The sequence below is a fragment of the Sesamum indicum genome, linkage group LG1 (genome assembly GCF_026168435.1).
Source record: "Sesamum indicum cultivar Baizhima isolate 11 linkage group LG1, ASM2616843v1, whole genome shotgun sequence".
Taxonomy (NCBI): Eukaryota; Viridiplantae; Streptophyta; class Magnoliopsida; order Lamiales; family Pedaliaceae; genus Sesamum; species Sesamum indicum.
The window spans coordinates 13,617,371-13,728,178 of NC_142657.1; the positions used below are offsets into that span (position 1 = coordinate 13,617,371).

At 33.6% G+C, this 110,808-nt stretch overlaps 17 protein-coding genes and 1 long non-coding RNA gene across 30 annotated transcripts in view; 10 read left to right on the forward strand and 8 right to left on the reverse strand.

Annotated features, from left to right (window-relative positions):
- Positions 1-3,101: 3,101 nt before the first annotated feature.
- On the reverse strand, positions 3,102-7,430 carry LOC105160154 (multicopper oxidase LPR1). Its single transcript, XM_011077420.3, has 4 exons — positions 6,959-7,430; positions 3,662-5,119; positions 3,396-3,458; positions 3,102-3,303 (listed from the first exon to the last, which is right to left on the reverse strand). The coding sequence occupies exons 1-3, from the start codon at positions 7,169-7,171 to the stop codon at positions 3,405-3,407; spliced, it is 1,725 nt and encodes a 574-aa protein (XP_011075722.2). The 5' UTR covers positions 7,172-7,430; the 3' UTR covers positions 3,102-3,303; positions 3,396-3,404.
- Positions 7,431-15,549: 8,119 nt separating this feature from the next.
- On the reverse strand, positions 15,550-16,411 carry LOC105160163 (heavy metal-associated isoprenylated plant protein 21). The gene is made up of 3 exons (XM_011077432.3): positions 16,238-16,411; positions 16,011-16,086; positions 15,550-15,939 (listed from the first exon to the last, which is right to left on the reverse strand). Exons 1-3 carry the CDS (start codon positions 16,310-16,312, stop codon positions 15,629-15,631), a joined length of 462 nt encoding a protein of 153 aa, XP_011075734.1. The 5' UTR covers positions 16,313-16,411; the 3' UTR covers positions 15,550-15,628.
- A 549-nt stretch (positions 16,412-16,960) lies between these two features.
- LOC105160171 (C5orf35) lies at positions 16,961-19,352 on the reverse strand. The gene is made up of 4 exons (XM_011077443.3): positions 19,195-19,352; positions 18,858-18,952; positions 18,174-18,445; positions 16,961-18,048 (listed from the first exon to the last, which is right to left on the reverse strand). Exons 1-4 carry the CDS (start codon positions 19,222-19,224, stop codon positions 17,231-17,233), a joined length of 1,215 nt encoding a protein of 404 aa, XP_011075745.1. The 5' UTR covers positions 19,225-19,352; the 3' UTR covers positions 16,961-17,230.
- Positions 19,353-24,521: 5,169 nt separating this feature from the next.
- LOC105160180 (mediator of RNA polymerase II transcription subunit) lies at positions 24,522-25,300 on the forward strand. Its single transcript, XM_011077449.3, has one exon. The coding sequence runs from the start codon at positions 24,655-24,657 to the stop codon at positions 25,099-25,101; it is 447 nt and encodes a 148-aa protein (XP_011075751.1). The 5' UTR covers positions 24,522-24,654; the 3' UTR covers positions 25,102-25,300.
- Positions 25,301-27,135: 1,835 nt separating this feature from the next.
- LOC148789476 (uncharacterized) lies at positions 27,136-28,085 on the reverse strand. The gene is made up of 2 exons (XR_016067475.1): positions 27,522-28,085; positions 27,136-27,408 (listed from the first exon to the last, which is right to left on the reverse strand). It is a non-coding gene; the product is annotated as an uncharacterized LOC148789476 (long non-coding RNA).
- An 8,640-nt stretch (positions 28,086-36,725) lies between these two features.
- On the forward strand, positions 36,726-38,149 carry LOC105160184 (putative ribose-5-phosphate isomerase 1). The gene has a single exon (XM_011077453.3). The coding sequence runs from the start codon at positions 37,066-37,068 to the stop codon at positions 37,936-37,938; it is 873 nt and encodes a 290-aa protein (XP_011075755.1). The 5' UTR covers positions 36,726-37,065; the 3' UTR covers positions 37,939-38,149.
- A 7,775-nt stretch (positions 38,150-45,924) lies between these two features.
- On the forward strand, positions 45,925-50,117 carry LOC105160192 (uncharacterized). Of its 2 annotated transcripts, XM_011077463.3 has the most exons (9): positions 45,927-46,415; positions 46,996-47,177; positions 47,823-48,001; positions 48,097-48,381; positions 48,465-48,523; positions 48,611-48,647; positions 48,727-48,798; positions 49,034-49,358; positions 49,446-50,117. In XM_011077463.3, exons 1-9 carry the CDS (start codon positions 46,304-46,306, stop codon positions 49,863-49,865), a joined length of 1,671 nt encoding a protein of 556 aa, XP_011075765.1. In that variant the 5' UTR covers positions 45,927-46,303; the 3' UTR covers positions 49,866-50,117. The 2 variants fall into 2 exon arrangements, with proteins under 2 accessions (XP_011075773.1, XP_011075765.1); XM_011077471.3 differs by lacking the exon at positions 47,823-48,001 and having other exon boundaries at positions 45,925-46,415; positions 48,047-48,381.
- Positions 50,118-51,010: 893 nt separating this feature from the next.
- On the reverse strand, positions 51,011-54,208 carry LOC105161990 (uncharacterized). Its single transcript, XM_011079891.3, has 3 exons — positions 53,520-54,208; positions 53,327-53,451; positions 51,011-51,445 (listed from the first exon to the last, which is right to left on the reverse strand). The coding sequence occupies exons 1-3, from the start codon at positions 53,541-53,543 to the stop codon at positions 51,262-51,264; spliced, it is 333 nt and encodes a 110-aa protein (XP_011078193.2). The 5' UTR covers positions 53,544-54,208; the 3' UTR covers positions 51,011-51,261.
- Positions 54,209-54,844: 636 nt separating this feature from the next.
- On the forward strand, positions 54,845-60,214 carry LOC105160207 (sulfhydryl oxidase 2). 3 transcript variants are annotated; one of them, XM_011077483.3, is made up of 11 exons: positions 54,846-55,280; positions 56,158-56,182; positions 56,263-56,355; positions 56,886-57,067; positions 57,352-57,421; positions 57,521-57,589; positions 57,683-57,756; positions 57,841-57,979; positions 58,317-58,357; positions 59,094-59,240; positions 59,312-60,214. In XM_011077483.3, the coding sequence occupies exons 1-11, from the start codon at positions 55,036-55,038 to the stop codon at positions 59,793-59,795; spliced, it is 1,569 nt and encodes a 522-aa protein (XP_011075785.1). In that variant the 5' UTR covers positions 54,846-55,035; the 3' UTR covers positions 59,796-60,214. The 3 variants fall into 3 exon arrangements, with proteins under 3 accessions (XP_088736461.1, XP_011075785.1, XP_088736469.1); XM_088880335.1 differs by having other exon boundaries at positions 54,845-55,280; positions 57,352-57,589; XM_088880343.1 differs by lacking the exons at positions 57,352-57,421; positions 57,521-57,589; positions 57,683-57,756.
- A 247-nt stretch (positions 60,215-60,461) lies between these two features.
- On the reverse strand, positions 60,462-64,213 carry LOC105160216 (uncharacterized). 6 transcript variants are annotated; one of them, XM_011077495.3, is made up of 9 exons: positions 63,902-64,208; positions 63,146-63,193; positions 62,711-63,032; positions 62,404-62,475; positions 62,194-62,261; positions 61,936-62,086; positions 61,399-61,479; positions 61,226-61,315; positions 60,462-60,937 (listed from the first exon to the last, which is right to left on the reverse strand). In XM_011077495.3, the coding sequence occupies exons 3-9, from the start codon at positions 62,960-62,962 to the stop codon at positions 60,860-60,862; spliced, it is 792 nt and encodes a 263-aa protein (XP_011075797.1). In that variant the 5' UTR covers positions 62,963-63,032; positions 63,146-63,193; positions 63,902-64,208; the 3' UTR covers positions 60,462-60,859. The 6 variants fall into 6 exon arrangements, with proteins under 6 accessions (XP_011075797.1, XP_088736484.1, XP_088736486.1 ...); XM_088880358.1 differs by having other exon boundaries at positions 63,146-63,226; XM_088880360.1 differs by lacking the exon at positions 63,902-64,208 and adding an exon at positions 63,768-63,832.
- Positions 64,214-65,740: 1,527 nt separating this feature from the next.
- Positions 65,741-67,518, reverse strand: LOC105160245 (uncharacterized). Of its 2 annotated transcripts, none has more exons than XM_011077539.3 (2): positions 67,363-67,518; positions 65,741-66,570 (listed from the first exon to the last, which is right to left on the reverse strand). In XM_011077539.3, the coding sequence occupies exon 2, from the start codon at positions 66,445-66,447 to the stop codon at positions 65,956-65,958; it is 492 nt and encodes a 163-aa protein (XP_011075841.1). In that variant the 5' UTR covers positions 66,448-66,570; positions 67,363-67,518; the 3' UTR covers positions 65,741-65,955. The 2 variants fall into 2 exon arrangements, with proteins under 2 accessions (XP_011075841.1, XP_088734421.1); XM_088878295.1 differs by lacking the exon at positions 67,363-67,518 and adding an exon at positions 67,339-67,358.
- A 553-nt stretch (positions 67,519-68,071) lies between these two features.
- Positions 68,072-71,756, forward strand: LOC105160258 (transcription regulator). Its single transcript, XM_011077571.3, has 11 exons — positions 68,072-68,288; positions 69,212-69,285; positions 69,431-69,501; positions 69,591-69,640; positions 70,008-70,081; positions 70,162-70,224; positions 70,570-70,657; positions 70,804-70,866; positions 70,997-71,076; positions 71,178-71,249; positions 71,339-71,756. The coding sequence occupies exons 2-11, from the start codon at positions 69,254-69,256 to the stop codon at positions 71,418-71,420; spliced, it is 675 nt and encodes a 224-aa protein (XP_011075873.1). The 5' UTR covers positions 68,072-68,288; positions 69,212-69,253; the 3' UTR covers positions 71,421-71,756.
- Positions 71,757-76,942: 5,186 nt separating this feature from the next.
- On the reverse strand, positions 76,943-77,652 carry LOC105161997 (uncharacterized). The gene has a single exon (XM_011079900.2). It carries the CDS (start codon positions 77,588-77,590, stop codon positions 77,069-77,071), a length of 522 nt encoding a protein of 173 aa, XP_011078202.1. The 5' UTR covers positions 77,591-77,652; the 3' UTR covers positions 76,943-77,068.
- Positions 77,653-81,605: 3,953 nt separating this feature from the next.
- LOC105162009 (wall-associated receptor kinase-like 10) lies at positions 81,606-84,155 on the forward strand. Its single transcript, XM_088879223.1, is given in 2 exon segments — positions 81,606-83,971; positions 83,973-84,155. Coding segments are annotated over 2 exon segments (1,785 nt in total). The 5' UTR covers positions 81,606-82,235; the 3' UTR covers positions 84,022-84,155.
- A 2,899-nt stretch (positions 84,156-87,054) lies between these two features.
- On the forward strand, positions 87,055-89,605 carry LOC105162019 (wall-associated receptor kinase-like 8). The gene is given in 3 exon segments (XM_011079921.3): positions 87,055-87,406; positions 87,645-89,416; positions 89,418-89,605. Coding segments are annotated over 2 exon segments (1,779 nt in total). The 5' UTR covers positions 87,055-87,406; positions 87,645-87,686; the 3' UTR covers positions 89,467-89,605.
- A 3,253-nt stretch (positions 89,606-92,858) lies between these two features.
- Positions 92,859-102,549, forward strand: LOC105160273 (uncharacterized). Of its 3 annotated transcripts, XR_016065712.1 has the most exons (15): positions 92,859-93,169; positions 93,248-93,357; positions 94,191-94,301; positions 94,392-94,449; positions 94,559-94,648; positions 94,834-94,928; positions 95,027-95,080; positions 95,282-95,419; positions 95,970-96,027; positions 96,123-96,237; positions 96,360-96,429; positions 96,605-96,676; positions 96,890-97,016; positions 97,434-97,487; positions 99,429-102,549. XR_016065712.1 is itself a non-coding variant. In XM_020696517.2 (14 exons), the coding sequence occupies exons 1-13, from the start codon at positions 92,995-92,997 to the stop codon at positions 97,004-97,006; spliced, it is 1,263 nt and encodes a 420-aa protein (XP_020552176.1). In that variant the 5' UTR covers positions 92,859-92,994; the 3' UTR covers positions 97,007-97,016; positions 97,434-102,549. The 3 variants fall into 3 exon arrangements, 2 of the variants coding, with proteins under 2 accessions (XP_020552176.1, XP_011075892.1); XM_020696517.2 differs by having other exon boundaries at positions 97,434-102,549; XM_011077590.3 differs by lacking the exons at positions 97,434-97,487; positions 99,429-102,549 and having other exon boundaries at positions 92,860-93,169; positions 96,890-97,324.
- Positions 97,455-106,179, forward strand: LOC105160283 (loganic acid O-methyltransferase). Of its 2 annotated transcripts, none has more exons than XM_011077602.3 (4): positions 97,455-97,487; positions 103,761-103,900; positions 104,295-104,963; positions 105,678-106,179. In XM_011077602.3, the coding sequence occupies exons 2-4, from the start codon at positions 103,772-103,774 to the stop codon at positions 106,017-106,019; spliced, it is 1,140 nt and encodes a 379-aa protein (XP_011075904.2). In that variant the 5' UTR covers positions 97,455-97,487; positions 103,761-103,771; the 3' UTR covers positions 106,020-106,179. The 2 variants fall into 2 exon arrangements, with proteins under 2 accessions (XP_011075904.2, XP_088737178.1); XM_088881052.1 differs by lacking the exon at positions 97,455-97,487 and adding an exon at positions 99,818-99,955.
- A 3,889-nt stretch (positions 106,180-110,068) lies between these two features.
- The window catches only part of LOC105160293 (loganic acid O-methyltransferase), a 2,046-nt gene continuing 1,306 nt past the window's right edge, over positions 110,069-110,808 (forward strand). The window contains exons 1-2 of the mRNA XM_011077613.3: positions 110,069-110,215; positions 110,487-110,808. The exon at positions 110,487-110,808 is cut by the window's right edge and continues 347 nt beyond it. Coding sequence (XP_011075915.1) covers positions 110,081-110,215; positions 110,487-110,808 — 457 coding nt within the window. The 5' untranslated portion in view covers positions 110,069-110,080. The remainder of the gene's footprint in view (positions 110,216-110,486) is intronic.

Below are 110,808 nucleotides of genomic sequence, written 5' to 3' on the forward strand. Positions count from 1 at the left end.
GAACCATAACCTCAACATCAATATCATACTACTCTGCTAACTACTAACATGCAAAGATTCGTAGGTTCTTGAAATTGAATAAAATTAGGTCAAATTATCATATGCATATATTCTATGGTAGAAGAATTTTATTGTCATTACATCATTACGGGTGGGTGTGAATTATTGCTTAAATTAGGTGATGTGATTTAAAAATTATGACAACTATTACAAAAACAAATAAATAAATGAACGAGTCACATTTAGAAAAATAGAAATCAATCATGAGGATGCTTGTAATAACTTCTACTTTTTCTTATAGAAATTAATTATACATAAATTTATAAGTTAAGCAACCGTAAAAATTGAAAGAGTTTGAAAATAAAATTTAAAATTGAAAAAAAAAAGTTGGGATTGAAATGGTTGACAAAATAGATTAATATTTACACTTTCACCAATAAGCTGCAAAATTTGATAAAACAGTTACTTATAGCTTTTGATTTAAATTAAGCACTTGAAAATCAGAAGCTGCAAAATAAAAAGTCAAAAACATTATTTTCAGCGATAAGTTGATAAGTGATTATTTTCAACATTCACAAGCACCCATTAAACATATATAAGAATCATTATGTTAAAATTTGTGCTGCATCGTAAGATGGTAATTTGTTAATTGTAATATCATAATGGACAAATTGTATTAAATTCGTTTTAATATATCACGAATAATTGTATTATGAATCAATAAATAAAAAGAAAAAAAGAGGTGGCAAATATGTACCTCTCAATTTGTAATATAAGAACTTGCAAATGATTATTATGGTTAATTAAAAAGTAGTCATAGTGAAAGTATATCTATAATTTGGTTGGTTGAAAGCCAATTAGCCATCAAAGTAATGAAAAGGGTGTCCGAGAGAGAGAGAGAAGATTAGGAAAAAGTGGTAAATGTTGAGTAGAAAACAAACAAAAGAATAGAGTTGGGATGGATGCAGAACGGCCGTGCATTGGTTGACAACATTAACATTGGCCTCTCCCAACTCCCAAACTTACACCTCACTTTTATTATTTTTATATTATTTATCAATTCCCAATTATTCGTTCATGCAATTCTGATTTGTTCTGCCTTGTTTGGATGATGATATGATATGCTCACCAAAGTCAATTCTTTGTGCAAAACACCACTATTATTATTTTATGAATTTGTATTTCATTTTATATTATATTTTTTAATTTATATATTGTTTAGATAAATAAAATAACATAATTTTATATACATAGTGAAATTAATCAAAAAGGGGCACAATGTTTTTTTAATCCCATAAAATCAGGACTGAATTTTTTTTTTTTTATACCACAATTATGACAGATGACGTTTTTAATTCTATAAAACTCAAAATCACGTCTTTTTAATCTTTACCATAATTATGATATCAAATTAAATTCTGCCACTAAAAATATATTTTGCCCTAATAAAATATTCAATTTAAAAGGTACATGTAATTTCTTAAGTTGTGAGAGTAGTTAGGTAGGCCCTAACTCCTAGGCAAAAAGTATGAATTTGTGAGACGCGTAGGGGATGATATGATATGATATGATACAAGTTGTAATAGATGTAAATGTGGAGGGTGGTGCTTCGCGTTTGAATTCACAGCTCTTTCCTACGTATTTCATCATAATTTCCATGAATATTGTGGGGGTTTCATTTCTCCAGATTTTTAGTCATGTCGGAGATATGTAACCACCTAATTTATTTGTTTATAATATCTTTTACATGCATCATAATGTATATGTCAGTCTGCCACTTATTATTCTTATAATTATTTCCCCCATGCAATTTTCACGTATTTATATTGAAAATAGCAACTTTCTCATTTTTTCTAAATCGTCTTTATTTTAAAAAAAAGTATTTTAATAATTTGAAATTAACGAGCAAGTTCAAAACAAACAAGAAAAGAAAAAAAAAAAAAAACAGCATACTACTATTAAAAATAGACTAAGTGCCTACATTTATAAGACTCGAACTCATGACTTCTTGGTTGGAAACATCAACCTCACCACCTAAAACATATTATAAGATATTTGAGAATTTATAAGATGATATAAAGTGTTTAATAACTTTTTTATAAGCTTTAAAAATAAGATGTTATTAGCTAATAAGCTTTTGTTAAAAAAAAAGTAAGGATCCTAACTTACGTCTACAATCTTAACAAATTCTTCAAATAATTACAAATATGTTATACTAGTAGTAGGGACTTAAAGACCGGTACAACAGTTAAGAGGTTCCCAATCTTCTCTTTTTACAAATCTCTTTAAGATTCATGACCTTATTTTATCCAAATATTTCATAAACTTATTTTTGAGATAAAATATAACATATTATAAAATATACAAGCTAATAAAATCTTTTAAATAAGTTTAATCAGACAGTCTATCTCAGTCTCAGTTGGGATAAACAAAAGAAAAGTCAATAATATATATACATTATGTTTGTTTTTATTTTTGGATTTGGGTCAATTTATTAAGTAGTTTTTAGATTTGTTTTCAATTGTTTTAATAAATTTTGTGTTTTCTAAAGCCCAATAAAAATAGCTCATAAGGTTTGTATTTGATTTTTAAATTTAAATATATTTCATTTTAACCACTTAATATTTTATATGTAATATTTTTTTACATCATTGAAATAATTAAAAAATTTTAAAATCACAAAATAACATATCAATTCTACGTGGTTAATTCATATATTACTTTATTTGAATAATGTATTCAAATTTATCACCTCGAATAGAACGTCTAACAAAAATATTGTTAATCCATTACTAGAGTGCATTTAATTATTTATAAAAGCGTATTTATATAAATTATATTTTTTCATTTTCGTACATATATAATTAGAAAATACTATTTATTTTAATCCACTCACAGCTAAATAAATTATATATATATATATATAAGAGACATGATTTGACAATGAATAGTATTTTTATCTCCCACAAACCAACATCAAACATACCATACTTATTTTATATTATCTCCAAAAATAAATCAAAACATACACACTATCTCTAACTTATACTTATTTATCTTTATTTTTCTCTCTATCTCTCCACAAAATACCTCAAAATAAGTTAAAAACAAAACCAAACATAGCGATGGTTTTTCAATATTTCTCTTCCTTTACATTATTCGATTATTTTCCAAGATATATGTAATCATGAATATCATGCAAATACAAAGTGTAGAATAACATTTTTGTGGCATAATATTGTCTCCATATGTCATCAATGTGCTGCTGCAGCTCTACTTCAAGAACGCTGCATGTAATTGCTTCTGCACCAAACATCAAATAAAATATTAATCTCTGAAGATGATTTAAGGAGCAATAATGAATAGAGAAGAAATTATTTACAAATATCATTCACCTCCATGCATCAATTAGTGAATTTCAAGGGTCTCATCATAACGTTATCCTCATGATCCAAGATCTGCAATTTCATTAGTAAAATCATCATATCTACATGCAATACACAACGTACATATGTAGTTCAGACTTCAACACTGAGAAGCAGAAAACTTCGACACTGTCAACAGTATTAATTTTATATATCGCATGTAGTAGCTATCTAAGCAAGAAATGGATTTCCGGCTCAAACGTTAACCATGCTGTATTGAGGTAGGAACCACTTACATGGCAATGGTAAACGTAGCCCGGCTCTGCAGTGGCATCAAAAGGATATGAAGCATTCGAGTGAATATACGAATACCTCACTAGTATCTTCGTCATGTATCCTGGCATCATCTTGTACACATTTTTCCATCCCTTCTCATGGGCAGGCACCTCTATTTTCTTGCCACGTGCGTACTTGTCGACTTGGCATTTGATGGCGTCGTTGATTTTCTTCATGCATTCTCTGAATTTATCCACATCCAGCAACTCCGTCTGATCTAAAGCCACAAAAAGTCCCAAATGGATGTGCAATGGATGATTATCCTCTGTCAAGTTGATTATGTTCCAAATCTCAGTGGAACCAACCTTAGCTATCTCAGTCACCGGAGCTTCATATGGCTTCCCATTGATATATAAATGCATAGGCTCGTCGGTGTTGCTAGCGTACTCATACAGAGCAATGTACCTTGTGATGGATGCATCGGACAAATTTGGTGACGGATATTTGATCAACTTGGTTGGGATTTTCGACTTGTCCAGCACGTGGCCGGCCTTTATGATGAACTTCATGACTTTGCTATTTGCTTCATTGACAGGATCTCCGGAAGGGTAGGGATATGGTGCATCATTACACAAGATAGCTGAATCCGAGTTGGAGTTTGAGAAGTCAACAATCAGATCAGCAATCTCAGATGGTGCTAGCAGAAATTCCTTGATCATCAGTGGCTTCTCATTGTATGCTGAGTCTGATCCCACATGGATAAAACCCAAGCCATTGGAGAAGTAGAACTTGAAAAACCTCGCATTGCTTGCATTAATGATTCTAAACCGGTATTTTCTCCTTCGAACAATCATGTAGGGCCACGCCTTCCCGTTGACTACAATCGCATCCCCAAAGTACTCCGGTTGCCATTGAGGATGTATTGAGGGGTTGTTTCCTGTAGAATTCATGAATATTGAACCGTCCGTACGAAAGCTACGATCGCATACAACCAACGGACGATCAAATTCATCGTCGTATGGGAGTCCAAGTGGCAACTCGACATGTGGTTGTCGGATTATGTATGCTCCGACTAGGCCAGCCAAAAGGTTGACTCTAGTCAATCCCATTGCATGATCATGGTACCACAACGTCCCAGGATGCTGAAGATTGTGGTAGCGATAAGTTTTCTTTGTCCAAGAGGGGCCCCGCTCTTTGAACCCGGACGTGAACCATGCAGTCGAGTGGCCATCACTCTCCGGTTCATCGATGCCGCCATGGAGGTGCACCACCGTGGGAATGCCCTTTCCTTTGTGAGGTATGGCTGTCGGAATAGTGGGGTCCCATGGCAATATGTGCTTAGAGGGGAGATGATTTGTCCACTTCACAAGAGTTTCAACTCCATGGAGGGCTTCAATTGTAGGACCGGGAACTGTTGCTGCTTCCTTTGACGTACCATACGCGAAAACTCGGGTTGGAGGAAGATCTCTATGAAATTTCTGCAACCAAAAATAGCCAACTAAATCATATATCATTCCATCAAGTTCAAACACACCAACAATGTGGGTGAAACACAAAATGGGAAATATTCATCTAATTGATATTAATATTAAATGATTGTCTCCCTATCAATTTAAAATTTAAAATAAAGTGATCGCTTAGTAGTAACCATAGTCAAATGCTAGCAAAATTCTGTGATTAATTCAAATCTTCTATTCCATTCCTATTTAGTGTATCATCTCACCACACTTGTGAAATTTTTTCTACCAGTTCTTTTTTTTTTGAAATTTTCTATCTAACTCGTCTGCTTTTTTTACTATTTTTTTAGAAAAAGAAACAAATACAACGAGAGCAAAATTGACAATTTCAGACCTCCATTTAAGAATAAGTTTATAACATAAGTTCATCAAACAATAAGAATACTAATAATTTTTCAAATAATAAGAAGTTATTCGTGATTATGTCAAATCTCAATAAAACTCGTTGTAATTAACTCTAAAATGAAACGTAGGATGCAATCATTGGCCTACTCCATCAATTTTGTCAATTAGAGTTAAAAATGATCTTGTATCATATTGTTCTGTCACACCAACACATTAACAAGCGTTCTGATTAGAACCTTAGGTAGTTAATGGACATTAATAATACATGATTATGCTAGGGCAGATTTAGTAAATATATGTCCATTAACGGGGCATAAAAGTGATACGTGGGACAATGTTTCCATCCGTTAATAAAGTAATTAAATTATTAATTAATACAAAGTGCATGGGGTTTCCAGAAGAATATTATTAAGTACATGTAAGAAAATTTAAGTCCTCCTACCATTACCATTACCATTACCAACTCATAAGTGATGCTGACATGTATTCCAAAACAGAAGACTAATAAAATCAAATTTAAGGTGGTGATAGTGGACAGCATCTGGAGTGCTGAATTTAACTGGAAGAAGAACAAGACAACCTTTTTTCTCAGTTGTATTAGGACAGTTCAAGCTGCACTCAGACCAAAAGCTGTGTTTCTGTCTAATTACCAAAATGTCCTCCTACACCTAATTATGATTCTTTGGAATAGAATAACATAAAGACAAGGAAAAGGCATAGGAAAAGATGAAAGGACATGTTACATCAAAGAAAAAAATGAAATGCAAGCAAGGTCAAAATTGAGAAAGAAAGGGAAATTTTGGTATAGAAGTAATTCCAGCTGGAATCTTTTGCCAACTTTGGTTTCGGTACTTGGACAAATTAAACTAGGTAGTCAAGAAAACACAAGCAAATGTTGACGATTGGGTTGAGAATAAAAGAAAAAGGCAAATGAGATGAGATGGGAAAGATGATAGCTGACTTTATGTGAAGAGAAAAGCAGTGAGCCTATTCACATTGATTTTTAACTTCATTTGAACGTGGGCTCTACTATGAGTAATCAAACAATGAGAAAGAAAAGGTCTAACACAAACTAGGCATCAGCCCGTGGGGGTTCGGTGATTAATCATATGACAAATGTACGAGATAATTTGCAATTTGAGATAGGTGGTCAGAAAATGTGTTGGTGTAAGTTTGGAGTTATTTGAAATAGAGATAGAGATAGAAAGATGGGAAGAGGAAGACCACTGATTAGGTATGCAATGTAATACACGGGTGGGGTGCAGTCTCCAAAAGATTCTCTGGAGTAGTACTGCTGTAAATTATTTAAACTCATTCATTTTCGTCTTATTACTAATGCCTCTTACTTTAATCATCCACACCTCGCTATATATATCTATGGATTTTAATTTCTTTCAAGTTGAAAAGTTTGAGATGAAAAGAGAAAGAAAGAGTTGGTAAATGGAGAAAACTTACCCATTTCTTGGAAAACATCCCGATACGCAGTGATTTGGGAAGAGGAGAGGCATTGAGGAGATGGAAACCTTTGATTCTGGGCATGTCTGGCACTTCATCCACAAACATCTCCAACTGGGATGGGCTTATCAACCCATCTCCTCCCCATGCATAATTCACATTTCCCATCACTAAAACAACACAAATCAACTCTAAAACTAACAATTTCTCCATTCTTCTCGATGTTATATATATATATATATGTACGTGTGTAGAAGAAGAAGGAGGAGTCAGATTGGTGCAGACAGTATAGAGCAAGAAGTGAGAAGGTTTGGTGACGCTTCCTTCACATGTTAAAGACAGAAAAAGTAGAGTAGTGTGGGTGTGCGCTTTTATGGGTTGAATGAGGAAAAAGAAAATGTTTTTTTCTTTAATTTTTGGAGTAGAAATGAGAATGGCAGAGAAGAATGATAGATATGAGGGTGAATGTGAGTTTGACAATGAAAGGATGCCCATGGTTGCATCTAGTGGCGGTGGGCTTCGATGTCTCCGCTGAAAAGTAAAGCAACCAAACCGGGACTTTCAGGCTATGCCTCGGATTACATTTTCATTAATTACTAAATTAATTCTTTCATCTTTAATTTAATGCTATTTTAAGACTACTAATTCAAATTTCAACCAATTATACCATACATTTATGATATCATTGTTTTACAGTGCAAGAAAAGTAACAAATTACATACTAAGTGAATTATATTTAGAGATATTAATTACAATCCCTCCCCTGAAGTTTAGTATAATTTACGCAGACCTCATGTGATTTGAAAAATTACATCTATATTTATCTTCAATTTACTGATTTATTACAGGCCAAACAAATATATTTATAACCAAATTACCATCATACTCTTCACGCATTAATACATATGAGGATGTATATCTTCACCATATATAGAGTTTAGTTGGAAAAAAATATTTGAGCTATAATAAGTCAATCAAGTGTAAATATTAATTTTTATTCAGTTATTTTTTTGGTAATATTAATAAATTTGGTGAATTTTAACTAATGGGGACTTATTGATTAAATAGAAGCAAACTTCAAAAGTGTTATATATATGTAATTTTTAAATCCATATGAGATTTACGTACAATTATATTAAACCTCTCCAATGATCCCCTATATTTACTAGGTAATCGATTTGATTGGATCGTAGAGCTGATAAGAATTTTCCTCTTATTACATTGTCCGGCATAATTGTATATTTATTTCTTCAACCGTTTCGAATGAAGTGGATTCCCTAAACAAAAATTCACTATCCCTCGTAATTGCTAGTTGGATGCTGACACCCAAGTCAATTAAATTACCAGAATTCGAATTTAGATTTGTTTGAAAAGTCAGCAGATCAATGGGATTGTTGAATATCAGAATTCTAGTGAATAAAAAAGAGAGGGTGAAAATGATGCGCACTTCTGATTGAAACTCCTGCAGAATGATTATCGTAGAATTTATGCTTGATAACCACAGAAAATATCGCCAGCGGATTATGGTGAGAACCAAAAATCAAATAGACAATACGAAGATATTAATATTAAATAATATTTTTTATTTTATAATTTAATTTTTTTAAATAAGATGATTGTTTAATATGATATCAGGTGAAATAAAAATTCTCAAAATCTCTTTATGGTCGAACATGTTAAGATATTAATATTATTTGTTTTCTCCTTTTTAATATTCAACCTTTTATGTAAGCAAAGTTGATAATTAAATAATCGAGCGTTCTTGGCCATATTTACTTGTTAGTTGTGTGTTAATTAATGGATTCTGTCCGCAGTTTAATTATTACCGCCCCCAATCGAAATTATTGTATTAATCGTCACCAATCTAATTTAAAGTGGTAATATTTTAATCTAACAAAGGTTAAAATTCGAAAGTCAATAATAATTTTCAGGCATGATCTGATCATGTGGATATTGCTGGCAATACGATAAAAAGGCTACCGCTTCATGATGACTCAGTGAGGGTCCAGTGATCAATCATCAATTCAATAAACGAAGAGCCAGTTTGAGAAAATATCAAAACAGTAAATTTAGTCATTATTGTGGTATTTATACAGACAGTGAGTATGTTTGTAAAAACTATTATTATATCCTTAAAAATGTTCCTATTAATTAAATGATGATTTTAAATTTGTCGGAAAAATTATATTTTAAATGACAATAATTTTAATATTATCATAATATAAGAAATTAGTAACAAAAAATGTGTAGTAAATTATTATTATAAATAATTAACGACACATCTATAACTAGGACACAAATATAATCATAATAAATGTGTGGCTGTTCAATTTTTGTTGCTAATATATATTTTTTTCTAGAGAGATGGTCCATTATTTTTCTAGATTGAGAAATGCGATGGAATGGTTATGGAAGACATGTCAATTGTATTTGGCATCAATTTGAGATATTTGATGGGTTTTTTGCAGTTAGAATGACGTGGAGGGTTTATAGGCCATTGGAAGACCGAGTAAATACAACCACTACTTTCCTACATTCTTAAATTGATGAGATACGGTTTTGGCTAATTTTTTCATATCATCCTCCCGACATATATAGCTTCACCTTGACTTGGGTTGATACAGTCATGCAGTTTAATTTGATTAAGTTAAGAAACAAGATTTGAATCTGTCGCGTACTAGGATGAGTAGTTAGATTGAGGGATAATTATGTTGACTGATTCGGATTTATGATTTATTTACATAAATTATTTATATTTTTTATATAATTATAAAAACTACTTTTAGCAACAAAAAAATAAAGTTAGTTTGTATTAGTATTAACATTTTCTAGAGATGTATGTATAGTTTGTCAAAAAAATAGGGATGATCAGTGTAAATAATGTTGATGTTTTTTATGGACATATGTGTAATTTTTTAAAAGAGATGGATGATTTGTGAAAATAAATTATAGATAAGGAGGTGTAGATATAATTATCTTTTAAGACCAGCTTTACTTTGAGTTATTAGTTGGGATATCCCACTTAATCATTTTTAATTTTTTATTTTGAATTGAGCCGATATTAGGAGCTACAATCCGCTACTGTAGCTGATTATGGCTGAATTGCAATATTAAAGTTATTTATACCACTTAAGTCTCGTCATACTAAATAGAGGACGCAAATTTATGAATGACCAAGTATTTGGATAGTAGTATACTCTTTCATATACTATAAGAAAAAGTAGACAAGTGTTGTAGGATATATACTTGGGAAATTACTTTTATTTTCTTGAAACAAATTATTTCAAGGGAAACTCTCAATTAAATTGTTTACTTGGTCTGTGATGGAGTTGTAATTGCCCACACGAAACTTCATCAAAAAATAAATGATTTCAATTCTTTTTCGCATGTTTGGTGACATTAACTTGAAAAATAATATAAAATAAATAAAAAATTATCCCCTTCAATTTTTAGTTCAATTTATTATTTTTTGTTTAGTATGAAAATTCCATTTCATTTCCATGATACATTGGTACTATCATATACACCAAGATAATGACTGCTCATAATAAGATTAATCTTGACTAAACAAAATAATTTCATTGGTCAACTATTTCAATCCGATTCAATTTTAAAAATAGAACATTACCATTTATTAGCCTTAGCGATGACATGTTATTCATATATGCATATAATAAATTAATATTTTATATTTTAAAATATATTATGAATAAAATAAAATATATATAAATTGATGCATCATATTTTTTTAATAGAAAGAAAGAAAGCAACAAAAAAAAAAAGAAAATCAACTTAAACATATTATTAGTATAATAATAAAATTGGTGTTGCGGTGTCATAACTGTTATTGGTGTTTGGTTAGACCGGGTAATCGTATAATCAAATAACCAAAATTAAAAATATATTTATATTATATATTATAGTTTTATAAAATATTATAATATATAGATTATGTTTATAATTTATAAATATGTATTATATTATAATAATGTAATTTAATATCTACTTATTTTAAATTTAAAATATAAAAATAAAAAAGATTTTTTTTCTTATGAATTCGGTAAGTTGGTTATTAATCGAACTGAACCGACAAATATTTGATTATAACCAAATTGAACTAATCAGTTTGGTTCGATTTTCAATACGCCGAAACTTTTGGTTAATCATTGGTTCAATTTGGCTAATCAAATTGAACACTCTTATAAATGACGGGTACAAATAAAAAATAATAAAAAATTTAATTAGTATGATTTGCAAAAAAACGGACAGGTTTGATTGAATCTAGAAGCGCATGGGTCTTGAGTGGGGTAAAATAAATTGGGTAGGGTTTGAATCTATATTAATTCGTTTGAATTTTCTTTTTATCAGGGCCTGAATAGAATAAGATTTTACCAATTGGTAGATCTTAAGTGAATGTATGAGTCACAACATTATATCGAAGATCAATGTAATTTGTGCGGAATTGGACAGTAATTGTAGTAGTAGTAGCCAGTGCTTCGAGGAATCACTGCGAAGAATGATTCAGCATGTTCATCTGGGGTTTGTTGCCTATTCAGCATGTTTATCATCATCATGGATGAAGGATTAGTCTGCCCTGTTGCACATCACGGAAATCCTCCAAGACTCCTCTGGAAAACACTGTTTGCTTGGGCGTCCTGGAATTCCACCTCCTCCAACCCCATTGGAATTCGCCCGAAAACAGCAGCAATAATATTAATTAATGATTTTAAAATTATAGCAATAGTAAAACTTGATAGAATTTTTAAAGAACTACGAATTAATTTCTCAGTCAATTGTGGTAACCAAATGTGAGGAGTTTGAATTAAAAATTATTACTCACTAATAGAAACTAAACAAAAAGTAGAAATAAATTACAAGGAAGAAATCAGTAGAGAAGAACTCTGACCCAAGGGAGTGTATCACCCAATTGTTATGTATCACACAAGATTAATTTTATAACCAAGCATTCAACCTTGAAATCTATTAGGATAGCCATAATAAATTCCTATTTTTCTATTGTAATTGACTTGACTCAAATATTTAAATTAAAACTTATTATCTCACGACTAGGTACGATAGTGTTCCATATCAATTCAATAATAACATTTGTATCAGCGAAAACAGTTGAACCTAGATCAAACAAATGAGATGGCTGCAATTATCTAACCTAGTTTTTTTGTCCCTACAAATAAATCATGGGAAGCACACAATCATTTTGCTTGCTACTCGTATCACTTATTCATGACAATTACAGATCACTGAACTCATTAATAATAGTAGAATAATTAATATCTAATCGAATTGTCAGATCTATCAATAATAATCATTCCATATGATGTAAATTAAACAAGAAATACTTGACGAAATTAGATAAAAATCAAGATTTCAAAGCATCACAATTGGGTTTAACCTTTTTCTTGAAAAAGAAAAGGATTTAGCTAAATATCATCTGTGTAGAAAATCCTACTGAAAAACATAAAAAAAAGAAAAAGAAAAAGAGGAGAGATGACCTAAACTAATAGAGTAATAAAAATATGAAATTGTATGCTTGATCTTCAGCCTTCACACTCCTTTTATAGCACCAAAAACGTCCTCTCTTGCCTTTCAACTTGCGGTTTGAAAAGGGAAACAAATCACGGTAACAAATCTTTTCAAATTATCCATTTTCGTCCAAATAGACTCGAGCAATCAATAGGGAGTGATCACGTCTTATTGAGTATTCAAGTTTGTTTTTGTCCTTCTTTTCTTGATTACTTTTTTAGTCTAATTGTACCATTTTGTCTCTATTTTCATCAAATCTTGTCATAACAACTCTTACATTCGAAAGATGGATAATTCAAAGATGCATGCAATAAAATCCTCCCAAAATAGACATGCATAGACGTGTTAAATTATGTCTTATCACCATTTCCATGAAAACCGGTAGGATTCATCATAATGCCGATGTCATTTGCCCTTTTCGCCTCACCAAGGTGGTCCATGTTTCCACCGGCAGCTAACTGTTTGTTGTTCTTTTTCAGGGCATCCAGTGTGTTTTGATCAAGCCCACCGCCAAGATTAGCCTTAGTTACCATATTCTGACTCGGGCTTCCTTTCGTTCCAGCATTATGATTCCCATTTGCAGCAGCATTCTAGTTTTGAAGGAAATCATGTTCTGCCAGCTCTTCATGCTCATGCTCTGCAAGCTCTGACTGCATTCAGCTGGTTTGTCACTGCCTCAGGAAGAAGCACGTTCTTTCTGTATCGCTTTTGTTCTTTTAAGTGAAATAACGTTTTCTTCACTTGTATGCTCACACACAGTCGCTGTTTCACTTTTACTACTTTTGTAAGTAGAATAGCACTTTTCATTGGTTAGAGATCACTTAGAATTAACTAAACATTGTTAATAGTAGTTAATCCGTGTTTACTTCTCCCGCTGTAATTTAAAAGGAGCCTGGAATCACAGCATCTTGGTGATACAGAGGAATACAGAAAATGGCTTTTATCCCTTTGTTTCTTGTTTTTGAGTTGATTTTTCGACAAGTTCATCTTTGCAGCCATGGCCCTGTTAACTTTCTTGGCATTAGCTTCAGCTTGTTGCTTGAGAAAAGCAAGTTGAATTATCTTATCCCTGATATGTTTCATTTCCTCCTCGTCCTCATCATCATCAAGGCACTTGCCTTCTTCCTCAGAAATGAAAGCAAATTGACATGGCTTTTGCCCTTCGATGTTGTTCTTATCATCAACCGCATTTTTGCATGCTTACCAGCCCTCACTAGTCTCTTTTCTAGAGTTGCAGAATCCAAAGTTCCTGAAACAGTGACGGCCATCTGTTGTTCCGAGTAGGAGTGGCAAATGGGTGAGTTGGGTCCAAATGGGTCGAGGTTAAAATGGGTCTAATTGAAGGGTTGGGTCAAGTTAATATAAATCATTTTATCAATTTGAATTTAAATACTTCAAATTGGACACAATGAAAATAAAAAAGAACAATATTTGAATTATTAAAAAATATAACTACTACTTATAATGTAATACAACTAAACTTGTATTACACGTCATTTCTATTTAATGACTATATTTTTTAAGATTCATTTGCTAAATTAAAACGTAAAAAAATCTACTAAATATCTAACATAATACTATATTTTATCAAAATAAGTCATAACATATTGAATGTTTACCTTGAATGAACACCGCATCAAGTTGTGCTACCAAATTCTCTATATTAGTTGAGAGACAATTTTCGTACATGTGTGCGATAGAAAGAGGGTTGTGTGTGAGAGAAAGAGAGATGTGAGAGTGTGTGCGTGTGTGTATGAAGGAAAAAGAGTTGTGAGCTTTTTTTTTTTTTTTTTTGTGTGTGTGTTAGAGAGAGTGTGTATACGGAGAAAGAAGAAATTTGTGGGTTCTTTTAGTTATTTTTTATTTTAGTTTATGAGTTGAACCCATTAAAACCCATATTAAACCTTTCAGCAACTCTTATTCAATCCATACAAAATATAATTTTATTTAATTTCAATCCGTATCAACTCATTTTAAAATATAACCAACTCAACTCAACACAAATCAAAATTAATTAAGCTGGATTAGATTAAACCCATGGATCTTAACCCATTTTGCCACTCCTAGTTCCAAGTCTACGTTTACATGGAAAACTCCTGCGAGCAAGAGATTAAAGAAGAGAAAAGGCTACAATGAGAAGCAACAAGAAAGATCAAAGATTGAGAGCAATCAGATTCTCTAATTACAGCCCTCTTTCCCACAAGGAACACTTTAACGTTCATTCAGTAGCATGTAAAAGTAGCTATATACGGCACCGCCCCAATTGAGACCATTTTGGGCGGACCTCAAATTTTGTAAACATTGCACTGCACTTCACCTAGTGCAACATACTAAACACGCCCTTATACTTGAAATACTATTTTTCTTAATAATACTATACAATTGAAAAAAAAAAATACCACTATCTTCACTATTATAAACTACTTTTAAAATTATATATATATATATAATATTTTTTCAATAAATATATTTTAATTTGGCTTAAAAAAAGAAGAAGCATGATAGCCTCTAATTATGTTAAATAGTAAATTTGCTTCTTAAGATATTGATTCGTTAGAATCAATCGAACAAGGTTGAACTGAGATTTTAACAAATAAAAAAACTGGTGCAATATTGAGAAAAGCAATTATCAATGACTAACAATACATAATTATATATGATATCATAATGATGCACATAACCCTCTAAAAATTAGTCGATGAGATTTGATGGGAGTTCAAAATTCTATAAAAAAAAAAAAGAAAAAAGAAATTTTATTGCATTGAACTTAATGATACCCAAACCAACTCGTTTTCGGTCCGACCCATACATTTGAACTTCTTTAAATCCGATCTATATATTTGAACAAATTTAAATCCGATCCGTAATAAACCCAATACAACCCACTCATTTGCCACCTATAGATTAAGTATACTTGGGCCTTCTGTTTACTTACTTGGGAACATTGGGCCTCAGCACTCCGATATAATTTCTTTTTCATAACACCAATATACATTTACATGATGATATACGTACATACGGCATATCAACATGGATGAACAAAAAACATATAGGAATGATTTAATTCTCTGGATTTTATTTATTTTTAATATAAAGAGACAAGAAATGTATTGAATAAAAATTGGGGTGTCACATAATAGAGCATGCATCAACATTTTCATCACTGAAAAGTGTGGTATAGTTGTGGAGAGTGTGAGGGGCATTTGAGGTTGGCAATGGGTCTGGGAACGCCTCGGCAACATTCCTCACATATCCGGATGGTGCCTTCTTGTCATAGGCCTCAAGAGCATAAGGGTAATATGTTAAGTTGTACTGGACGTAGGGCCAAAATTCAGCTTTCTTTCCCGTGCTCTTCACTCTATTTAACACCTTGTTTGGTTCCACGTATCCACTTACTCTAACTCGGCTTTGCTTTCTGTTTATCTCCACACATCTTACACCTACATTAGTTCCAACATTTTTTATTACCTACAACAATTAACAAAATAATAACAAAAGGAAGAGGAAATACCATTAATTGAGGAAACGGCGTTTCTAACTCTCCTCTCGCATCCTTCGCAATCCATTTTCACCTTGATTTCAACCGTCTGCATGCAAATTTGAGTTAAAAGAGTATGTATATATCCTAATAAAATATACGAAATTAAGTATTTTAACAAAAAAAACATAATGAAATAGAATGGTAATTGTGTGTAATGGACATGATGATGGATATATAGGTAGTAGTTGGGTACGTACCTGCATTGGCTTCCGTATGCTGTTTCTGGTGCTTGTAACTGCACATACATCGGACATATGGTCTACAAAACCCATATTGCTTTTTCAACTTCGTTCTTTCTTTCCCTTTGGAGCTTGGGATGTATAAATTTGATATTTGAGGTACGTACTGTGTTATATATTTATGATGAGAAATTGATGTGAGCACGCAAGCGACTTGTGTTACCTAATCATGATGCAATCTAATATGAGGCTGGACAAGTGGGGTCTGGCCATTTTAATTGTTTGCCCCCCCATCCAGTTTATGACTTTTGAAAATTATTATTTCGCGTGTTGTACTTGGAACGCGGATTTTTGTGATGTGAAAAGGAATTTGGCAATGAATTAATGTTGGGTGGAGTGCAAACTGTAGTTTCGCTGGCAATTATGAAATTGATATAAGGCATCATCAACAAATTTAATTACTAGCTTTAGCTTAGTGGGTCTCATCAAGACTTAATGGGGACTTTCACTATGTGGAGCACGCAATTTATAAATATAATTGGGTTGTTTATATAATTTTGAAAATATTAAGGGGCGATAAAGAATTATTTCAATTTAACAATTCAAATGCAAGGGGGCTTTACAGCTTGCGCATACTGGCTTTAGAATCACAAGCTGTTCACGCGGTGACACTATGCCACTTCCCATCAAATAAATAATTTACGAAAAATTGGTTTCTTGAATAATGAATCGTAACACAAATTTGTACTGTTTGGTGAATTAATTTCACCATTAACGATCACCTTTTTGGGTTTTATGAATGGATTTCTATGATAATCTGGCAAGTGAACTCTTCTTTCTGCCAAATCAATACAGACCAAACTAAAACCGGTGAGGAGCGAAACTCAGCTCAAATCTAAAACTAGGGGAAACGAAAAACTACTGCTCGTGTCAATCCTCCTAGTACAATGTTGGAATTAAGTCTCAACCAAAACTGCTGTGCTTAAAGTAGACCCTTCCTACCAATTTGGCTTAGCTCCACCTCCTTCGGTCCTCTTCCTCATCAACAGGAGTATACCATGAAGGTCGTCGTTTCAAGTTACTCAACCTGTAGTTCAAGAGAATCTCTTCGTTAGAGATTTCCCTGGTAGCCACGAGAACTAGAGTCTTGAGAATAGGAACATCTGTCACCAAGCTGCTCGACTTCCAGGATTTAAACCAAAAGCTGCCCAACTTCTTCATTTTTACCTCTTCTCCTTTTCCAAATGAGATATTTGGTATGTAAGTTCTCATTTGCTTCTCAGTTAGAGGAAAGTCATAGGGGCAGACCATTACATTGGGGGCCATATCTTTGGCTGGATGGTTGGCAAAATGAGCAAAAGCCAGAGGATTTCTCCTCTCCAGTACTTCTCCTTTACTCCCTACTTTTGCACCATCCAGAGGTTTATTAAGCAGTTTCCAGACTCGGTCTGAACCAGTTTCACCACCATCAGCATTTAGTCTAGGTTCTGGAATGCTTGCTCCATCCCACATTTCACGAGTTTCACCCCCAGAACCCCAAGGCTGAGCATTGATCACGGTTCCATCATACCTTGTGATCAAATAAGGGTTTTGTAGATCGACTCTTGGGTATCCAGGAATGTAACGGTAGTATGCAGGTGAGTATATCACACCAGGGTATATAGCTATCACGGAACCCACATCAGCTTCGCCATCCAAGTATAAACCTTGGCCAGCATCTTCGTGTTGAATTTGAGATGGCTTGACTTCAAGAGTGTATCCAGTAAAATCCTTTAGTTTCTGTGAGAGCTCAAAACGCTTTAATGGCTTTGTTTCCACCACAGATGTGCCTAGTACATATGCGCTCATCAATTTCCGGAGGCAAACATCAACATCGAATACTTATTTGAAGTCTTCGACAAAAGTTATTTGTTCATTTAAGAAGCAGCATAAGTCGAATGTTGATGTTACTCACCAGGATTATCAGAAGTAGCAGTACCACCAACAGCAAGACCAAGACCACTGCGTCGGGGAGCAGCATTTCTTTCTGAAGACTTGTCAGGACTGCCACTGCCCGTCTTTGAATCAGGGAGAAGAATTTCATCCATGTGCATGCAAAAGTTACTTAACTGTTCATGAATATTTTCTTGAACTTGCTTCTGCTGCTCAGCTAGAGAGGCCTTACTCGCCATGTCAATGATCTCATCTGCATCCGCTTCATCAGCATTCTTTCCCAAGCGGTTGTAGCTGAATATATAATTCGTTTATGAGGAAACGGACCACATTGCAAATGCAAACAAACAAAGGCAATATTATGTGTGATATCCAGTAATAGGATCAGGTAACATCACATGTTATAGCTTCCCAGATAACTGCTAGGGCCGACATACAGATTACTAAAAGGCACCATTACTATAACTAAAACAAAACCAAGGTATACAAAAAGCCGTTTAAGTTTAGCTCCCTGTTCAAACAAGTTTAAGGGATATTGCTGCATAGTTAATCACTTGACTGCATACTGTACAGTGCCATTTTATAAAAGTGATTCAGACACAAGTATGGAATAAAATTTGAATGGAAAATTCACTACCCGCTCAGTACTAAACTGCAGAACGAATCACGCTGAAAAATGTTAGCTCAAAATGTCAATGGCACTCACCTGGTATAAAGAAAAAGCCGGTTCATATCGGCTTCGAACTGAAGGTGCCTTCCATCCTTAGCAAACGTGGGACTTTTCGCAAGCACTTTGACTGCCTAAATTAAACACTTAATAACACAGTCATTCCACGTAATATTTCAATCCATAACAACAGCTAGACAAAGATTGAGTGGAAATACTCCAAAAGAAACGATTTTTACAAGCCGTCGTGAACATGGGCACTAAATTAGACGAGATTAGGATGCTAATCTTAAGCAATTCCTTGAATTTGTAATGCCAATTAGAATGAGAATTGCCAACATTTTTTCCAATTAAAACAAGAATACCAAGAAGTTACCTCTTGAAATCTTTTAAACAGAAACGCCATGGCTGGCTAATGGTTGCAGAAATTTGCGCCCACTCTACTGCTGAGTGCTGAGTGAAGTTGGGTGTTCGATCTTGAGAGTCTATAAAGTCAAACAAGGGTAAAAGTCGGGGAAGCTTTGTGTAAATACTGCAAATGTGGGGGTTCAGGCATATATTTTCATTAAGTCTTTTTTTGTTCAGAATTTTGCTAATAAAATCAATTAGTTTACGTCTATCAATATTTTAATGGAACTTCAGTTTTGTAATAAATATCAAATTAAAATATATGAAATTCATTTAAATTGTAATCTACAATCTACATATCTTATAGTTCCATTTTTTTTATTGTATCTTTTTTTATCAATTGGAACTCTATCGATCTTTTGATAACATAACATTCAATTTTTGACAATATACCACCACACCAAATATGATAGAAAAAGATATGAGGACCACATGAGATTGAAATCAAAATATATGAGAATGAAGAGTAATAATTTTATAAAATTAAAATTTGCAAATTGACATTCATTCCAGTATTTAAATTTATATTAAAACTATAATAAAAATTTAAATGTGATATTTTGTTCTACCAAATCTTTTAATTTTTCTATCTTTTTTTTATTATATTTTTAAAAAATTTCACCTAATTGAATAATCCTAGTTAAATAAAGCATGGACTTATATGAACTATCAACTTCTGTAAAATGATTAAATCTCCACCAGAAAAAAAGTTCAGTTCTGAACACATTTTCTGTAAATATGTATGTCTATTTTAAATTTTGATGCTTATTCAAATACGAATACTCTTAGGTACAATCACTTCAATAGTATATCCGTTGCTTATGTCTCATTTGGTGCGCATCATTATTGAATGGTACCCAAAGGCACAAGCAGCCCAAAACAGGAAGGAGCCCAGTGGGATTGGTCCATTAGCCCGATGAGAGCCGGAGGAAGTCAGCCGCCTTGACCCAGAAGTTTTGTCAGATCGTTTTCCGTCACAGCTGACCTGCACAAATGCCAGGAAATGGGAGCCTCATCGACATGTGGCGAGAGCGCCGGCAAGCCCACTCAGAGGAGAAGTCCACACGTGACACGCCCCAAATAGGATTCTTGGGGATCTAGGAAGCATTGAGGGAAAAATCCTCTCAATTAATTCCATGGGAAGAAAGGACTCTTGGAGTAGGGGTGGTACACGAGTCGAATCGACTCGAGCTCGAGCTTAATTATTTTTATCCGACTCATGAGTTTTTTTTATTTTTTATATATATTTTTATTCATAAAATGTATATATATTTAATTTCATATTCAATTTTTATCAATTTTATACTCAAAATTGATCATATATTATAATTATTAATGAATACATATATTTATTTTGAATAATAATAAATTATGGTACTTTTATTTATATATTTTATCTTTATACAAAAATAAATCTTATCAACAACTTAGTAAATTACAATATTTTTTATAATTAAAATTATTATTTAATATGACACGTATAAACTTTATGTTATATTTTAATATATATATTTGTATTGTATTATAATTTTTTTAAATTGATAAGTAATTCACTTATGATTTTATTCTTTATCTATTTATTAGTTTTATATTTATATCAAGATATATACTATGCATTATGCAATATATTTTATTACTTATAAATTTATATTGAAATTTAGTAGTTCTTATTAATTAATTTAAAGATAATGATAATAATAATAATAGTGATGGTTGAACAATTTTAATTATTTTAATTATTATTTTATTATATATACTGAGATCAAAAGGTTTAATCAATAATTAGGATATCTTAAAATCTGTGCACCCAATTTATATCAAATTTAAATATATACAAGACTTTATCCATTAGATCATATCAGACGATATGATTTGAAATCACATGGCATGATTCAACCATACATTGTCTTGAATGATTATTTTTATGTTCCGAGTACGATATCTCGACATCCGTATCCAATAAGTCCAAACTTTATTAAATATATTTTTCTATAAGTTTGATCATATCTAATGGTTTGATCTGAATTTTGATGGTCCAATTAACCCATGTTGTTCAACAATGTAAGATGTTAGTTACATCAATGTAACACTAATATTTATAAATATATAAATTTACATCAAGATGATAGTTACATCAACTATAAAATATTTTTTTATATTTTAATTGTATTATTTAAGATAATTAATACTTTTGTACAATTTTAAATTGTTCAGTATGAATTTTTTTTTTGGTATATTTTTACGGATTATATTACTACTTAACTAATTAGTAGTTTATATTTATAACAATAAATTAAAATTTCATACTATATTTTGGTATATTTATAGCATAGTATACATTATGCAATCTATTTTATTACTTATAAATTTATATAAAAATTTGGTGATTCCCATGATTTAATCTAATAAAAAAAAAAAAATCAACTCTAGTTCAAGCTCATCATATAGGAATCAAGCTCGAGCTCAAGCTTATACTCATCAAAAAAGGTCGACTCGTCTGCATCCCTATTCCAAAATATTCTCACTTCAAATTCCAATGGTTGAAGGAGTCGGCTAGAAATACATTCATCATTGCACTTTGAAGAGTAACCACATCTCAATATTTATTTATACACCGAAAACTTCATTTTCCTCTCATTCCAACACTTATAATTGTTTTAATTATTATGAGAAACCTAATTATATAATTGAAGTTTTAAAGTATAGTCTATAATTAGGAAATTAATGTTGAGGATGGAAAATAAAGACATAGAACACATCAAATTTGTACTACTCAATTCAGGTTTCCCGCAAAATTAAAACACACTTTAATAGCTTTAATTAGTGAATGGGCCGCCGTCAATGCACTACATTCATTACTTTATGAATAAGACGAGGCCACCCCAGCTCAGCTGTTCAATTTCTAGACAATTAAATCAAAGTTGATTCTGTTTGGAAGGTTATTACCATTACGTTTCCCCTTTGCACCACTGTACGTCCCCGCGTATTCATTCCCTCTCACCTCAAAAACACGCCACTTCTTATGATTTCTCCATCACCATCAATTCCCCCACACGTTTTATCCTATCTTCCCCCCTACATTCCTTAATTATAAGTACACCATGCACCAAAACTCAATCATCACATCTTATTCTGATCATCACCTTCTGAAAACACAATCCAACAAACATGCAAACAACTTCCCTTCAGACCCTCCTCCTCCCACCTCCCTTTTCCGGCAATTTTACGACGTCCCCAAAACGGCAACCGAGTCCAAGAAAGACGACCAGCTTGGCTACTTCACCTCGTGCAATAAAAAGGGACGCCAACAGGGAAAAAGGCCGGCACGATCACAAACTTGTCGATGAAAACATGATTGTTCTCAAAATGAGAATTCATGAAATCAAGAGAAAGGAGGAAGAATTAAATCAAGCGATCTGCACATCCAAGTGTAGTTGGATGGAGTGGGAAAAGCAATGGTGCAAGAATAACTATGAGTCCGATGTGTACGAAGCAGTAGGGTTCTTGCAGATTTTGCTGATGAATACCAGACCTAGCTTGGTTCTTGCTCTGCTGGCTCTTCTCATGTTTACCACATCCACATCTTTAGTACTAGTATTACGTTCTTTTCTAGGAATTGCTAATCATGTCTTTGTTTGATCTGCACTTAGGTTGTTTCCTTTGAATTTTATATGTTAACCCCATTCATTAATTATAGATACAGCCCTACATTTCCATTTGCATGTACATTTTGCTATGGAAGAACAGGTAGCCAGCTTCATAATTAAGTAACTTTCGATGTGATTTAATATCTGTCTAAATCAATTATATGACAAGTATAATATATTTGACGTGTAATTAGTATATAGATAAGGAGAGTGATCAATCATATAACCAGTGTATATGAGTTTAACACGTGATAATATATGTTAAAATTTCGAATTTGAAGATCGAACTTTTTCCGATAAACTGGAGTAATTAATATATATGTAAGAAAAACATATAGAATTCCTCTCATCAAAGCAGCTGTATTTGTTAAACTTAGGAAGAAAGCTATATGGAATCCAACTAGCTCTGTTAAGACCAAAGAAATTAATTATTTAATTAAAAGGAGCTACTACTATTAATTAATTATTCTAATTCATATATATATATATTATTCCCCAAATTAATTCTATAGCTACGGAATTACCACCGTCGCTCCACTTAATTACGTGCGCTTTAAATTAAGATTATAAATAATTTTAATTTATTTTTTGTCCTTTAATTTAGATAAATATGTATATGCATGTGGGGTGGAAGGATCTGTCATTACAACTATAATAAACTATAGAAAAACTAATTACAATCATTTTTGTTTGAAAAAGAGATAATTGATATCAGCTTCCTTGTAATAATTATAAAATGAAAAAAATTAAAAGAAGTAGTTGATCAGTTGCAACTCCAATTAAGAATGCCTTGAAAGTAGTATCTACATTCAGTGGCAGAGATACCCTAAAATTAAACAATTCGCCGACCAAAACAAAGTCAAATGCTAAAATCCAATATCCAAACCGCCACCCACCTTCCTTCAACTGAAAATTCATTTTAGTTCCTGGTACATCACATCTTCAGTCTCTAATTTCACCTTTACTTCAGTCACCACCAACCAAAAGTACGTACACCAATACATTATAAATATTAAAATTGGGATAGTTATATAAGTTATTATCTAATAGCTAAAGGTTACTTTTTACTTCAAAAAAAAAAAAATTGGTGCAGTAATATCATTAATCGTCATTGTGAATATAGATAATATTTTTTTTAATAGTATAGATATATATATACACGCAAATCAAAATCAAATAATAAATCCCATCTAAAATGTCTTGAGTTTTTTATGCTATGATCATTGGATCATTATTAATTTTGATGATGAAGAGAAAAAAAGAATTAATTTTGTCTTAATTAATGTTCTGTTTGGAACCAAACTGTTTCCACACAAAGCAATTAAATTATTTTACATATATATATGAAAAAAGAAAAATTAGTAGAGAACATCCAGAAATTGAATCAAAGTCTGGAGTAGATGTATATCCCTCCCTCTTCTAGAGCGTGAATTAACAATGGAGTAACAATTAATTAATGTCCCCATCACCATCAGATTTTGAAGTCCCGCTTTCTCCGCATCTGCTTGGGTGAATTACTATTAAAACGCGCTTTTAGCCTAGTGCAGCGGCGAAGGGCAGGGGGCGGCTCCCTGTCAGAAAAAAACACGGTTTTCCTACATATCTTATTCCCTAAGGCATCCCGGACACTCACATGGCCACCACACGACTCTTTACTCCTTCCCCCCCTAATCATTTCAAACCTCCCTATAAATACACAACCCCCGCTCCTACTCCTAACCCATTTCAGTCCATCATCCATCATACATACAATAGCTTACAATATTTCCTCAAATTTCCATATGGCATTCATATCTTCCCTTTCTTTCGACCCATTTTCAAGAACTCGATTATTAATCAAACCAAACTCAAACGCGAGAAAAATCTGCACCACGAAAACATATGCAGCTAGAAAAGAAGCCCACAATCAGAACTTCAGCGGGAGGGTGGTGGACGAGAACCTGATCGTTCTCCGTAAGAGAATCCACGAAATGAAGATGATGGAGAGGAATTACGAGCCCCCTATGGAGTGGATGGATTGGGAGAAGCGATTCTACACCAGCTATGATTCCATCATATGTGACGCCATGGGGCATTTGCAGTCTTATTTGATGGAGACAAGGCCGAGCTTGGCCTTGGCCATCATTGCACTAATTGCATTCAGCGTGCCCACCTCAACTGCGCTGCTCATGTACAATTTTTTGGAATTCAGCAAAGGAGTTTTATCTGGGATTCATCTCATGACCTAAGTCAGAACAACATAATATATGTTTCAATTTTCATTTCTTGACTCTTTCCTTTTTCTTCGGCGACATAATTAGGCAGGCAGGTTCACCTTTCTGTATATATAAATGCAACGTGGGGTAGCTACTTTATTAATTCTTTGATTCATTTCTGTGTATCATGACTTGTTCATCCTTATTATTTTTGAACAGGTGACTTTTTCAATGTTTGTTCGGAACATACATATATATATGTGTGTGTATATATTAATTTCTGTTGTTTTTAATATTCATAATTAATCTGATCAGCTGATTTACAGTATTTGACATTATTAAATCGGACAATATTCGCTCTGGAGGTTTTAAAGTCAGATATAACCTCTATATATTCTGAAGAAGTACATTAGATAATATTAGTGAGTCAGTGAGCGTTGAAGTAGGTAATGAAAAATAATCAGAAAATAATTTACTGTAAAATTGTCCCTTAAACTATTCTTAATGTAACATTTACTCTTTAAATTAATAAATATAATATTTACCCCCTATAATTAAATTTTTGGATAATATTACTCTTATATTATATATATATATAGTTCAAAGATTTTTTTTCTAACAATTTTGCATTTTAAGTTTAATTAAAAGAATATCTTTTTATTATAATAAAATAATATATAATTAGTGAATTAAATAGTTTGAATTTTATTATATTTTTATAGACTCAAAGTTAATTAATGAATGAGTAAAAAAGTACACAAAAAACTTTCATGAAATTTTTTTATCAATTTGATAATAAAATTAAGTTATTAACTATTTATTCTTTTAGATAAAAATGAGTAATTATATGATTTTTCTAATATATTTTCTTTAAAAATTATGATAAAATATTTAATAAAAAAACATTATATTTATTCATTTTTTCTAAAAATATTTAACTTTTAATTAAGCATATATATTTATCCATTTCTTTTAAAAAGCATATACGGATTGTTGGACGTTATATTATATCTATTATATATCTACTATGTATATTAATTTATACTTCATTTTTAATTTAAATTCTTTCCTTATTAAAAAGATTAATTAAAAAATAATTTGATGATAATTTAATGTATAAAATACTAAAATATATTAAGAATAATATAATTATTCAAAATATGAGGAGTATTTTTATCCAACTAAGGAGGTAATATTATATTTATTAATTTAAAAAGGTAAATATTACATTAGGAATAATTCAGGGGGACAAAGTGGTATTTTACCCAATAATTTATTTCCTGCCTCAGTATATATTTTAATGGCCAAGCACTTTATACTTGTCAACCTACTAATTAATTTTATATAAAATGCAAAATCGACTAAATTTGTATTCATGAAATGCAACTCAACACGGACCACGCTAAAGTTTAACACAAGTTGTTCACTTCAAATAAAAAAGATATATCAAGGGATACGCTACAATTTATGAATTAGATAGTATTTTTCTCAACAGACCAGGGAATACGGTACAATCTAGATAGCTAGTTGTAGATGATTTTGGATTTATTCAAACTTCGGCCTCGCATGGAGAAAGCGAGTTTGATCGACAGAGTGATTCAGTCAATACAGCGGAGCGTTTAAAGTGGCTTCTCCCTATTCATACTATATATATATATATATATGTGAGAGGTGATCTTAGAGGCTTTTTGATGAAAATTGAACATTATTAGCACAATTACTAAGAAATTAAGTTGGTGGAGCAGTAGTACTTGAGAAAAGAGCTTATGTGCCAACATACACATAATGATTAGTGCATATTGGTGATTAACTTAATAAATGTAGAGAAATTAAAGTAGACACATGTTGCCTAAGTAGCACTTTTGACATCATCATTTCATCACATTCCATGTATTCCCAGAAGCATAGCAGTTATGTAAACGAGCTGTCAATATTTACCATTCTGGAATTTGAATAATTATCTATGAAGCAACAAATGAACTTTTGAGGATACCATGTCGTGCGTGACGTATTGTTAATTTTGATTGTTTTCAAGGAGCGTTTTGTTATAAAGAAGAGATACTGAAATTTGTAAATCATTCAAACTCTTCATATGTAACTAACATGTATATTTATCTACATCAATGACATCGTCAACAAGGAAAACCACTTGAATATTTTGAACTCAAATTAACGAGAAACCTGACTCGAATTTTGAAGGGATCGAGCCGTAGGATAGAAAGGGAGGTAGGAATTTGTTTTGAATTCTTCTGATTCAATCCACATTCTATATACCGATCGATGCGGTATTGCTCTTGAAAGAATCAATTTCCTTCCACGTGAATTCTTCTATGCATTTACCTGCAGCCACATTTAGAAAACATGTGTGTCAAAGAATCTGCAGTGCCCATCATGCATACATCCAAGTATGGATCAAAATCAATATATAATTAAGTTGGAAGACATGTCTTCACATTTATGTACATTGCAAGGGCTAAATGAGTTGGAACAGTTACGCAAAATGACTTGAATTGATGCATAAGCAGAGATGAGAATATGAGTGTGTTTCTTTTTGGTATATAGACACGTATATTGGCAGTTGATCAGATTACATTTTCTGCTATATTTAGTTGCCCCCAAACAACCACAGATTGAAATATAAAATTGAGGAACAATAGGGAGCTCCCTTCAGTCCAAGACGCGACAGGAAAAACTGAACACAGCTCCCGCATCGTTGGATCAAAAACCCATCTTCCATTAAATACTTCAATGATGGGTTCGTGAACCAACGAGTCAGCAGCTGAGGTTCCAGCTCTCAAACTGCCTCGGACTGGACTGAAGGAAGCTCCCTTAATTTCTCTATGTACTAATTAAAAAGAAAAGGGTTATATAGTGAAATTTTCAGTATCAGCCTTGTCTGGGGTCAGGAAGTACTTTGGGTAGGGATGAAGAATGGTGGGTGGGTATGTATATATATATATGGGAGAAAATCAGGAGACATGAAAATCTGAGGTGGGCTGAGAAATGGATTTCGTGCAGATATCAAAAATATATTCTTTTAATTTAATTGATGAGAAAAAGAAGAAGAGATTTTGCTCAATAATAAACATATATATATAGTACACAATGGTAGTACGTACTGATGAAGTATGATGATATCAGCTCTGAAAATTTGGACAATACACTCTTGAAGAAGACAACTTCGTACACTCCTTATACATCTAATCAAACAGCTGTATATGGTTCACCATAAAGGGCTAAAGTCGCTACTGTTCAAACGTTTGCAATTAGGCACGAAATCATAGTATTCCATAATTGGTGCAAAGCTTAGATAACAATAAAAGGCTTCATCAAACCTACCTAAGCCCCTCTTCCTCATGTGCTGTACCCGGTCTATATATCAGCCCCTACCCCTACCCCTTACCTAGCCCCTAATTCACATCATTCTTTAATTTTATTTATTTAGTTTGTTCCTTTGTTAATTAATTGATTTTTACTATGGTATATTTTGGATAATTAACTAGTAACTTAGCTAGGTTTTGGCCAGCTCTATTGCTGCACGTGAAGGTTTTGGCTTTGTTTGGATTATTTTTAAGTTGTGTTTCTTTATCTTCGGTAAATAAAGGTGATTAGTGTAGTTGATTTTGTGCTTTGTATAATATAAAATGCATAAAAGTAAGTTAAGATACATTGGACTTTGTGTTCTGTAATGACTGAACATATATTCTAATTTTTTATGCTTCAATTCATCTCAACTCTATTGAATCTTTTTTGTCTTGACTTTGGATCTTAAGATCCTTTCATTGTGTTCCTTTAATTTAATCAGTTATGAGTCTTATGACTGCCTTCAATTCATCTTCACATCCCAAATCGTAGCACATATGCATTTGTTTATGTAAGTAATTGCACCTAGACTTATATTCGAGGAGTACATCAAGTTCGCTCAAACGATCGTTCAAATAAAAAATTTGAGAGAATTTGAGATAAGATTGTTGGGTATTTTTACATAGCAAACTTTGTATGATATTTAAGTAAGTTCGAGGTCCGATGAAAGAATAAAATACTGGTTTGAAAATAATAAGTTTGAAAATAATAAAATAGAAAAAGTGGTTGAATGTATTTATATAATCAAATCTAATCACTTGTCTGAGTTACATAGGGTAATCTTGAGCTTGATTTTGTTAAATAATCAACTAATCAAATATTGGGTCGCCAAATCGAATTGTCGAGTCAGGTAGATTCGATGTGGGAACAAATAACACAGCTCTTGGCCTATGAATGGCATTATGCTTTTAGGCAGGGGGTGGGGGTGATTTTTGTCCTTTTATCAGTAATTGTGATGTATTCAAATCACATTAATATCAAGACAAATAAGTTAATTTCGTGAATTTGTGTGAAATATAGAATGAAAAAATATTCAATACTTAAGAAATTATATGCGTAAAGAAAATAGATAATATATTTTGATTTAATTAGAGAGTAGTAGTGATTGATGGATGAGTTATGAGGCATGGGGATGTATGAAGAAGAAGGAAGTTGGTCATAGTCCAAAAATGGTGGAATTGCAAAGAGAGGAGAGGGGGAACACGAAATGAAAGGGTACCTTACACTACGTTTGGATTCATATTTTCGTATTTTTTGAGATAATATAAAACACAACTAATATTTATTTTTATATTTTTACATCTTATTTATATATTTTTTTATTTTTGAACTTTCTATATAATATATATATATATATACACTTATATATATAATATAAAAGAGGCATGATTTGACAATAAACAGTGATTTTTGTTTCTTAAAAATACAATATTTATATATAAAAATATATATATAAAAGAGATATGATTTGACAATAAATAGTAATTTTTATCTCTCATATCCCAATATTAAACTTACATTATTTATTTTAAAATATTTTAAATTACCTCAAAACACGAATCCAAACATACTATCTATTTTCAACACATACTTACTTATTTTTATTTTTTTTATTATTTTTAAAATATAAAATAAAATATTCAAAACACAAATACAAACATAAGGATAGAGTTTGCAAGAAAGTGGTAATGTAGATAGGTGAGAAGAAGGAGAGATGAGAGATGAGAAATTGGTCCTTTTGCACAGATAATATTCCCTGTTTTGATGAAGCCTTTGGGGTTCTTTCCTACAGGTGTTGATGGTTGGGATGACTGAATCACGACTTGTCATTTCATTTGTCAACTCATTTAACCACTTCCTCTTTGCATTTACTCTCCTTTCATATTCACTCTCCCTTCCCCCCTCAACTTTTAAATATATACATTTCCACCCCTCCATTTACTAATTATAAAACATTTTTAAATAATTCACTTATTTGGTCCCCTATATTTTACTACTATTTCTTTCAAAATATTTGAAATAATCGACTTCAAATATTGAAACATATATACAATTTTGAAACCATACCAACTATCAAGAAAGTGGCATAATTAGGTTTTATGTAATTAATTTAATTATAAAAATATTTTACTTAACAAATGATATTTATTCTTAATAATTAATGTTGTACTCACGTCTGTATGATTGAAATTATGTTTTGGAAAATAAAGAAGATTTGTGTAAAATGAACAAAGTTTGAGAATGAGAATATATATTAGAAACTGCTTTTATCTTCCGACATAATTAGGTAACCATCACTTTTTTTTCTTTTTCCCCGATAAATGCAAAAATCTGCCTATATTTTTGTAAAATTACAAAAAAATTCCCTATGTTGAAGAAATATGCTAAAACCATCACATGATATATATATATATATATATAAACCATTTCGTCAATTTTAAACGGAGAGTGGGATTTACTTAGGCATCTACGAGTGTTAAAGCTTTTTTTTTTTTTTTTTTAATTTTTCAACATTTTTGGCGGTCAAAAATATCCAATTTGACCTTGCTGAGTTGTTTTTAATATAAATAACACAAATGGCATTTAACTTGAATATTTGACTTTTTAAAGAAATAAAAATAAAATTATAATATTTAAACTTTTATTATAGTTTTTTAAGAATAAAATAAGTTTTATTACTATGTATTTAAAATAATTATATATCATTAATGAATATTGTTATTTAGTTTCATAAATATTGTAATACACTATCATTTTAGTAAATAAATTTATTTATAAAAAAGAAGTTACCAAAAATTATATATTTATATATAACGTGTGCAAAAGCTGCACGTATGGTGTGTTATGTGGACTCAAGCTCTTTTGGGCCAAATTCTTTATGAAGTTAGCATTTCAATATTAAATCAGTAGATGGTTTTAGAGTGATAAAGTTCAAGAAAAAAAGCATCTTAAAGAGATAACGAGTTGTGCTATGAATAAGATTAAAATAAGAATTGATAAATGAGTGAATGCTTATGAAGAATAGAATAATCATCGTTCCGTACATCCCTTAATTTGCTGCCAGCTAGGACATTATATTTCTGGGGGTCGGGGTGGCCTTGGGCCTTCTACCTTCTTGGGGTCGCCCTGGTCCTGTCCTAGTTGGGTTAAAGCTGAATGGGAATTCTAGGAGCCCACCTCAGGCCTCATACTTTGTTGAGCTTTCTTGATTTGTATTGGGTTTTTGTGTATGGGCCGTGAATTGAGTTAGTCATTTTTAGTTATATCAATATTAAAAAATATTTTTAAATTATAAATATTTGAATTTTCAAAAAAACTTTTATACATTTTTCTAATTGATTTTAATATAATATAAATAGGTGATGGCAATCCAAATGTGATGACCGCGGTTCTTGTCGCATATATATATAGTACGTGCAAAAAATGCACGTGTCCAATATATTTGGACAATTGTTCAAGACTTGGGTTGAAGCGAATGTAAATTTTAAATGGGGACCCAAAAAAGGCTTTAGCACTCTGACGCCAAGTTAGTATTGGATTTTAGATAAAATAAAGCAAAAAAGTGAATAAATGTGATTGAAAATCATGATGTGGTAGGTAAATAGCGTAAAAACACGTGATAACGTGCTTGTAGAGTGCTCAAAAATTGTTTAGAGAGTGAGAGAAGCGTTAGAGGGGTGTCCCCCGTGTAAATAAGTAAATCTGTATTTATAGAAGGAGTGCCATGTTTGTTGGGGGTGTATCCCACTTTTGAGATTCTTGCAGAAGTTGGTTGGGATAAGAGGTAGGTCGTCCTTATTCGTCGATGAATGTGCATTAATAAGAGTCTCCTTCACTCTAAGGATATTCTTCACCTGTGAGGAGTCCCAGTCCGCTAGGGGGGTACTCTTGGGTTGATGAGGTGCTACGTAAGAGAGCAGATTGCCAAATGCGTGGGCTTTTTAGGCCGAATATTTTAGCGAGCTTTGATCATATGACTCGTGTCAGGGGGATGTCCCGATTTTCGAGTCGGGTGATGTCCTGAGCCTCTCGAGGGGTATCCTGAGCCTTCCGTTTCTTTCTTTTTCTTGTAGACCCATTGGATCTCTTTGAGTCAACTTATTTTTATGCACATTAATAATTATCATATTTATATATTTAAAATTATTTATTTTATGTGAAATGGTTTAAATATATATTTATTTATTTTTATAAATTTATATACTATAAAAACATAAATTCATTTTTTTTAAATGTGGACCATTAATCTTAAAGAATTTATTATATGGCAATTGTCATTATTCATAATTTATTTATTCTATATTATTTAAATTAAAAAGCTTACAATCTTGACCCTTGATTTTTAAATTTAAAATCTAATTGCTATGAATCGCATTCAGACGGTCAAAATTCATCTAATACGGATCAAATAGTTGTATAAAGTGAGGGCGTAACCCTCCATTCACTCAAAAGTTAATGATGTTAGTATAATTTAATGTATATGGACGAATATAAATTATTTTAGAAAACACGATAGAATGTTTAGCTTATTTTCCTTATGATAGTTTTTCTCGAAAATATGGGGGGATTTTTGTATTTTACTTTTTTTAAATTATTGTTTTTATTTATTTTGGATATGGTAAGCATCAGTTTGCATGCATGGTTTTATTAATTTGAGAAGACAGACATATGTGTTTCTTATAAATGCACGCCCAACACTTATAAGTAGTCATTGCAATTCCCTTTATGATGCTTTCGACCACTTTTCACAAGTAATTGTTTAATAAATTCGGCCGTCAGAGAAGTTCTTCTAAAAAAACAAAAAAAAAACTCTTTTTGATGTATTTTCAACTCTTAAATTAAACTATTGCAAACACCCCTTAGATGGGCCTCCGAATACATTCATGGGTGGGTCTACTCTGTCACATGTACAATGGGCCATAGATAGGGTGATCCAATCCAACAAAGCAGGACCCAGCAACCAATGGTAGAACTGATTAGCAGTGTTTGGTTTGGGTGACTGAATTCCATCAAGATTGGATGGATCTATTTCTTAGTACCGAATGCTTCAATTTTCCAGTGGAAGTGGTTTAGTTGTTATCCAAATTGATGTGATGGGTTCTTTTCTGTGTATATATATCAGACTATCACCAATACAGTAAAAGGAGATAACGTGGAAAGCCCAAATGTTTAGTTAGGCAGCCACCTACTTCTAGCAAATTCTTTTAAAAACTTGTTATAATTATAAATACTTCTCATTATTTAAAAAATTACAAATATTTATTTGAGATTAGTGATCGTCTAACAAATACCCCATTGTGACAATAAATTGTAGAGGTATTTATTAAACAACCGTTAATTCTAATAAAGTATTTACAATTTTTCAAATAATAAAAGAGGATTTGTAATTAAGGTCAACTACATGCCCCTCTCCTGAGATTAGCCGTATTTACATGTAAATCTCATATGGTTTAAACATCTAGCATTCCTGAGATTTGCTTCTGTCTACCAAATAATTCCCTTGTTAGTAAAAAAATTTACTAAATTTATTAATATTCACAAAAGAAAAAAAGAATAAGAATTGATATTTACACTCGGTTGATTTAATACTGACTTATTGTATGTCAAACAAATCTTTTCTAACAAAACTACCTTTATAATAATGAAGATATAATACCTCACATGCGTTAATATGTGAAGATGTATAAGGGTAATTTGGTTATAAAAAAATTTATTTGACACGCAATAAAATCAATAATAAGTCAATTGTGAGTAAATCTAAATTTTTATCTAGTTTCTTTATTAATATCATCAAATTCGGTAAATTTTGGCTAATATTTCAACTTATTTGTTAAACGAAAACAAACTTTAAAAATATTAAATGTAATTTTTTAAATCACAGGATATTTACGTATAAATATTCCCTGTAACTATGATAAATTTTAGAGTAACACATTCTAATTCACCCTTATTATTATAATTATGATTTTGGATGGTTCCCATGAAAAGGAACACTAGTGGGTACTGAATTTCGGCTCTTTTAACGCAAACCCCAGAAATTGCTCTCAGAGGATCAAACCCTATCTTTTGCTATGATTGATTATGCTCCTACAAAACCCACCAAATCCAAACAGAGCTATCATTTTTCCAAAATAATATATATCGGCTAAATTACAACGAACTTTCATAAAATTTGACATAATTACAAATACTTTCTTATTATTTAAAAAATTATCAATAGACCCTTGATTTTAATGATCGTCTAACAATTAGCCAAATCGGTTAGATTTTTATCCATTTTTATAGTAAACTGACCAAATGCCCTTATGAATTAAATATTATATTTTTATTTATTTTTTAAAAAAATTATTTTTTTATGAATTAAGTAGATAATTTTTTTTATAATTTTTAAAATTTTTTCATCCATCCCATTTGATTTTTTTATTAGTTTTAAATTTAAAAAAAATACAATAAGGGCAAAATTGATAATTCCATACCTCCATCCAAGAATTACATTATTTCATCAAATATCAAAGGTATTTAATATTTTTCATATAATGAGAAGTATTCATAATTATGCCAAATTTTGAAAGACGTCAATGTAATTTACCCATATATATAATGATGAAATTGATGCCGATAACAAGAAAAAAAATATGCAAGTTTGGAGAGAATATATGGTGTTTACATTTGATCACCAATAAAACAATTGAAGATATATTACTTTATTTCGAGCTTAAACATATTTATATATATATATATGATGAAGGGAAATCAGAAAAAGACAGATGTACCCTTTAGAGGAGGGGCAAAAATAATCTAAGGCAAAAGAGGGGTTTGACCGAGTATTAACTTTGTCTAAATTATTATATATTTAATGGCACAGTTAATGCCTCAAATAACGGACTGTGAGCGCATTATGGATAATCGTGTGAGCAGGCATGAAGATCATGGGGAGACACGTTAGCCTGCTGGTGTGATCCATATAAGAGGAAGAAAATTGCAGAAAATGAGGTAATTTTTTGGAATTTAAAAGAGTACTTGTCATTAAGAGAGTGTTTTTTACGGCTTGAGAGGAGGAGATATCTTTTTCGTTATTATCGATACTGACTTAAGCGTCGGAGTATCTTCGCCGGGACTTTTCCCGGCTAGATAACGTTTTTTTTCTCATTGTCAGAGTATCAGTGATCGGGAGCGGAAGGTGGATAACGAACTCGGAGTGCAATCTGCGATTTCGTGCCCGATCAATATATAAATAAATTCATGTAATTTTAATCTCAACCATCATTCTATCCAATAACATTCAGAAAGTCGTCTTTTCACTTTAATAAAAAATTAAATAATCGAACAAGATAATTTTAAATTTATAAAAAAAATATTTATAAATAGAGTGGTGATGCGGATAAATAAAATAAAAGCGTAGAATCTTGTTCCAGTAAGACTTAGCAATGAATTCAAGAAAAGGATTCTTTTCATATGGAGATTGTGGTGGAAGGCATGCTGCGCGTGTTGCTGTTGCTATCATACGTCTTGGACTGGACTAGATATTATCATCCACTCCTCCATTTCAAGAATCAAATTCTTGCTTTTCTTCTCTATTTCATCTTCATTCTTGCACCCTCATTAATCCTACGCTATGCCCCTCCATTTACTACTCAATATATTAAATATGAATACCCCTTCATCTTAATTACTCAGGCTACAGCATTTTTATTTTTATTTTTATTTTTTACACACACATATATATATAGTATGTGTAAAGGCGGTAAATATGAGACTATGTTAATTTAAGAGATCTATTTATATTTATTAATAGGCCAAATTGCATATTATCCCTGTGTTTTTGAAAATAATTAAAAGCTCCTCTGTGTTTTAAAATTAATTAAAAAAAACCCGTGCTATATTTAAGAAAATAGAGGATTTCTTTTATTATTTTTAAAATACAAAAGAATTTTTAATTGGATTTTGAAAATCCAGGGTTAATATGCAATTTGGTCAAACTAATAATTGATTATTCGATTTTGAGATTAAATATGTTGATTGTGAGGCCTAATTTAATATAAATTATCCCTACAAATTAATGCAAACTATAATGTAACAAATTTGCAACAAAGTAATTATCCTTAATTAGTAATTGCAACCCTAACTAATTGGCCAAATTACTCTTGAAGTCCAATTGGGCTCCCCCACCTCACACCCCACCCCACCCCACCGCACTCCAGATATCAGGCTTCCAATTTTCAGCGCCTTTCCTCCGCGTTTCACCACACGCCGCCACCCTCACTCCTCCCACGCCCTTCTCTATAAATATCATCCAAACCCTAATTGCATTTACATTCAGACAATTTAACAAACACAAAATCCTCTCTCCCCTCATTTCTCACCTCACCATCTAAGGTCTCCCGCGGATACCGTTTCTCTTTTGGAAGTTTTCTCCTCATATAAACGTCAAGATCTTTTTTTCCCACTTAAAAATCTTTACTTTTCATGTTTTTCTTCATGCATATCCAGATCCTGCTACTTGGTTTTTTCAGCAATATGTTCTAGCCATTCAATTTCGTACCTCCCCCAATTCAATTAACCTAAAGGGCGTCTTTGTTTCCAATCTTTCTTCAGTATGTTGTATAAATATATTCCGGAGCTTAGCTCGTGAGCATGGCCGTCGCCTACCCACGTTTTTTGGTACCCGAAACCCACGCAACGGTCGAGCCACCAACGCTGATGGTCTCCTCCACCGCCCCTCCTCCGCGCCCATCTGCCACCCTTACACAGGATGATTTAAAAAAGATTGCTGCTTATAAAGCCGTGGAGCATGTGAAATCCGGCATGGTATTAGGCCTCGGCACTGGTTCCACAGCCAAACACGCCGTGGATCGTATTGCGCAGCTGTTACAGCAGGGAAAACTCAAGGACATTGTGGGCATACCCACTTCGACGATAACACATGAGCAGGCCGTTCGGTTGGGTATTCCTTTGTCGGATCTCGATTCACATCCTGTTGTTGATTTAGCCATTGATGGGGCGGATGAGGTCGATCCCGGTTTGAATTTGGTTAAAGGGCGTGGGGGGTCTTTGTTGAGAGAGAAAATGGTGGAATCCGCCTGCAAGAAATTCATTGTGATTGTTGATGAATCGAAATTGGTGAAACATGTTGGGGGCAGTAGATTGGCTATGCCAGTGGAGGTTATTCCATTTTGTTGGAACCATTCGCTGAAGAGACTTGTGGCCTTGTTTGCTTATGCTGGTTGCGTTGGGGAGCTCAGGAAGTCTGGTGATGGTGGGAAGGCGTACGTGACTGATAACGGGAACTATATCATTGACTTGTATTTTGAGAGAGATATTGGGGATCTGAACAAAGCCAGCGATGCAATTTTGAGGCTTCCCGGTATAGTTGAGCACGGGATGTTTATCGGATTGGCCACCTCTGTGATTGTGGCTGGTGTTGATGGGATCACCGTGAAGACTAAAGTCGGGAATGAGTTGAAGGTGGACTCATTTTGTTACAATGATTTGAGGAACGGATTTTAGTTTGACTTGCATCTTAGAACTTTATGTAGCTCTATTGGGGAAGGAAGCTATATATTGAGTTGGGGGAGTCTTGATTGATTTATTGATGTATCAGGGGAGAATTTTAGGTGCTCCTTATGGATCAATTCATATCGATTATTGGAAGTTCTGAATCTTGTGATTGGTACAATACCTGATTTTATGAAATATTATTTACAAAGTTTTGGAATTCCATATGCCTCTTTTTTCGTATAACTTGCTAATTAGTAACTTCAGAAGTACTAGAGTTTGGTGTTTTTATTCAGAACAGGTTAAGGCACTATATATCCTATAGTGGCTGAGGACCCGGCAGCTGGACGAAAGCCAAGGCATCAGGAGCAATGTTTGAACGCCTTGTTCTTCTAGGTTGCCAGTGGTGCTCTGTTTATATGATTATGTCTGTTTTTATGTTAACTGTTAGAATACTGAACAATGTGTTGATGGCATTTTTTGTCAACAGCGTTGTCAGTTTGATGAGTTCTATGTTTCTATGTTTATACTCGGCACCTTATGTCATAGTCTTGGCAATGAAATGATTTCTTAGTTTATACAATCATGAATGTGTGTGTATGCCATGATATTACAAAGTCTGAGGGTTGAGGCACTTCACCTTCTCATCGAGTTTCCAAACATGCACCTTACACGGCTAAGTGCTAAGTGCTAAATGCTAAATCTTAAGGACATGCTGACATGCTCCGTAATATAACGAAAAGTTGAGGCCATCCACAATCGGTAGATGCTGTAAGTCTGTACCTTTGTCGAAGAAAGGGGATTTACACTGTGAAGGAGTATAATTGGTTAGATTGGTAATTGGTTTGTTTATCTCTGCATATTAGTAGTTGGTGAACAATCTTATATGTACAGACGAGAGAAGCCCTTCAAAAGGAGCAACGGAACTTGCACTGAATCAGTACTAGTTCAAATGAAGGGGCATTTGTGAAAGTAGTTTTATTTGAAAATCAATGTTATATCTTCGAAAAAGATCAAGGAAATAGATAACAAATCTATGTGATTTGTTCCTCTTCCCAAATTGTAAAAACAAAAAATGTATTATGATGGTCTGCCTAGACTCATTTTGAACTAGAATTTTCCTATAAATGTAGTATCAAATGATGGAAAGAAAATAACATATCCTAAGATAAGAGAAAGGATTAAATTGGACATAATTTGACAACTAGTATCTATAAGTTTTGGACGAAATATAACTAGTTTTTGTTCGGTTGAGAATAGAAAATTTAACATCGCTAAAGTCGGGGGATATGAGCAATTACTACATACAATGAATCAACCACTGGTTTGTACTAGGAGACAGATGTACATTATAAGAGATGAAGGCTATATATGAATGTCGCTGTGAAGATGCTTAAAGTATCACCGGATCAAGATTTTAAGGATTTCCAATCCAATCCGAGATATAAAAATTGGTGCATGTTTACTTTACATTTTTATCTAAAATAAAGCCATGTTAGGAGCTTAACAATCACAACGAATGCTTGCAATCATGCACATGAAAACCTCTAGTCGCCAGATCTCTTTAGAATTAGTTGCTGATCAGATACACTAATTCTTCTGTTTGATGCAAGATGAAATATACATACATAAATGATATATGCGGGTGAAAACTTTAACAATGTCAATCATCCATCACAACAATTAATTAACTTCTTTTCTCAGATACTGCAACGAGGGAATATTTATCATCTTTGAATTTGTCGATAATAATGGAAATCTGGAAAAATGTTTTTCAGTTACAGCTCTGTTACGGCCACCAAGTGAGGAAGAAGACGACCACATTGGCTCACCTGTTGCTGAGCTGGTTGTCGACCTGCGCTGATAGGGATGCTGAGTCATTTATTTCTTATGCTTGCATTTCTCAGCTGGTTGTAAAATACGTTTTTATTAGTTAGCAATCGTTTTCTTCCTTTACAATTAGTTTGTTGGAATTAGTTAGGGACAATTTTTCTTTTCCTTTTACTCTGTATATAGCTCTTCGAATGTGCTCTGCTGAACTGATTTTGATCTTCTTCTGAAATGAGATTCCTCCCAAGACTTGAAGATTTTTGGAACACACCCTGAACTTTGACATCTTTTTATCCTATCTAACTAAATTGGTAATGTTAGTGAATTGCACACCCCAGTTGGACCTGCTTCATATCTTGATCAAAATTAGTAACTGAAGGTATGCGTGAAATGGGAAAATGAGCATGGTTTGCAAATCTATATTTAGTTAGCAGCCTTGTTGTGTTGTGCTAGCTAAGCACAAGGTGCACAGTGGGCTAGGTCGGTTCAGGATCAACACAAACCAATTCGAAATAGCCCGATTTAGAACCAACCCACTATTGTTTATGACTGGTTTTGGACCTTTGAATGAGCCCCAATTGGGTCCATTTATGAATTCAGGCCCAATCTATGAACCGATCGGATCAGGCCTGAATGTGCCTATTATATTTTTATTTTTTATGAAATAAAGTTTTTTTTTTTGAATAATTACTTAAACTTATGGTTGTATTATGAAATAAAATAAATAATAAATTAAATCACATAAAAAATTACAACTAAAAATATAATAGTTAAGATTATATAATGAACTTAAGTAATAAATAGACAAACAAGTTTACAATAATAAAATTTAGAAGATTATAATAAATTAAAAAAGGATTTAAAATAAATTTTTAAAAAAATAAACAAATAGTATTAATGAATTAAAGTACTAAAAATTTAGAAGTAGAACCATAAAGAATAATTCTTAGAGTTTCAAAATATAAAAAAGTTACTAAAATAGCTAATTTAAGAGAATAAAATGAAACTCATATGCCATGCATTATTTTTATAAAATAAAAATGGCCCAACTCACCTGGTTCAAGATCAAGTGGTCCTAATCCACTGGACCAGACTGGTCCCATGTTTTAATACCTGGGGCGGTTCAGCCCAATCCCAAATGAGTCTGGGTTAACCTAGTCTATTTTTTTATCGATTTAATTCAATTTTAAATTAAACTAATCCAACTTGATTCATTGCTCATTTTGAAACTAAGCTATACAGTTCCTCTTGTGTTCATGGAGTGTCGTGATAAAAGTGATTTGAAAAATGAAGTTCAATTGGAAGAATTGATTTTACTGCTACTTCAGAGGTACTTGAACAATTAAATGGCCGGGTACGTAGATGTAGATGGTCCTCCTGGACAAGTATTAATTATTATATTCCAAAACAAGATTTTGGGACATATTAAGATGATGAAAGATCCATAATGATTTTGGGCCAGGCATTGGAAAACTTCACATGTTCTCAAGCAATTGGTTAAAATTATCACATGTTACAACATTAATTGTGGGCTATTATGCCATGATGTGTAGTAATTGGTCCAAAATACTCTCCACGTAACCAAATTTCAATTCCCTAAACTAATTAATCTAATCTCTTAAATGATAAAGATAATAATTTTTAGAATCCATGTACATCAAAATTTAACAGTTTAACGCGGTCAAGATTAGCTTATTAAACAAAGTTTTAGGACAGATTGAATTTATTTTACTCCGCTTCTATTTAACCAAAAAATATATCATTTTTAGTTTATATATCCAAATAAAATTGCAAAATCATAGGAATTAACACATAAGTTGGCTTAATTTCACAACCAACATATATATCAAGATTGAAAAATATTTTTTTTTTTTTGGTTAACTGAATAATTAAGGGTAACTCCAAGATTTTAACATATGTCAAAATCTTAAGGATCACTTGAGGCTTTCTTCAAGTGAAGTTTTGAGTTGGTCATATATAGGTCTCTTAGGCCCTATATGTACATATCCCTTCCTTAACTCGTCTTCTATTTTTATGTAAGTTTAATAATAATTAATAGTAAAGAACAAAAACAAAGATAAGAGTTGGAACCCATGTCAGCTACTTTTGTCCGAAAGTCAAAAGTTGAAAGGATGAATATTTGTATAGAATGAGGGCGTGGTGCATCATATCAATCAATTGTTTCCTACTCTATGATTTCACACATACAAAATTCCTACAAAAATCAGAGTACAATCATGAATTACCAACTACACATATGTATGGCGCATGCCTTCTTACACAACCATTTCAAACATATGCCTTACCTAACTATAACAATTAAATTAAATTAAACACATCATTTAATTAAATTCATTGTACAAAAGAATAAATTACAATTTATGTGTGTGATGTATGAAATGTTCAGAAAATTCCTACTAAAAAAAAGAGCAGCACAAAACCTCCCTATATTTTTTGAAATAGAGCAAAAAACTACCCCTCAAACTCGAGAGTGCATAACATGTGTCGTTTTTGTATTATTTTAATTATAAAATTATATCTCTATCCCTTTTTAAGAACCGTTAGATTTAATAATTATCGAAATAAATGGTTCAGATTTTATCAACAAGATCTACCGTTAATATTATTTGATATAAAAATATTTTTAACATTTCATACATCAAAGGGAAATAAATTATACTTTAGTCTCGCAAAAAATGCGAAAACCTATATTTTAAACGTAGAAAAATAAAATAAACCGCGGCCCGATTATTTAGTCCTTATCGATCCAACGTATACGGTAGATATACATATGTTGCTTAATTAATATTTGATTATTTAATTATATATAGCTTAGGTAATGTGCAAGAAATGCAGAATGAGACAGTAACATGCACGAAAGAGGCCTACATGGGGTTGCTTTAAGTCATCCTTTGCGTGCTCGTGTGCCCCCACTTTATGTATATCACAAATTAAATATAAGTTGCATGAAGTACGTACGTAGGAAAATACCTTTCTTGGTAATGGATAAACACACACACACACACCCCCACCCGAAATCAAAGGCGAAAAGAAAGTAAAAGGTGTCATGCATGATAAAGCAATTAGCAATGCACAATGTCCCGCCCTTGCTTTCGGCCATGAAAACGACACGCATTGAAAAAGACTTCAACGTTTTCATACATGCAATATTTATTCATTTAAATCTATTTATCTTATATATATATATAGGAGATAATGTTAATATCTTTTGTATAATCCTAATTAATGAAAATTATAATATTATTCGATATTTTAATAATTATGAAGCTTCGAACAATTAAAATGTTTATCTTTTTTTTTTTTTCCCTTCGTTTCGTTAAGTATTATTCGATGTTTTACTTTTTCTGAATTTTGCTCAACTATGCCAAAAATGGGTTTAGACCAATATATAGGTTTTGAGTTATAAACAAAGCAGTGAATTAAGATAGCAAATTTAGTTTGATGTGGACTCCAACAAATCCGCTTTATAAACGGGTGGTTTAAGTTGATTTTCTGAAAATTCAGTCACGTATGCATATATATATATATATATATATATATATTTTTTTTTCTTTTTTTATCAACTAGAGATATAAAGGAAAAAACACAAAATTGATGCTATATATAGATTGATGGAATATGTGTTTGTGACGAGGGTTAGATGGAAAATTTCATCTCCAAATTAGATCTTGTCGAACCAAATCAATTACAAAGCATATATAATGCATTTACCATGTGAATTGGTTACTTGTCCTAAATTATACTTCAATCTCATCGTAAGTGTATAACACTTGTCATATAATGCTTCGAATCCAGCCAAACTTGATTAGAATTAAGATTTCTCATAGTCAGATACCCACTCATCCTCACTAAAATGGAAACTTTATGATGTAAAGACGTGGGACAAGTATATATATGTATCAGCCTTGAGAATAATTTAGGAAAGCATAGAGAGGGACTTTATGGGTTTAATTTATGTTGCATGCTTCGTAAAGTTAGGGCCACCGTATAATATTTGGGCACTATATCTTGTGCTAAACTCCAATTACTTAACCCAACATATAATTTAATGTCATAATAAGATATATGGATATTATGATCGTCGCCATAATACTATTATTAATTCACCAATATCACATTCATCATATTGTATATTTTTTTTGAAGTATTTGAAATTCCTGATTTTTCTATTCTTTCCTTTAATTCCTCAGTTAATTAGCCATTATTTTGTGGGCTCGAGTCTCATAATACGTGTGAGTATTTATCTCATTATAAGTGAATTTCATCTGATTTATTTTATTATTCTTAGTTATAGTGATGGATTGATCGAATTGATGTATGACTAATTAATCTATTGAGATATTAATGCGTAATCATATAATTACCATTTTAAAAATAAGTCGATGAAATTGATCTTATTTAGAGGTCGATAAATACAATTTCAAGATTTTAAATTTTGTATATTGATAAAAAATATCAATTTTTTCGGGATCAATTCAATTACGATGGAAATAATATTTCACACTAACTTAACATAAACTTACTTATTCCAAAAAAAGAATTAGCAAAAACTTATAAAACCAATTTTATTTATTCAGGTGAGATTTGTTTGGCAAAAATAGTAATTTTATCTACTAATTCTTTTTGTTGTGGATTCTTTACTTGCTTTTGGTGCTTCAGGAAATGTAGGCAGATCTTACGAATGGAAATCCCCTACTACGCGGCGCACAGCTTTTCACGCAGCTATCCCGCCATCAATCAACGCGGGAAGGAAACTCTGTCTATCGCGTGGAGCCCACCTTGTTTGTCATTAAACTTTAGTTGTATGTGCATCATCTTTTATTAATCGGACAAATCTACCAACATAAAATTGAAAATTCAAATCAATAGTTTAAAAACGAAAATTCGACGCACACATAAAAACTAATTCTCTTTAAGAATTTCAAAAATTAGAAAACATCAGCAAACTAACCCAATTAATTTTGATTCAAAATCCGATAAATAATTAAATCATCATATAAAATACGGAACATACATTTATTATTAAATAATTCTTAATTTAAAAATAAATAAAATTTCGATTATATGATAAATATAATTAATCACACCAGCAAATTTGACACACAGTATCTGAATTGATTCAATGCATCATATTGCACCTTTCAAAGACTGTTACATGGAATTAGGCCATCAATAACAACAAGAATTAGCACTGGTTAATCACAATCAGATCCCATCAAATCAGTTAAAATGATCAGGTAGTAAGGGACCTCAACCAAACCAGCTTTGACTGTTATGGTGCACCTACCTCACACTGAATTCTTTACTCGCACATGGCGTTTCTTTACCTAAACTAGATCATTATAAAATTAATCAAGTGATTAATTTTAATTAATAATATTTAGTGGGACTAATCAATTAAATTAGACCCATACACAAGATGCCTCTCTTTTGCCCCTAAATTAAGATACTCCCTATTTTAGTTCTCCCAACACTCTAAAGTACACTAACCTTCACTAAATAAACATTATTTTTTGTTTGTGGGGCACCAAGAAAAAGTGGTAAAATCCTAAAAGTCATCAATTAAATTTTATTCATTTCTGCACCATCAAAACTGACCAATTTTTATTATTTTTTTTTTTTGAATAATATATCAATTCAATCAATACTTAATATTATTAAAATTATAAATAAATTACATCGACTCAATTAATATATAAATATAATTAAAAATAAATAAATTATAATAATTCATATAAAATAAGACAGATACACACGTATCGAGTAAAACTTGAATTTATGACTTCAAATTTATTTATGGGGCATTAACTTTTGTTTTAACCAAAAAACTAATACATCAATGGTGAGTGACCAATTTTTATTGCTTAGCAAAAAAGGGTAAATAATATCCTTAATTAAATTGTATTGAAATGGTAGATTTTAGTTTCCTAAATTGCATGTTTCATGCCTTGGATTATTATTATTATTTTTTAATAATTTATGGGGTCCATAAAAGGAAAAAACTGAAAATGAAATTAAATAGAAGAAGGATCTTGAATGAAACGATTAAGCCAATTAAAGTAAAATAATATTAGGAGACATGAATATGACAAGAATCTAAAAGCAACAGGACTCTGATAGTCTTATCAAGCTTTATTTTTATTTTCTTCACTGCCTCGTCCTTCACTGGTGGTACCTGCCTTTTCTTCCCACCATTACCACCCCATGTGACGGCCCCCTCCCTCCCGGCTATATATATATACACACATGAAATATGTTTGTCTATATTTCACTAATCAGATGAGATCTTTGTTAATCAGTGTCTCACTAAGATTTTGAGACTCCTGTAAATCCAACCCTCTAGAACAAGGAAAAAGAGAAAAATAACGTGTCAGAAAGAAATTGCAAAACTGGCCCTTTAATTCATTTCTTGCAAGGAAGAAATAGAAGTAGATGCGTGATATGGTTTTTGATCAGGAGGGGAGTTTCCTAGTTCTGCACTGGCTTTATATGAAATTACGGCAGTGAGATTTGCTGCTCGGAGAAGATGGAAAAGAGGGCTCTTTTATGTTTTGCTGTTACTTTTCTTTCTCTCTCCATTTTCTTGAACTCGAGTTTTGTTCTTTGCGGCCCCAGAGATCCTTTCAAGTCCATCTTAGGTTGGTTTTGATTGATCCCTTTGCGTATTCTTGTGAATTCAGTATCGTGGTGCTGTTTTTGGGGATTTTTGCAGCTGCCAATTGATGCTTTATTTTAATTCTTATTCTTGGACTTGTTGATTTTTCATTTAAAGTAGGAGTTTGTTGAAACTATGGTCTCTATTCCCACTTTTCGGTTACTGTTTTTCCGTCAATTGATGTTCTTTTTTTTCTTTTAAAGTTACTAATCTCTCACATTGTATGCTCCATTTAGTTTGTTATTGTTAACAAAACTGAGGTTCTTGAAATGGGATACAGTATTTGTGTTCTGATGATTAGTGTTCTGCACAAGGTGTCGCTCCATCATGGAACGGAATGCTTAGAATACTGTAGACAGGGGAGTGGAGATTTTGTTTAGTAATTTGACTTATGATTCATATATCACAAATGATCTTGCTTCTGGAATTTGGAATTTTGATTTCGCAGACTGTTTTCTTCATTGTTTGGAGCATCTTGGACCTTTGTTGTCTTTCGTGAATGCAGCTTTTGTACGTGTTAATTCCTTTTCATTTGTTAAGATCCAACTGTTGAATGTATGTAGGAGAGGAAAATATGGGGTCATGGAAGGATGAAATACTGAGTTCTAGTGGAGAAGCTCCAGGGCCTGCCATTGATGTGAGCACACTTGTATTGGCAGCTAACAGGACAAAGAGGCCTGACATTCTTTCTGGGTTCCACGAGTACAGAGGTGGATGGGATATTGCCAATAAGCATTACTGGGCTGTAAGCTCTTATGCTCTATTCTTTTTGCTTCACCTTGGCATTGCTTTGTCTTTTTTAGAGTAATTGTTGAGAGTTATCTCGGAAATGCATTGATCTTTGACTGGTTGATGATGGTATGCTTATGCTGAGAATTCCATGACATATGTGTTAAATTGTTCTTGGTTTCATGTATACAATATTGTGAATTTATATGTCATTTGTTTCCATGCTTCTCTAGGATGTGTTTCATCTCTGAATTTGTCAAAGTTGTAAAATGTTGTGATGTTCTTCCCTATACGTCTCGCAGACTCTTGCTTGTCACATGTTTCTCAGTAGATTATGTAAAGAAGGCTTCACAGACTACCATAGAGATGGAATGCTTGTTAAGATTGGACTGTTGGTTCTGTGTAATTTGGCAAAAATTCTTGAGATACTCTTACTGGAAATTTGTCAAGCTTAGAAAAGAAATAATGATAACTGTGCTAGATGATGGCAAGAGTTTGCAAGAACTTACTGTGAAATAGTTTGTATATTTCAGCTGTGGGTAAAGGAAATTTGTTCTGAACCATGCTTCAAGTACTTTCTGGACGCTCTGTTAATTTCTCTTTTGTGAGCAATGATGAAGTTATAAATTTACTATTTTGTCATTGACCACTGTATCTACAGTCTGTTGGATTCACAGGTGCTGCCGCTTTTATTCTTGCTATTTTATGGTTTATTTCTTTTGGTTTGGCTCTTGCGGTGCATTATTGCTGTGGATGTAAAATAAACATCAATAGCAACGGATCAAGCTGGTCCCTGAGGATATGTCTTTTACTTCTTATTGTCTTCACCAGCGCTGCAGCGTAATAATCTAAACTCATACCTTTGGTTATTGAATGTCTGTGTAGTTTCATGCATCTATCCCACCTGATTGCTCGCTGGATCTATCTGTCGCCAGGATTGGATGCATTTTGCTTTCTGTAGGACAAGTTGAATTTCATGGAGAAACATTGGATACTCTTAATTACGTTGTAAATCAGTCAGAGTACACTGTGCAGACGCTGAGAAATGTCACGGAATATTTGTCACTGGCAAAAACTGTCAGTGTGGCCCAGATTTTCCTTCCATCAGATGTCGAGGATGATATTGACCGATTAAACATCGACTTAAACACTGCAGCAGATACATTGGAGGAGACGACTGATGACAACTCAAGCAAAATACGTAAAGTCTTCAATGCAGTGTAAGGTTTTATGCCATAATTCTGCTTTCTCTATTATCTTTTTAATTCATCTGTTAGTACTGATAGCTATTTACTTATTGCAGGAGATCAGCACTGATCACTATTGCAGCAGTGATGCTTCTCATATCTATTTTGGGTCTCGGTATGTATTGGTAAAACATCTTTTTTTGCAATAACTGGCTTCTTGCTTTTCATTTTTAGCTGACTTGCATGAACTTCTTCATCGCAGTGCTGTCTATCTCTGGCCATCAACATGCGATACACATGTTAGTATGTTTGTTCATTTCACTACTCAGTTGCTACAGGGTCTGTATTTCAATTTTCTCACTGAACATATTCGTGCAGATTCATCATTAGTGGATGGCTTCTCGTTGCAGTTACTTTCATCCTCTGTGGAGTTTTTGTAATTCTGGACAAGTAAGATGCCTAGTTTTGCCTTAAACAGGTTTTAACCTTTGTGTTTTAGCCTAATTGGTTCGAAGAACTTATAGTTGGATGGTTTTTTTTATGCAAGTCATTGTTATGACAAACAGGAAAATTATGGATAATTCTGGATTTTGTCCATAAGAATCCTCTACCTCCATTTCCCAAATTTTCATTAGCTCTAATTTGAATATGAATATGGGCTTAAGATCACTCTTTTATGTTTCAGTGCAATTTCCGACACCTGCATGGCCATGGGCGAGTGGGTGGAAAATCCTCATGCGGAAACTGCCTTGAGCAATATCCTGCCGTGTGTTGACCAGAGAACAACGAATCAAACGCTGTTCAAGAGTAAACAAGTGATCAACGATATTGCAAATATGGTGAATGGATTTGTGGGCTCTGTCGCAAATTCAAACCCGCCTCCCCAGGCTTCTTCAAGTTATTATAACCAATCAGGTCCGCTGATACCTGCACTCTGCTATCCATATGATTCCCAGCTGCAAGATCGTACATGTTCAGCCCAAGAACTTTCCATGGAAAATGCTTCGCTGGTAATCGCCTTTGTTGATAGTATTTCCACGGAACTAAATTTATTATCAATAATTGCATTCACAAATGAACTTATCTTTGCGTTACAGGTTTGGCAGAACTATACTTGCACGGTATCAGCAAATGGGCTTTGCAGCAGCGTTGGGAGGTTGACTCCCAACATGTACACAGAATTGGTAGCTGCAGTAAATGTCAGCTACGCACTCGAACACTATGCCCCACCGCTTCTAAATCTCCAAAACTGTAATTTCGTGCGTGATACGTTCCGGAACATCACCTCAAGCTATTGTCCCCCACTAGAGCACTATCTTCGGCTAGTAAACGCAGGATTAGCCCTCATCTCAGTTGGAGTCATGCTCAGTCTTGCTCTCTGGATACTGTACGCAAACCGCCCCCAAAGGGAGGAGGTGTTTGCTAAGCTTTCTTCACGACTAAGAGGCAGCTGCAGCGGCAAGAGAAGTGACAACAACATCACATCAGCAAGTACAACTCCTGGGCATGGAGCTTAGACCTAGATATATACTAAATTCATGAAATATATTTCTTTTCTTGCTGGCCGAACTTGAAATGGGGCGAAGCGCCATTTCAGGTTGTTGCGTGCCGCCGGGCATTCCGATGCCTCGTTTTTTCAGCTGTATGTGCATAGTAGATAGCTGCTGCTGTTGCAAATTTTGTGGAAGAAAGTAGTTAGTAATTACCATATGCAGAAGTAATACTTGAATCAAGTTTGCCTAATTCTTTAAGTGGATTTCTGCATTTTATATGAAGTGCACTAAATTGCATATGCTAAATTATTGTAACAATCATCTACCCCTAGAAACTAAAAAATACATAGGATCAATCGCTAGTCTTGGCCAATCCATTTTGGCCATATTTACTTTTTTGCACTAGTTATTCCCCCTTGGGATTAATTTTGGATTTGTCAGAGGATAGTGTTGGATGGGATGGAGTGCTCATATGTTTACTTCACCGGATAAGAGTGGCAATATATTCTTACATTTCTGTTTACGTGTATGGATTAAATTGACCATTTTCTAGTCTATTACCATTTTGCCCCTTCATTTTGAGCAATTACAGAACGTAGCTCCCCTCCCCCCCTTCGTCATTTTCATCTACTTTTTGCTTTTTCTGCAAACATTGTACATAATTTTTTAAAAAAGACAACCAAATAAAACATATTCTTCTTATTGTTGGATGAATATTTTTATTAATAAGATTTTATATTTTAATAACTTGAAATTATTTTAATACAATATTAAATTATTTATTATTCTAATACAAAAATGATGCGAAATGACTAATTAGTAAAATTTTAGAAATTAACATTTTCTTTTCAATATATTTTCCTCGTGCCAAACAAACAAGTATATGGATTTTACTCTCCTTTTAATCATACTAAATAATTTGAAAAAAAATATTATTATTTTCCCTCCTCCCTTCACTTCCCTTTTCCACTAGTCCAACGAACCCTTAATAAAATACTAGGAAACGATTAAATTTAGTGATTAATGATCTTGAGCATGAAGTATGAGATTTTCAAATAAACATCAACATAAAATTTTAGATGGTAGCATATGTACCTCCCTCGGCTACTTTAGAAAGAGATCCATCAACCTGCTTCCTAAATATAAACGCTAATGAACATCATAAGCTATTGGTTCCCAACAAGGAAAATTCATCATTATATTCCAACACGAATAAAAAGAGCGCCCTACAGTGTTCAAACAAAATAATATAAGGCAAGGCACAAAAGGATAAACTAAAATAATTTCACTGAAGAAGTACAATCTGATTGCTGCTCATAAAAACAAGCACCCAAATACTACCAACAATTCTGTTCAGTAGATCATGGTGTTGGAAGTTTCAAAACACGAGAATCATTTCTTTAACCATAAGATGGCATCATCAGATATCCATTGGAGCGACGCCTTGGTTGGTAGGGGGTCCCTGATCTGCAGAAGCTGGACCTGGTTCAGCAGCAGTGGCTTGGTCTAGAGCAGCGGATTCATTAGCTGGGGGCTCTTCACCAACTACCACCAACCAGCAGGCCAACATAATATGGTCATTTCCATGACCGCTGTGTGCATACCTGCAATGCGATAATGAAAAACCAGATACTAAGTAATAAATTCAAGCAACACTCAAGTAAAGTTTTTGCAATCGACGCATGGAAGAAAGCTCAGGAGAAAATAAAAGAAATCCCAGTCAATTGATCATGGAGAAAAGAAGAAAGACAAAGAAATTGAAGGTAATTGGACCAGAAAGATGGTTTCTCAAACTCTGCTTCATCATTTGAGCGGAGGCGTCTCTTTATCAGCAATTGATGTGAATCTTTGACTGCTGAATATAAATTAGAAGTTCTATGTACATGGTGCTCCAACGACATGATATCGACAATGCAGTCGTCTAATATTCAATAATATTTTAGCATACCAAACGGCATATCTGCATATTATCAATATATTACTAGCTTACACACGAACTTAATGAATTCCCCCATGAAACTTTTGAACTCCACAGGGATTTGGAGAGAGGCCCATCGTCTTTTGCATCACTGGTTTATCCCTGTTTGTAGAAAATGGAACTAATTCTACAAACATCACACATAAGATGGGAAATTTGGTCTACCTTTGGACCATCTACTGAAAGAATCTCAAGAATTAAGCTCAACAGTGGCTAAATCACATTTCCATGAAAGCAGGATTTTTTTTAGTTGTACACTCCCATTCCAAACCCAACCCCTCAATTCAAACAAATTTAGTTGTACAATTCCCCTCGCTGGTATATGGAGTACAAAATTAATTGAATTCAACATAATGAACATTAACAAAAGTTTGCCCAAGGTTTTTTTCAGATCCATCGATGAAATTCTCATACTACTACTACTCAATCAAAACCCAAACTCTCAATTACATGATTCTCCGCATCTTTACACAAGAAACCCCCAAAAGAATACCATCAATGAAAAATGAAGCAGTTCTCGTCAAAGCATTAATTAAGTTACTGATATACATTAATCCGTTTCTTTTCTTGTGATCCTTTCACAAATTTCTACACTACTGATCCCCTAATCTTAAAGCCCAACTCTCAATTAGACAATGTTCCACAAAATAAACCACCAAAAAAGTATGAGAAACGAGATATGAAACACTTAAGAATGCCACTCGCCAAGCAATATGCACACAAGTGATACATTGCACATTTCAAACAACCACTTAAGAATTCTAACATGCATGGAGATCAACAAATTCCAGAATATGGTCTATTTCAGTTTAATCATATTTCTTTTATGATCAGAAGTATATCCAGGCTTAGAACCATAATGGGAGCATTGCATTAGAAAAGTTAAACAGCTAATTAATCTTATTATAATCAATGCACTAAATGTACTCTTCATGTCCTACTGAGAAGATGAGCCACTTAACAGAGGATGTTTGGCCGAGCTGATAATGTGATTTATTTATTTTAACAACTGCATGTACAATACTTCGGCATTCGACTAAGATGGACCAGAAATTTGCCATTAATGAAACTTAATTAGTGCAGCAAATAATCACATGTGTCACAAAGTAACCACATAAAGATATGTGCATAACATTGACAAAATGGCCAACATATGAGTAACACCATCAACCTGGGAAAGGAAAAGAACTCATTGAAAATAAAGTTTACTAAACTCTTACCTCTTCAAATTTAGAGAAAATTAGAGATAATGTTTCAAGAATCTTAGACAAGAACAGAAATAACCTTTAGACCTCTAAAAGTTGTACCATTTCTTCCTTTGTGTAATCAAGATAAATACCTCTTTAAATATAAGAAGTCAAGAATTAAATAACCATACAAAAGGTTCTCGAATTGTTGTGTACAAGAAACCCATATATGCATCTTTAACACAGAATCATGAAATTAGCACTATTTAGACAAGAATTTGGTTAACCCTTACACCACTAAAAGTTTTGAGGGTTTTTACCGGCGGAATTTTTGTTTCTTGTATTTCTCTATGTTGTGTCCTCTGCCGCTGCTTCTCACAGAAAGCAACAGTCGGGCATCCTGCGCGCAGTCCACTGTCCCTCCTTCATCGAAGCCGCAGAAACCCTTCAGATTCAACCATACGGAGTCACAAACCCAAACCCTTTCTGATAATAAAACAACTTAACAATCACCTTCTTCTCATCACCCTCCACCATTGCAAAACCCCCTCCAAAGCGTCAATCACTCGGAGCAAAAACCCCAAATTACAAGACCCTCTCTGCTGATCTTTCCTCTCTCTAGCGGTGGTTTTGAGGGTTTTTCACTCCTCTGGTGGGTTGGTGGTGGAGGAGGAAGGATGTTAACCCAGAATTTGAGGTTTTATTTTCATGAAGGGATGCTCATCATTGAATGAGCGCTTGGTTGTTCTGCTGCCAGCAGCTGCATATGCCCTTTGTGTTGGTTCTGCAGCTCTCATAAATGAAACTCTACGACTTTCACGATTACTCCATGTTTGAACATCTGAGACATTAAGGTTTAACAAAGAAATTAAACTAAACCTGAGCCTTGTCGTCCATCGGCCGTCAGTCCGGCGATCTACAAAGCTTTAGTGGGAAACGAAAAAGTGTAAAGAGAATTAAAGTCGTGAACGAGAGCATTTTAAATTGAGGATAAAAATGTAAAATGAGTAAGCATGAGAAGTCGGATAACTGGACGGGATTCGGATCCCAGCCCCCAAACCCGGATTCAGAAAAGGGGTTTTCTCCAACCCAGTACCGGGCTTTGCCCTTTCAACCCGGGCTACGCAAGTCGAAAGTAAACGATGAGCACTCTCCGATTAATGCGGATATTCCGTATATTTCAGGTTAGTAAACATGGCCTATAGTGGTACTAGTCCGCCAAACATCTGTGTGTTGAGAGAGGTACATTAACATTGAATTGCACTACTCACATTAATTTAAAAGGCTAATAATATAAGTCGGGTGGAAAGATAAATTTAATCCTGCCCATCTTAATAAATTTAAATAGATAATTTATATAAATTATGGGTCCCGTATTGCGGTCTGATAAATTTGGGCATCAATATTATTATTGGTTACTAATTAAAACCAAAATAAATTTTCGTGTATTAAGATGCAAACTTTTTTTTATGTATTTTCTATGCATTGGAGCAGCATTATATAAAACAACTAATGGATACAATATTTATTGCTGAAATTATGGTATTTTCACTTAGTTGAACAACCGCCGCCGCCGCCGCCGCCGCCACTGCCTAGTTTGTGTCACTAGATTCTTGAAAATTAATAAGAATCCATAAATAGAAGATAATATCCATTTTTTACATCATGTGTACTTTCCTAAACAGTGCAGAGTACAACAAATGCCAACACAATCTCAAAAAATTCTAACTGAAATTGAATTTGATGGAATTAAAATTAATTCCATAATAAATATAATATATTTATTATTTAATATATAATTAAAAAAAATCAATAATATAACAAATCATAATTAATTTAATTTGAAAAAACCTGAAATTAGCTTTCATCTTTGGTACCAAACTTTGAACTCAGAAGGCGTCGTGAGCAGCCTTTAGGCCTCTGCCTAGAGTCTAGACTGCCTTCACCGGCGCTCCTCTCTCAAACTCAAAGCATCTATAATATACTTACTTGCACATTCTTGTATCTATCTACATCAACCATAAGTTCCATGTCTTGTGCAGCCATTGTCAGTTTGTTAATGCTAACGTCGTTTTTCCCTAGCAATGAAGCGTCGGCGTCTGGGATTTCAGTTTCAGCTCCGTTTGCCGTTGGATCTCGTTCGCTTCTACGATCAATCGCCGACGCTACAGTTGATAAACCAGATTATGCGGTGGAATTAAACGCCACGAATTTTGATTCTGTGTTTAAGGAGACTTCCGCTGCTTATGCCATTGTTGAATTCTTTGCTCACTGGTCAGTTACTCCTTTTCTTTGGTACTTTTTCGTCTATTTTTCTTTGGCTTTGCTGGTTTGATAAATTGACCTTTTTTTTTGGTTGTTTATATGGGTGGAACATTTCAATTAATGAATGAAGTGTGGTGAGAGAAATAAAAATGTAACGATATTGTTATTGTCTTTTATGGTCCAGTTGGTCAAGAAAATGTTTGTACTTGGTGCTTTTCTCTGGATTTCTCTTTATGCATATTTGTTGACTAGATAATAAGCCAGTAAAATCTCGTGCTTTAGTGCAGAAGAATTTCTGCGCAAAACAGGGTAACATTGTATGCTTTATCCCTCCATACCAATCTTTCACAGGACCTCGTTCCCACTTGTCGTATCTTTCCGTATGACACTGTTTTTGGATGTTGAATTGTTCATTTGTTATAGTTACTGAGCCTCACAAAATGTGATTGAGGAGAATTGGACGATTATGACAAGCGATCATTTTGGTATGGTCAAAGGGGTGACAGTGCACATCTCATATTTCTTTTGGAGTATTCCCAGGTGGTTTCCTAGATTTTTAGTGGATATCTTCTCGGTTTCTTAGTTTAGTATTGCAACCAAATATTTACACCTCCATAAAGTTGCTAAAGTGGCATAATCAGGAGACAAACTAAAGAGACTCAAATGAAAATGCAATTCTCATTAGTAAAGGCTAAATTGACGGATCCGGCAGGTCGGGCGAAAAATTTTTTTGTTCACAAAAGAAATAAAATAAAAAAGAGGCTAAATTGACGGAAAGAGAAGAAAAAGGAACTTTCTTCCCTTAACTAGAAAATACATTTTGGATCCAATAAGTTTAAGCTTGTACTTGCTTACAATATCGTGCTCACCACTGTTCCTTTTGTAGGTGCCCTGCTTGCAGAAATTACAAGGTATTTCGGGTTTGAAACTTTTGTTATTTGCAATCACTTGCCTGGCTATGGTTCTCACGATAAGTTTACAATTTGGGCAGCCACAATATGAGAAGATTGCAAGGATTTTTAATGGAGCAGATGCCGTCCATCCAGGGATCATAATAGTGACTAGGGTAGATTGTGCCTTCAAGGTGGGAATGCTATCCCTCACAAACAATCTGCAGCTTCACAAATTTTCTGTGGTGTTATAATGATTTTTAGTGCAAGTCACTCAGATTTTTAACCAATGATATTTGTTTCTTAGTTTCTTTTGTACCCTGTTGAGACAAATTCTACTCACGAAGATTTTATAGCCCAAAAAGTAGTTGCAACTGAAATGGCACTGCAGAGACAGCAAAACTGCTGAATAACATAATGAAGACCTCTTCCTTTCTTGTTTTTTGCAAATTCTTTACATATTTTCTGTTTGTTAGTTTTGTGATGTTAAGTTTACATTTTCATTTTTGTTTGAGTGGGCCTGAAAACCTCTTGTATATGGCTGTTTACTCTTCAAGTATGAGCATGCTGTTTACTTAAAAGTCATGCAATGCAAGCAAAAAGAAGTGCTCATTTATATCGCTTCATCTTGTGTTTAATTTTAGTACTTTGTGTTTTCTAAACAGCCCTCGTCAAGTTATAGCTTCTTGAGTGTTTCTCCAATTTTCCTTGTTTGGCAGCACAGATAAATACTAATCTATGTGATAAGTTCTCTGTTGGGCACTATCCTATGCTTTTATGGGGTCCACCTTCTAAGTTTGTGTCTGGTAGTTGGGACCCAGAGCAAGAAAAGAGTGAAATACGCTCTATCGATGATGGCCGGACAGCAGAACTCTTGCTAAATTGGATTAATAAGCAACTAAGCAGGTAGGAAAACATTTCTTGGTATTGGCTAGTATCATTTGTTTAGTAGAAGCGTTCGATGCTTTTCATCTGTATACTCATATTAGAAGTTACGAATAATTAGGTGCATGATGTTCACAGAATGCACATAGGTAGTAGTCCATAGGATTTTGTTTTTTCTTCTCTCTACTAAGATTTCACATGTGCTTCTATAAGTCTGATGATAGCTCATAGCTATATATTTGCACCTCATAATGGGTTTAATTTCATCTCTCATTTCATATGTCTATTTTTATTTATATTTACAGCTCCTATCGCTTAGATGATGAGAAGTATGTGAATGATCAACTTCAGAAAAATGCTTCAGATTTTGGACAGGTGCTTGTGAGACCATATTCTGAATGTTTGACTAAATTGATAAAATTTAACCTCTTATTTGTATTCCTTTCTGACTTATTGATGTGTTTCTCGAGAAAGATTGCACATGCAATATATGATATTGAGGAGGCAACGTTTAATGCTTTTGAAATCATTTTAGACCACAAGGTGAACATTTGTGTTTTACTTCAGTTTTGGCTTTTAGTTCTATCAATTTTCTTAACTTATGAGTTTGCTTATTCACTAAATAATCATGATTAGATGATCAAATCAGATACTCGAGCCTCACTTGTAAAATTCTTTCAACTTTTGGCCGTTCATCACCCATCGAGAAGGTCAACAATATGTCCTTTCTTTCTCTATGTCAGTTGCTAATATGCTTCACTCTTCTTAATTTGGATTTGGATACTGTTCTTTAGATGCCGGAAGGGAACTGCAGAGATACTTGTTGATTTTAATGATTTTTCAGTCAACAAGAAGGCAACAGCAAGTATTGGCGAGAAGGGAGAATTCAGGAATTATCAGATTTGTGGAAACAATGTTCCTCATGGACACTGGGTACGTAACCAAACCAAAATATCTGGCCTAATATAAAGGCATTTGGAAAAAGGCCTAAGGGCAGGAGAACCTGACATGCTATCAGATACTTATACATTCAGCAACTACAAAATGCATGTTAGCTCATTAGTTGAATGCAGCTGCTTTCCGAATTAAAGAAAATTTGATTAGACATTCATTTAGAATTTATGCACCTTTGGTCTTGTATGGGACCTTTTGCCTGTTCTAGTTCTGTGCAGAATGTTTACTGCACACTTTTAGGTGAATCCTTGTAACAATGTTTTTGTAATCTTATCACTACTGATATTTGCAATCTGGCAATGAATTCTCTTTCTAGATCTTTTGTCGCGGAAGCAAAAGTGAGACCAGAGGTTTTAGGTAAGCGCATTCAGATTTATTCCTCAAGTAAACTTGTTTTCGAATTTTATCGGGAAACACTTAATGAGTTTTTAGCATACGTGGAAAAACAGGCTTGGAAGTAAATGTGGGCATAGTTTGGTTGCTGAAGCTGCACATCCATGGATATTTGAGATTCCCTGCCCCTACTAAACTAGACAGCGTTTTAGATTTTCTTGTTGACTTGTTAATACTGGTGGTTGATTCATTGTAGCTGACAAACAAGAGCTCAAAGAGTTTTATACATCCATCTGCTGGATGTTCTCGACCAAAGTGCTTTAGGTCGGGAGATGATAGGTTTACTAGTTCTGTGGGTAGCATCTGGGATGTGAAAGAGATGAACAAGTGGCTTCTAACTAAAAACTGGTTTCCATACTGCTGTTGACTTCGTTTTTGTAGTTGAGAAAACCTTCTCAAGCTCTGAATTTGGTTCAGGAATATATTTAGTATAACCTGTAGAATCTAATGTAATTGTTCTGCAACTGGCTGTCTAGCTCCTAGAAACATCTTGTAATTGTGCTACATCAGTCAAAATCTCAAAACACCTTTGCCTCACTGCATGTCACGGCATGTATTCTGCTAGATGTGTCCAGGAATAATGGTAATTCTTGGCTAGGTCCCCATACCCTTAAAGCAACCCTCTTTTGAACAAAGATGAAAGTAGGTCATAAACCTTCAAATTGTGCAGTCCTAACTGATGCATCTGTTTCTTTCGCAGTTGTGGTTTGTGGCTTTTGTTGCATGCACTTTCTGTAAGAGTTGATGATGGAGAAAGCCAAATGGCATTTACCACTATTTGTGATTTTGTTCACAATTTCTTTATCTGTGAAGAGTGTCGGCTACATTTTTACAGCATGTGTTCAAGGCAAGTTTATTCAGGCTTACCTTACAATATCTTTAAAATATGTCATTCAACAATAAGTATTGGAAATGCAGTGTTTCCAGCCCATTCAAGAAAGCTCGTGATTTTGTGCTTTGGTTGTGGGATGCACACAACAAAGTTAACAAGAGACTTATGAAAGAGGAGCCATCTCTGGGAACTGCTGATCCTGAATTCCCAAAGATCATGTGGCCTCCAAAACAGCTCTGTCCTTCATGCTATCTAAGTGGTAGTGAAAAAAATGATGGTTATAGTCTGATTGACTGGGATCAAGATGAGGTCTACAGGTTCTTGATTGGCTATTATGGGAAATCACTCGTGACCCAATTCAAGGATAAAGAACTTCTAGTGGAAAGACAGGCTGATCGCATGGTAGCTGAGGATTTGCTGGCTTCAAGACATGCAGCTGTGGTTCCAGTGGGTGCTGCAGTTGGGATTGCTGTTGGAAGCTGTGCATTTGGAGCACTCGCCTGCTACTGGCGTCAACGGCAAAAGGACCGGAAGTATAAATACCATCTACACTCTTTAAAGAATATATGACTATATACAGAATACAGGCACTCTAGTGAACAGATGAATCTTAAAAAGGAGAGGAAAAATGAATACAAGTGCGATGAAAACAAAATTGAGGTGCTATGGATGCTTGACTGTAGGGAGTTTGACGTCCTCATATTCTCTCACTCAGAAGTTTTAGGTTGAGGCGAAGCTGTAATGGACATAGTTAACAGAATCTATGCACTAACAATGAACAGAGTTTCTACACAAGTGATTCAGGCCTTTTACCAGAATGAGATGGAAGCCTCTTATAAGATGATTCTACATCTATCATCTCAGGCATCTCTTTCTATTAGAGTGTACAGATTTTACATGTGAATTGTGTAACTACGAAGAAAAACTGTCGGTTCTGTAATCTGTTTTGGGATATGGTGTTCTGCATGAATGATGGTAAACTTGTGACTTGACGGCATTTTAGCTAAAGAAACTTTGCTCAAACCTGAAAGATGAGCCCTGAGATTAAGTATGATGCAAAACATAATGATTGTGAAGAAAAAGATTGTGGTAAAGAGAAGAAAGCTTTTAGATGGGGACTGCGAACTACAAAAGCAAACTACTGCTTTCCCGAACTTTCCCAACATTTTTTTCCCTTCAACTTTAATTTTCTATGATCTTAGCTGTAGCCTGGATTAGATTAGCTTATTCAACAAATCAAGAAACACATCGAGTAGCTCATCGATAGCTTTAATTTACTCTTACTTTAGATATATACATTGACATATATCAGTTATTTAATGTACAACAAATGCTCCCCAAGAGGAGCATATTAAAAGGCTACTCTACTTTTAACACTTGGAAGGAGGGACAACTTCTAAAATAGCGCCCTATCCCAAGGCAAGGCATTTTTGCCTAGTTTTTCACATAAAACTACACACAACTTTCGTTAATCATCCAGAACCATGTTAGATATACTTCACTTTCTGAATCTTTCTTTGCAGCAGCTATGCTTTAACAGCTTTCACAATTTGAAGATCCTAAATGCGACTGGATGCCATACCAGGTTGACTCCAGTGTCGAAGCATCAGGTCAGCTCTGAGTACTACAACTTATCATACACCAATCTCACGTGGCTGATGTAAAGTCAATAGACCAGTTTCTTCATCATATGGAGAGACAGATAGAATTGCCTGTTAATTATCAGCCAAAGACATCGTAAATACGTTAGCTCAAGGAAAGCCAAAGATTACATTTTTTCTCTTTAGATATTTCAGGAGTGCATGAAAGTTGGTCTGCGAGTAATATGCAATTTTGGTGATTCATCGGGTTGTCGCCAGTTCAGAAACCTGTTCTACTTCCAAATTCAAGCCTCAACAACCATATTTTTCCTCGAAGATTTTTGCAAATCAGGTGTCATTCTCGTAAGTCATAAGTAATTTTTAAAAAAATAAAAAAGAATCTTTTGCTACTTTAGTTACCTGTTGGTGGCGGAAACGTAGGAGGAAAGTCACTGCTTTCAGTACTACACAAATTGGCAGAATAATCCCAGCAACTCGTAGCATCGATAACTGTAATAGAGATCAACAACTAAGAAATTTCTTCTGCAGGTTTATAACACATATTTCCCATTTTTCATAAGCCAGATTTGTACCATGATAGGTGGGAAATAATAGTTCCCTGCTTGACTAACGACGACAGGAAGAGTATGCCTCAAAACTAGGAGAAACATAAACTGCAAGAAAATACATAAACAGAAAATTTTATCAGATCGTTTCTGATATGCACCCTGTCATTATGTCTTCATTTGAACACATTTGAATGCCATGTCCTTGTTAAGGAGAACACCACGTAGCTTATCTGAATAAGCATTTCTCTTTACTGATGAATACCAATCTGAAAGTTCCTCTCTTTATTTGTTTAGTTCACTTTTTATCCTTTACTTGAGGTTGGTTAATCTTCCAACCAAGAAAACCCATCTGTACCATGCATGAGAGAAATTTATAGACTACGGAATGCAGAGTTTGAATTTTCTTTTTGCCTACAAACTCTTGATTCCCTGGAAGTTCCTTTTCTTTTCATTTTTCTCTGAAAGTTTGTACGGTTGCAGCTAGGTTCAGAACACATCCTAAGCACATATAAACACACTCAGAGGAGAGGGGGCAGGGTGGTTGAGGTCATGGAGAATTACTATTATGGCAACAGAACGACAGCAAAACATGCTTCGTGCTGTAGAAACTGCATACTCGTCATATTCTGGATCTAGGAAATCACGATCAGTTGAAACCCTTGCAACAATGTGAGGATTGTTCAAGTCTCTTCTAGCAATTTGCCAATTTCCCCTGATAAGTAAAAAACTGATTAACACCAACTATACATGGACATAACTTCCTACTATTTTACATGCTACCCATACAAAGAAATTGAAAATGAAAGAAAGGAGAATCACCTCAAGTTCATTGCTAGTCCCCCAATACGAAAAATTGGAGGTGGTGCTGTATATCCTGGCTTGAATTGCTACAAGACATGCAAAATAAACAAGCATAAGACATGCAAGTAGGAAAGTATAGAAGCTTACATTGAGTTTAATGCTATAGTGAAACTTAGCCAAATCAACATAATACAAGCTTTTGGGAAGCACAACAAAACAGTAGCCCACCTGATGGCATATTTCACACACAGTGTCGCCCTTCTCGTTGCACCACCTCTGTATGCACTTGCGATGAGCATACTGGAAATTGAGCAGGTAGAAGTTTGAGATGTTGGCGCAGTATAAATTGGAACATGAAACAAAAATAAGGATAATTCATGGAGATAGTGGTTAAACTAAAAAGCTGGTTTAGAAAATGACCAGAAAGAAGCAAACCATGTTCTTTTGTCTTAACGCATGCATAAAAGGTAAGAAGGGGTTCGTCAAACCAAAGTCCCACGGCAAAAGCAATAGTAATTACTAGCTGGCAACAGACCTTTAAGCTGCCACAGCAAGAGCATGGAACCTCCATATTTGAGTCAATGTCTTCGTCTTGGCATATCCTGCATTCCACCAGTTTCCTTGGAGATAAAGTAGCTTCAGACTCCTTATGGGAGGAACAACATATAATCATGTCATTAAATGCCACCGGTTCCACCTGCTTCAGTGAGTTTTTACTTTCGATTGCAGCCTCCAAAGTTGATTCAGTTAGCAAGTGATCAACCAGTAAACCAAGGTGATCCGCCATCCTTTATCAAGTAGTGATTAATCCCCTTATTGGAAGGAGAACTTTATAAACCACTCTTTTAACAGGGAACCTGGGGCATAATAAAGCAAGAGTTGCATTGTATTACCAAGAAATTGACAGCACATGCAACAGAAATGAATCTAGTTGAGATAGAGAAAACACATTAACGTTCATATTCCTTACTTGCAACAGAGCTCCGAGCATGTCTATGTTACCAATTCGTAAGATTTTCTAATGAAGAAATGAGGTAGAAAGAAATCAGGTCTGCACAATATAAAGCAGGTCGACAAAACATATGATGATAATCATCAAAGACTAGTTGAATAAACATTAATGGTTTCTTGGCAGTCAAAACTACTATTGAAGCCTCATTTTAAAGACGACACCATAAATCAACAAAAAGGTTATGAAGAAAGAACCAAAAGGTGGCAAATAAAGTAGGCAAACGAAGAATGAAATAAGCGTAACAGCAAATTCCAAAAAAATGTTAGCTTTTCCTCGAGAAAAACAAAGGCCTTTCAAATAATAATTTTTTTACCAAAAACCAAAATCTCATTTTGCAAAAACTCCCACCGAAACAACCCAGAATTAGAAAAACAGGGAAAGAGATCAACACATTCCAGAAAGTTATAAGAAAGAAGGAAATTTGAACATATCCTTATGTGAAAAATGTGATTTTGAACCAACCCACTGTTAAGTGCAGAGAAACATTACATAAAAAGATTGTTCGAATTTAAGAGAATGTACCCAAAGAACCATTACATATCCAATGATGTTTAAACAATGCGAGGATAATGGAACATACCCAGATGGATAAAAGAAAAAAGATCTTTAGCTCAACAATGTGTTACATGCATAGAAAGACAGCGCTACAAAGTTGTAGTAGCTTAATACAATATACTTAGAAAGCAAAAGAAGTCCGGTAAAAAAGAGACTTACAAGAAGGGGATCGGATATCTGAAAGCTAAGAAATCTTCCTTTCGTTGCTAAAAGCAACAGATTGAGTGTCCTTATTCTATGCACTGCAAATTCAAGTTTTTGCTCAGACACAATTGCTCGCTCTACTCACTGATGCGTGTGTGTGTGTATGTCTTTGTGTACATATGTATATAGACACACACATACAAATGCAAGAAAAAAAGTTGTTTTTCAAAGTTCAAAAATTAAAAGAAAAAATAGTTCCGTAATAGGAATTAGTGTCTTGAGCCCTTCAAGCGTGACCCCACCATTTATACTCTTTCCCAGTGACGTTTGTGTATAATGTACGCCCAGAGGTATTCTACTTTTTGTCTGTGTTTCTTTGTTTACTTGTTTTGTAGTTGAGATTCCAACGGGGAAAGGGGTATCTTTTCTTTATTTTTTCAGTCTAGAAGATCAGTTAAGTATGAGTATGGATTATGCAAAAGCTCATTTCGCAAATTCTGTTTATAGAAAATTAGCTCACAAGATTCTTCCCATATACACTCTTCCACCACTTTATGCAGTTTTTTTTAAGATTAAATGCAATTTACCCCTACCCTTACATTATATGAAATGAGCAAATTAACCTCTGTAAAAAAAAAAAACAAACAAATTAGCTCTTTGTGAAAAGAAAAATAGAACAATTACACGCGAGATCGTTTAATTCACCCGTTTTTTCTTTAATTTTATTTTTTTAATTTTTATTATGAAATTATATTTTTAATCTTATTAATAACTATTGGATTAATTTGAATCTAAAGTCCAAATTAAATTAATAAATGTACGGTCCAAATTTTGATTTATTTCACTTGATGGTTAATATTTAAATAAATACATAAACTTAAAGAATATAAATAAAAAAATATATATTATATATAATTAATAATTATATATAGAGAGAGAGAGACAAAAAGAAAGAGACAACGACGGGGGAAGGGGAGGAAGAGGAGGGCGAGCGACGAGGAAGGTGGGGGGCAGGCGACAGGGAAAGGGGAGAAGGTTGGGGGGGGGGGGGGGATGAGGGGGAAGAAGGGGGGCCTTCGGCGCCGGGGGAGGGTGGCTGGTGAGGGGGTGGGATGGAGTGAAGTTTTTCTTTTTATTTTTAAATAAAAAAGTATGTATTATTAAAAATATTATATATTTTATAAAAATTAGTTCTATTCAATAAATATTTATATATATTATAATTATTAATAAATTTTATATAATATATTATATAAAAATAATATTTATATTTGAAAAAACCATGCCCAGTTGCAAGAAAGGCGAGTGCATTACACACCTCCCTCTAAGGAAGTGAATTACTTCAATTTTAATAACATAGAGAGGTAATTGATATTTTTTTTCACATGAGGTATTTTAAACATTAATATCACACAGAATGATATGCATTTTTTCTATTTTTTTAATGTTGAAAAATTCAGACAGAGAAAAGAAATTATGGTAGCATATGTCAGATCAAACACTAATAATATTTGTGGGATTTCTTGTTGTTCCACTTGAAGTATTGTTTTGAAATCCGAGGATGGTTGGTAACTTTCTCATACCAATGAGAGAATATGTTAATGTTGTCCAAACCCATTATTTCACCCAAAATGAGACTTGCAAACCCGCTAGGACTCATCGCTCTCCTTATGATTTTTGTTGTGGTATTTATTTTTCATGCATATTAACGACCAATAAACTGCAACAAACACCTATACGTTAGATTTTTGCGGGAAATAGCCTGGAGAATCCAAATGATGTTCCTGATTACAGATTTCGGACCTTGGCTCTTTAGTTTCAATTCGAGGTGGTTTTCTCTTTTTCCAAGCTGTCTGAATGGAAAAATCAATTATATCAAGACATCAAACAACTATTTCAAGTTCAAAAATATAATCATACATCTAAACCGAAGACAGTTACTTTGAAACTACACCAACAGGTGGAATTCGAAAATTCGCCCAAACAAGAGAGCAACAGCTTTTCCATCCTAAAATTCCATCCCTCTCATCTAAATTCCTTTCGGAAACTTCTTGCATATGATGCTTCTTTCATGATCCCTTGAACATGGAAGTTGGAGACAAGGGAGGAGTATCCAACTGGTACAAGTTGAGTGCCGGACCAACAAACCGGAACAATATCCATCCTCCAATAACAATAAATATGGATGCATATGCAAATTTGTTAAGCCAAAACAATGCACCCTTCTCACCCACATACAGCTCCATAGCCTTCTCAGCGAGAGTCATTGAGTCCCAATCCTTTGGAGGAGAAGCCACCTTCGATGGCATTTTATCAATAACACCATCCTGCTGTTGCTTTCTTCTTTTTCTTGAACCTCTTTTGAACCGAATTTCTACCATTTCTGGTCGTGTTATAGGTGGTGGGGCAGGTGGAGATGTGTCTAAGTCATTGCCACTGGCAATGTTATTGCCGTTATCACTACTGCTTTTGATTACTACCAGAGATGGAATGTAATGATGCTGGAAAGTATGCGGCATATGAGAGGGAAAAGTGGTGAAAGTTTTTGTGAAGGACAACATTTTGTAGTTTGCTCAAAGCCAGAGGAGGCAGTGGCCAAAGAACAGATTTTCTTATCCAAGGTTTGGAGTTAGCAATCTTTTCATGTAGTGTAAGAACAGTTTCCAGATGTAGCTTGCAATCACCTGATGTCAAACCATCAAAATCATTACATGTCAATTACAAACACTTGGATTTGGCAAACTAAACAAAAATTACGCACAATTTCATCATATTTCAAACCATTCCAAAAGTTCCTCAGTTGTTAGTAATAACAAATAAACTTCTGACAACATCGACCACGCATTGTTTAAAAGACACTTGTGAAAGAAAAATCTTTACTGCAAGATTGAGCATCTCCAGTTATCCACTTGATGCAGCATGTATATCAATCCAAGAATAGTTCATCAAACATGATCGAATTCATTTACATCAACTGCTGCAAATGCTCAACACCCACAAAAATATTTGGCCCAAAATATAGAATTATCTCAGCTCACATACAGTACGGATACTGAATAAACTTGTACACCATACCCCATTTCTCTAATCAATCCTTCCAGAATTTACACAACTTTTTCACAGTTTTACTTAAAATTACTACCCTCAATTTCAAATTCAACATTCACCCACAGATTTTTCGCAAATTCTCTCTCCTCAATTCACATGAAGACCCAAAATTGGCAGAAAAAAGACGCAATGATTTCACCAAATCAATTCTGTTCCCAATTTACTTGACTGAATACCGACAGTGGCGTTGCAGTTTAGCTATTCAAGAATAAAAAAAGACCACCTTCTACACAAAGCAATACATGTAACGAAGAATTCAGACGGAAAACTGAATTCTAATAAACAATTAGGCCACAATCACAGACATAAGTGAGAGAAAGGATAACGAGGCTCAAAAGAAGTACATACATACATACATACATACATACCTGTATGAATCCAAAATGAAGACTGCGAGCAACATGATTCTTATGGTTCCAGATTGTTTTGTTTGGTGATATGAGAGTAAGCCAATAACAAACACGATTTCTTCAGAAACAGACCTTTATGCAAGGTAGAGTTGCATTTGCTGCTGCCAGCGACTTTGTCACATTTTATTTTATTTTTTTGACAGCCATATCATTGTCACATTAATAATATACACCTAAATCAAATTGAATCTGCCATCAAATTAAAAAAGAATGTTTTTAGCAAAATTATATTCTTAAGCTTTCAAATTAAACTAAAATGTGTTTTTAAGTTCAAGAAATATTTGAGAATCAAAATTAGTATTCTAAAACAAATTGATGAAATTTCAATTGAGAATAAGAGAAAGGTGGATTTGTTGCTCTGTTTTTTTTTTTTAAATAAAATTTATTACTACATCATATAATATATTTATATTTAAATATAAATTCAACACAATAATACTTGGAAATTAATATAAATAAATAAAAAGATACAACAAAACTGCTATGAAAAAGGAGATAATGTGTTGTATTTTTATTTTATTTACTTGTGCAATTTATGTGATGATGTATGGACTCGAACGAAACTAATAGAGCGTTTCATTTGTTTTGAGAAATGAAAGGTAAATGAAAGCGGACTTCCTGCATTCCTAAAAAGAACTGCTTAAAGATAAATCCACAAATAGCGACTTCAGTTGTTGAGAATAGCGCCTTACCAACTTTGAACCCTCGCCAGAAGTCAGAAATATCCCAATCTCACCCGATATTCAAATTGACAAATAAATCATCAAAATTGAGTGGATTCCGCAGTTTGGTTCTCATTTGCTTGCCACCCGTTTAAATTTCGCTCAATTAATTCGAGGAACTCCCGTAGATTGCTTTTCTTTCCGACGAATCGGCTAAAAAGGGTATGCTTATCTCTATTTTCGAAGAATTCTGCTTATGTAATTCCTTTCGGTTACAATATTTTTTGTCTTTAGTTACTGCTGAATTCTTGTTTCTTTGTTTATGTTTATGGAAAGTCTACATGTAGATCTGCTTAAACTCGTGATGTTGAGGTGGGTTTTGTTTATAATTGGATAGTCTTTGAAGCCAGTGTTCGTCCATGCCTGCTTTTGATTTCTGGTTCTGTGCTTAATTTTGTGATTCGTAAGTATTTCTCTTTTCGGCTTTACGGTTGGAAAAATTGGGTTGGTGGTGTTTGTTTACTAAAGTGCATGTGGGTTAAGAAAAGGTTGAAAATTTTATGGATTTTGGTTAAATTATAGGGGGATATTTTAGAATTAGAAGTAAGAAGCCCTATTTGGACTAAAGGGGGGAAAATTTTCTGGATAATTTGTGATTGACTCGAAATTTAGGTTTCCCATGGCATGGAATCGTGGATTTACTTTAATTTGGAATATGTGTACTCAGGGAAGATAGAACTGAGATTTGAAGGAAGATAGGATGTTTTGGAAAATTTTGTGCAACCATCTAAAGTTGGGTTCGGATTGCCCTTTACCTGCCTGTACTTTTTGGAATTGCAAACAAACGGATTTAACCCTGGAATAATGACTTCCAGATCTGATGAGGACCCCAATTTAACGACATTATTGTGCTTTATCATCATAAAGTAACTCTTTGAGCTTTTGGTGTTAGAGGATTGGCGTGTTTAAAGCCAATCCAATGAGTAGTTTGATCAGTATAACTCTTGTGGCTGTTTGAGTTGGTGAATTATTTTCAACTTTTGTGATTGCTTGAGAAGTTCAAGTTAGTTTTCTTGAGATGGTAAATAACTTTTAATGTATTTGGCTTGAAAAATTTCAGATTTTCATATATATCATTAATGCAGGCAGTATCTTTAGTGAAGTCGCGGCTTCTATTGGCATCCATCATGAAGTACTTGGAATACACTCCTCTTGAACGGTAAGTTTTAAAGATTTCACAGATCTAATTTATTCTACTTCATTTTTAATCGTTAATTGACTAAAATGTTCGTGATAATAAGTTTTTCTCCCTCTGATTTGCCCTTGGACATTAATTGATTGATCAATATGTGGTGTTTCCTCAGGATAAATGATTTCTTGAGCCATGTAAATCTTGTAGAACGAACTATCAAAGGATGCTTGGAGGCTTACTCTTGTAAGTATGATTTCCAATATGAGAGCACACAATATGTTTGTTGGTGGAAATTGAAGGACATGGAGTTTCTTGGCTCTCTGCTTTTTTAGGCAAACATACGGGAACAGATAAGAAGCTCTCTCTGAGCCTGGAGAATGAGGTAATAATTTCTGTTTTTTATATCTATTTTATGGACTATGGAGATATTCTAGTTTCGCATCCTTGATGTTTCAAATAGTCTCCTTTGCCATCAATAGATAGGCGGTCAATGCTCTTATCTTCTGAATCATATCTGATTTCTACTAGTTTGGACTCAGTATCTTTCCATCTTAAGATTTCTCACATGTATTTTTCAGATTCTATGCCCAAAATTTTGTTTGTTATGAAGTTTTAGCTTGTATCTCCATGTCGTATCTTTCATAAATTGGATATTGTGTTATCTAGTTCAGTCTCAAATTAATGTATCACCACATGTTTTGCTGAGATTTAATTATTTTTATTCTTTCAAATTATTTTTTCAAATCCAGATTCTTGATCATCTTGGAAAGTCCTCGGATACAGACTCTTCTTCACCAGTTGAATATCTCTTTAGTAGATCCAGGTTGCTGAATCATCTAAAAACTTGTTAACTTTTCATTCTCTTGTTTGATATGAGCCTCATTTCATACTTTTACCTGGCAGCCGGAAGACATTGATTTATCTGCTTCTTACTCTCCATCACATGTATCCAGACTATGACTTCAGGTAACTCTGTATCTTATGTTGGATTATGTAATTATTGATTGAGATGGAGCCAACAAGGAGGATTATGGGTAATGCCACTGTCAGCTTTCTTTGCGACGTGGCATCCCGCTATATAATCCTTTCTTAACAGCTTTGGGAGTGTTGTCAGAAGGTTTGACAGACAGTTTAGATTACTGTTGCTCTTATAGGAGCTGAGAGTTCAAGTCTCTCCATATCCCAACACAGTAGTCAGTTGATATCTTGGTTCTTAGTTGTGTCACTGCCATTATACATCTTTTGATGCTGTGAGATATATATTCTGTTTCTCCTTTTTATGCTACAATCTGCCAATATTTGGTTTACCAGTGCAGTGAGAGCCCACGAGTTTTTCACTGAAGAAAGCTGGGACAGTTTTAAACAAATTTTCGATGTTTACATGTTCGAAGCGTCAAAGGTAGTTTCCTATATCTATGATTCTATAACTGAAAAACCAAATAAAAGAGTTTTGTTTTTTTTTTTTTCCCTACTAAGACCAAATAAAAGAGTTTCTAGTGCTGCAAAAAAGCATTTATGGTCAAATTTCTGAGCTTTTGATTGCAGGAGTGGCTTGAGGAGAATGAGGGAGGTCCACTGCTAGAGACCTTGTACAAGGCTCTAGATGAGGTATCCTAATCCTTGGAGGAACCAAAGAAAAAACAAAAGAATGGAGGACCATGTCCATGCACAAAATGGCTAACTTAAAAGGCTTTACCACTTTAGATAGAGCAATTTCTTGACACTATTGATCTTGCAGGTTGTGAAACTAGCAGAATGTGAAATCTACAGTTACAGCCCAGACGCTGAAGCTGACCCCTTTCTTGAAAAAGGAGCCATGTAAGCTTTAATATGATTATGTAATAGATGATTTGGCTTTAGTAGATATTAAACTTTTGTCCTTATTGCTTATTATTCTTTTTATTTTCCACACCTTCCAGATGGTCATACCATTTCTTTTTCTACAATAGAAAGCTCAAGCGGGTCGTAAGCTTTCGGTTTAGCTGTTTAAGGTAATTGAGACTTTTATTCATCCATCGTTTTTTACTGCCATTTGAATTAAATAAGTTCTTTGGCTTAATCCACCTGCTCTTTGTGGCAGCAACTTGGTGAGTGAAGGCTTTTTTGCTGATGATTCGAGTTACGAGGAAGATGGAGAAATATTTGATGGTATGGACATATGATCATCAATTGCTGCAATCCAATGATTATATCACTGTAGAATACCTGTATCAACCTCTCGTTGCAGTATCTTGGTTAGTAGCTAGGTTGATGTATGTTGTTCTTGGGTTCTGTAAATAAGTGTTTACACCTCTCCTGTGTAAATACGGTTAGTGAAGCTCACATCACTTGTTCTGTTGTGCTCTAGAAATCTTGTGTCATCGTCATTTCTGTATCAGGCCTGAGGTTTATCTCATTAACTTTTAATTAGATGGTTGTATTGTTTGAATTTTAAACTTGTACTGCCTTGATCGGCCTTAGTTAAAATCCTTGGTTGAAATGGTTTGTTTACAACACTATCCTGAGGTGTTGATGGATTAATAGATAGAGCAAAGTGAAGAGATTAATGTTGTTTTCTGTCGTAATAATTGAAGAACCTCTTCATATTCACCTTTATGACAAGAATTATATGGCTGTTGAAGGGATTGTACCAACACGACATCACTTGGACCTCATCTTTGTTCATTTCCGGGACAGTGAGCGTGCATACGTATGCGTTCTCAGTTCTGTAACTTTGTATGTCATTCTTAGGAGCCTCTACTGCCCGTGAAGGGTCCTGCGACTGACGACAAATTCATCATCATCATCATCGAAGGGTGATTGAGAATTAGGTCTAGGATGATGTTGGATTAAAGGGTAGATTTTGATTGGATGGCAACTCGATTTCACTAACGGTTTTAGGTTGTTCGGAATGGGATGCCATTTTTCTCTTCCGGCTACCTACTTAAGATGATCATATATGTGTTGTGTGTGTGTATATATATATATATATATTGATCATTTTGTATAGCGGGGGGGGGGGGTGAGTGTTGACGTGTATTGTATAAATGCAGTATAAGATGAACGTGAATATTGTAATATAGAAAATATAGTTAGATTTCAATTAATTAAATTGGTAGTATACGTATGGGTTTGTGAGCAATGGGCATGCTTGGAGCATTAAATTTTAGATTTTGACTTGTTAATTTGAAGGTTAGCCATATATTTAGAGGTTGAAATCGTTAGAATTAATTTATGTGTACGAAGAATGGTGTTACGTTATTATTTTGTAATATGATTGACTTTCAAATGAAATCATTTTGTAATTACTATAGTTGACATATGCTGTTGATATATATATGTATACATATATCGTTGTGTCAATGAATACGAGAATATATAATCATGAATAAGGACAAATCTACTTAAAATTTGATTTGGTATTTGGTATATTTGTTGAGTTACGATGGAGTTTAATATATAGCATATAATTGTAGGGTAAATTTCAACGACTTTCTCTAAGGTATGGCATAATTACGAATATCCCTCATTGTTTAAAAAATTATCAATACTCCCATTTAGTCCAATCCATTAGTTTTTCATCTATTTTTTGTGCTGACCTGGCCAAAATACCCTTATAAATTGAAAATTATAATTTTATTTATTCTTTAAATTTCTTTATGGACTTAATAGATAATTTTTTTATAATTTTTAAAATTTTTTCGACTCCAATTGATTTTTTTGTATAAATTTTAATTTTTTAAATAAAATAAAAAATACAATAAGAGCAAAATTGATAATTTTATACATCCATTTAAAAATTATATAATTTTATCAAATATCAGGGAGGTATCTGAAATTTTTCAAAAAATAAGAATTTTTGTAATTATAATAAATTTCAGGGGAGAATGTTGTAATTTACCCTATATTATTATATCAGGGAGGTATCTAAAATTTTTCAAAAAAGAAAATTTTTTGTAATTATAACAAATTTCAGGAGACAACGTTGTAATTGTAATTTACCCTGTATTGTATTGCCAATATTTCATTACAATGAATGATAAATTAATTCCAGGTTTTGTAATGAAGCCGGTGAACTCTACTCAGAGTTAACCATATGCATATACATATAACAGGTATTACTACTCAGAAGGTAGGATGTAAGCACACAATCTTGATTGAAAATGTGTAAACTTTGTGTCACAGATACAAACACACACGCACAAGAAGGGAAGGAGGGGGGTGGGGGTTAAATTTAGATAGAGAGAGAACAAGACTACAAATTCTTGTAGATGAACAATACTTAAGTATAAGAAAGCCATAGTATTCAATCCATATATTTTGTATTTTAGTTATAAATGATGATATATAACTACCTTATACCATTGTTATTTTTTTGTTTGTTCATGCGTCTCTCTGTGTGTCTATATGTATATATATGTGTGTGTGTTAAGAGGCGAGCTTCTTGTGAATCACCTCGGTAGAGGTAGTTTCAACTTTAGTCCGCTTCCTAGTTATGCCGGAAAACTGGTTCGAGTGTATCTCCGTTGTGGTGGTGGTGCTGGTGTTTTCGCTTTTCGACGAAACTTGGCCCTCCAAAGGGTGCTCCGTCGTGGTGCTTCTGAAATCTACTCGGGGTCTCTCTTCCTGGATCCAGATGTCTTTGACTGCGTGGATGAGTTGAGGTAATTAAAGAGATGTTCCCCTGCACATATTCATCAAATAGAGCTTCATGCTCGACGACTGGGCTTAGGAGGTTGGCACCAGAATGGTTGGGGTTTCGATGAGAGCTGCTTCCACCACCATGGGAACTGGAAGCCATAACGATCGATGAGATTAATAGCTGAATTATTACTATTATTCTTTTATGAGGTTGAAGCCTTTTTTGTGGGATGGGAGTTGAAGTTGGGGGGTGAAGGGCCCAATCTATAGAGATAAAGAGAGCTGAACGGAAGTTGGTGGGCAAAAAAATAAAATAAAAATAATAATAATTATATTTAGTACCTTTAAACTTTATTTTCGTCTAACAAATAAATCATTTTGTAAAAGAATCATGGTCCAAATCCACATTGGCCAAGCCCATTCCTCTTGGATGGTTGGACCTTCTAGAACCCTTGCTATTTTGCCCAGTCTAAAATTGCTTGGGCCTATTCCTGACCCAATCCATCTGTCCGTCCTTAGTGAAAAATGCAAGGAACAAAAGGACGAGGATCTACTCCAAGTGGATGTCTTCTAAGAATAAGCCCTGTGTCGAAGCAGGCATCCCTCTAAAAAAAAAACTTCACCAAGGGGGCATCCCTCTGAGAAAATAAGCCCTCCTCCTAAGCAGGCATCCTTCATGGAATAAGCCTTGCGCCTAAGCAGGCATCCCCCTCAGTGAATAAATCTTTACATACCTGCTTCCCTCAATGATTATTTTTTATTGAATAATTTTGGAGAATTATTTTACCCCATTCAATGTGTTAACATATGTTTGCTTGTAAGGATTTTACGAGAAAGACATCCATTTCATTAAAAGCCATGTCTTCCACATGGGCACAAAAACCCTGTTCTCCACACAGGCACCCTAGCCTTCTTTGGGTAGGCACTTAGGATCTTTTTTGGAGGACTCATAAGCTCTGTCTCGTGTAGGCACCTAAGCCCTCCTCTGCAGAGGTATCTAAGCCATGCTTCCAGCGGACACCTTATTCTTCCTCCAGTGAGGTTCCTAGTCTTGCTCCAGAAAGGGCCCCCTCTCAAATAAGCCCTCCTCCTAGGAGGCACAATAACTTTGTTTCATGCAATATCTATTTGTACTATATACATCTATTTCTATTTAACATTCCCTTGTAGAAAAATAAAGCCCTACACTGAAGTAGGCACAACCCGTTAACCCCTCCTTCAGACGAGACATGGACTTCTACTCTAAGAATTTGGAGGCATCCTTCCTCCTTAGAGTAGGGGGCTTGAATGATGGGTAGGGCCCAAATATGATTAACCCAAGAAAGAGGCATGTTTTCTCAAGATTAGCCCAAGAAGGAGGCTCGCTAGGCTCGACCCAAGGAGGAGCCCCCAACCCAGAGTGCGTCGATGAAGCCTGCAAGTTTAGCCTAAGAAGGAGGCCCAATACGAAGGCTTACTGCATCTTTCCATGGCTAGCCCGAAAGGAGGAAGGCACCCTTAAGGGGTTGGACTCTTCAGCCTAAGAAGACTCCCCCACCAAGTAGGAGTCTGCATGAAGAAGGAGTCTCCCTTTATCCGAAAACTTGATGCTTAAGGAACGGATAAGGAAGAACCTTATCCCCTCCTGAATCCCGCCTTTCTTGCTGGGCATGCGAATCCCCCTCACCGAAACTCTTGGCACAGAGGGATTCCTCCTCTATAAATAGGGGAGGTACCCCTCAATAGACAACCCCTTCTTTCACACCTGAGAACCTCCCTTACTGATACTATGTTCCTTTAATTTCGTACTTTTACATATGAAATTATCACTTTTATCATAATTTTTCGTCATGATTTATTTTTATATTCATCTATTCTTAAATTTAAAATTAACTTAAGCATCGTAGTGCTAACGTTTTGTTTTGCAGGTCCTTTTTGTCAAGAGCTTTAACTCAATTAGGCCAAACCCAATATCGAGATCCAAAAACTTTGGATCAATGCTAAAATCACATGCATATTATGATTTTGTACCCTTCTAAATATTCAGTGGTCTGACCTGGTCCATCTTGTGGCCCAAGTCATGCATGGAGTCAAAGATCTAATAAAATTTAAATTCAAATTGAATTTAGTTGAATTTAAATTAATTATATGATAATTGATCAATATAATATATTATTATGTAATTAGTGTATAATTAAAAAAGATATCAATTATATGAAAAATATAATAATTTAGTTCAAGTAAATTTGATTTGGATAAAAAGAAATTGGTAGTGTAAAATCTTAATTAATTTATTGTAATTTGAACATGCATATGACAAATTCCTTTACATATAAAAAACTTCTCTTGGTGTTGAAAATTATTCCACCTCAGGAACGTAAATAATTCAAACCTAATTCAACACCTCATTTTCAAATTTTTGCTAATTATTATTAGACTTGAAAAATTATATTTCAATTCAGTTTCATTATCAATCTGAGCAAACTCAAGAAAATTTTAATTGGATCAAACGTAAATCAAATCGAACAATTTGATATTTTTTAAGTATATTTTATTATTCTTGCATTAATCAAACTACAAAAAATGAGTTTCACTAAACTATGAATAATTATGTCTTAAAAGTCGTAGTATATCAATATTATTAATTACGGTCAAACAAAAAAATCAATGCGAGAACTTCAATTTTTACTATATAATATTTTACCATGACTCTTTGCTATCGCTAAAATATTTGCTATGGTTTTAACTATGACTGATTTTTTGGCATTACCTGCAGAAATAACGCTTATAGCCATTGTGTAGTCATAGTTAATTTGTGTACAATTCATTATAATTTTTTTTCGTTTAACTATATTAATAATTAACTTAGCAAAAAATTACATTTTTCTAATACTAGTGACAAATTGATCTTATCAAACTAAGTTTGAAAGCTTATTGAAAAATTAAAATCAAATAAATTTTTATTGATGAATTTAATTGAGTCCAACAATTTAATATATTTTTTTAGCCTAATTCCACTTCATTAATCAAGTCTTGTTTGCGGTCATAATTAAAAGTACTGTTCTCAAAACCAAGTATATCTATATACAGGAAAAGAATTTTTTTTCCAAAAAATGATATGCATAAACACCTAAGTCAGAAAAATAAAAATTAGAAAAGAAATATAAAAAAATTGAAAATTTTAATTGTAAAATCAAAATTATTTTTTCATTCATCTTACAAAGACTGGTTCTTCAGTAATTGTATCCAACACTGGTTTCCTTGACCTGCATCCCCCTACCCTATACTTATATTCCGGCGCCACGCCTTCCACTATCAATCTCGGCCGTCCATTCTCACTCCCTTCACCTTCCTCCTCCTTCCTTGTCCCCGTCGCCTCCGGCGATACTTTCACTGTGTTCACGCATGATATCCGCTTCGGGGCGGAGTTAGCGGACATCAGGAAAACCGCCACGTCAGCTGCCGTGACGATCGAATTAACTCTCCTCATAGGAAACATGACATAGAGGTTTCCGAACTCCAAGTCCTCGTCCGCCGACAGCGGAGAGAACCGCCGGCCGATGTTCAATGATCTCGAGTTCACGACGAAATATGTAGGAGACTCGAGCATCAGCTCCGCCGCCTTGACGGGCTGCCGGAACTGCCGGATTTCGCCGCCCGGAAGAATAACCCTGGCTGTTCTCGGACTCCTCAACCTGGGAGCCACGAATGTACAAGAAACGTAATTCCCCATCTGATTTGAAGATTCTGAGAATGTTTTGTGGTGTAAGTGTGGAAATGATTTGAGGTTTTTTGGTAGTTTAAATAAAGGCAGTTAGGCAGACAAACATTACACTGAATAAAAGAGTACAAGAATGGGCAATCGGAACGCGTGTGGGGTCAAATGATAGTGATTTTTGTTTCCGTGGGCTGTTGATAATGCTAGAGCATTTGTTCTATCAGCAGACGAAATACTACTGCAAATGACAATAGTGTCCTCGGAAGAAATTGTTCTTTGTTTCATCTTTTGTGAATATTTTGCTCAACATTTTCTTCTATTGTGCTCATGATGACAATGAGTTGCATACAAAGATTCTTACCTTATAATATATTTTCAACAGCAAATGGTAAAAACAATACTATATGAGACTGTGGAACTCACGTTACACTGATGTGTATGATTTTTATTTTAGTGCAGGATAGTGTGTTTTAATTAAAAGAATGTATTTCTCTGCCGTTTTGTGTGGTTAGATACAAATTTAATTAATAAATCAAATGTGTAAATTTTATCTATTTTAAATTAACGGATTAAATTATGTAAATAAAAATAATATATTATATATAATTAAATTTGAATATATATATTGATGCATGCGATTTTAACACGGGTTCAAAGTTCTTGGATCTTGATGGTGGACCTGAGCAATTGAGTGAAAGCTCTTGAGAAAAAGGATCTGCAAAATAAAGGGCTAACACTCTGATGCTTAAATTAGTCCCGGATTCAAATGCAGATAAAAATAGAGATGAATTATAACGAGAAATTATGATTAAAATAAAAATTTCGTATGCACAATCGCAAAATTGTGGTATGAGGAGAGCAAAAATAAGAGTTCGAAAGCCTTTTTTAGCAAGGGGGTTTGTTGAGGGTACTTCTTGTATTTATAGAAGAAGAGTTGTACTACAGCAAGAGTCCAAAGAGGTCTATCTAGTGAGAAAAATCTGAATCTCCGGTGAAAAAAAAACAGAATATTGGGGATAAGGCTTCTCCGTATCCATTTAAGCAATAAACTCCCAAAAAAAAGGGGGGCTCCTTCCTCATGAGGCCTCCTATCTGGTGAGAAGTCCCCTCAGCTGCAGTTCATCTCCCTGTGGGCATCTTCCTCCTTCTGGCTTGGCATAGAGGGCCCTAGGATTGGGCTTCCTCACTGGCGCAGCTACAACAAAACAGGCTCCTCTATTGGAATTTGGTGCGGAAGGGGGGGGGGTCTTTTGGGTTAAGCCAAATGGACCTTTTTTCTGGCACGCCAAGATTTTTTTTATATACTTGTGGGAATCGTGTGCGACAATGACTAGTATATATATGCAATTGCATTATGAGGTTGAAAAAGATATTTTCATTTGAAATATTTTTGGTGCACGATTTGTGATTTATCAAGAGAACCCTTATTTGCTACATGATTTGGAATCCTAGCAATAAATAATGAGTACAACAATAGTAATAATATGAAAAATATGCCATCTTTGCCTTTGCTTTAAGCTTGCATGGTTTGACTGAAGGGTAATAGGGTCATAGAACATGAATTTGTTCTTAGCGACTCGGAAAATGCTCTGGCACTATTAGTACTTTGGTACCCGTGTTCTTCATATAATGGAAAAGGACATTGGCAGACAGTTATGCAGTGTTTTTCGTTGTCCGGTTTGACGGGGCTCACGCGGCCTCCATACTCTCAAGTGCGGGGAAGCTGGAAATTTCTGCATCACGGGCAATGTCGGCGTTGCCGATTCTTGATTTAATACTAATATTATATAACTAATTAAGGTTTTAATTAAAAGAGTATCTGGCTAAATTTTTTAAAAATATTTTATAAACTTCTATATCTTATAAGATGTTTTAATAGCTTATAAGATTTTAGATTTCATTTTAAAAATTAGCTTTCAAAGTGTTTGGTAAAATAAAATGTCAGAGTTTTTGGCATAATAAGGCCTTTAATCGGTAAATGATTAACATAGACATGTATACCATTATAATCAAATAAGTTGTTATTTCTTGACATATTTTTAAAAAAAAATTTAAAGCGCTTTTATAAATAGTACACATTAGTTTAATTCCAAATAAAAATTTAATAGATAATTATTTTATAATAAAAAAATTGATGAATTGTTACCAAACTTTTGAATAAAAATAAATATGCATTTGTGCTAGTAAAAAAATAATATAGATATATAATAAATATTTTCTTTATTAATGCAATAATTATTGCTAGTCGGATATGATGTGCGGCCCAAAGAAATTCGGCCAATGGAAAAAAATCCTCAAAAAATCCAATAGAATCCATGGCATTAGAAGGAGACGAGACGTTCAAGGTCTTCCCCATTAGGCCCACAGCCTGTACGAGGAGAAGGGCCCAAGCTACTCACAAATCTGACGCAAATTCATGGCCAATGATGACGGTCAGATTGAGGCCTGCACCCAGTCTTCCACCCATGGCGTCTACAAAGATTGCCACGCATGACATTTAGCCAATATGAAAGACATGTGTCGAGGGAGGTCCTCTCACAGCCCTAGACTTTTGGAGCAGAAGGAATCCTTGTTGACCAAGGTGTTCTCAACAACGAAGAATCTCCCTCAACTTGAAAATGTACTTCACTAAACTAGATTAGGTGAAGATAAGATCGGATTATGGCTTATCTTAACAACTTTCATGTACTCATCTCGAGATTTAAGAAAACGTGCAGAATCATGTCGAAAGGGGGACACCTCCTATAAATACAGGTTTTGTTCCAAGCGAGGGACACCTTCCAAACGCTGGAATATTGTTGTCACACTTTTTCTTTGCACCCTGATTACACTTTTAACACGATTTCTTTCAAGCAACTAATCACCATACCACGATTTCTAATTATAATTTATTTCTTGCAATTATTTTTTATAAAGTCTGATACTAACTTGAGCGATGAAATGTTAATGTGTTGTTTTGTAGGTTTCGTTTCTCAAGTTCTTTTATCTCTTAACCAAAGCCCAAAACAAAGGTCCAAACTTGTTTGATCCGTACTATCTCTACACGCCATCTGTGGGAAACACAAAGCAAAAGACGTGAGTAACAATGGAGACTCCTAGCAATGTCGCAAACAAGCAGAAGGCAGTGGAGGCTCCTAACAACACCCAGGCTTTGGCAGGGATGTCCCCAAACCCCGTTGATACTACATTATTGCTAGCACCTGTGGCACCAAACCACTCCTAAGATCTGATGAAGGACACCCCCCCCCCCAATGCAACACCTCTTCTGATTCCTCATCAGGAGAATTATCGCTAACCCTTTTGTGAGCCATCCAACAAATAGTCTCGGTAGCTATTTGAGAGCAGATGGCAGCGTTGATACCTGCTAGCATAATTACCCAATCTGATGGGGATGCCCCCAAAGAAGACGGTGAAGGCGACACCCCCCTTCTAGCACCACCAGTCATAGGAGGACGAGGACATGTCCCGACAGCCCATTAGGAGGTCCCTTCACTGATACAAATGCTGTTATTGAACTGATACAGAACGCTATTGTGCCTAGTTGTGAGATAATAAATTTTGACTTAAGTGTTTGAATCAATTCAATTACAATAGGAAAATAAGAATTTATTATGGCTATTCTAATAAATTTCAAAATTGGATGCTTGGTTGTGAAATTAATTTTATGCGATTAATCATTAACATAACCATTGTGTAATACATTCCTTTGAGTCCGGAATTCTTCTCTATTGATTTCTTATAGTAATTTATTTATGCTTTCTATTTAATCTCTGCTAATTCGTAGTTAATCTCAATCCAAATTCCCCTTGCTAGTTCTTTAGGATTTCGACCTGATTTCACTATTGTTAAAATTGAAGAATCAACAATTAATTTTGACGAATTCAACAACAGGCCGATCTCTCATTATAATAAAGGTCCACAGACCAAACTGTCACAATATGTCTGCTGCATTCTTCACTCTCGCACTGTTCAATGCAAGAAAAGTAAAAGAGAAGTCCAGCACGGCTAAAGTGATATATAATACTGAAACTTCAATAGTCGATATCAAAGACACTGAGGATGAAGATCATTTTGAACAGTTACATGAACTATGAATGTGTAAAAGACTTTGTTTCTTTTTCCAGAAATACACCGCTACTTTTCCTGGATGTTCTTTTTTCCATGGTGCGACTAATCAACCTCAATCTTCAATTTAATATCCATTGTTAATATTCAAAATTCATTAACTCTCCTGTTTCAATCTATCAGTGATAGCCTCCATTTTATGCTCGAATATCTGTATCCGTATTCGTATAGCAGGAACAGGGCTTATTAATTCAGAAACGGGTAAGTCAGCAATTTGTCTTAATGATGGGAAAAGTCTGGGTTATGCTTTCATACTTGATCTCAAAAGACTGGTTCTTTTTGGTTAGTAGACTTTAATGGATGTTCTATTTATCTAATCCGTTATATCTTGAGATTCTTGAAATGTGGTGGCATGATGAAGCAAAAACTTAGCTAATGGCAGTCGTTATGTTTAAGTTGAACTTCTATACTATGTTTTCTCTTACTTTGGATAACTTGCAAATGAGTTCGCTTGACAAATGGAAATCTTAACGGCTTTGAAGGGTTGTTCAGAGTGTTCGTAGGTTGATTTGTCAACCGGTTTGCCAAGAACGAGATGAGGCTGCCCTTGATACTCCGTCTTGTTTCCACCCTTTGCCTAGCGACGACTGCTGCTCTAGAGGCATCCTTGGCGAAGCCTGGATGTCAAGAAACTTGTGGAAATGTCACCATTCCTTATCCTTTTGGAATTGGTTCTCAATGTTATGCAAATTCGTCATTTGCAGTGATCTGCGACAATTCAACCAATCCAGCAAGGCTGTACTTGAGCAGCATCCAGTTGGAAATACTAAATATTTCCCTGGTCGACGGTATAGTAAGAATTGTGCAGCCTGTTTCCCCTTTGAATTGCTCTGCTGAAATGAGAAGACAATCGTCGGGGAAAGCACTTCTTGGAAGTCCTTTTACCATCTCAGCAGTTCACAATTCAGTGATTGTTTTAGGCTGCAGAAATACAGTCTGGTTGCTAGCCAATGAGACGACAATAGTTGGTGGATGCACGGCTATTTGTAGTGAGAATTCAACAGACATAAGATGCAATGGTGTGAGCTGCTGCCAGATTACAATCCCACGAGGGCTTCAAGAACTTCAATTTACTTACCGAAGCAATGAATTTAGCAACAATTCGACATTCTGTGGCTATGCTTTCGTTGCTGAGCAGAAATGGTTCCTAGAAGATTACAGAAGATATAATGGCCTTCGGGCCAATTTTTTAGATCCATTTGACCAAGAATTCAGAAATGCAAGTATGGTACTCGAGTGGGAACTCAACAACGTGGAGCTTTCCCTTCATAGTAGTTGCGAATATCGTGGTACTACCCCTCCATCTTCACGTGATGAGTTTGATGCATTAACCAGACTGTGCTACTGTGACAATGGGTTTGAAGGAAATCCCTATCTACCTGACGGATGCCAAGACATTGATGAGTGTAGCAGCAATTCGACACTCAATCCCTGTCCTTATGGGATTAATTGTGTCAACAGAGTAGGGTATTACGAGTGCCAGGAGCAGAAATCTAGGATGAAACTAGCGTTTATCATTGTTGGTTGTGGCCTTGGTGGACTAGTTTTGCTCCTGGGGGCATGGAGGTCCACCAAAGTTATTAGAAATAGAATCAAGACTCATCAAAAACGCAAGTTTTTTAAGCGAAATGGAGGTTTATTATTGGAACAGGAGTTGTCTTCAACTGATATTAATGGCATAGAGAAAACCAAGTTGTTTACTTCCAAAGAGCTGGCACAAGCTACCGATCATTATAATGAGGATCGTATAGTTGGGCGCGGCGGCCAAGGTACTGTTTACAAAGGCATGTTAGCAGATGGAAGAATTGTGGCAGTCAAGAAGTCCAAAAGGGTAGATGAAGATGATCTTGAGTTCTTCATTAATGAGGTTGTTATTCTATCACAGATAAACCATAGAAATGTCGTAAAGTTACTTGGATGTTGTCTGGAGACTGAAGTTCCTCTTCTCGTCTACGAGTTCATCCCAAATGGCACACTTTTCCATCACATCCATGAACCAAATGAGGACTTCCTTTTGTCTTGGGAAATGCGTGTGCAAATTGCCAGAGAAGTAGCTGGAGCACTTTCTTACTTGCACTCTGCTGCATCAACACCGATCTATCATCGGGATATCAAGTCAACTAACATACTCTTGGACCATAAATATCGTGCCAAAGTTTCAGATTTCGGGACATCACGGTCAGTTGCCATTGATCAAACTCACTTGACCACAAGAGTATTAGGCACCTTTGGATACTTGGATCCAGAGTACTTCCAGTCGAGCCAGTTCACAGAAAAGAGCGACGTCTACAGTTTTGGGGTCGTTATGGTTGAGCTTTTAACTGGGGAGAAAGCAATTTCATCAGTTAGAGCCGAAGTGGGAAAGAGTTTGGCCACACATTTCTTGCATTCAATGGAGGAAGATCATTTATTCAATATTCTTGATCCGAGCATTCTCAAAGAGGACAGGAGGGAAGAAGTTGTGGCTATTGCTGAACTTGCTAGAAGATGTCTGCATTTGAATGGCAAGAAAAGGCCAACAATGAAGGAAGTTGCAGTGGAGTTGGAAGGAATTCAACAGCTGAAAGAAGGGTCAGTAGTTCTGCAGAATCATGATGTTATCAGAGAATGCCATTCAATTGAGTTTGCTGAGCCTCTTGACTTCTCTTCCATCTCAAGTAGTATGCGTTTTGACACCATTACCATTACTGCATGCTCAGCCAACGACGACAGTCGAACATTAGTTGCTTGATGACCCGGGAAAAAGATCTCATTTCTTTAGTCTACATCCATTATATTGCTGGAATATGATATACGCATTTCATCTTTGTACTACGTTGTCATAGTTTTCTTTGCATGTTTGTATAAAGTACATATGAGACTATTTGCTTCAGTTTACATATTCTGAAGACCCCATTCTTGATGAGAATCAAAGTAATAACATGAAATGTATTGGAGGGCCAATGATACAAATTGGAATAACTTAGAATTTATATGGCTGTTGAACTAACACGGCTTGTTAGTTTGGAAAATAGTTTAATGTAATTTATCTCCACGTGATATTGCAAATGAGAAAATTACCTCCTTATAAGAAAACAATAACAACTTTTCCCCTTATGTTTTTTAAAGTAAAGCAATTTACCTCCCTATCTAAGGAGATAAATTGCTTCACTTGACATAAAATTAGAAACCAGTGAGTTAAGTAAGAAAGAAAAAGGAAACTATAATAAGAAAAAATGATGGCAATAGTATATAAAAATGTGAAAAGTACAAAATTATAAACAAAGTACAGTAAAACCTCTATAAATTAATACTCTATAAATTAATAAACTCTCTAAAATAATAAAATCATCCGGTCCCGACTTGGGCCTTTGTAAAAAATCATCAAATTCGATAAGATAATAAAATAATAATTTTTCGGAAAATTCCTTTATAAATATTAGGTCCCATTAAAACTCTAAATTAATAATTCATAAATATTACAATTATAAATATTATGATAATTTACTAAAATATGAAATCTATAATGCTTTACGCATTTGATCATTCATGGATGATTTTGCGATGCCTTTTAGATGAGAAGACATGGTTGGGTGTTATGAATTATTTTATTATCATATTGAGATTTATGTAGTATATGTTTCATTCATCATGTATGAATATATTTAATTGGTTATAATAGTTATTTAAGTGCAACGAATTAATGTAAATATGTATATTTAAGTAATTCCAATGAATTGATACATGTGTCTATGAATATAATAGTTAATTGTTGCATGAATATAATCAACGAAACACATATGAATTTATTTATTTTCAATACATATGTACTAAATTTGCTGAATTTAAAAAGTCTCTCTTTTAATTAATAAAATATTAATTTATCGATAAATTAATATCTCTCTAAATTAATAAAATTTCATGGTCCCAAGGTTATTAATTTATAGAGGTTTTACTGTAATGTGATTTTGAAACCATATTATCATAATGGGATGATATCACAAGTTAAAAAATCTTACATTTATCAATTATATAAAAAAAAGATATAAAATATTAAAAGAATCTATATAATATAATATAAATATAAATATAAATTATTATGTAATTAGTATATGTTATATTGTCTTTTATATTAATTTGTGTACTATCAAACTTTTATAGAATTTATAGAAATTTGTAGCATATTATCTTCTTGGTGTTAGAATAATAACGATAGTAATAATAATAATCAACCGCAATTTATGCGGTCTACTAAATATACAATGAAACTCAATTCCACATACGATTTTTCTAAAACTAATGCAAAGACCAAACCAACTCAACCCAAAATATTGAGACCGCCATTACGTATGTATTTTGAGTCAATGGAAACCATGAATTGGACTTTGTTGTGCATATATTGAAAGAGTTTAGAGTATATATATACCCATGATATCATTGTATCTTTAGATTATTTTTTTTAATAAATAAAAACGAACAACTATTATTGTAATTATAATTATTAAATATATATATTTAATAAATATCAACAACAATAATAATTGTATACTATTTATTAATATCAGATAATTATATTTAATTAATACCTACTATTAAAATATAATTATAACATCTCACATATTGATGGGATTCGAACCCACGACCTTAGAGTTATGGGGTTTCAATTTCATCAATAGTATTAGGTCTCCTTTGGCGGGCTCCTCCTCCCTCCCTCTTGCACGCCCGTCGCTCCCCCATTTCCCTCCCCTGGCCGCCTGCTCAACCCAGATCTGCCTTCTCCCCGACCACCTCACCGTTGGCATCTCTCTCTCTATATATATAAATAATTCTTATTATAAAAGTATAAATATATATTCAATTCTAATTATATATAATATATATTTTTTATTTTTATTTATTTAAATTTACACCGTTAGATTTGAACTACATAAAATCCACACCATTGATCTATTAATTAAGGACCTTGAATTGATCAAGATTTGATGGCTATTTAAATAAAAACATAAATGATATTCTAAATTTTAAATTAAAAAAATAAAAATAAAATAAAAAAAGCCCGTGTAGTGCACGAAACGCGTAGGGGTATTTTATTTTATTTTTTATAACACATGAAAATAAATTATTATTTATTTTTATAATGATAAATTACTGATTCCTCTTAATACATGGAGATAAATTACATTTAAGTCAATGTGATATTCCTTCAACAATAAAATATTCTAGTTTCAATTTCGAGTTCTCAAGATTGGAGACTAAATTTGGTTATTCTTTAATTTCTATTGCTTTTGTTCCACCTGCATTCTTGCACTTGTATAGAAAACATTTTCAGCATACTCACATGGTACAACACTGGAGAAGTGTAAGAGAATTTCCAGGCGGCTAAGGTGTTTAAATTGAAAATTCTTTAGTCGATATCAAAGACTAAATCAACAGATCATTTAAAGATGAACCAACTCTATGGATCCTTGTCAGTTGACTTGAAAGACTTTGCTTCTATTGGTAGAACTGCAGTGCTGTTTTTTGGGTAGAAAATACATGGCAGGCAGAGCTCAGGATCTACTGTTCATATTTATATTTCACCTACTTCATTCATGTTTCAATCAATCAGCTCTTAGCCCTTTTCAATCTTCTGCTCCAAATATCTGTATTCGTATTTGGTAGAGCAGGAATAAGGATCTCAAGCACACTCCAGATCACCTCAAATCAGCTAGAAGAATATCGAAAACTGTAAGTTAACAATGTTATTGCGATCCAAATCCTGATAATGCTTCATTTCTTGATCCTCTAAGGAATGACTTTTCTTGGTTAGTAGAAGTTAATGGCTAGTTCGTTTATCTATTCTGTTAAATATTGAGTGAGATGTAGCAGCATAACGGAACAACTCGGGTCATAATATCGAGTTTTACATCCTCATGCTTAAATTAATTCAACTCTATATGTATTCCCTTGGCTTATAATTTTGTAGGATCCATCACAAGTTTATATTGGTTGCTTTGTCAAGAACAAGATGAGGCTGTCCGTAATATACCTTTTCGTTTCCACCCTTTGCCTAATGACCTCTGCTGCTGTGGCTTTATCTTTGGCAAAGCGTGGATGTCAAGACACTTGTGGAAATGTCACCATTCCATATCCTTTTGGAATTGGTTCTGAATGTTATGCAAATTCGTCATTCGCAGTGGTCTGTGACAATTCAACCAATCCAGCAAGGCTGCACTTGAGCAGCATCCAATTGGAAATACTAGATATTTCGTTGCATGGTACAGTTAGAGTTGTGCAGCGTGTTTTCCCTATGACTTGCTCTGATGAACAGAAAACACAATCTTTGGGGAAATCACTTGTTGGAAGTCCTTTTACCATCTCATCGATTCAAAATTCATTGACTGTTTTGGGCTGCAGAAATTCTGTCTGGTTGCGCGCCAACAAGACGACAATAACTGGTGGATGCATGGCTCTTTGTGATTACAACTCTAGGGATACAAGTTGTAATGGTATAAACTGCTGCAAGATAACAATTCCTATGGGCCTTCAAGAGCTTCAAGTTACTTACCAAAGCATTGCAAATGACAAAAATAATACTCCCTTCTGTGGATATGCCTTCCTTGCTGACATGAAATGGTTTAGGGAAGATTACGGGAAATATAATGGCCTGCGCAGTTATTTGTTAGATCCATTTGACGGAGAATTCGGAAATGCAAGTATGGTGCTTGAGTGGGAATACGCCCGCAGTGTGAAGTTTATCCGTTCTAGTTTCTGTGTGTATCCGGGTGATACAAGCTTTGCAGCTTTTAATTATGAAACATTAAGTAAAGTATGCTACTGTGACTTCGGGTTTGAAGGAAATCCCTATCTACCTGAAGGATGCCAAGATATTGATGAGTGTGGCAATTCGACAACTAATTCCTGTTCTGAGGGAGATACTTGTGTCAACAGAATAGGATCTTACGAATGTCAGAAGCCGAAATCTCGGCTGAAAATAGCATTTATCGTCATTGGTTCTGTGCTTGGTGCACTAATTTTGCTCCTGGGAGCATGGAGGTCCACCAAGCTTATTAGAAAGAGAATCAAGGGTATTCGAAAACGAAAGTTTTTTAAGCGAAATGGAGGCCTATTATTGGAACAGCAATTGTCTTCAACTGATAATGGCCTAGAGAAAACTAAGTTGTTTACTTCCAAAGAGTTGGCAGCTGCTACCGACCATTATAATGAGAATCGTATACTTGGTCATGGCGGCCAAGGTACCGTCTACAAAGGCATGTTGGCAGATGGAAGAATTGTGGCTGTCAAGAAGTCCAAAAGGGTAGATGAAGATGATCTTGAAGTCTTCATTAATGAGATCGTTATTCTATCTCAGATAAACCATAGAAATGTAGTAAAGTTACACGGATGTTGTCTAGAGAACGAAGTTCCTCTTCTTGTCTACGAATTCATCCCAAATGGCACACTTTTCCGACACATCCATGAACCAAACGAGGACTTCCCGTTATCTTGGGAAATGCGTACGCGAATTGCTAGAGACGTAGCTGGAGCACTTTCTTACTTGCACTCTGCTGCATATGCACCAATTTATCATAGGGATATCAAGTCAACAAACATACTATTGGATGAAAAGTATGGTGCCAAAGTTTCAGACTTCGGGACGTCAAAGTCAGTTGCCATTGATCAAACTCACCTGACCACAAGAGTATTAGGCACCTTCGGATACTTGGATCCAGAGTACTTCCAATCGAGCCAGTTCACAGAAAAGAGCGATGTCTACAGTTTCGGCGTTGTTATGGTTGAGCTTTTAACTGGGGAGAAAGCAATTTCATCAGTTAGAGCTGAAGTGGGAAAGAGTTTGGCCACACATTTCTTGCATTCAATGGAGGAAGATCATTTATTCGATATTCTTGACCCGAGGGTCCTCAAAGAGGGCAGTAGGGAAGAAGTTGTGGCTATTGCTGAACTTGCTAGAAGATGTCTGCATTTGAATGGAAAGAGAAGGCCAACAATGAAGGAAGTTGCCGTTGAGTTGGAAGGAATTCAACTGCTGAAAGAAGGGTCGGTGGTGGTGCAAAATCATGATAATAACAGAGAATACCATTCAGTTCATGAGTTTGCTGAGTGCTATGACTTCTCTGCCATGTCAGGAAGCATGCATTTCCACACAATTACTGCATCCTCAGCCGAAGTCGAGCGTCCGTTGCTTGATGAGCCGTGAAGAATAATACTGCATTATACTTCTTTAGTCTACATCCAATATATTGCTGGAATATATAGTATATGCGTTTTCCCTTTTGATTGTTTGTATGTTGTGATATTTATATATCTTTGTATGTTTCTTCAAGTATCCATAGTAATTATAAAAGCAAACCCTGTTTCTGTGTCTAAGTTTTTTTTTTTTTTTTTTCACAAAATTTATCTTTAAACCATGGATTGAAGTAAAATAGGTGAAGGAAGTTGGAAACAGTAGCAACAGTAACACTATCAATTTTAATAACTAAAAGATCTTTCTTGAAGTCCCATCTTATTCCATTTGTTATTTTTAATTTATTAATTTTAATTATAAAATTTAATTTTATTGACACGCGTCCCCGATTACATAAATTTTAAAATGTAGACCAAAAGAAACACAGTATTCTTAAAAAAAGACTATACAATCTAACCAAGATGACATGAAAACTATACATTTTTAATTTGAGTACCCATAATTTTATGCCCATAAGTTTTCTAACTCTGATGCAAATAATTTTATTATTATTGTTTCTCATGACTTGATCCCATTTATTTCTTGAAAGGGTCTGGTTCATAATTGAATTAGTATAATTTTTGCTCTTTATATTTAATGCATTTGTTATTTTCACGAGATACAGGGCATCTAATTATCAAAGAGCGTACAACGGTTATCCACTACTTTTCTATTTTTAAATTTATTGCCTCTCTCTCTTTTTCCTTTAAATTAATTTATGTCTATTAATATATCATATGCAATGTGATTTTGGTTGTTATTTATGATAAATCTCACTTTGTTTTATTGTTTCATCTTTCGAAAGATTCAGCTATTTAAAATTGTGAAAAGAAACACACAAAAAGGCTTAAAATTTGTGTCCTTTGATGCTGGTTTTACTTTTACAAGTTCATACTGAAAGAAAATATTGAGATATAAGTTTCAATTTTTCTATATTATTTTTTATTGAGGTTTAATTGATTTATGTTGCATCGAAGAAGGAAATGCTGTGTTTTTTGAATAATTTGAATGTGTCCTTTATGTGCACAATGTATAAATTTGAATTTCCTCTTGACGAAATACACATTAATTCTTTGACATAATGTTTACATTGCAACGACATATATTCATTCAGGAGAAGGAGATCAAAATATAGGTGAAAGGAGCTTTTCTAAAGCTTTGCCGACTTTTATGCTTTATTTTGTATTTTCTTTTTGGTGTAATTTGTGATCTTGCTTTACTGTTGTTTGGATCGATATTAGATGTAATTACTCAAAATTATTATGTAATATTCAACTATTTTTGATAGAAGTCTTTCCAATATTTAAGCTGAGAATTAATGTCGGACTAGACTAATATTTGTGAGAATTGCTTCAAGAAGTTTATGTAATTAGGAAATCGTATAATAAAGTTAGGAATACATATTTTTTTTGCTTTGTTTATAATTAGAAGATTTTTGTGTTTGCATTGATTTATATTTAAAAAATCTATGCACACGGGATTTGCGTGCGACTGCTACTTAAACTAATTAAATAAATCGATCAATGAAATTTAATACTTTTATTGTAATATTTTTATATTCTTTTTATTTCGCTTAAAAAATTATATGTGCGGGAACCGTGTGAGCGAGTTGCTAGTATATAATAGTGAGAGAAGAAATTGTGTTGTATTAATTCAATAAAATTGTAAAGTTATAATAATAAAATAAATTTACACATAAAAATATATTAATTGAGACTTAATAGGCATTTCTAAACACAAAATATTAATTTTATAAGGCAAAAGCATAAAGTTAAAAGAAAAATAATTTTTCTTCACTTTATTTATTTTTTATATCATAAAAATCAAATATATTTTTTTACATACAATGCTTTAGTATAAGTGAACGTAAATTTATATAAGTAAATTTGAACCAAAATAATTATATGCACACGTATATGAATGTGTGTAGAATATACAACCAAAACATTATATTAAACTCTAACTATATGTAAAGTTGTTTAATAATGTAATTTTTGTTAACAATTTTTTTATTTTTTTATTTTATTCCCCGTATTGATGGAAAATAGTCTAAATTGAGAAATAATATTTTATGGAATAAATTGAAGGAAATAAACATAAAAAATTATTCTCTAATTTATTAAGTTAGAGTCGAATCAAAAATATATATAAAGGTACATAGATTAATTTACTTATTATTAAAATTGATGTATTAAAGTTTTATAGACCAAGTGACAAGTTATTTAAACATTCCATAAATAATAAAGTATGTGATTGACATCACAAAGAGAGAAACATAAAACAAAGGCACGTCATTCACATTTTATAATTGCAACATCATAATAATAATAATAATTTATAATATATAAAGGGAGAGTATCTTTTTGACGCCTCTCTTTTTTTATATATTTTTTAATTTAATTTATTTTTTCAGTATTTTTATCTATCTTCTCATTCCCGCTATCTTCTGATAGTTATTTTCTTTTCTGTTTTTTTTTTAAATTTCTTTCATCTTCTTTTTGTTATCATTTTACAAATTTAATATTAACTTATTATTTTATATACTAATAGTTGTGTTTGTGACACAACGTTTCTGTGTGTATATAATAAATAATTTTTCACATTTTAAAATTATTATAAATAAGAGTAAAGTATATAAATTAATACATTTTATTAAAAAAGTAAAAAGAAACAAATAAATAAAAAACTAATCTATTAATTAATATAAAATTTAAAAAGTTAAATAATTTAATTATTTTATTAGTTAAAAAGGCATTTTTATCTTCATAAAAAATGATGCGACTGTATTACTAACTGTCACTTTTGAATATGAATTATTATTTTTTATATTAATATAAATATTTTATTTTAAATAATATTTATAAAAATTACACACATATAAAATATGCTGCAAATTATTAATAATAATAATAATTCCACCCTAGAGGAGATGCAGATAAAACTTCCCCCTTTCTCCTTTTTCTTTTCCCTTCGTTTTCTCTAAACGCTCTAAATACTTAGTTATATATTTTGCTTTACCAGTACGAACATTTCAGGGTGTCTGGTTCTTGGAGTTGGACTTGTTCTTCTTGGGGTTTCATTGCCAAAAAATATGAGCAGCGGGAGTAGAGAAGATGAAGAAGATCTGTTTGCGGAGGCGTCAAAGGCTGTGGATTTGCTCTACAACATTCGGGACACGTACTTCCCCACGAACCCAGATGAGAAAACCTCCAAACTCCTCACGGAATCAAATCTTGCCCTCCAGCTGCTGGATAAAATACCCCCAGGTTTTATTGTGCACAGACCAGTCAATGTATTTGGAATCTAATATTTACATATATGTTCTTTTGATTGTTATGATGCAGAACAAAGGAAAACGCCGATGCAAAGAGCAACTTATGAATATTTGAGAGGGAAAGTATTGGATGTTTTCCCTGAGTATAAGAAAGAAGCAGAGGATCATCTCTCCAAGTCTGTGAGTGGTGTCTAAAGGATTTAAAGTTGCTTTTTTTTTTTTATGTCTTTCTGGTTTATTCTTGGTGTTAGGTCCTGAGGTGTGCTTTTTGGTGATTAATTCACTTTTATGTTTTGCTGTTTGAGAATCATGATTTAGTGGGAAAATTTGTTCCCCATGCTAAAGTTTAAAGAAGTTAACTGTCTTTCCTGGCCCTGGCGAGCTAGGCACACTCTTGCAACGGAGAGCTTCCAATAGTAGTCATATCTTTGTAATTAGAGTCTAAATCTAATATCATAAGAAGGAGGGTTAAACATTCTGGTTTTATGTACTGACTACATTTTGATTTTGCTAGTAGGCTTTGTTATTACCATGCCAAAATGGAAAATGACTTGAGAAACTAAAAGAAGATTAAATCTTTACTGGAAAATATCATTGCGTATTTTCTAGGTAACTATTATCACTGGTTTCCATCTTCAATCTCTCTAAAGTTATAGATTATTCTATATGCACAACTTGTCTCAAGCAATGGAAGAAAGCTAACTAGAAACAAGTAAAAAAAGAACCTGCTGTGCACCTCTTTCAATGAATAGGACTTGGGATTCTCAATTGGTTGAAGCAGAGTAAAAAGAGCTTGCTTTGCCATTGCACAAGAAAGCCTCTTACTCTAGCCGTGCATGGGTAATATTCTTTTTTGGTGGGTTGTTTTATTCTCGTGTGAAATTTGATGCAGTTGGACTTCTTTTCTTGATTATAGATGCGGTAATTGGTATCTCTATGCTATTATAATATTTTGATATTTGTGGTTTTATTTCTTTCTTTTTGCTGATACTTTGAATGCTACTTTTATATAGGTGAAACTGAATCCTTCACTTGCAGATGCTTGGTTAAGCTTAGGTAATTGCATTTGGAAGAAAGGTGATTTAGCTTCAGCAAAGAACTGTTTTACACTTGGCTTAAGGAAGGTCATTCTCTTGATCCTTGTGTTTTTACAAAGAAGTTTCTTTCGCTCGATTAAGTTGTGTATATGTTTAATCTTTTATAATAAATTTCAGGGTCCAAATAAAGGACTTCTTTGTCAATTATCAATGCTTGAAAGAAGAATGGCTCAAGGCAAGATTAGAATGTCTTTCCATTACGTTTCTCTAGAATTTGGTTGGGCTTATCTTTGCTGATAGTTAGCTACATTGTCTCATTTGCCTGACTTATTTACACTTTCCAGGTGCTGAAGACCAGATCAAAATTGTTGATGACAGCATTAAGCATGCAAAAGAAGCCATCGCTCTAGATGTCAAGGATGGAAACTCTTGGTGTATGTCTTAAGAAAGATCATATGTATAGCCTTAGAGTTAATGCATGAGCGTTGTTGCTAATTTTTGCTAGTGCTCATTTCATACTTTCTGAAGTTATATTACATGATATATCTATTTTGTTGAACGTGAGCATCCTTTTGGTTCTTTGGATTTCCATATGTTTTCTTATCTTATTTATTTACAGATAACCTGGGGAATGCTTGTCTCACATCTTTCTTTGCCACTGGAGCATGGGATCATGGAAAGCTTCTGCAGTCTTTAAAAGCCTACCAACATGCTGTGCGTATTATGTTGAAAACTTTGTCTTCATCAATTCTTTGCTGCAGTTTCTGTTACAAGCTTTTGTTAAGCTCATAAGTTTACTTTGTACTTGTCAGGAAAAAGATGAAAGAATGAAGACAAATCCTGATCTCTACTACAACTGTGCTATTGTAAGGCTCTATCTTCTGTTTCATTTCTCTTAAAAGTGTTTTATGCGTGGAAACAATGTAGGAGTCTACTGTTCTATGGGTATATTTATGTCCACTGTCAGCACCCTTTATGTCATTTTATTTTTTCTGTCTGCTTAATCATGATAAACATTGTTTTTACTTTTTAGGTAATATTTACTTTTCTTTGAAATGTGAATATAGGTCAACAAATATCTAGAGAACTATGAGAGAGCCCTGAGTGGATTTGAAGCTGCTGCACTGAGGGATCCTGGTCTGAATGCCATGGAAGAAGTTCATAAGATTGTTCGCCTACTTGACAAAATAGAGAGTTTGCTACGAGTAAGATGATTGTCTAGCTAATATAGTAAATTTGGCAACCCTTTTTAACTTCTAGACTATCATGCCAATTTTATCTCTTGTTCTTGCTAGCATGCTTGCATTTGGAATGCAGTAAGTTAAGTTTCTACCACTATCTGTCCTGGCTGAATGCATTTAGCTGTAAGCTGGTAACCAGGAAAATTCAGATGGTTGTAAGTAATGTTTTGCATGAAAATAATATTGTAGGCCTGGATTACTTTAGCATCTACGGGTTTAACTTATTATCCAGCAAGTTTATTAGAATCTACTATATTTGGCCTTGAAGATAAGCAATTGTGTTCTTTGTGCGACACTCAAATATTTTGAACTCTGTGTCTCTGATATGATTCATAAATAAATTTGTTGACTTCTAAGAATTTGGATGCTTGCCCTTACCTTTGCTGTGTAATTGAAAAGTTAAATCTTTATGATCGTAACCATTTTTTGTTTAAAATAAACAAATCATTTTAGATTTTTTTTTAATTACCATTGATGATGATGCAGCTAATTTTAATGTCTCATTGTTACATAGGGACAGACCAAGGTTAAACGACTAGCTTCCTTGGCATCATCACTCGCTAGTGTCAACTGTAAGCAATCTGAATACTGCAATATCTTAGATTAGGTGGACTATGGTTTGCAATTAGCCTGTGTTTGAGTTGAAATGTTGATCAATTTGTGCCAGTGAATCCTTCATACAGAGGAGAGACGATAGATCGTTTGTTGGAAGGTCTCAACAAAGCAGTTGCAATTGTAGGAAGAGTTGTATTCTTTGTCAAACACGAGAATGTGGCGCCATTGTAAGTTTGCTCCTTCTCTGATCAAAATCCTGCTGTCTCCTCACGGCATCTATTGTGGAAATATACCTGTTAATTATATGTATACTGTCTCACACTACTCATTCCACTCTACAATTTTACAGTTACTATTTGCTGTGTGATTCCAGTCAGATATGCTATGTTCTCTCTGTGTACGGAATACAGAATGAGGCTGTAAGTTGGCTGCTTCAACCTTTTCCTTTATTCATTTCTTAATTGAAGAAACCCTTTATTTATTCTATGCACCTGATGGAACATTTCAGATTTCAAATGGCTTGGTATAAGTCAGAAAGATATGCTTTCACATGGATTCACTTGCTATTAATTATCTCGTTGATTGTTTTTTCAGATTAAAGAAGGAGATCAACTCACTCTTTTGGACCCTTCTTACCATTATGTTGATTTTTCCTGGAAAGGAAAGGTATGCTGCCAATATTTTCCTAGCTACTGATTGGTCCCCCATCCTTGTTTAGATGTACAACCTTCTTAACAGAGTTAGATACGGACATGTCAACTAGCAATGCAGTTTTATTGGTGCTGTGATGCATACTCATATTCATTTTTCTGCAACTCTCAAGGGGGTTGGGTTAATTCAGGTTTCATATTCTTTAAATTAATCAATTTTGGTTGGCAGTTGTATCAGTTCAGATCCGTCCGCATTGATTTCTTGGAGCAATTGCTCGTGAATGGGAAAACTTTGTCATCTCAGCATTCCGTTCAAACATCAATCTATGCTCAAAACAAGACATGAAAAGAACAAGGTACGAAAGCGGCTTGGTTCTTGTCTAGGCAGTGTAATACAATGGAAAAGAAAATTCCCTGAAGTGGAAGAAGAACGAACTTTGCTTGAAATAGTGGAATTGTGTATAATCCTGCGGAGAAAAAATTATTCATCTTTGTCCAAACGAATCTTGTTGAATCTAAAGCTGTAAATAGATCTAGATATGGGTGAAAAATACGTCACAATTATTTCTGATGTCATGATTAATGATAAAAAAGGGTTTGTTGTATGTGTACCAAATTCTAAGTTGTTGAAATGCATTCGACTCGTCAATGCATGTTTCGGAAACTGCTTTGATTGGTTGTACAGTTTTTTGTAAGAACACAAGTTCTTGACCCCTTTCCATCTTCCCCGTCTTTCTACAGTACTTTAGTATTAACCATTCTTGAACCTGCAGGGAGGGCGCCCGATTGCAGCACCATGGGCTCCTTACCACGGGATTTTCTTTAACGTATGTCAACATTTCTTTTATTTAACTTGTACTCCGTGTTAAGGTACGAATAAATAAAAAATTATAAATAATTCAAATTTTATACTATAAAAATAAGTGATTGATTACTGAGCTGAATCTAATTTAAAAATAATCAATAATAAAAACATTAAAGATATAAAAATAAACAAAATAATGTTACTAATTGATTTATCTCAAAAACATGTAAATCTTTTGCATAGAAGGTAAATACCAACACATATATCTAAATTTAAATAAAAATACAAGATATTAAATCAAAAAAAATGTGATTAGTCTTTTTGGGAAAGATAAATAGACATAGACTTATCTAAAACTAAACAATAAATAAATAAATAAAAGCATGATCTCTTATGTTAGAATGCAAAGAGAATCCAAACATATACATAACAGTTGTATAAATGATATCAATTTTTTTTGTTTTATTATATATAGATGTGATGATGCATCACCAACAGAAGAATACGATGTAATTTAGATCAGAACCCCTTATTGCAAATCAGATTAAGTTTCGAGCTAGGTCGTCTTGTTTCCATGTCATACGTAATTTTATAAACTACCGTGGTTGCTACAACATAATCAACATTAATACCTCTCAGCTGCTTCCCTTTTATACTTTTTAAAAATAAAAAATTGAGTTCTGGGTTGTATTATTTTATTTTCACACGATAAATAAAGACCCTGGGTCTCCCAGTGTAGGACTTCTCCCATTCATTTGGAAAGTTAATTATATTTAGATTTTCTTCAAAAATATAAAATTATACTTACACACCTTTCGAAAATTATACTTAACCTCTTTTTCTTAAAATTTGAATGAAAAATGCTGAAGCTTGAAAAAAAAAATTGCATAAATTTTTAATTTTATCACTCATTTAATATTTTTATGTAATAATTTTGTAGTTATGAAGAAAAAAAACTATAATGATGTTAGCCCCACTTCATATATATTGCATTTTTCTCTTTATACATATAAAAATATACACAAAAATGTTAAATGAGGGACAAAATTCAACAATAGCGTAAAGCATAGCTTGAAAATCTTTAATACAGTAGATGATGTAGTCATGAAAGATGCAACATAGCCAGCTAGTTTGAGATGCTGTATTGATTGGTATTTGGTTTAATTATTTACAGAGCGAGACGGGGGGTAAAATTTGTTGATGCCATGTTCCTTATTTCCTTTAATTTGGGGTGTAAAATGGTAATATATCAGCTTCCACTTGTTTAAGACTTTCATAATTTCAGCAGTGTCGGACTTGTTTTGGCATTTTATTATAAGTAGGTAAGAGATGTTAGGAATGACTAATAAGAAGACCAAATCCCTTGCCCTATTTTTAACTATTAACCAACAAATCCTCTTTGATTCTATTATATCCATTGGATTAAGGATTGGATAAGTCCAATTGATCTTATCTACTTAGTCAATTAAGGATTGGATAAGTCCAATTAATTTTATCTACTTAGTCATGGCTCTATAAATAGGTCTTGAGTTCATTTCATTTTGAAAAAAAAAACAATCGAGAGCCTTTTCTCTTCTAACTCTTTCCTCTTCTTTCACTTCTGAGTGTTAATTTTGTTCGTTGTTTCAAGCTTTCTTCCACGAGTGCGCGTGTAAGAAAGTAATAGATGTGTTAACCTTGAGGAGCGATCGATTTATACTATCTGCACCACGGTAGTACCGAAATTTCGCTTTCAAGGCAGTGGTTTTTCCACGGCACAGTCTTTCAATATTCCAACAAGTTGAAAGCGAAATTGTAGTATCAAATACATCAACATTAGATTGCCAAAGAATGGAAAGACATTTTATTGTTTTGTGGTTTTGTTTGAGATCATGTTTAGGCGTTTGGTTCTCGGCTGATTTGGTTTTCTTTTCATCCGAAAATGCAATATAGATATGCTAATCCTTGTGTGGCTCTTGTTTAGGGAACCCAATGATCTCTCATATTCTCAATTAAATGAGAAATGGTCAATTTGGAGGTCCAAACCATTGGGTTAAAACCCCCCAAATCATAGAAGAAAAAGAAAGAATTAATCCAAAACCCACTGTACCAAATCTTCTCTATGAAATATGTATGGAATTGATGCCAACAGCAATCGGTGGATTCCGCCACCGCAGTATGGAGTCGGCAAGAGGACAAGATTCTTGAGCAGGCTCTGGTGGAATTCCTGGTAGGAATCGACCACCGGTGGCGGAGAATAGCTGAATTTCTTCCGGGTAAATCGCCAGACGAGGTCAGACTGCATTACGAGGCTCTCTTGCATGACATCGTCGAGATAGACTCGGGCCGCGTTGAGCTGCCGGGTTATTCGGATGAATCCGCGCCGCTTGGGTGGGACGAGCATGCCAGGCTGAGGGCGCCGGGTCAAATCTCGTTCGGCGGTGGGAACCGCAGTCGGCACTCCGAAGTTGAACGGAAAAAGGGCACGCCATGGACAGAAGATGAACACAGGTTAATCCGATTGGTTTCAATTATTATTGAGTTTAATTTGCTGCTTTTTGGAATCCTTTCATATTTATTGATTTTGAAAGTTCAATTTTGGTCGAAAGCAGAAGGTTCTTGTTCTTGGGATGTAGGATATTGCTGAAATTTTGTATTAGGGTTTTGGTTGTTTTATTTTTCTTTTATGATTTTAATGTTTTTGATCATTTTATTTTTGAATTTAGAGGGTGAGTTGATTGATATTACGCTGCTTTGTTTGCGAGTCTGTTGATTGGTTGAAGGAACAGGAAATGGGTAATGAAATGGGAACTCCAAGAAACAGGGGACGTTGTTTGCTTATTCACATAAGGATAAGTTTGGAATGATGGATATATAGGTAGAGATTTTAGATTCACGATAAAAATAGAATGAATTATATTGACGTTTTTTTAGATTATGTCAAATTACACAAATAAATCTTATATTTTATAAAAATTTCAGCTAGTGCCTAAGGGGTGTTAGTGTAATATTTTTTCAAATGGTGTTTGTATAAGTTTTGCATTTCAAGATGGTGTATTACCTCAGTTTTGGTTGCCCTATTTGAGCAAGTTTTGCTGATTTGATTGATTAAATTCAATATATCTTCTTCCAAGAATGTTCCTTTGTTATCAGAAGTTGGAACATTTTCAAGATTTCAAATCTTGATATCAGTATATTCTGTTAAAGACGAATATATAGTAGTTGTAGTTTATTCTCATCATGTGATGAAAATATGTCAATCACTTTAAGATGATGTGTTAACTTTCAGTACCAGTCCACCAAATTTAGTAAAAATGAGATAGTATTCTTTCTGAGCTCAGTAATTGTGGTGAAGTAGGAGTTCCTATTTGGAGATTGCATCTAATCCATAGTTCCTATTTCAGTTCATCTGGGTAACCATTGATCACAGCTCTGATATATTTCTTCTTCTTAAGTTGATTAATCAAGTTAACCCCAGTACTCTATCTGAGAGTATTTGTGCACTGTTTTGTCCTAATTTTGGTTGTATTTCTTACAATCACTCTCACTGCTCCTTTCACTCACCACGTTCAAACTCGTATGACATAAAAAATTTGATGGACTACTGCATTTGCACCACGGTTAATCGTTCTTGTCTATCTTAAGATACGCCTGCAGTACTATGATTAATTGCAACAAGTAATGGTGATGAGTGCCAGGCTATTTGGTCATGTTTCTTGTTAGGCTTCGGGAATCATGATCATTCTATTATTTCTGGAGACTTGGGCCTTTTGATTGCAGAATGTATTAATCAAGACCAACTAGTGTTACCCGGCTTAAGAAATGCACTCTGTGAGAAGGCTTGAGAAGATCAAAGAGTGTTGTTTTGTTCAAGAGATGCACTCTGTTTGAAACTGTGGCAACAACAATCGTGGATGACTTATGATTTGAATGTTTTAGTGGAGAGGCGGAGCGAGAGTAATGCTAGCACGTTGGAATCTGCTGAGTTTGTCTATGTCACCCTCTCTACTTGTGTTTTAATGTGCATGTGAATTTTCTAAGATGCACTGTCGGGTTTTCTTGTTGGTCATCGTATACTTTTGCCAACAGAACTTTGCAAAGAATGAAATATGGTAATGACCATATAAATCCATAGCCCTGTGTTTGGGTGGTCCTAATAAGGACTTGATGGATAACCCTGACTTTGTTAAGGAAGATAGCTTCATAGCTCAGTTGTTGAGTGGTGTATAAGACTTGATGAAGCTATCTAGAGAGGTGGGCTGCCTTCTATGAAAGAAAAAATGAAAGTTCTTTTTAGAGCACTCATTAGAATCCAAGGTACAAGCGCACGGCCTTTAATAGCGCTCGGAACTTTATCGCGGAACAACGAACATTAAGGAATTCATACGTGATTGTGGGGGGGTCTCAATTTGAGCTATCGAAAGTTCAAGAGTTATATCACTCTCGTTAGCCAAATTGATTGCCTCACTTCACTACGCATTAATTCAATCGAAAGATATTAATGCTTAAGTATATCTACTCCTTCACTCAGAAATCATATTCTTCTTCTATATTAGTCATTTGTGGGGGATTGTTAGGAATGACTAATAAGAAGACCAAGTCCCTTGTCCTATTTTTAGCTATTAACCAACAAATCCTCTTTGATTCTATTATATCCATTGGATTAAGGATTGGATAAGTCCAATTGATCTTATCTACTTAGTCAATTAAGGATTGGATAAGTCCAATTAATTTTATCTACTTAGTCATGGCTCTATAAATAGGTCTTGAGTTCATTTCATTTTGAAAAAAAACAATCGAGAGCCTTTTCTCTTCTAACTCTTTCCTCTTCTTTCACTTCTGAGTGTTAATTTTGTTCGTTGTTTCAAGCTTTCTTCCACGAGTGCGCGTGTAAGAAAGTAATAGATGTGTTAACCTTGGGGAGCAATCGGTTTATACTATCTGCACCACGGTAGGTAAGAGATGATACACGTATAGGACCACATGTCACATGCAGCTATCAGTTGTATGTGTCAATAATTTTGTACAGTCGTAGCAATTAGTACTGTGACGATGTATTTGTAGAGTATGCTATTCATAGTAAAGTCGCTGTTCTGTTCGTCTTATATATATTTAGTAGGTAGAGTACGCTGCAGGTATACCACCTACGCCTTTCCTCTCATTTATTCCACGTTAACTCCTGTAAGGAAAACCACTTTCCTTGCTTTCTTGCCCCTGAGTTTGCTCTCCCTCGCTTTTCACTAACGTGTAGATTCATTTGTTAGTTAAAATATAGTGAATATGTTAATATTAACAAAAATAATTATTCCAGATTAGGCATATATAACATTTTTTCTTATCATACCACTCTTATTAATAAAAAAAGATTTATTTGATATATAATAAGTTAATTGGGGATAAGTATGAATTTTCATTCAATTTTTTATCAACAAATTCGATGAATATTGACTGACGGGAATGATCTATTTGCTAAGCATAATCAAACGTCAGGATAACAATAGGCATATAACAGTGTTTTTTTTTTTTTTTTTTTTTTCATTTTCGACGAATTTTGGGTGAGTTTCTGAGGGAACAGTATCCGTCCAAAAAAGGTTAAGACAGAACACAATTTCTGACAACATTATGATGAAACAGGCGTCTGCTGGAAAATCGCCCTAGTGACCAATAATTTCTTGAAACAAAGAAAATGATAACTAATTGATTACATTATTTTTAAAAAAGTGATTATCACGTTTGAGTTTATAATTTGATAATTCATCATACAAGTACAGATGTAAATTAATATTTACGAAACTAATCTTATTCTTGAGATTAATTGAAGAAATTTAAAAAAAATAATAATCAATATAATGGTTTATTAGCTTGATGAAAAACAATTATGGTGAGATTAAAAAATATAACTTTTATTAAAATATGATTTTGATGGAACTTAATAAAACAAAAGTAATTATTAAAAAAAATGATCGAACAATGTAACGAAAATTGTGTTTGGAAAGAAAGTCATAAACTTCTCAACAATAAAAACATTAACTATTTTAGTAGAGACTTCAACATTGTAAACTGGAACTCCGCCTAATTACATTTACTACCCTATATATTAGGGAGGGTAGTAAAACAAGGATCCCACATATAGGCGGTAAGTAGAGTCTAGTTATATAAGATACACTCAGCTAGTTCGAGAAAGTTGTATTTAAACATGTGAAGAACGTTTGTTGCTCAAAATAATTACATGCATATGCCAGTATAAATACTTATCCTAATTATACTTCATCAATCAAAAGTTAGCAAAGTGTTCATAAATACAAGCAATTTGAAGGGCCGGAAAAGATGACTTGCAAGGACGGCAAGGCGGATAACGTTGCGAACGAGGCTTTGCCAAGACCCACCTATCTACCTTTCTATCCCATGAATCCTGGAGATGGACCTCATAGCTATGTCCAAAACTCCTCCTACCAGGTACAAACTTCTGTTTTCTTGCTTTTAATGATACACATACTTATATATGTTTGTGTAAGGATTCTGTCTGTGGAACAACATGCAGGGAAATTCTAGTTTGGATCTGGTTTGGCCAAATTTGAATCAATCACATGGCAAGTGCAATATATTTGCTGTGTGATTGGCGTTCAATTAAAGGAAAGTGACCAATCATATAGTAAGTGTATCACAATTGTTTTGTGATTAGTTTGATTCGATCGGATTTGATCCAAACTAAAATTTTTTCTAACATGTATATATTACACGAGCTGATCAACCACATACATGGCTGTGTCAGAAAGTTGAAGAAATATAGTGAACTTTTTATGGGAGTTTGGTCACCTGTTATGATTGGCATAGTAGTGGTTTCTTTCAGAGAGGAGTAGTGGATATTGCAAAGCCAATCATAGAAGATGAAATTGCGAGAAAACTAGACATCAAGAACTTATCTTCAACCACCCCAAATTGCTTTTGGGTTGCAGACTTTGGCTGCTCAACTGGCCACAACTCTTTTCCTGCCATGCAAATCGTCACTCAAGCTATCTACCAAAAACATGCTTCCTCAGGACTCATCACTCCCAAAGTCCCGGAACTTTTCGTGGTCTTTAATGATGTTATCACCAATGATTTCAACACCCTTTTTAGTACCCTTCCACCCTATAGGAATTACAATGCAATCGGAGTTCCTGGGGACTTCCACGGCCGACTCCTGCCGGAGTCGTCCCTGCACTTTGCTTACTCGTCTTGGGCACTCCAGTGGCTTACTGAGGTGCCAAAGGCGGTGGCGGAAAGTGGTTCTCCGGCTTGGAACAAAGGGGAAATTCTATACACAAGAGACAGAGTGGAAGTTTGTGCTGCCTACTTGAATCAGTATGCTAAGGATCTAGAGGCATTCATGGAAGCTAGAGCAGTGGAGATGGTGAGTGGAGGGCTAATGGCCCTTCTAGTTCCTGCCGTTCCTGCCTTTTGGAATCCTGAGACAGAATACACCATCCCTTCTGATCTCAACCTTTTGGGATCTTGCCTCATGGACATGGCCAAGAAGGTAACTATTCCCAACAACAATTTCATGATTTTTAAATCGTGGTCTTTATAGTAAAAGGAATAGTGAAAAAATTGCCTAGTTAGTCCCGTAATTTAGGGGTGACATTTTTTATATAGTATAAATTGATCTAAGCAATTTAATTTTGTAATTTTAAAATTTTAGCAATTTTAGTTATTTTTTTTGTCAAGTTGGTCGAAAATTTGTATATGACTTGTACACGATCCAATTAATTTGCGATTTTAAATCAATTCGTGCAGGAAAAAAAAATGCCACCCCTTAAGTTAGAGAATTAAAATTGTATTTTCGGAGTCAGTAATTAATTTTAATTTTGCGGTGAAAACAGCTTATTAAATAAAAGATTTCTTGATTCAGGGATTAATACGTACGTTTTGCTGCCTAGGGTGGATATGATGTTATTGGACTGCCTTTATTCAACCCTCTTCCAATTTTATGTCCCATAAAGATTGAAAAATGAATAAAATGCTGCATTAGAGCCCACACAAAATCATTTTGCTATATTATCAATGATCTATATCAGCCACGTTGATCATTTATAAACAACCAATGACATCTAGATCTTGGCTCATATTTGAATTCTTTTAGCTCACCCGAATCCATGTAAAATTGTAAACAGAAAGCATAACTACGGACCCGACAAGTGTATATATATATATATATATATTTTCCCAATATATCCTGTCAATGTTCTTGCAGGGAAAGTTCAGTGAAGCAAAAGTAGACTCATTCAACCTCCCTTTCTACTTTACCACCCCAGAACAGTTGAAGGCCATATTAGAGAGCAGCCACAGTTTCGCTCTTGAAAGATTGGAGATACTAAACAACCCCGGAAAGTACACCTTGCCCAGTGTCAACGCCCGTGCAGCATTCTTCAGGGCTGTCCTTGAAGGACTGCTGACAGATCACTTTGGAAGTGATATCATCGATGAATTGTTCACCCTATACATGGAGAAACTTGCAGCTTCACCGGTGTTCCTGAACCCTGACAAAGACAAATCTATAGTGATTCTTGCTGTCCTCAAGCGAAGATCCGACTAATTTTACAATACCGTGGACTCAGAAGGGATCTCCATGTTGCAATAAGCATTGCATTTTGCAGTATTCCATGTTGTTGTTTACTTCCTTTCGGTTGTAAATTAAACTGGGATTTCTCTGTAATATCAATTTCTTCTTGCTTAGAAGTTGAAGCTTTTTCATACTTTGATTTTCAGCATATAAACTCTTGGCGTGCTTTTGACATTTTCTCATTAATAACTTTTTCATTCGATTTCATCAACAATCAATTATACGGTCACCTAATAATTCATCTTATGTCCAGACATTACAATCACATATAACACATAGTAACAATTTTATAGATATTCCCAACAAATAGCCCACAATTAAATATATAAACAACCAATATACAATACTATATAAATATAAATCTAAGATTAAGATCAGATATATAAGCAATCAATATATATAATATTCATATATATAAATATATATATATATATATAAATTCAATTAGCTATACTTATATTTATATCAAATCTCCAAAACAACTCTATTAACACAAAGAGCTGCTCAACCTTCTATCTTGTCTTCACATCCTATAATAGGAATTATACATATAATCAATATATATAGAATATCATAATTTCTAAATAAAATATTATATAATATTCGCACGTGTTTCACCAATCTTTTAATATTTCATTTATATTAAAGTTCAAATTTCTGTTTCATTTTTTTTAAATAACTACACTTTCTAAACTTTTCAAGGATATATTTAATTTATCAACTACCTCATTGGAATTCATTTAATCAAATCCCTTATATATTATAACTGTCGTTTTTAATAACATCCTTAAATTGAATTATCACGATAATTTCATTTTCTTTCTAATAACCATAATATTTCTCAAATACAATTTTTCTAATATTTCTTAAATATAGTTTTCGAATATTTTTGTGAATTTTCTATCGATTTATTGTTACTAAATAATTTAATTAAACATCAATACATATAATTACGTATTTGGTTAATAAGTCCGATGAAATTATGTAAATTAACTATAATAATGATGAAATCTAACAAATCTAGTAATGTAACTAACTATAACATTTTTATATCAATTGTGATATTTAATCCGACACTAATTTAAATAACCAAACTCATAAAATATTTCAATTAAACAGTAATCGTACTATATAAACTATTTTTAATAAATGAATTAATCAAATAATATAATTATATAAATTAAATACAGAATTTTTTATACTTTTTTTCCTCTCGCGTTAACGTGTCGTGAGAATTAGTGTGAGAGTGTGTGTTTATATTTTAATTGTTAATCAATTTAAGCCAACCATATATACTATTATGTAGGGACGCGGTGGGTGCCCCTCCTTTTTTTATTTATTATTTTATTTTATTTTATTTAATCTTTTTAATAATTATCATTACGCCGTATTTAATTTTCTAATTAATATAATTTGCTATCAAATATTATAATGAGTTTCAATTTATTTCGTTCAAATTTTAATATATCAAATTTCGATCTATAATTTATTAAAATAAAATGTAAATTTTCTTAATAGTTACCAATTAATCTCTCAATTATATATAAAATCCTAAGGACATCACACCGTAATTATTAAAATAATTAATAATAATTTTCTTTTAAAAGAAAGAAATGAATTAAATGATAAATTCTAGAATTCAAAAATTAATACGACAAACTTTTTTTCTTTTTCTTTAATAATAGTATGGAAAATTATTTATTTAGTTCTTTAAGTTTGTCTGTTATTTATTTTAGTTCTTTAAATTTACACATTTTAGTTTTAGCTCGTAATTTTCAAAATTGCTTAATTTTAGCCTTTTGACCCAATTTCGAATAATTTTCCCCCTACACAGCTTTTTAAGAGCAATTTCAGTCCACATATATATATATATATCTATTTATTTTGCATCTTGTAGCTAATGCCCCCTAAAATGATATAAGAATTTAGGTTTATTGAAAAAAAATATTTATATATATTAGAATATTAGGATGGACTATTATTTTTTATCATCAAAGGATAAAAGAATCATAAATTAGATTAAATGATCAAATTTACGTAAAATTAATAGATAAAAGCTAAATTTAATATTTATCAAAAATAAAAGATGAATATGAATTCATACAGTGTTGTAGGACGAAAATTTTCAAATTTTCAAATAGTATAGATACTATCAAGATATGTCATAGCCAATTATGTCCAGTGAAGAAGGATCATGTGACCACGAATTCTTATCTTTTTAAGTGATTCATATGTGACCACGAATTACAATCAGTCATATATTACAACACGAGATTCTTATTTTTATATTTATGATGGGGACAATTATACTGTCCTTTTTTTAGAGTTGGTATAATTACACGTAAATTTTGTATGATATAAAAAATTATATTCAGTACTCATAATGTTTGTTTAATTTAATAAGTAGGTCTATCTGATAGTAAAAGTCACAAAATTTATTGAAATAAATAAGAATATTGGCGAAAATTCATATTTACCACAGTTGACTTACAAACTATCAAATAATTTTTGCTACCAGATTATCTTTATATAAGTGAAAGTGTACTTCCTCACATATATTAGTTTATCTATAAAGGTAGTTTGATTTGAAAATATTTTTTTGACCTATAGTAAAAAAGCAATAATAAGTCAATGAATTTTCATTCAATTTCTTGTTGATATCAAATAAATTTCGTGAATTTCGTCTAACGAATCTATTTATTGAATTGGAACAAATAAATTTAATTTTTTAAATTATAAAAAAATTATATATATTTATACAAAACATTAAATGTGGGGGTGTAGTTCATTTGGGATACAATGAAGACGTTGCGGGTTCCCATACCATTTGAGTTGCATATCCATGCCGTAACATATGATTAAGGATAAAGCATGTCAGTCTTTTTGTTTGTCTGAATGCAGTCATTGGTCGTATACGACCAATAATTTCTCCAAAAGGAAAAAATAAAAAAACTAAAAATCTTGACATTATTCTTAGTGAAATATTTTGAATAATTTTGAGCAGTTGGAGTTTTGGAAGACTGTAATCGTAAAATTCCGGAAATTAAAAAAATTATTGACTTTGTGCCTTTGATACATATAACTTAGTAGAGACTTTGACATTGTAAAATGAATTTTTTTCTTTTTTTTTTTCTTCTTTTAAGATTTTTTTTAATAATTGCGTAAATATAGAAATATAACTTCAAAAATTTAGGACAGTAGATGTAGTCTGAGAGAGTCACATCGATTGTTAGAACACGTGAAACAAGTGCTACTTAAACAAGTACATGCATAAAAGTTCAACTAATCTCACTAGTTATGTTATTCACACAATTTCAAGTTTGCAAAAAATAATTATAACATTAAAAAAATTATACACAAATAAAATTTTATAAATTTAAATAAAAATAGTTGCAATTTTTTAAGAATGCATCACAAATTGGGATCCTTCTTGAAGCTTATTTTTTAATAAAAAAATGCAATCTCCTTCGGATTTCGTGAGGAAAAATCATGGGCTACTTTAAAATATAAGATCAAGATTTTAAATATTTGACGAGTGCCAATGAAGACATAGAATCTTAGTGGTTGCAAAATTTCGTCGTGACAAACAGTTTTTGACTTAAGTTGCAGATTTACTATGTGTTGGTGGAGACCCTATTTTATACTAATGAATAGGGTAGCTTGTGCTCACTTTTATTGGATTGAATACCATGAGCTTTGATATGGATCTGCCCCTTAAGGAGTTGAAATTGAATATACTTCGATCCAATTAACTAATTCAAAATAAAAAAAGTTTATTATTTATGTTGGATCAATTCATCAGAGTCGATAAGATCCAAATTTAATATGGGCTTATTGCAGATTAATTATTTCGAACGTGTATAGGGCAAATTTGTTATAAACTTAATTATTAGTTAATTTATTTAAACTTTTAATTGATTATTTATCCCAAAATATTTTGATGTAAACAACAGTCCATCATAATAACAATAATATATATATTATATATATATAGCAGAGTCGTCATACAACAATTAGCGGGCACAGCGCACGTAATGGAAAAGATGAGTAGCAAGAAGACCAAGGTGGATATCATGGGGAACGGGGTTCTGCCAAGACGAACGCTAGATCTCTATGCTATGAATGCTGGAGATGGACCTCGTAGCTATGTCCAAAACTCCTCCTACCAGGTGTAAAATTGATAATCTATGTATTTACGTCTGTGTTTATACATAATCTCAATCTCTATTTGATCGTGTTTATTTTGAATTAATGTTCTATTATTATAGATTCTTGAAATAGCTTTAGTAGAAATAATTAAATTTGTAGAAACTTCAGTACTTTCTTAACTCTTGTCTAAAAGCTCTGTGCAGATATCAGAAAATAGACTGAACTATGCTATATGCAATGAACCTTTTATGAATATCTCTAATCTATTACAATTTGTGTGTTCTTTTCCAGAGAGGAGCGGTGGATATTGCAAAGCCAATCATAGAAGAAGAAATTGCCAGAAAACTAGACATCAAACACCGGTCATCGACCAGCCCGAATGGCTTTTGGGTTGCTGATTTTGGCTGCTCAACTGGCCACAACTCTTTTCCGGCCATGCAAATTATCACTCGAGCTATCTACAGAAAACATGCTTCCTCAGGACTCATCACTTCCCAAATTCCAGAAGTTTTCGTGTTGTTCAACGACGTTATCACCAACGATTTCAACACCCTTTTTACTTCACTTCCACCCCGTAGGCGCTACACTGCAATTCGACTGCCAGGTGACTTCC

Excerpts from the sequence above, each read along its gene's own strand:
- LOC105160154 (XM_011077420.3), bottom strand. The coding sequence starts at position 7,171 with ATGGAGAAATTGTTAGTTTTAGAGTTGATTTGTGTTGTTTTAGTGATG. Across the intron at positions 5,120-6,958 it reads GGATGTTTTCCAAGAAATGG|AAATTTCATAGAGATCTTCC; the intron begins GTAAGTTTTCTC and ends TTTTGGTTGCAG. Across the intron at positions 3,459-3,661 it reads GCTACGTTTACCATTGCCAT|ATCTTGGATCATGAGGATAA; the intron begins GTAAGTGGTTCC and ends ATGAAATTGCAG.
- LOC105160163 (XM_011077432.3), bottom strand. The coding sequence starts at position 16,312 with ATGGGTTTTGTAGACCATATGTCCGATGTATGTGCAGTTACAAGCACC. Across the intron at positions 16,087-16,237 it reads GCATACGGAAGCCAATGCAG|ACGGTTGAAATCAAGGTGAA; the intron begins GTACGTACCCAA and ends ATTTGCATGCAG. Across the intron at positions 15,940-16,010 it reads CGCCGTTTCCTCAATTAATG|GTGTAAGATGTGTGGAGATA; the intron begins GTATTTCCTCTT and ends GAACTAATGTAG.
- LOC105160171 (XM_011077443.3), bottom strand. The coding sequence starts at position 19,224 with ATGGCGTTTCTGTTTAAAAGATTTCAAGAG. Across the intron at positions 18,953-19,194 it reads TGTTTAAAAGATTTCAAGAG|GCAGTCAAAGTGCTTGCGAA; the intron begins GTAACTTCTTGG and ends TGTTTAATTTAG. Across the intron at positions 18,446-18,857 it reads CGGCTTTTTCTTTATACCAG|CTACAACCGCTTGGGAAAGA; the intron begins GTGAGTGCCATT and ends TTATATATTCAG.
- LOC105160180 (XM_011077449.3), top strand. The coding sequence starts at position 24,655 with ATGGCATTCATATCTTCCCTTTCTTTCGACCCATTTTCAAGAACTCGA.
- LOC105160184 (XM_011077453.3), top strand. The coding sequence starts at position 37,066 with ATGGCCGTCGCCTACCCACGTTTTTTGGTACCCGAAACCCACGCAACG.
- LOC105160192 (XM_011077463.3), top strand. The coding sequence starts at position 46,304 with ATGGAAAAGAGGGCTCTTTTATGTTTTGCTGTTACTTTTCTTTCTCTC. Across the intron at positions 48,524-48,610 it reads CATATCTATTTTGGGTCTCG|TGCTGTCTATCTCTGGCCAT; the intron begins GTATGTATTGGT and ends TCTTCATCGCAG. Across the intron at positions 48,799-49,033 it reads GTTTTTGTAATTCTGGACAA|TGCAATTTCCGACACCTGCA; the intron begins GTAAGATGCCTA and ends TTTATGTTTCAG.
- LOC105161990 (XM_011079891.3), bottom strand. The coding sequence starts at position 53,543 with ATGGTGGAGGGTGATGAGAAGAAG. Across the intron at positions 53,452-53,519 it reads TGGAGGGTGATGAGAAGAAG|GGTTTCTGCGGCTTCGATGA; the intron begins GTGATTGTTAAG and ends TTGAATCTGAAG. Across the intron at positions 51,446-53,326 it reads AAGAAACAAAAATTCCGCCG|GTATGCACACAGCGGTCATG; the intron begins GTAAAAACCCTC and ends ATCGCATTGCAG.
- LOC105160207 (XM_088880335.1), top strand. The coding sequence starts at position 55,036 with ATGTCTTGTGCAGCCATTGTCAGTTTGTTAATGCTAACGTCGTTTTTC. Across the intron at positions 56,183-56,262 it reads CTGCTTGCAGAAATTACAAG|CCACAATATGAGAAGATTGC; the intron begins GTATTTCGGGTT and ends CAATTTGGGCAG. Across the intron at positions 58,358-59,093 it reads AGTGAGACCAGAGGTTTTAG|TTGTGGTTTGTGGCTTTTGT; the intron begins GTAAGCGCATTC and ends TTTCTTTCGCAG.
- LOC105160216 (XM_011077495.3), bottom strand. The coding sequence starts at position 62,962 with ATGGCGGATCACCTTGGTTTACTGGTTGATCACTTGCTAACTGAATCA. Across the intron at positions 62,087-62,193 it reads GGACTAGCAATGAACTTGAG|GGGAAATTGGCAAATTGCTA; the intron begins GTGATTCTCCTT and ends TTTACTTATCAG. Across the intron at positions 60,938-61,225 it reads TACGTTTCCGCCACCAACAG|GCAATTCTATCTGTCTCTCC; the intron begins GTAACTAAAGTA and ends GATAATTAACAG.
- LOC105160245 (XM_011077539.3), bottom strand. The coding sequence starts at position 66,447 with ATGTTGTCCTTCACAAAAACTTTCACCACTTTTCCCTCTCATATGCCG.
- LOC105160258 (XM_011077571.3), top strand. The coding sequence starts at position 69,254 with ATGAAGTACTTGGAATACACTCCTCTTGAACG. Across the intron at positions 69,286-69,430 it reads GAATACACTCCTCTTGAACG|GATAAATGATTTCTTGAGCC; the intron begins GTAAGTTTTAAA and ends GTGTTTCCTCAG. Across the intron at positions 69,641-70,007 it reads CTCTGAGCCTGGAGAATGAG|ATTCTTGATCATCTTGGAAA; the intron begins GTAATAATTTCT and ends TTTCAAATCCAG.
- LOC105161997 (XM_011079900.2), bottom strand. The coding sequence starts at position 77,590 with ATGGGGAATTACGTTTCTTGTACATTCGTGGCTCCCAGGTTGAGGAGT.
- LOC105160273 (XM_020696517.2), top strand. The coding sequence starts at position 92,995 with ATGAGCAGCGGGAGTAGAGAAGATGAAGAAGATCTGTTTGCGGAGGCG. Across the intron at positions 96,238-96,359 it reads CACGAGAATGTGGCGCCATT|TTACTATTTGCTGTGTGATT; the intron begins GTAAGTTTGCTC and ends ACAATTTTACAG. Across the intron at positions 96,430-96,604 it reads ACGGAATACAGAATGAGGCT|ATTAAAGAAGGAGATCAACT; the intron begins GTAAGTTGGCTG and ends TTGTTTTTTCAG.
- LOC105160283 (XM_088881052.1), top strand. Across the intron at positions 103,901-104,294 it reads TCCAAAACTCCTCCTACCAG|AGAGGAGTAGTGGATATTGC; the intron begins GTACAAACTTCT and ends GGTTTCTTTCAG. Across the intron at positions 104,964-105,677 it reads TCATGGACATGGCCAAGAAG|GGAAAGTTCAGTGAAGCAAA; the intron begins GTAACTATTCCC and ends ATGTTCTTGCAG.